General features: G+C 40.8%; 3 protein-coding genes across 6 annotated transcripts; all 3 read left to right on the top strand.

Moving 5' to 3' along the window:
- Nucleotides 1-3713: 3713 nt before the first annotated feature.
- pitpnc1 (phosphatidylinositol transfer protein cytoplasmic 1) lies at nt 3714-86121 on the top strand. Of its 3 annotated transcripts, none has more exons than XM_023960465.1 (10): nt 3714-4035; nt 58749-58897; nt 66883-66971; nt 69363-69370; nt 70158-70229; nt 75059-75154; nt 76121-76276; nt 77382-77445; nt 78360-78493; nt 82637-82748. In XM_023960465.1, the coding sequence occupies exons 1-10, from the start codon at nt 3988-3990 to the stop codon at nt 82640-82642; spliced, it is 822 nt and encodes a 273-aa protein (XP_023816233.1). In that variant the 5' UTR covers nt 3714-3987; the 3' UTR covers nt 82643-82748. The 3 variants fall into 3 exon arrangements, with proteins under 3 accessions (XP_023816233.1, XP_023816230.1, XP_023816221.1); XM_023960462.1 differs by having other exon boundaries at nt 3722-4035; nt 78360-78499; nt 82637-86121; XM_023960453.1 differs by lacking the exon at nt 78360-78493 and having other exon boundaries at nt 3724-4035; nt 82637-86121.
- An 8836-nt stretch (nt 86122-94957) lies between these two features.
- On the top strand, nt 94958-97199 carry LOC101161465 (GPI-linked NAD(P)(+)--arginine ADP-ribosyltransferase 1). The gene is made up of 3 exons (XM_023960468.1): nt 94958-95807; nt 95933-96072; nt 96155-97199. Exons 2-3 carry the CDS (start codon nt 95935-95937, stop codon nt 97040-97042), a joined length of 1026 nt encoding a protein of 341 aa, XP_023816236.1. The 5' UTR covers nt 94958-95807; nt 95933-95934; the 3' UTR covers nt 97043-97199.
- A 1014-nt stretch (nt 97200-98213) lies between these two features.
- LOC105354861 (ecto-ADP-ribosyltransferase 5-like) lies at nt 98214-101043 on the top strand. Of its 2 annotated transcripts, none has more exons than XM_011479996.3 (4): nt 98214-99561; nt 99686-99771; nt 99963-100058; nt 100170-101043. In XM_011479996.3, the coding sequence occupies exons 3-4, from the start codon at nt 100002-100004 to the stop codon at nt 100884-100886; spliced, it is 774 nt and encodes a 257-aa protein (XP_011478298.1). In that variant the 5' UTR covers nt 98214-99561; nt 99686-99771; nt 99963-100001; the 3' UTR covers nt 100887-101043. The 2 variants fall into 2 exon arrangements, with proteins under 2 accessions (XP_011478298.1, XP_011478303.1); XM_011480001.3 differs by having other exon boundaries at nt 99966-100058.
- The last annotated feature ends 11306 nt before the right edge of the window (nt 101044-112349 follow it).

The raw sequence follows: 112349 nt of genomic DNA on the forward strand, positions 1-112349 counted from the left end.
TGGTTGACACTGAATTGCAAAACATAATATATGTGTGTAAATGTATGTGCAATAACCATGTGCATTACACACACGCGCCTTCAGTAGTGCTCCGTCTGAATAACTCCACCCCTCATGAACCATCATATGATGCAGAAACGAGCTTTGCATTGCAGATTGAAAATTTCTGCAGCCACAATGAATGCCTCTAAATAAACTGAATAAACAGTTTATTTCTCTTTAACCATAGAGTCACATTGGAGGAGTAAAGGAGCCACACATGTCTCTGGAAGGTTGCAGACATAGTTGGTTTAGATATACTTTTGTAAACTGAGTAACTACACCATATTCCAAAAAAGTATTGGCTCACCTCCATGACTAACATATGAACTGGAGTGCCATCCCATTTCTAACCCATACAGTTTAATACGATATCGGTCCACCTTTTTACAGCTATAACAGCTTGAATTTTTCCTGGAGGGCTGTCTACGAGGTTAAGGAGTGTTTATGGGAATTTTGGATATTTTTTCCAAAAGCGCATTGGTGAGGTCACACACTGATGTTGGTGGAGAAGGCCTGGCTCTCAGTCTCTGCTCCTCATCCTAAAGGTGTTCTATGAGGTTCAGGTCAGGACTCTGTGCAGGCCAGTCAAGTTCAACCACACCAGACTCTGTCATCCATGTCTTTATGGATCTTGCTTTGTGTACTGTGATACACAGTCATGTTGGTAGAGGAAGGGGTCCGCTCCAAACTGTTCCACAAGGTTGGGAGCATACAATTTTCCAAAATGTTTTGGTATCCTTAAGCATTCAGAGTTCCTTTCACTGGAACTAAGCGGCCAAGCCAAAGTCCTGAAACACAACCCTTTACCATAATTCCTCCTCCACCAAATTTCCCACTTGGCACAATGCAGTTCAAAATGTATCGTTCTCCTGGCAACCTCCAAGCCCAGACTCGTCCATCAGATTACCACATTGAAAAGCGTTATTCATCACTCCAAAGAAGACGTCTCCACTGCTCTAGACTAGAGTACAGTGACGGTATGCTTTACACCAATGCATCTGGGCTTTGCACTTGATGATGTGTAGCTGCTTAACTAGGGATGACCCGTTTGACACAGACGCTTCGGCCCTTTTTTCATCTTCGTGAAGCACAGAGGTTCGGCACAAAGGGCGTGTGTCAACTAGTGCACATCACGTGGTTGATGATGTATGAAGCGCCAAATGCATGGTTTGGTCGACCCACGGTTCATATGTCACTTGTGTTTGAACAGTTGGGCGCGCTACTCTCTGTGAATACAAATAAATCCCGAACGTTTCCCGACCAGTTCTGTTGTTTCCCCTGTATTGGAATCAGCGCTGGCTCATAGCACTAGTTCCTGGTAAAAACTCGGTTTCTCCTAATAAGAGAGTACACTATGAACGTTGTTCATAAAGAAAATACTTCTATAAATATATAATGGCATGGGATATTATTACAGTAGTAGCAGAGACAGCTTAGTGGAAAAGTCATGGTGTCTGCAGCTAGAAATCCTAGGTTCAAAACCATGAAATTGCATTTTTTTTGTCTTGTGTTTATTTTCTTCACGTATGTGTGTTTTGCTGTGTCAAGCACTCCTCACAGAAAATGTAACTCGTTGTGTTGTTTTACTTTTGTTTTTAATCATTAACAACATTATTTTGTTTTACGTTTTTTCATCATTTCCACAGTGAAGTGATACAAGGAGCCTAGTTGAAGCATATGATCTACGTCCAGTCCGCCACCAGATGCCGCTGTTCTGTGTGGTTTCAAAGCCCTGAATGGTTGGTTCATTTTTCTGGCATAATTACATGAAGCCCGTGAAAGCTTCATGGGGCTTCTATTCCCATCCCTATGCTCAACCATGGAAACCCATTCCACGAAGCTCTCTGCACACTGTACTTGGTATCTGAAGGTCACATGAAGTTTGGAGCTCTGTGGCAAATGACTGCAGAAAGTCGGCGACCTCTTTGTCAGTTTACACTTCATGGCTGAGTTGCTGTTGTTCCCAAACTCTTCCATGTTGTTCTGATAGAGCTGACAGTTGACTGTGGAATGTTTAGGAGTGAGGAAATTTCACCACTAGATTTGTGGCACCGGTGGCGTCCTATGACAGTTTCACGCTGGAATTCACTGAGCTCGTTCTTTCCCAAATGTTTGTATAAACACTCTGGATGCCCGAGGGCTTCATTTTATACACCTGTGGCCAGACCAAGTGATTAGGACACCTGATTCTGTTCATTTGGACGGTTAAAGCCAATACTTTTGGTAAAATAGTGTGTATGAAAATATTTGTTATCTGCATTAAACATGTCAAAAGTGGAAGCCAACAAAGGAAGTGACAAAGGAGATCCGTTTTACTTCTTCTCACTGCCTGAGTTGTTGTGTTTTAGGGTTTTTATGCTCTATTTGTGTGCATTTATTTTATATATATATATATATATATATATATATATATATTTAAGTTTGATCTAAACACTGTAGTGTATACGTTTGGTCGTATTTGTCGACCAAAGGTTGATTTTGACAGTCGCCCTGCAAACAAACGCGTTTGCATGGAAGCCCATAGCTGCACACGAAACCCCAGGGCGACGCTGCACCACAGCCGCCGCTTCCTGCGCTGCGGCCGCCGTTTGCACCAAGCGTCGCTCGGTTTCACTGTTTCAGACAGCCGCGCCGTGGAAGGAAACGGGGTCGAGGTCGCCGCGAACTGCCCTCATTTTCCGACACCCCTTCACTCATGATCATGCTGCTCGAGTCTCACACGTAGCGAGTTGAGCGCTGATGAGAACTCGAGCAGTCACTCGTTCCACCGTTTAAGCGGTTGATGCGTGACTCAGAGGACAACCTTACACGAATCCAGGGCTTCCAAAACACTTCTCTATGAAACAACAGCTTAAATGAACAAATTCGAGCTCTTTCCTGATCTCGTTAAGGCTTTTGTTTTTAACCCAAACGACGTAGATAGTAGTACATCCGGTTTTCTTTTTTCAAAATAAGGGATGTACACTCTTTCTTTTCTTTTTTTAATTTCTTGGCTGTGAAAAACGAGAACGAGTCGAAAACAGAGCGTTAGGTCCAAAAATGTTGTGCTTTTTTTCCCAATTGAATTTTGGCGGCTATGCTGAGAATGGAGTTTTTTTTATGATATTCACAGCCTCACAAATAAGCTCACAGTTTTGGTTCACACCTTAAAAGCGTGTTATGTTCTGTTAGTGGAGATTCTTTGCTGCTAAATGTTTGAGTTGCATTATTTTTTTGTTGTTTTCTTGAATTAGTTTGAATTTTAAATGTGTATGTCATATTTTATGATTTTTATTTTTATAATAGAAGAGAGATGGGGATTTAGATTAGGACCAAATAAATAAATCCCAGTTTACACTCAATTTAAAAGAGCATATAATTTGTTTCTTTTTGTTAAAATTTTATGTTCTCATTACAGTTTTCAATTCAAGTTCTATCATTCAGCAAACAGTAACGAAATTCAAGTTTGTTTGCTTTTATTTCACCAATGGTCGCGGAGTTGGAAAGGCCAATAACTTTACTGAAACTTTCCTTCCGTCATTATCCATAGGCTATAGGTATAGAAAGGTGAAAGAAAGGGGGTGGGGGGCAGTTAGTGCAGAAGATCACAAATAAATGACATTTTGTCATTAAAAGGCATCTCCCATCTGTGATGGTTTTATTTTGGGAGCCGCGTTTGGGTCCACTTCCGGCACGGATGTCTGGGCCTGGCAGCTTGACTCGGTTGTGTCTGATAGGAGGGGACAACCCAGTACCGTCTGAGCTCAGCCCTTCAGGAGGCGTCCACTGGTTCCGATGAAACACGTCCCGCGTGTGCGGCGCGGCTCGGTCTCTGCTCACGCGCCAATGTGCTGCTGACGCGCCTCCAGCCATCATTACGCACATCCCGTCGGGCGGCGCAGGCTCCCTTTCCTCCGCTGGTTTGACACATCGCAGCCGCGCAGCGGGGTCACGAAGAGGGGGAAGATGTTACTGAAGGAGTACCGGATATGCATGCCCCTCACGGTGGAGGAGGTAAGTTTCCTTTTGCTGGCGCGAGTCAGTGAAGCGCTGCTTTCGACCGTGGCAGCAAACTGTTTTGGAAACGTGGCTGCAGGTTAGAGATGATCTAGAGGAACTTGGAGCGTAAAGAGGGTCTCTTCTTCGGAGTAGAGCGAAGCCAAGTCACGCTGGCATCACGATGCTCTTGTTTGTTTGTTTGCTTTATACCTTTCCATGAAAGCGGATTCAGAAGTAAACCAAACCAGCGCGCGCCCCGGTCATCAGGAACGACGCATTTCCATAATCTCGTTCAGCGCTCTGAAAGACACTCACTCCCCTCTGCTTCCATGCAGACACATGCAGTTGCATGCAAATCGCAGCGCAATAATCAAATCACTTCTTCACGCCGCTGCACGTGATGGGATTAACAAGGCAGAGCCGTTTTCCTCACATGTAACTGTATTTCTACAGCAGGCACGCGCGTATTGATGGAGTTAGTCTTTTGGATTTACAGCAGCACTTCAACTTCTTTTGCCCACTGCAGCCCTCCTCTCTGACCGCCTAGTCATGAAGTGAGATCATCATCCACACATGGTGTCTACTGATTGACTACAAACAAAGTCAGCAAGAGCAGTGAAGAAGTCCAGATTTTTTTTATGAATCTTGGGAAAAACACATTTATTCATTCATTTTTTTTCTTGCGCAGCTCTGATGTTTTTAGATCTTCCTGTAGATGTCTTTAGGAAAACCGTTAAGGTCTGATTGCAGGAATGGTCATTTCTTCCAGCATCACAAGGAGAAAAAAAAAGACACAGTACCACCGGCTCCCATGGAAACATGAGGTCAAAAGAGAAATGTCAAGGTGTTCTTTAACATCCATGTGTGTGTATGTGCGTGTAAAGGAGCCTATTGCATAGGAATGACTTTTCCATTGACTTGACTGGACCCAGCCTGTACTCCTGAGGTCCTCCATATAGGTGCAACTTTTCTTTTCCTGTTAAGGTCAGTTAAACTTGAAAACAGATGGTTTTGAAGTCAGTGTAAATCAGATCATCCTTAATCCCAACCTGGTTATGTAGATTTTCAGTCCTTCAGTTCATTTTATTGCAGGGGTTTGTTTTTCAGGGCTGATCTAGATGTTTCGCTGCTCTTCCCAGGAGCTGCTGCAGTTCTAACTGTTGTATTCCAGTATTTTCGGTGTTGACAATGTTAAAGTTTATGTTTTATAACAATCGACTGTATATTGAGAACTGGTCTGAGTGACCCCTCCCTCCTTGTGGTCCAAATACAATACAAGTCCATAGCCTAATAAAGAGAAATAAACATCTGTTTCTCAGTCATTCTATTAGTCAGTCTTGACCTACGACCTTTTATTAACTTGTTTGGTTAATCCCAATTTCTTCATATTTTTGCTGGAATGCAAATCATTCAAGTTATAATCTGGGCGATCAGATGCCTCAAAAAAGTGGGTGCCTCGTGTTGAATGTTTGAAGTGTTTGATTGACAGATTCTCCCAGCCTGCTTTCAGTGGACGGGGTGTGGCCTTCTGACATGCTCACTCTTGATTGGAGAGAGTGGTTGCCATGGAAATGTAGACTAATGCTCGTCTAATACGCTCATCAGGGGCATTGAGTTTTGATGTTAAGCTAATGTACTGAGGCGATCTGAGGTCCTGCAGCGCGATTTGGGTGTCGGGCGTTTTCAATGACTTGATCAAAGGGTAAAAAAAAGAATCAAATATGGCATCTTAATACGGTGATTTTTGTCCTGTAACTCCATCCATTTTTTTTAACCTGCTGGAGCTGTGAGAGTTGCCGGAGACTGCCGCAGTTACTGTTGGGCAAAGGCGGGATACACCGTGGACAGGTTGCCAGCCTGTCACAGAGCCCATGGAGCTGGAGCTATCGCGCCTGCTACAACGATAGCCCCGGTCGGGCCTGAGCCTTGGCGGCGGATCTCGCTAACTCAGCCGGACCCTGGGCGGTAGCGCGTGGTACACAGTTTATTAGGCGGCTGGCTAGATGTCTGAAGGATCCCAAGGATCACAGGAAACATATAAACCCTAGCTACTCGCTCAACATCATCCATGTTTTCCATGGCAACGATTGATGTCCAGAAAAACGTTGGTTGCTGCTTTGCTTTGAGGTGTCAAGGGCAGGTGTCGATCAGTAAATTTGACGTGCACCCAAAGAGAGGTGGCAGATGCGCTCAAATTGCGTCCGCTGTGAATGCAGCATAAGACCGACACGGACCAATTGCTGCTAACTGAGGATGTGATGTCTGGTTCCAACTCAGTGATGGACATGGCATCAAAAAAAGGCTACAGAATTTACAAGCAGGTCATTTTCTTTTGGTGATGTCTCACTTGCTCAGTCCAGTTCCCTGTATACAGTCAATGTTTATAACATTACCATATACAAAAAGTGTCTTTTGTACCTACCTGTGGACATGAGCCTTAAACCTTGTTCTTTTTTTTTTTTTTTTGGCGTGGTTCTGCAATTACTTAGGAAGTGCCTTGCTTACTCATCTGCATGTTTTAGCATGTTGCTGCCACCCGGGAGCAGTTCAATAAACGTGGCTCAATCTGCAGAGTTTGTGATGTCATGCTCCTGCTATCTGTGAAAAGACAAAAACCACAGTGCATCCTTTATGTGAAGACGGTCAGCGATATGAACCTGGGCTTCTTTTTCACTTATCGCTGTGGAGCTCATCATCACGTGAAGAAAGTGGCTCTTATCTGGCCGGTTTCGGCTCAAGATGACTTTTAGCCAATCAAAATTCATGCTGCCCTGCACATAGGTGAAAAACTTCAAATTGTCAACTCTGAACGGATATTGTTGCAGAAATAATACCACCAGATAGAAGTGCAAAGCAAAGGCTTTCATGCATCAGTTGCAGCAACCTCCAGTCTGTAATGAAGCCTGAGAACAACAAAGTGAGCTAAATAACACCTACACGTGTTAAATTTGAACGGCTACCAAGCAAAATTTCATTTATTATCCAGCAGTTTTTTTAATGCTTCTTTTTAACAATGAATTTCTCTCTAATGGAGTTTTGTTTTGCTAAATGGACCACAAAGTGCATGAAGGATTGCACTTTGTCTAAAAATGGACAAAGTCGTCTGCGACATTTCCTCAAACAACAGAGACGTTGCTGCATCGATAAGCCCTACACTTTTCTACTTCTTTCTGTGAAAGAAAAAGCCCAGTTTGGACGAACCCCAGGCAGCCGAGCTCAGGAGGAAATCCCTTAAATGCCCCTGGGGGGGGGGCACTGCAGGAAAGACAGCGGCTGGCTCTGTTGGTTCTTATCATGGCTGCACACATTGCACTTGGTGTCATCTAGCTTCCACTAAAAGTGGACTCTGTTTCCTGCTTCTCTCAAAAAGAGGAGTAGCTGTTATGAACGAAGGAAGGGGTGGCGTGGATGGATGCTTGTCCACAAATATGAGCTGTTGTTGGCTGCTGAGAGGAAGATGAGGAAGAGATAAGGAAGACAGTTCGAGGAGGGACATTTAAGGAGGAAGTTCTGTTGCATTTTCTAGCCTCCCTGTCCACAGACTGTTGTCGCATCTGTCTTAGGTGTCTCTGACATGCAGGGTCAAGTCTCCTTGTGTATGGTATTAGCATCTGCTGCTTGGCTGTGTTATGTCATCACAACTATGCTGCTGCAGATATTGGACTCGCTATTGTTTATACAAGTGTAACAAGCACCATGTGGGCTGACGTAACCATGCAGTTGAAACGTAGCATGTGAACCCTTCTTAGTCCTGACGATCTGTTCTTTTAGTCATGCTTTTCCTGTCTGGGTGTGTGCTCCATGGATTAATAATACTTTTTCCACTCTCTGTTCTACCCCTCCCTCCTTCTCTCTCGCGCCCTTGCCCTTGCAAGAAGACCCCTGGTTCAGGACCCCTGTGTGGAGTTTGCATGTTCTCCCTGTGTATGTGTGTGTTTTCTCTGGGGACTCCTGCTTCCTCCCACCGTCCAAAAACATGCTTCATAGGTTAATTGGTTACTGTATATTGTCCCTAGGTGTGAATGGGATTGTGCATGGGTGTGTTTGTGGTCCTGTCAGACAGGCGACCTATCCAGGACGTCCCCTGCCTTTGCCCAGGATAGGCTCCGGCAGCCCCGTGACCTAGAAAGGGACAAAACGGGTTTAGAAAAAAATGAATGAGCATAGACTGTATAAGAGAACTGGACTGAGTAAGTGTAACATCGCCCTTGAAAAATGACTTGCTTCTGGTTCCAACCAAATGAAATCAATTCAGTCACCAGTTTTTGGCGATACGACCGTCATCAGGTTGGAACCAGAAATTGTAAGATTGATAAATCATTTTATCGATTAATTTGAACTTGTTGTTTTATACCCGGGGAAGGCCTGGGACGTGTTGGAGAGACTATGTCTCTCGGCTGGGCTGGGAGCATCTTGGGGTCCCCCCCAGAGGAGCTGGAGGAAGTGGGCGGGGCGAGGGAAGTCTGGGCATCTTTGCTTAGACTGCTGCCCGTGACTCAGTCCCGGATAAGTGGAGGAAGATGGATGGATGGATGGATGGATGGATGGATGGATGTATTAGACGATTTAAAGAGGAGCTATTTCCGTTAGACAGAGGAAAAAAAAAGGAACATTCTGTTCCATATACTGTACAACCAATGGTTAAAACCTTTGAAAGGGTCAGTTTGTGACTGCTTTCCTGCAGAGTTGGGGTCTTTTCTTTTTTGGCACAACTTTTGAAATTGTCCGTGCCTGGAAAAACTAATCTCTTAAGATTACATAACGTCTGAAATGTCAGCGCAATGTTTCCACTAATGAAAGCTGGTCTGCATTACCGCTGAGTCTCCTCCCTTTGGAAGGGAAAACATTCACTCACATTAAGCTTGATTTTCATTGCGCAATAACTAAAGAGGCCACTCAGTTCCGAATCTCGGAGGGGCTGTAATCACCGCATAGCGTTCATGCTTGACTATGGCTTTAAAGCTCCATCCCGAAAGATTTAGAAGTAACATTACACCAGGTCACTCTGCCACGAAATAATCATTTTCCTTCTAAGCACCCTGAGAATAACTCTGCTCTCTTCTCCTGCGAGCTGAGCCATTCATTAAATGCAGTGCCAGTTCTTTCCTGGAAAGGATGGAGAAGTGACGCATCGCAGGAGATGGATATGTTCCCCTTTCTGTTCGGTTGTTAAGCCTTTCACCTTCTCCACCTTCACTGACACCAACTGCACAGGCTCTCCTGAACAATGCACTCACCGCCCAACCTCCGGGCTCGCCCGAGCCACCTGCTGGTGAACCTGTAGTTTTCACAATTTCACGCTCCGGTAGTTTTATTCCAGTAAATGTCACTCCATGGAAATCTTTTTTAGCAGGTCTAAGAAAGCTAATTTGCCTCCGATAACATGATAAACTTTACCGTACAACAGCTTATGCCGCTAAAAAAGCTGTGAACAGTCATATGAGAAGATACACCAGTTTTCATAAGAAGCTCTGATTGTCCTGATGGTTACAACATATTAAAATAAGATTAGTAACTGAGCAACAAACAGACCCTGCCCTCAGCAAAGCTTAAACAGGCCAGTCTTGTAGTATTAGTCATCTAGAAGCAACATCATCCAGGTGTGTGTGATCGCTGTACCTGCTGGGCCTTTAGCATGGAAATGCACATTCTAGGAAAGAGAACTGGAAACATCTGATTAAATCATGTAGTTTAAATAAAGTTAACACTTTGAATGAGGAAAGTTTGACTAGAGAGAACTATTTCTTTATTTAAAGTAGCGTGACTTCCTTATTTTTCCTGATAGTTTTTAGGACTTTTGCTTTCATTGCTGTGAACATTTATAGTCACCAAACTGTCCTTATATCAATCTGCTTCTGTGCTCAGGTTGCTTCCCCAGGGTTCAAGAAATATTTCAAGTTCAAATCCAGTACGATTGTTGAATTTTTCTAAAAATAGTTGAAATCTGCTGTTCACCTTTCAGCACACCCCATTCAGAGGTCGCCACAGGGGGTTTGTCAGAGATTTTTACGCTGGATTTCCTTCCTGACACAACCAGGTACCTTCTCAGGGCTGGGGACCGGCACAGGGGGATCCACAGTAAGGCGGGGGCGTGAAAGCTCTTGCCTAAACTGGATGAAACTCATTGCGCCCCCTGGGAAAACGCATGTGCCAGTCCTACACCCAGCCAACTGAGCCATCCAGCCACTTCCAAAAAGAATGAAAGATAATCTTTTCCATTTTGGTCATTGAATCAGAAAGAAAGAAAGAAAGAAAGAAAGAAAGAAAGAAAGAAAGAAAATCAATAAAAACAGTACTGGCTAAAATTGCAAGAATAATTTCTTTCTTTTCATGATGTCTTTGTGATGTTTCTACTTTTGTTGAGCTTTTGGCTCATTTAAAGTTGTTTAATTTCCTGTATTTCTATACTTCTATTCTATACTATAATTACTTGCAGTAATTATGCAACAATTATAAGAGTTCATGACTTTTTAAGTTCCAGAGTGTGAACCAGTTGAGTAAGGATTAAAAAAGGGCTGATGTTATTCGCATTTTTTTTAAGTAGACGAAAAGTGGAATTTCATGTTGGCCACATGTAGTACATACGACTAGGATGCACTTTGCTGCAGCGTACGCATGTATTTCCATTGTGTACAAGGTTAAACTTGGAGTAATTGTAAAACCAGGAATGGTTACCAAGTGGCACAGCAAATATTTGAAGTGTAGCTATATTAAGCCACATATTTTTCCGCATTCAAAAATAAATATGGCCAAGAAAAAAGTTCAGCACATATTTTAGAAATTACATGTGAATAGTCATTTCCTTAAAAAAAAGCCTTTCATTCATGGATGAATGAGTCAAATGTCTTTTTAGTTTGTTTGTTGCAGTTGAATTGTGCTTTTTCTGAATGTCTGCTGGGACTTTAATCGTAGAGAACGAAACTGGGAGGCCGGCTTTTTGTTTCACGGCATATTACATTGAAAACCCATAGGTCTGTTCATTTTTGACCATAAATCCAGTTTATTATGGACTGGCAGCAGTAAAGCAGGAGAAGTGATCTATCAAATGCAGAACTGGAGATGAGTCCCGGCCCGGGCATAGTAAAAGGAGTTCAGGTTTCTGAATGGGCATTAAAAATGTACACGGCCTGCAAGAAAACGGCTTCTTCCAGTGATATTATGCGACTAAGAAACAGTTGTGTTGATTCATGGAGGGATGGCAGTGGAAACAGGAGCATGTGAGGCTGGCTTCTTCAATGAAAGGCCAAATGACTGACTGCACCGACACCTGAGCGGCTGGCTCGTATATTTCACGACATTAGCGTCTGCTGTTAAAACAGAACTTTAAAATATCTAACAGCAGCTGGCCAACAGAAGCAACACGACTGCTGCAGTGTGAATACAAAGCATGAAAATGGGACTGAAACATCACATTGGGCTTCTTCTAGTGACACTATCATACTCAAGATTTGCCACAATTAAGCTTAACAGTTATTTATTTTTTAAGTTTGCTTAATCATCAACACGTTAATAAAACCAGTGACATAAACTTAAGGAAGATAGAGTTGCCATAAGACTGAGAAGGAAGGTCTAAGGGCATGGATGCTCATTTTAGATAGATAGATAGATGGATAGATAGATGATGACTTTATTAATCCCACAATGGGGAAATTTCATATATCTGTGGCAGCAAAAAACGACATTCAGAAATAATCCATATAACATCAAAAAAGGACATAAAAAATGAAATTCATATTAAATTATTAAGAAAAGTAAATTATTAAAAATTATAATTACAAATATTATTTAAATTATTATCGAAAATATAAATATTAATATAAATATTAATATGAATATCGAAAAAATTTAGTTTAGTGTTTTTAGTTTATCAATCAGCTGTTGTTTTTCATAACTGATTTTATGTTTTGTATATTTAGTGAAGCCAGTTGAGACAACTGTGTTGTAATATTGGGCTATATATAAATAAAAGTGAATTGAATTGAAATTAATTCTTGTGAAGGGCTGGGTTTCACCAATAATTTCCAGATTTGATTCGATCCAGTTGAACTGGATCGTATCGATTCACGATTTTCTCGATTCTTTCGACTCACTCGATTCATTTCAATTCAATTTTGATTTTACACGGTTACACGTTTAGACATAGTACATAAAAATATATTAATAGTTTATATATGTTTTGAAGATATTCATATTAATCTGACACAGCTTACATACTGTAAACATTATTGTTGAAATAATAAGTTTAACAATAATAAAAGATTAATACCATACGGTGTTACTTGGTTTCTAAAATGAATAAATTCCAAAAAGAATGTGCAGATCGTTAATATTATAAAGATTCTAAACTGGATCATATTACAAAATAAATATTCTGCCTCTCCTCGAGGGCTTTTCCATTTGGCCACTAGGTGGAGCTCTATAGCATTAAACTTTATTCCAGAAGATTTTAGCAAAAAACTGTGTTTTTTTTAAATAACCACTAATGGTTATTTAGAAAAAAAAACAAAGTTTCCTTAAAAGAGATTGGAAATTTCATACCAGTAAGTATTTAAAGGTTTTCTTTTGTATGTTTAGTTCGACTGAGCATTAGCGTTAGCCGTTCTACGGGGAATTCTATTATACGTTAGCATCAAGCTAATGCCCCATTTGGTACCGGAAAAGGAAAGGGATAAAAGATCGATCTCTGCTTTTATGGATCGATTATTGATTTTTTAAGCTTGGATCGATTTAATTAATGGATTCTATGGATTTTATCAACCAAGCCCTAATCTGCAAGGTGTCTTGTGCCCAAAAACCAAAATGTAAAAAAATGACTGAAAAGGAAAATTGACTTCTAGAATTAAGGAATTGATAGTCAATTATCCTAGAAGACAAAAGTTGGTATACTTTTTTTTTTTTAAAGATTTCCCACCGTAATGCAGGAAATCTATTATAAAAACAAACCAATTAGTGTTTATAACTAGTAATAGAAAAACTTTATCAGGTGATAACATTTAAAGTTATACATGGCTGACTGAACTTTTCTTCTCAGACTAAAAGTTCAGTCAGAAACATTTGACTCTTTAGGTCTATTTTTATTTTTTGTTGATTTGTATCTGTATTTGTATCCGACTCAGAAAAATAAAAAAAAAGAGCCTTATGAATTCCAAAAGTAGCTTTCTTTTTGACAGAGGTCCTTCCCCCTGACGGTTCTCTAAGGGATGATCCTCCCCCATCCCTTTTCTAAAGGGATGATCCCCCTTACAGACCATTGGTTTCTTGTGTTTCGTGGTAAGGTGTGAGGCTCCTTTTGCCATCAGCTCTTCATGGCAATGCTATGATTCAATAATCATCCTATTTGCTGCGATTTACCCTTCTAGAGGAAAACATCATGGGTTGTGACAGACCATTATCCGGGGATGAGGACTATTCTCATTTCCTGGATGGCTGTGTTTAACGACTTGCGTGTGTGTACGTATGTGTCACCGCCCCCATGACTATGTATTGTTATAAAAAAAGTAGGTCTTGTAGTTCAAGAGCTTTATAAGATTGTTACGCCCTGCTGACTGTGACACTGATGGAGAGAATAAAAAAAATGAAGCGTAAGCACATATTTTAATTGCTTGAGTCTCAGGCTCTTGTTTTGTCCCTGAGGAAGAACAGAATGTGGATTGGTTTTTCCCAGTATGTCTCTAGAATGGTAAGGTTACCGGAGGCATAAAAGATGTTTTCTTCTGGCACAGTCTGGAGGCGGTTGCTAATTCTGTTAAGTGTGAGCTAAAAATAGACAAAGCAGCTGATTCTTTGGGCCACAACAACTTCTTTTTCTTTTTCATGTTCGCTGAAATCTGTCCTCTATGGGTTAACACGATGTGAGATCACGCTGACATGGCCTGTTGAGACTAGGAAAAACACAGTGTTTTGTCCTTTTGTTTGTGAAATACATTTTCCTAACATGAACCCACTGGTTGGGACTGTGGTTGAAAAATAAAACTAATGTAAATGTGCAGTTTAGCTCATAAACATATAGAGTGCGCCCTCCCCGGAGTCACCTGAAGGATTCAAAACTGTGAAAACAAAGTCATAAGTGGGGGAAACACATTAACTGGAATTCCATCCAACCATCTGTCCATCCATCCATCCATCCATCCATCCATCCATCCATCCATCCATCCATCCATCCATCCATCCATCCATCCATCCATCCATCCATCCATCCATCCATCCATCCATCCATCCGGAAAAAACTGAAAAAATTATAATGGCCCATCCCTGGCTGAAAGAATGTCAAGGGTTAACATGAGTGCCTATGGAAAAATGGGTCTGCTTCCTGTGAAACTTGGCCTTTGGTACTCCTGGGTTGACTTAAAAATATCCCCAAAGGGAAAGTGGTGGGTTTGAGATTTTAATCAACATTTTTCAAACTGTAAAATAAATCCCTTCCCAATTTCTCAGGTTTTCACTCTTTCTATTTTTAAAGCCGGAAGTTTTTAAAGCAAAACTTACCAATACTAGTTTATTGTTGGTTGTGTCATTGGGAGTGGCTGGCCCCTTCACAACTCTGGGCTAATAAAACATTTTGGGTGAGAAGTAAAGCATCCATTTAAACCAGAAATCCAGCTTCATTTGCCTCTGGTCCAAGTTTCCAGGCTAAATGACCAAGATGTAAAGCATCAGGTAAGAGTATCAGGGAAAAGCAGTTCCTCTATAAGTATTCATAGTCCTTAAAGATCACACGCATGCCATGCACAATACTTTATCAAAATTCTAGATAAAACACTATTTTGCAATTAAACTGTTTCCATTAAATCATAATTATGCAAATAAACACAAACCAACTCATGCAATAAGTCAATCAAAAACATGGCGACGGATGTGATCGATACTTTGATTTACATCAGATACATTCAAATCTTTGCCCTGGCACTAGCGCTGACCATCCTCTATCAAAGGAGACATTAACGTCTTAATTAGTGGCAAGCTCCTTACACGTGGGAGTGGTTACAGATGAAGCCATTTTGGGAAATGGTGGTTGGTGGATCCAACAATTCCACATGAAACCCTCAACTTTTAAAGAGCTGTGTGACGCTGTTGGACCTCTTGTGGCGTCTGCTGTGCAGTGACCAAAGCAGCCAGTTCCTACCAAGAAGCGCACTGCCATCGCTCTCTGACTCTGACTCGCTACCTGTTCGCTGGGCACTCCCTTAGAGATAGGGTGAGAAACTCGGTCACCCGTGGAGAGCTTGGAGTAGAACCGCTTCCTCTCCACATTTAGAGGAGCCTGTTGCGGTGGTTCGGGGATCTAGTCCGGATGCACCTGGACGCCTGCTTGGGGAGGTGTCCAGGGTCCCCCCCGAGGAGCTGGAGGAGGTGGCCGGGGCAGGGAAGTCTGGATATTTTCCCTTTACTGCTGCTCCCGCGAACGAGTCCCGGATAAGCGGAGGAAGATGAATGGATGGGTAGATCGATACACCTCAAAAACCGCCTCCTCCAAGCACAAAAGATTTTTTCGATAAATGCAATTTTGTTCAAAATTTCCTTGTTTCAATTAGGCAAACTTGTTATTGAAAATCCAATTTGTGCAATTTCATAGTCAATGGAAACGATTAATCAGTTTTTAGTCCTTAATTCTGTTTTTTTTCCGATTTGGATCGCTTTTCTCACAAAAAGCGGACTATTTGTTAGTCCGCGTTGCGCCGCACCACCGCTGCAGTCAAAATTCAGCGATATAAAGCGATTTATATATATGTTGATCTTTCCGATGGGTTGAATAAAGCATCAGTTCAGAGAGAAAGTTCACCTCTTACCGCTTGTTTTTGTCCAAATGATGAAGCTAAAGGTTGTATTAAAGAAGCCGGCGCAGTGATACAAAACATTTGGGATATGTGACCGGAACTTCTTTTTTCACCGTGCGGTTATCCTGTGGTAAGAATCACTTTTTAACGCTCACCCAGCAGCCCATCAGAATCGAGTATTCACCCGGACCATGGTATAGCATGATGTTAACCACTATAGTAACCACTGCTGAAAGCACTCTTGGGAACAAAAGTGTACATGGGAAGGATTTTCCATCTGTTTTATTAGCTGCATTCAGCTGGGTTCCCTAAAAGGGTTTTGATTAATGAGTGCATCCATTGCAAATGTTTTGAAAGGTTTGTTTCTGCTTTGTGTCATTGACGATACTTTTCTCTCACAGTAAAAGAATACAAAGGCACACTGTGGTCATGGTGCTGCTTGGCTGTGCCTCAGCCCACGCACAGGAGCGTGGTCTCTTTGGGAGAATCAGTTCAGCCCACACGCATGTGCACACACGTGTATGTTTCAGATTGAAAAACATCCCCAGAAACCATCAGAAATACTTTACATACTTGCAAATCTTCCCCAAAACACTTCGTTTATCATCCTCTGTCCGTGGTAGGGTTTCTACGGAAACAAGCGCCATCCATGTTTATCGTTCTTAACTGAATCATTGTAAATTTAGTCTGATGCCAGTCTGAGAATGGGTATAAAAAAAGAATGAAGACGCTCATAGTCTTGCTAGCTGACTCTGTGCTTGGAGGGGATTTAAAGTCTCACTCTAACTGTATTTTTATCTATTGTAAAATTGTTCTTTTAATTATGATTATATAGTTTTTAGCTAAAAAAAACAACATAAAACATGTTGTTTTTTGGTAAATGGCGTATATTTTCTACCTTCCTTGAAGGCCCAAAGCGCTTGACAGTCTCAGTCCCATTTACGCCCTGATGGCTGCCGAACACTGGCGCCAACCTCCCACCAAAGGCAAGGTGGGGTTCAGTGTTCTGCCCAAGGATACTTTGACACATGGGCGGGTAAGGCAGGACTCGAACCTGTAATCTCCCGATAAGAGGTCGATAGCCCTACCACTGCGCCACGACTGCCCTGTGGTGCAGTGGTATGACATAGTTGCTGCAGAGCAGCAGGACTTCACCTCTGCGTTGTGGGCAGGACTGCTGGAAGGGAGTAAGCCTCCGCTGATATCCCATCATTCCTTTGTTTACCTTCTCTCCCGCTAGCTTATAGCAGGAGAATATTCTGTTCTTGTTTTGTTATGTTCATTTTGTTTGGTTCTGTTTCGTTTTGTTTTATTTTGTTCCGTTTCGCTTCGTTTTTGTTTGCTCTGTTCTATGAGTCTTCATATGTGGGGATAAAGAAGGTTCTTGTGTCGTATCAACTACAGTTGAGTTTCCTGTTCAGTTTATAAAAAACAGATGAACATATTTTGTTTTCTTCTGTCCCAAAACTGTATTTGTACCTTTTTAAATATGTTGTATTATTCAATATACGTTTTCGGAATTCCCACTTGATGATGCAGTCGGTTTTGTTTGGATCTCTCTCTTCTTTTGGATAGCTTGTTTCTTGGCTCTCCTCCCACACCTCCTGGCCATATGGCTGAGGGCTGGAATGTAGACGGGCTTGTAAATCTGCAACCTTGCTGGCAAAAACAAATAATTTCATGGTAACTTAGGCAGAGGAGGGCTGATGAATGAACGCTGTGGCAATCAAGGAACAGAATGAGACTAATAAACTTCGTCTTATCTTAATGACTCCACTGTGGAGCTTGAAACTCCTTCATTCTCCCTCCTCCGGCAGCAGAAACGGGGATGAAAGAGGTGGAGGGAGAGAGGAAGGGAGGAGGGGACTTTACTGTCAGAGCTCATTTACTGTTCGTCTCAGGGCCTCCTCAGACCTTGCCTGACTTTACTCACTGTGCACGTTTTCTTTATTCCTCCTTTTCAGCGTCTCATGTTGTGTTTTACACGGAGTCAGCCTGAACAGTCTGGGGTTTGATTGAGTGGTGCCTTTGAACGCCGTGTGGATTCCAGGACTCTTTAGCATTACCTTAAACAGAAAAAAACTTAGAAGAATATTTTTAATACATTTAATAAAAGGCATGTAGAGGTTAAGAGCTACACACCTGAAAAAGTATTTTGATTTTGTCTGCTACTGAAGGCTGCTCTCTAGAAACAACAGAAAGGAATAAATATTGAAATGATAAGAAGGGGGAAAAAAATCAAGTGATTACATCATTAAACAGTATTTATTTTTTTAGGCACTTCTTTTTTATGGATATTCTTTTTTGGCAACATTAATTGGGAGACATTTTTTCAAATGTAGAAATGTGCCTATTCAGTAAAAACCTTTTTTAATAACATTCTCACAGCGGTATGATCATCTGACTCAGGTCAAGGAGGACTTGCTTTCTGTTTGACATTGCAGGTTTAATCCTTTAGATGGGAGTCTAGAGAAGGCTGGGGGGGGCTTCAAGGTGCTTTTATTTTGTCGGGCTCAGTAGGTTGCTGGAAGTGACCACCTCAGCCTTTGGTTAGCAGTTTTTACAGAAACCAGTTCTTGCTATTAGCAGCGTTAAATGAGAAATATTAAAGCATAAGTTCATATTCAAAGAGTACTATTGAATTTAATACCGCATGGTACGACTGCGTTTCAGGGCCAGTTTACAAAAAATATGTTTTTTTAAAATTACGACTTTTAAGTCGTAAATTTACGAAAGAAACTCATAACTGTTAAATTACGAGATTTTAGGTCATAAATTTACGAGAAAAAAACTCGTAAATTTACAACTTAAAATCTCGTAAATTTACGGGAAAACAGTCATAACTTAAGGAGGAAAAAACACAAAAGTCTTCTGTTTATTGGAGCCTAGCTTGAAGGTAAAATATGTGGAGCCTTTTGTGAAGCTTTATTTCCGAATAGGTTTAAAAAACAAAGAGATTCAGAACCTTTTGGCGACTCTAAATCAGATTATTGTCAGTGGAGCCGGCTTTCCGGGGTTCGGTGTGCCTTGGAGGCACGTTAACGTTGGGAGTTGGGTCATCTAGACCCACTAGACAGTGCGCTGAACCTTTTTTCTTCAATGATTTGTGATCTTCACTGGTGTCCATGGATTACATGAAATCCTCTTCACCTTTATCCACCTTTGTCATGGTAGGGAGAACACGTCAATGTAAGGATGGGAAAAAATGTAAGGGTTAGGAAAATCCTTTGTTCCGGATGGAGTCTGCTTAATTTGTTCCTTGCGTTTGGTCTGTATTTAAACTGGCATCAAGTGGACCGTTCTGTTACGGACCAAAGCTTGTAGACACGACTTAAGTTGTCTTCAGTCATGCCAGTCAGGCCAGGTACTACAAGGGCGGGTCAAAACAACAAGAGAAAGACAGACGAGCTGTGCTTTAAAATCCTTATCAGGACAAATAATTTATTTAAACGTATTATGAACAGTTTTGAACAACACTTTTACTTGTTACTTTGGTATGGTGGAGGCGTGCGGTTACTGTCAAGGAGACGTGCCGTTTGTGCTTTAACTCAGAGATTGCTAGAAACTGCAGTGATGCGGAGACGTCGGGTATGACGGTACGCTGATAAGTGTTTATGACATATAGCTTGTCGGGGGAACAGTGAGATGCTATGTGCATCACCTGAAAATTGGATTTGATGAGTCTGAATTCATCCCCATTTAAATGAGCTGCTGTGTCTTTTCTTTGTGGTTTAAAGAGTGTTATGGAAACTAGCTTTTACGATGACATCACAGCAGCACCGGGCCCGTGACGCATTATGAGACGCAGAAAAGCACGTATGAAGCGTTTTCTGCAGTGTTTAGATAAACATTCTAACAGTAAACAGTTGGGCTCTTTTTTTCTGTTTAATAACACAAAAGTCATTGCTTTAAATTTGTCTGTGGCTCATCGTTTCCTACATTCCTACTCCGTTTACGGTCTACGACGGCCGTTTTTGGTTCAGTTGCTGCGCTCCGAGGACGGATTTCAGATCTCAGAGCGAACCGAAGCTCAGTCCGATCGGAAACAAACTGAGACCACCTCCAAAGATGGGTCATGGAGCGGAGAAAACGAACTGGTTCACTTAAACCCAACCAAATATGTTGGGTCTGAATGCACCCTCTGAGTTATTCAGCAACACGCCCCTCAGCTGCGCTTCACAACTCCTTGTTCCTCATGCTTCTTCTGACCAATTCAGCTCCAAAAAAAGGATAAAGCATTTGGCATTTTTTGCACAAAGACTGATCTGCCTCCAAGAGGTTTGACTGCATTATTTTTGGGTAACGTTTCTGTGCTTGAAGACGATCAGGCGGTTGAGGTAGATTCTTGTAATTTAAAACAAACATTTTTGCAGTGTGTAATCAGCTGTGAATCCATAGCTATAACACTTTATTTATAGCTACGGCTTTTGCTACTTCTACACATGACTGGAAGCTCACCAGAGGCTCAGACGTCCACTCTCTGTGTCTCAGCAAACAGCTTCAAAAGAAGAGGCTTCCCAGCAACTAACGGGCAGAGTGAACAGCTGTTACCGAAATAACAGGAGTAACGGGGTGCTTCCATGCACACAGCTTAAAAAACAAAACCTAGTAGGAATTTTAATTTTTTATTGTGTAATATAGATATATTGTGTGTGAGAAAACCTCTGGACATCCACCTCAACACCTGCACTCTGCATAGGCTTTTACTTCATCTGTTAACATTGTTATGTTGTCAGAGGTTCACAACTGTGACCAAGAGCCAAAACCTGGACAGGATTTCTCAGTTTGCAAAAATTTGCTTGATTTCTACATTGCATCCTTTTGTCGCTCTTTTTATCATGGTGTGTGGGTGTGTGTGTCTGTGTAGGGGGGGGGGGTTGTTGGCATTTGCATGACATTTTTGTCCTTGTCCTTTGGTTTTTAAATTTGGTTATGTTTTTATGTAAAGCACTTTAAGTGACCTGAGTTATAAAAGTGTCATACAAACAATGTTTGATTAGATTTTATAGTTAAAAAAATAGGTTTTGATGCAAAAACATCTTAGTTGGTTTATTGCCCTCATTAAACTCTTTTTAAAAGGTTTTAGAACAAGAGTTGAACTAAAGTGAATTTTATGCTTTAGGTTAGAATAAATGTAGTTTCATTTTTGAAGGGAACTGCCTTCATGTTTTGCTTTGTGCTGATCTGAGATTTGGTAAATCCTGAAGTGTGCTTTAAGCCTCAGTCACAATTGCCCTTACGAGGTGGAAACGAGCTGTCTGCGGGCAAGAAATGGGCAAACCTGTATGGGACATGTAGGAAATATAAGTTGTAGATGGTTGGCTCTGTGAGCCCGTAGGGCGTAAATGCTATTGCACATTTCTACTATAGGCATGCTGCAGGAGAAAGGTCGTCTTTTACAACATGTAAGGGGGAAGTAGGTGAGTTTCAGTCATGTCATACCTATTTCTCATTTTTTAACCCTGCACACTGCTCAAGGACGTCATTAGTGCGGTTCAAGTGAGAAGTGCATGCTCCTTTTGCACCCTTTGCAGGTCACTTGCTGCAGTGTGGTTGTTAGAAATGTGGAAATCAGAGTGTAGTTTTGTGTGGCCATCCTATGAGCACCTGCGTATCACGTCCAGCATTACTAATGACTGAATCAGAATCAGAAATACTTTATTGATCCCACACGTGGGAAAATTTGTTTGTTACCATAGCAACTGACAGCAGAGGGAAAAAAAGACTAAGAATAATATAAAAAACAAGAACAAAGAAAAAGTAGCATAAATGCAAACAACAAGTAGTATAATTTAAAAAGCAGAAGGTTCTGTAGAAAGGGCACCGTACGACAGCATCACGCTTACGTCTAAAGTGTGTGCAACTCCCATTAGCCTTACAAATACTACAGGATACACGTACTGTAAACAGGGTAGGAATGAAGCAACCAGCTGTGATCTGTCCTGGAGGCCCTCCCCTTCCTGGGGTCTCCTGTGAGAGTCACAGGTGTTCTTACTACGTTAATTATGTTCATATCTACTTATACTGTGGCTGTTCTAGACTCTGTGTCGGAGCACCGTCCTTTCTATGATCCAGGTTTGGTATGTGTTTTGGCATTCAAGCCTTGTTCGTCTGGAAACTGGATCCGTGTCTTTCCTTCCTGTTCTTGGGTTTTCTCCCTGGCCTCTCCGTTACAGCTTCTTGCACACTTTTCAGAGTCTGCACGCACCTGACAGGGGCTACTGTGATGTCATCCTAAAAGCTTCCTTGTAGTTCCTTAACAGATTTCAGTTAAAATAACGCCGTAACCACAAGGGTTAGACACAGCAACTCACTGAAATGTGATCGGATAAATTCACACTCATTAAAACAACTTTTGACGTGATACACATTGTTTCCCCGACAATCTACATGTCATAAACACTTATGAGTGCCCTCTTAGCTGTCTTCTTGCCAGTAACTGCCTTGCAGCATAACTCCACCGGACCAAAGCGGCGAGTAAATAGTGTTGAGCCTGACGTTGATGCAGACATTCAAAGCAAATTATAAAGTTTGAATTCCATAAAAAGTTTGAATTTCTGCCTCCACTTGTTTTGCCCCGCCCTCTTAATTGCCGACCAATGAATAAAGAGATCTCTAGTTGCATGGCTTTGTTTACAAGCTTTAGTCCGGAACAGGAAAGTCGGCAGTCTGAACGAAGACCAAACGCAAGGTTCAGGACTCGATCTGGACCAAATTAAGAGGACTGGGTCCAAACCAACAGATTTTTCCAGTCTGAATACACCCTAAGAACACCTAGGCAGTTGAGCTACAGCCATTAAATACAGGGGGGAGGGGGGGGGGTTGGTTAAGTAGGTCCAGTCACATGCATCTTTCTGATTTGCTGGTGCAAAGTGTATCTCTCATTAAGACTGTCTTCCTCCCTGTCTTCCATCACACTCTCCAGGTTTTACAACCCTGGAAAGGCAAACAGGAGGCAGATGTGCTCCTCTTTAAATAGACCCAAAGAGAAGTGGCCCGCTCAGCTCTGCTGCTCTGACTCTGAGTGCCAGGAAGGAGTCACAGAAATTACACATCACTGCTTTTATTGAGTTATTAGCCATTTCCCTCCTTTTCTGTTGGATTGGTTTCTGAGAAAGCTCGCTCTCCTCTAGGAAACATTTTTCAGAAGAGCTTTATTTTGTTTTCGTTTCATCACTTATCTTTGCAGTGATTGACACGCCTGCAGTGTATTTAGCTAAGACGTACAGCTGCTTGCATGTATAATACTTGAAAGTCAGTTTAAAGGGTTGAAAAGCCTGTGAAAAGTAACGCGTGACGTCACAAGCCAGATCACTTGTTTATTTCTGCACATCCTCTTCCTGCACTCAGCCAAACATGTTAGTCTGCTTTAAATTCTTCTGACTTCCAAAGCTTTGTCAGGTTGCGCAGGGTCACCACCTCCAGACTGCGATATTTCTATCTTTTAGCTTTCACACATGTGACCCACACGGTCCTGAAGCACTTTTGATCACCTCCTACACATTTCTTTTCTTGAAGTGCATTCATCCGTGTGTTACTCAGTCTCATCCCACGATCTTCTCTCCTAAGAAAGATTATTCTTACACAATCCCAGAATTCACTTGGGGGTGGTTGGGAGAACGAGCGTGGCATCGCTTTAAAAAGAGTACTGTGACTTTTTAGGCACGACTTAAAGAGAATAATACTATGTGCTTGTGCACAAACATATATACTGTACATGACTTTTCACCTAAAGAAACGTGTATTTATTAATTCTATATACTGACTTCTAATTTCTTATGGGCCCTCTTTTGTGTGTATAGCAGTGTGCATAAAAGCAAGACTCCATTGGAAAAAGATCCACTTAAGACAGAAGACAATATTTGCCTGGCCTAGTAATAGTCATGTGCATCTGTTGTGTTTGGAACAGCAAACAGCTCATGCTGGCAACGACTTTCTTCCCTCATTCTGTGGAATCGGCTCTAGGGAAAGCAGTTCCTATGTTTTTAAGTGTCTCTTCAGACAGAGTTAGTGTTTGAAAACGAGGCTTTGTTTCCCAGAAGGAGCAGATTGCTGCTTGATCCCAACCAAGAAATGGTTAAAACTTGTAATTGGACACATTTGGAGCGCCAGGTAACCAAGCATCTCGGCTCAAAGAACAACATGGGTGTCACAAAACGGGCAGACGGTGGGTTCCAACTGCAGCAGGTTTTATTAGCACAGCTAAAAGTTCGCCAAAGCTAAACCAGTGCCTTTGTGTTTCATTTCATGACAATGTTTTGCATCAGTTTGTGACCAAATACATATTTTTCACTTTTCTTTAAAAAAAAAATCTGATTTTATCCAATAAATTGCAGAGTTTCTAACTGTTTACAGATGCATTAGTAGACATAAGTGAAAGGGTAATAGCGCAGTACCTTCCTAATAAAAAAGCATGCATGGTCAGACTTTTGGGTCTCGCTATACTACACATTTTTTAATTATCTCATTAGCTCTACACAGCTGCAGACAAACCCCCCAAACCTTAAAAAAGACCCAAAAAACACCAAGGATGACATTGTTATGAAGGAAAATAATTGCTCTAACCACCCCCCCCCCCAAAGATCTTTGACGTAACTGGGAGGTGAAACTGGACCATTGCACATATTTGTGAGCGCTGCAATCCAGACTAGTCTCTGACTCCTCTATCTCTCCTTTCTAGGTGAAGGTCAGATATCACTTTGCTTTAACGGTGAGACCCTTTATCAGACAAGGAATGTATCTGTTTTTATGTCAGTAGCATTTCTTGTGTTGAAAATGAAGAAATCTGTCGGTTCTAGCTTTAAAAGTCTGTACAGATGGATTAAAACAACTGTAGTTGTTCATGGTATTACTGGGCTTCATTTATATTAGGGGAATCTCCAATTATGGAACTGTGTGAGAAGTAAACTTGCTGTGTGTTTGCAGATGGATGACGCAAGCAGCCGGCCACGAAAGTGGGATCTGGCAAAGGGGCTTGAACTCTGTGCTAAAAGATCAAGCTCCTCGTCATGTTTGTTTTTTCAGCGAGCTGCCTCTCTTTGCAGCGGTAGAACAGCTACAGGGCAAACGATTCTATAGAGAGTGTCAATCAAGGGAAAGGACAAAATAAGAGTTATGTCCTCTAACAAAGTTAAAGTTCTAAAAAGAGGATTTAAAGTCCCACTACGATCATCTTTGATCTATCACTAAGAAGGATTCCTTGTGTTCTTTTAATGTCATTTTTAGGAACGTTTTTAAAACCTGTGTTGTTTTCTACGACACAGGCGAGACTGTTGGCGCGGAAGTAACTCTCCGCTGACGTCCCATCATCCTCTTGTTTACTCTCTCTCCTGCTAGCTTAGTCCCTCACAACCCCAACCTAACATTAGTGGTGCAACCAAGTAATAGTATTGGAGCTATCCTGCTGTACAGCATCGGGCCAGATCCCAGCTCAGAAAAAAAGACACACATGGATGTATTTGTCTGCAAGTGAATGCATTGGACCGGACTTGGGCCTGCTGATTGTATTTTGTACGTCACAACTACGAGCTTTTTCCAACTCCATTTTCTTCGTCGGTTCCCGATTCACCACCATTAGATGTGCAATGACAACGATTCGATTTACATAATTATATGCTGTTGCCTAAAACCACACTGTATGATCACATGTCTGCAAAATTGAGTGTTGGACTGGAATGATGGATCGATGTTTTTTTTCTGTCATCACATGCTGTGATGGACTCGTTCGTTTTTACTTTATAGTAAAGATAAACCTACAATGTCTCAATCCAAATGGGATTTTCCAATATTTATCATTTTGAAACAATAATTTTATTGCATAGGTCAGATTTATTCCATTCTATTATAACAGATGGATCGAATTGATTGTAGGAATATAAATCGATTCACTGATTAAGTGGATTATTCATACACCCCCAAAAGAAATACTCAGAAATGTTTTTTTTTCTTTATGCGTGCCATCCATCACGAGACAAACGCCACAAGAACATGTTAACAAACCCTAAAAGCACTATTTTTATTGGAGTTGATCCTTAAAGCTTGTATGTTGTTTTTAGTTGGCCATAAAGGCTTGCATTGCAGTGGGTCTGTTTAGTGTTGCAGAAAGTGGGTTGTTGGATGCAGGAGCTAAAGAATATTTGATTCTATTTTATGTTGTAAAAACATGAAGAAAGCTTGAATAAATGTGATATTTGGCTGTAATTGTTCATATGGGAGCTAGTCAGCCTGTGGTCACATACTGTAGCTCGTAGCGGCGACGGTGTGTACCAAGACTGGATGTTTCGTTTAGGTTAATGAAGCTTATGAAGCAACAAATTGACTCGGCGTCATGGAAAATCAGCTATGGGCACACATGCAGTGGGCACACTCTGTAGGGGCCTTTAGGGGCATGAAGCTTCTGGGACACATTGAGCTCCATTCTGGGAGAGCGACTCTTTCACCCTGCATCAGTGAAAGCATCGCTCGCACAGCTCAATGTGTGAGTGATGCTTTGATATTGTCATTTTAATATCCAGGGGTAAATCTGATGATCAGAAGGCAGCTGGCCCCCAGAATACTCATGACCTCACAAGCTGTTGACATCTTTAAGTCAGTAGTTTGGAATAGGAAATATGTTTGCACGGTACAAATGGTGTCTCATTTGTTTTTTCCAAGCAGGCGGAGTGGACACAGCAAATTTAACTACTTCTAAATATACCTATACGCAACTTTATTTGTGCTTGAGCTTATTAATCATTAGTCCAGAACAGAGGAGGCCAAACTACGGCGTGGGGGCCATTTGCAGCCCATTAAACTAAACTGGAACAAATTATATTGATGATATTCCTTATTAGTGTTTCCCTGTAATTCTAGATTGAACACCACAAATTCATTGACTTTTGTTTAGGTGCAGACTTTTTTATTTTATTCATGTGGTGTTGTAAAATGTGTTGTTTTTCTGAAATGTACGTGTGTTCTCCGAGTTGGACAATCTTTTTTCACGTAAGAGCAGCATTTCTCTAAGTTAGCATTTTTTTTCCTGAAGGATATCCACTCCCCCGGTGCATTTGGCACTAAAACAAGAACACAAAGCCACAGTTTTGATATAAAAACTCCAAAATGGGATGTTTTAAGCTATAGGGGTTTTTACTCAAAATGAATGCATATTTCTTTCATGCAGATTGAGTTATTTCTTTCTCCTATGAGTTAGTGAAGACTGTAGGGGACTTTAGGTCCAGGCATTCCCATAGATACACAGTAAAGGTATTGCAGTGCAGGATTTTTCATGTACTACTACTGGATTCAAAGAGCTGGCATGTGATCTTCATTCAGGTTCATCTGAAAGGTGTTCGATGCTGCAGGGGCCAATGCTCCGGCCAGACGTTCAATTTTGTTCATATTGTACTCATTGGACCATGCATTTCTGGAGTGTGCTGAGGCATAGACACGGTGAAATAGAAAAAAAGAACCTCCACAGAGTTTCTTCCTAAGGTTGGAGACAGCCTTCACAAAAATGTTCTGGTAAAATGGAAGCAGAAGATAATCTTCAAAGGTGCGCTGGCCAACCCCCCCCCCCCCCCCCCCCCCAAAAAAAAATCAAGCCAATGTTATCCTCCCTTTTCTATAAAACTCACTACTGATAGAATTCCGTTAGGCATCAAAAGTCTAGCCAACCCCAACTCACCCATCTGAGTATCAGCGAGACCAGCAAATATGTTCCACTGCTCCAGCAGTCGTACAATTCACACAATACCATCTGACATTTCCATTACTCCTGGTGTTTTGATGCTTCTGTATGGGTCGTCATAAAACTGACGGTAACAGTGGATATAAAGGGCCCGTAACATGAAAAATCCACTTTTTGAGCTTTTAAGTGTATTATAATGTTTATTTCTCACTAGAAAAACAACCCCAAAGTGGTGTTTTAATCGTTGTCCCTGAGCTGATAGGAACCTTTAGTAAAGTGGTTATAAATGTGGCCTTCAGATGTAGATGTTCAGAGGGAAAATGTTTTTCTTTTTTATTTGATCACAGTAATTTTGAGTGTATTTTCTTAGGTCTTGAGGTGGTGTTATTTGAAGTAAGGGACGGTTAGCTTTTGAATTTAATATTAAATCAGCCGTGTGTAGCTGCCCATTTGCTGATTCTTTTAAAAGCATTTTATATCGTTTTTTTTTAAAATCACAACTGTCTCCAATTTTAAATATTTATTTTGTTTGAGCAGCACTCTGTGTCTGATATGGAGTTGTCAGCATTTAGGGAGGTCTGCAAACATTAAACATTTTTTTATTTTATAATTATTAATATATTTTTGTATGCGTTTATAACTTTTAACCCCTTATGTTCCTAATTCACAATGTACCATTCATTTCGCTTCACTTTGTAAAGAAAAAAATCTACAAGAATTTAATTTGTTTATAAGTGTAAATAAATTAAATAATTAGGGGCTTAAGTTAAACCTTATTTTTTTATTTTTCTTCCTATTTTATCTGTTTTTTTGGGATCTTTAAAACAAACTTATGATAAAAATATAAATCTAGAGTCTTAGTCAGTTCCATACACTTTTGTTGTATTAACAAATATTGTAAAATTTAAAGGTACCAGTGCCATGACACTGCAGTTGAGGTGACCAGTCTTAACTTTTTTATCACTTTATTATGGTCTTCTGTGTGTTTTAGACTCCTTTGTTTTTGGATGTGTCGTCTTTTGGGCTGCTTTTCTTCCCGTCTGCTTCATTCACGACATTTTTCCTGAACAGTTTTCAACAAGTGCCTCCTCAAAATGTGCAGTCTTTTAACTTGTATCTGAACCAGTCTCCAGTGTGACAAGATACTGAGGAGGTTTTTGTTGCATCCATTTTTCATCCTGGGGGTGTTGAGAGAGAAAAACAGGGTCTTTCCGTCTCATTGTTGCTCACGCCGTCACCTTCCCTCGGGGAGCGTCTGCAGTGATCTCTATTGCATGCACTGCAGTAACAGAGGTAAAGGAGCCCCATCACTGCTTTAGTAACACTGTGTCAGCTTCCCATTCAGGCTCCTCAGCACTTACCCTTGTTCTTTCAGTATCCCTGTGTAATGCTCATCATTGCAGACGAATGACACCAAGACTGCAGTCATGGTTGACTTATTCAGCCTAACTGCTGACACTTGAGCTGCTGTCTTCCAGAAGCACCTTTGCCTGTTTTATTTGACAGTTTAATTTGTTCAAAAGGAAGCGGCTCTGCGCTACTGGAAACAATTAAAATGGAGAACTGGCAGAGCTGCAGATGTCCTCACACTAAGGTGCTATGTGCAGTCATGTGAAAGGTAGCGTGCAATGTGCATGCCAGGATATTACTGGCTCTAAATAGTGGCTGTGCTGAACAGCAGTGTGTGCAGTTTCAATAAGGGCTGCGCATCGTGACCTAAGTGGCGATATGATTCCATTTGTAAATTAAGATGAAAAATTCTCAGATTAAACCCCGATTCTTCCTAATTATTAATTTATGTTTGAATGGTTGTTATATGTAAAGGCTGTCAACATGTTTTACTCTTGTTTGAAACATTTTTTTACATTTCTGAGTTAGATGAATACGACAAGCTTTTATTTTGGCATTGCCAAAAAGTGGGATTAATTTTAATATGAAAGCGAGTCATTGCTGCACGGTGGCGCAGTGGTTAGCGCTCTTGCCTCACAGCACGGTTCAAGTCCTGGCTAGGGGGCCTGAAGCCGAACATCAATGTGGAGTTTGCATGTTCTCTCCGTGCATGCGTGGGTTTTTAGCCCTCCGTCCAAAAACATGCTTCATAGGTTAATTGGGTACTCTAAATTGTCCCTAGGTGTAAAAACAAAATCTGTGAAATGAAATACTGTGTATACAACATCCACGGCGATTTTCACAATCTACCAACCTTATTGTGAGTCATTTTTATATAATTTCACTTTTCATCAATCAGGTACGAGAAAGTACGTCCTGAATACTGAAAATGTTATAAGATTTTGCTCACATTTAGGCATATTTATTGTAAAATAATAATTTTTCTATACCATTTGATCTGTCTGAGCATCACACCTGTTGTTTTTAGCAGTGCATCTCTACATCTGAGGGGATCAGTCCACTCTCAGCAGGAAAATGAGCCACAGACAAAAAAAACTAACATGTCAACTACTGTGTTTTTACTGTTTTGAAATGAATCTTGTTCTTATCTGTGTCAGCCACAGCCAAGAATAGGTAAAACACCTGCCGACTCGATAGGTTACAGAACTAAAGTGATTAAAAGTCATTGACTGTAAACACATTGGACAGCTCAACCCCTCCCTTCTAGTGTTCACAAACAGGAAGTATCGATGCGTCCTGATACTGACACCGCCATATTGAAACCAGTGGACATTGATTGACTACCGTTGCCACAGAGACGATGACTCAGAGCGACTCGGACCAATCGCTGTCGACGGGTTTCAAGATGGCGGCGCCCGTATCAGGGAGCAATGGTGAGGGATTTGGCCTGATTTCACAGGAGCCGGAAGAGGTGAGGCGTTTTCTTTGGGTGACATCACACCTCCAATTGTCCTTTTTTCACAGTGTAAGTCAAAACTCAACATTTAATTACGATTAATTGCAATGTTTTAGAGGAAGCCTTTTCTATTCTTTCTGAAAGTGAAGTTTTTTGAGATTTGCTGCTGGAGTTTATGACACTGTTGCTCACTTTACTCTTGATTTTGGTAAAGGTTTTTGGTGCAGGATTTTTTTATTTTATTTTATTTTGCCATATCCCTGTTGCACAATCATCTTCCTGACCATCTCTGGCAGTTGGAAAGTGGGGCGTGGTGACTGAAACCAAGCCAAATCATCATCATTCCACCTCTATGCCTGACATGATCAAATGTAACTGCTGATTTGCTGTGTTTGGTTTCTTCTAAACATGCATAAAGAAGTTTAATCTTTTGGTTTGTTCAGATGCAACTCTCAGACTTGACTAGAAGAAGGAGAAGTTATGTAAATACTTTCTAGAAACCATCATACTGTCTGGATTGATTTGAGTTTTCTTTCATCTTAATGACCAAAAAATGTGGATCAGTGAACTGACAGTCCTCCTGTTTCTAATGAGGCGTTAGGCCTTTCTCATTAGCAGCATGGTCCTTTTCCCTTCTAAGAGGAACTGTGAAGATGTGGCTGCTTTCTTGTTTTGTCTTTTTAATCGGCATTTAGAAAACCCGGGATTCTAAAGTGTAGTGTTTCATGTGTTTCCATTTCGTCCATGAGGCATTTTGTTGGTCTTACGACATCTGGAGAGGGAAGGTTCTATCAACTGATGAGCTTAAATTTTCGTCACACATGTGTTTGTTTTAATTCTAATATTTAGCATTTGAGAGTTTATCGTATTTCAAACATTTCCAACCTTTACTTACCCCGTCACCCTGTCAATTGACACAGCCCTTCAGTTACCAGCAATGGAAGAATGAGGTTCTTGCTCTGTTTCTAGGAAAAGGTCTGCTGGACTATAAGAGAAAGGACGAAAGGACGTTGGGAAAGGCTTTTGTCCCCACGTTGACAAACTGCCAGTTGAGCTAATTCCTCTTCCTCCACTGTTGTGGCGGTTTTCAGCCTCATTCTTTGGTTGGTTTGTTTGGGCTGTCAGTTTGCGACCACCCTGGCAGAGAGGTTTTCACTTTAGAGTGGGTTTAGTTGGTTGCGTGTGAAAGAATTTTAATGAGCTCCAGCGTTGGATCAGGCTCAAAGGTTTCCTGCTCTCTTCTGTTCAGTTTGTCTCATTATAAATAAAAAAAAAAAAACATTCTTAGCGTCCAATCGTTAGAAGATAAATTGGAACAGTGACCTGTTGATAGGTGTAGAATAGATGTTAACACATCTGTATGGACAAATGGGAATTAAGTACACCTGTGCCCCAGTGGACAATGATGTGAGCTTGGTAGGATGGTAGCTACTATCATTATCGTAGCATCGTAGGATGGTAGCTACCATCATTATAGTAGCTACCATCATTATAGTAGCTACCATCATAATGGTAGCTACTATACTATACTACTATAAAGATGGTAGCTACCATCCTACAATGCTACGATAATGATATTAGCTACCATCCTACCAAGCTCACATCATTGTCCACTGGGGCATCATAATGTTAGCTACCATAATGATGGTAGCTTCATTGAGGAGGAACTTGCCTGCAGTAAACTGATGAGCCTTGCATTTAAAAATGCAATATTAAAATCTAGAAAACGAGTTTCTTTGTAAGCAAATATTCTATTATTTTCTAGCAGTTCATTTTTAATAAACTTTAGAATTCACAAAATATTCACCTTTGTTCAAATTAAGTCGCTGAAAAATGGTTTTTCATACCTCATACCAGAAATTCATGCCAAAAATCCCCAGGGACTATAACATTAATAAACAAATTGATATTAAATGTGGAGGAGTTTAAATATCTTGGGGTCTTGTTCACGAGTGAGGGAAGGCCGGAGCGTGAGATTGAGCAGAGTCCGTAGTTATGCGATTGCAGTATGTGTGGAGAGCTCGGAGTAGAACCGAGCTCCACATCAAAAGGAGCCAGTTGAGGTGGCTCGGGCATCTAGTCCGGATGCCTCCTGGACGCCTCCCTGGAGAGATGTTCCGGGCATGTCCCACTGGGCGGAGGCCCCGGACACGCTGGAGAGACTACGTCTCTCGGCTGGCCTGGAAATGCCTCGGGGTCCCCCCAGAGGAGCTGGAGGAAGTGGCCGGGGTGAGGGAAGTCTGGGCATCTCTGCTAAGACTGCTGCCCCCACAACCCGGTCCCAAATAAGCGGAGGAAGATGGATGGATGGATGGCATGTTACACTGAAAATTACATTCAGTTTATAAACTTGTGAGTCAGAGGTGAGTCCATCTGGCAGAGACCCGGTATTAGTTTGTTAAAAGAGTATCATGAGTGCAGACTCTTTCTGCAAAGGTACTCTTCCTAATAGTTTGAACCAAGCCAGTATTACTTTACTCCCTAAAAAGGATAAAAACCTACTAGAGTGCGGTTCTTACAGGCCAATTTCACTCTTGAACACTGACTATAAAATCCTGGCTAAAGTCCTTGCCTGCCGACTCGAAACTGTCCTGCCTAGTCTTGTCTCTAATGACCAATCTGGTTTTGTTAAGGACCGTCGGTCATTTTTTAGTATTAGACGGCTTTTCAATATTTTATACACCCCTAGTGTAACCGAATCTGAATGCCTTCTTTCCATGGACGCTGAGAAAGCCTTTGATAGGATTGAATGGAAATATCTTTTTGAGACTCTAAACAAATTTGGGGTCGGGTCATCCTTTTTATCATGGGTCAAGCTTTTGTATACTTGTCCATCTGCTACAGAACTCACTAATAATACCTACTCCGAACCGTTTAGTCTGCACCGTGGTACCCGACAGGGCTGCCCCCTCAGCCCACTACTCTTTGTGTTAGCCATCGAGCCCTTAGCAATAACAATAAGGAAAAATAATTACATTTGTGGCATTTCAAGATGGGGTACAGAACATAAGTTAGCCCTTTATGCGGATGACCTCCTGCTGTTTATATCTAAGGCTAAAGACACTATCCCTCACGTTTTAGAACTGCTTGGTAAGTTTGGAACTATCTCCGGTTACAAAATAAATCTGCAGAAAAGTGAGCTATTGCCACTTAACATATCTGACTCAGCCATGAAGGAAATTACTCTCCCATTTAAGATAACAAGAACTAGCTTTGTCTATTTAGGAATAACTGTAACACAAAAACCCTGTGATCTGTTTAAAGAAAATTTTGGGAAACTGCAGGTGACAATACAACAGGACCTGGCTAAATGGTCTCCCCTCTACCTCTCGCTAGTTGGGAGAGTGAACGTGGTTAAGATGTCTGTATTACCCAGATTTCTATATCTATTTCAGAGCATCCCCGTATATATCCCTAATAGTTACTTTAAAAAACTTGACTCTATTATCTCAGCGTTCATATGGAACGGCAAAAAACCACGGCTGCGCAAGGAACATCTGCAGAAAGCAAAACAACATGGTGGTTTTTCACTTCCAAATTTACGCCAATATTAATAATACCAATATTATTATTGGGCTGCTAATCTGTGTTGTGTGACATACTGGGCACATTACTCTTATGATGTTGGACCGCCGTGGGTGGAGATGGAAAAACTTTCTGCTGGACCTGGTCTGTTACCCTCGGTCGTTGGTGCAGCACTCCCACTGACTAAACCTCTGACTATTGATAATCCTGTAGTACATAACTCGATTAAAATCTGCCATCAATTCAGGAAACATTTTGGTTACTTAGGGATGAGCCTGCAAGTTCCAATAGCATCCAATACATTTTTCCAACCTTCATTGTTGGATGCTGCATTTCAGAGGTGGCGGCGACACGGTTTGACGACCTTTAACGATTTATTTTTTGATAATCAATTGGCCACTTTTCAGCAACTGGTCGACAAATATAATGTTCCTAACTCAGATTTTTTTAGATACTTGCAGGTGCGTCATCTCATCATGACTTCCATCACAGGGTTCCCTATTAAACCTCCTCAAAATACTCTGGATAACATTTTGATCTTCAATCCCACCCGGAAGAAATCCATATCTAAATTGCTTGGCATGATCTCAGCCATAGAGTCTTCCTCGATGTTAACCATTAAAACATATTGGGAGCAGGATCTTGATGAAACCATTAATGAAACAGACTGGGAAAATATAGTGAGGAACATCAACTCATCCTCGATTTGTGCAAAACACTGTCTATTGCAGTTTAAGGTTGTGCATCGTGCTCACCTCTGTAAAGCCAGATTAGCCCAAATGTACCCACAAATTGATCCACTGTGTAACAGATGCAAATCAGCAGAGGCCACACTAGTTCATACTTTTTGGTACTGCCCCAAAATACAGTGCTTTTGGGGAAATATATGTGAGGCACTTAGCTGCATTTTGGGAGTCCAACTGACTTTAAACCCACTTGTATTTCTGTTTGGAATAAACAGCGGGGCTCCGACATTGCCTCCAGGTGGTCAGAGAATCATTACTTTTACAACTTTACTAGCTCGACGCCACATTCTGCTTAAGTGGAAAGATGCTGCCCCACCCACTTTATCACATTGGATTCAAGATGTGCTTTACCATCTTAAGCTTGAAAAAATAAGATTTACTGTAAGACAATCAGAGCATAAATTTTATAAGGTATGGAGACCATTTCTCAACTTTTATAGTTTACCATCTACAAGTGTAACAGAATGATGCCGTTTTTTTTTTCTTTTTTTTTTTTGTTTTTTTTTTTTCTTCTTCTTTACGTGTGTATTAATATATTTGCACTTTACTTATTTTTTTGTTATGTATATGCTATTTAACCTATACTGTGACAGATTTTATATATTCATGTTTCTGCTTATAACTTGCACCATTTTATTTCCTTATATTTCCATTACTAAAATTGATATTGGTGTATATGACACTGACAGCAGCAGGGGGTGGGGGACTGGGTTTTGAGTTTGTTTGTTCTATGTTTTAAAACTGAAAACTTAATAAATATATAAAACACTAAAAGAGTATCATGAGAACGAACTTGCAAAAGAAATGTTAACATAATTTCGGAAGCAGGCAAAAACCTTCACTGCTGCAGCAGAAGCAAAAAGAGGTCCAACTCTGTGGTAATAACATAGTCCTGTCATTCCAAGAACGAATCAGTCCGATGGTTAAGAATAGTACTACCCCTTCCACACAATGTGGCTTTTTATTTGTTTTATGTAGAAATTGCACAAAATCTCTATCAAATCACAGAAATCAGTGAAAAATAAAGTTACTTTTACACAATCTTCTTTAAAAAAAATTAACTAAGAGAACTGAAGAAAACAAAAACAACCAAATCTGAAAATAAGGCATACAAAACCGCACCAACCCTCTCCGTTAAAGCTTTAGAAAATATTTTAGGTTTCAACAATTGTAACATAACACATTTTTCAGAAGAGTAAGTTAAAGTAAGCAAAAAGTCACCATATGCATGAGATAAAACCAGAAAAAAGGAGCCCCCAGAACAAGTGATTTAGTCTGGAAAAGAATAAAATTGTACCTGCTGTACTGTTTGGAATAATGGACGCCACCTTTGTCGAAATGTATTGATTTTTCAGGTGTTTATTACTTTGGTTGCCTCTTCACCGACAGCTCTAGTCCTGGGATTAGACTTTCAGACTAGTCTGAACAGTTGTGGCCTCACTCATTCCAGTCATTGGTTTTGATGGAGTGCCAAATCTGTCATGTCAAATCTAGTCCTAACTTTCTTCTGATACTGAGTTATAATGTCAAATTTTTTCAGTGAGTTAGCATTAATATTGGTAATGCTGAGGTTTACCACTTTGGACAGTGTCGCTTTTCTTTATAAATAATTGTTTATTCTGCCTCTATTTAAATTCTTTAATGTGCATTTCAACCTTCATGTGATACGACTCTGATGAAGCAAACTCAGATGGGAACAAGTGCCTTGTTATGGTTTTTGAAGGACGGGTTTAGTCTGGGTATCTTTCCCCGGAGCAGCAGGATGACCTCGTTCGGCCGCGTGACAGGAGCCAGGAGGAGAGAGCCCACATCATTGATTGGACACCGCATTCAGTTTGACGCACACAACATAACCAGCTAGAGCACGAGCCACACCTCCATGACTGTACAAAGCCACAAAGTGATCAGTAGCCCCCCCCCCCCGACATGTGGCAGGGCTTAGAACCAGTTGTTTACTCCTTTACTATTTGTGCGTGTGCAGACAGGAAACGCCCCCTGCTGCCATATAATCTGCCCAGTTTTTACTGCTGGTTGGTTGGTCAGCAATGCATGCTGCTAAACACCCAGAGCTTTGTACAACTTTGATCCAACCTTTTAACAACTTTTTAATACATGGATTATTTAAAAAACAAACTAGTTTTTGTCTCTTACTTCCTCATCAATCGACTCGGGGAGGCTAGCGGAGGGCTGTCTTAGAAGGTCTGGTGTAAGGCATCTGAGATGATGGGATGGTTGTGAATATTTTCATTCAAATTGTATTTGTAAGGAAATTGTAACTGGCCAAGGTACTGAACATGTGTGTGTGCTGTCACAACCAGCAGCACACGCACAGAAAATGCTGACAGTCCAACTGTGCTTTATGCAGTGCGTCATTACTCTTCTGCGGTCCTGAGTGATTTATTTTTGCCTTCTTGGAAGAAGAGAGGAGGTGGTTGTGTGCCTGAGAGAGATTCTTATTTCTTCTCCAACTTCTTTTTTCCTTTTTGGCTGATGGGCTCCAGCTTCAAGCCACAAAAATCTCAAGGTAGAAACTGGAAAAGATGTTTCTCAAGGCAGAAAACAAGGTGCCAGTACTTAAAGGTGGCAACACAAAAACTCATGGGACTGTTGATGGGGTTTAAAGTAATGACCTCATTACCATTCAAGGATCCTGTGCAGTGGAAACTTCTCTTTAGTTACGCCTTAGCAGTGCAGAAGCTGCTCAGGAATGCCGGGTGGATTCCTGATTTACAACAGGAAACTCTCCTCACAGGTTCCTTCTAGAAATATCTCCAGCACAATCTAATGTATTTTGCTTTTGCTGGGCGATCTGGGCAAAATATAAAATCTCAAATTTTTTTTTTATTCCAAATTCAATATATGATTTCAAACAGATTTTTTTTCTCCATGCTTTTACTTTCTTTAACAAAAATTTCATGCCAAGTTTCGTACAAAGTGCCTGTTTTTGTATTTATAAAATTCATTTTTTATACATTTTTTAATTAAATATTCTTGTTGCATTATCCGCCACGTCTTAAAATAAAATAAAATATAGTCTGACTTGAAACCGGTCCATGATTACATGTAGCCGACACACGGAACAGCTCGCTAGCATAGCATCCTAGCATCAGTGTGTAACGGCACCGCTGTCTCCAAACCAACACTTTTATTAAAAGCTCTGTAGCTGCTGTAAGTAACAGGTTTATCCTCTAGTTCTTTCTGGATCCGGTTAAAAATCCTCTCACGTTCCGCTGCTTCACCTCCTTAATCTGAAGCTACATGGAGGCAACTAGCAGAAGAGAGTTGGGAAAATACATTTTTCCAAAAATACATCTAAAACAATAAATTCGAAATATCTCATTAAATTGATTAATGGCCCAGCCCTACTTTAATGTTGGCTTTTGTAAGCCATCTAAGCAGACAAATTCCCTTTTCAGGTATGTATACGGCTTGCTCTAAGAAGTGTAATTCTGTGTTCACACCCAACGGGTCAACTTCTCGTCCGGTGCCTCTCTTTTGATGTGCGTCACATTCACTGCTTGACGCTTGTCCAGATACATCTTCCTAAACTTGCCGCTTCTGATGCATGTGGGAGGAGCCACTATCAAGTTTTTTGCCTCATCACTATATGAGAGCATTGCCTGTTTAATATTTGTACATACAGTTAATGCATGGAAGACATTGATGATGTTTAGAGGTCAATTTATTTGGGTTAAAAAGCAGCACAACGGTGTACCTTTATCTCTCTGTTGCCCAGTTTGATGACTTGGTGTCCTTGTAAAGCTGCGTCTTTGCATTTATACCTTAGCAAGACATTTAAATAAAAGAATGAGAGAAGAAAAAAAGCTTTTTTGTAAAAAAATTCAATGCCAAGTGAAAATCCAAGGAACTGAAACAGAACACAGAGGCCTGGAGCTGGGCAGAAACAGTAAAATAAAGATGTTTTTTTGTTTTTTTAACAACAGGATGGATGTGTTCCATCAAACATGAGTCTTTTCTTTTCCTGCATTGATGCTGAGCAGCACTCTTGAACACACTTAGGGCACATTTAGATGTGTGTTAATCAGGGCTGAGTTCAGCTCAAACAATTACACAACATATTTTGTGCGTTTTCAATGATTTTTTTCATGAAATAAAAATGGTCCTGAGCCTCCTCCTGCACCCTCTTCTTCATCAAATTGAACAGCTGTGATTATTTGTGCCTCAGAATGACGTCCACTTGAAACAAAACCTATAAGGACTTGGAGTTAATGGCAGTGGCTCTGTGTGCTTGTTCATCCTAATGTGTCTAAGAACGAATTTGTATCCAAGAGTCCACAACTATAACTATAATTAGCCCTTGTGTTTTAGTTGCTGTGGTAACGCTACAAAGTCTTTGCAACTGCAGTTATGTGTGTGTTGTGTGCTTAGGTAAAGAATTGAACACAGTAAGTGTGCCCTGGCAGTTCAGCTGCATGCAGATTTGTGTGGCGGCAGATACATACTTGGACACATGTGCCTGAAAAACAAATGCAGGCATGCTGTTGGATTAGCACACAGTTCTTAATCCAGTCACTCCAGGCACTAAGGAAAAGGCTGTCGGTCCGGATCAAGTCTTGAACCTTGCGTTTGGTTTGTATTCAGACTGCCGTCAGTTCAATTCAGTTCAATTGTATTTATAGAGCTCAAAATCACAACAGTCGTCTCAATGGGGTTCGTGCTTGTAATTGTAAAGTAAACATAAAATCACAAGGATCATGAATACTTAGAATTCAATAGGAAAATTCTAAACTGAGCTAACCACACTGACCCCTAGACCCTCCCTCGTCAAGCAGACTTTACCATGCCAGACCAAAGCTTGTAAACCATGTGACTAAAGATTCAATACTTATTGGCCAGGAATAGACCTCCACAATAAATTTCAAATTTATCATTATCGCAACATCAAGCTGTGCAATAAGCATATCGCAAAAGTCGATAATTGAGAAAAATGGTTTCCTTTAATGTGCTAAAACAGTCTTATGGCAGCTTGAGTTATTTAGCGAATCAAATAAATCCATTAATGCATTTGACCAATCGGATGGACTTCTTTTATGTTAGATGCTCACCTCCTGTTTAGACAAGAGTCATCTGGAGTGTAATTTAAGTTTTGTTGACTCTTTTTGGATTGTCTGAAAAACAATGTGAGAAGCAATTGTCTTGTTTCCACTGAGTGGTTCAGTCCGGTCCAGACCACTCCGGTATTTTGAGCATTTCCATTTTAAACTGGATCCATTAAGCTGGACCGAACCGTACCATTTTGGTGCACCTGGTTGTTGTAGGTCCAAAGAAAAATGGAATGGACTGGTTAGGGGGGAGCTACCGTCCTCACACGATGAAACCTGTTGATTGGTCGAAGGTTGTTACAACAATGTAAAGCATTAAATGCTTTGTATGTACAAAGAACCAAAAGCTGAGCAATAAAATTTATTATTATGATTTACTACGTTGCTGTAGTCGCACTACTATGACGCAAAGCTATTCAATGGGTCTACACCTCGCATGCTGGTCCATGATGGTCCAACTTTGAGTGGAAACACTCACCAAGTGCCTGGACCATTCTGAACCGGACCGGACCACTCAGTGGAAACGAGGCAAATGTATCCAGATTATTGAGGGAAACGAACTTTCGTTCACTTTTAGTGAACCAAATTTGTCCAGTCTGAATACACCCTGAGTTTTGTGGGGTTCAGAGAAACTCCTTCTTTTTCATCCGATCGAGGAGAACTGTGCTTTCTCTTGTGCTTAGCTGTTTCTTACTCCTCTTTCCTGGTATCAACACATAATAAAAAAATGGCAGCGCAGAGACAAGACTGGCCAGTTTGTTTGGTTTAAGTGACTGCAACCGGAGGTAGGTTTGTTTAGATGTCTTTCTTTTAATGCCTGACTTGTTACAGCAGGATGACAGGCTGGTGTATTTCTGTCCCATAAAATCGTGTCCTGAGAATGGGATGGCATATATAGATGATGCTTTACATTAACAGCTCTGTGAAATGGAGGAATGAAAGTAGGGAGCATTAAAAACTGCACTAAAAGCAAGACGTAGCTATAAAAACACATGGGACATCCCAAATGCTATTTTAAGAAGCGGAACAAAAGAAATTACTTATCCAAAATATTTCGTCAAAGAAGAAAAGGAAATGTACCAAATGGAGGACTTTGCAAACATTTAAATGACTTTTTTTTTGTAAATTTAAGACCTGAATGGAAGATCAAATTCCAGATCCAGGGACATTAGACAAAAATATGGACACACTGACAAACAGAAATACAAGTTTCATTTTGTCTTAACCCCAGAAATTGCAAATGAGCTACTAAAGAGAGAGGAATGAAGGGAAAAATGTGCTGATGTTAACAACGTTGATATGACTTTGGTAATAACCGTTATTGATGGTGTCCCAAAACCATAAGAATATATTTGAACTTATAAATCAATCAAAACCAGGAACAAGCACCATTTCACAAACTGCAGGCCAGTTTCTCTGTTGCCTCAGTGCTCCAAAATTTTGGAAACATTTTTTTGAAACTAGATCAAATGATTTTATTTAAAAATATAACTTACTGGTATGGGTATGATACGGGGTCAGATCAAACCAGTCAACATATCTGAGCCTTTATTAAAGTCATAGAAAACATCACATACAAAACACAAGTAAACAGTGATCTGGAAATATTTATGAGTATACATTTGAATTGTTTGAGGAGGCACTTGGGTGTGTTGGGGACACAATGGAACCAAATGTTTACATGACAAATGTGTGTTGAATGTTTCCATGAGTTTATCGTATATTTTTTTCTACATGAGACTATATGTTTATCTAAAACTGAATTTGTACCTGTCAGAGAAAGAACAGGACTATAATAGATAGCGGGTATGGTAAAAAGTTTGGTCCAAATTTATAAGGGTTTTACTTCTCTCCTATATTTTATGTTTTTTTAAAGTCATTTTTGATCTCGTTCTATTTTTCCTCTAAAGCATATGTCTGGAATAAGATGTTATCATATCATCTCAAGGTTTTGATAAAGCTAAAGACAAGTTTAATATGTACTGTTACTAAAACTTGTTTTGTGCCGCAATGAGCTAAACATCTGACTTACAATATTCTTGTTTTAGCAATGAAGGCAGTTTCAGGCAGTCAAATAATACATTATATAGACATCTGGTTTGTTTAAACTATTTATTTTTGCCATTGAAAAGGGCTGGTATTAATACTTTAGTTACATTTTTCATTGGAATGATAAAAATTTACTCTAAATTAAGTTTAAGCTATGTCTAAATGACCTGATTTATGCTCTACATCCAAATTATGACCATGTGTGTTAAGAAAATGCCTCAATAGGTTGTGTAATTATCTACCAGAATCATGCCAGAGTCTTGGCATTATTGCGTCTGCTGTTGACTGACGTTGGGAAGAACCGCAGGATTTCTGACACCCACCTCATTTTTTTCTGTCTGGTTTTGCAAGCGTTCAGCAGAGTCATCTTCGGTTCGCAGTTCCATCCGTGCCACAGTTTTTCTTTTCTTTTAGCAGATTGTCTCTCCCCTTTCCCTGCTTGGATGTTATATCAGCTAAAACTGCGGGTGTGTCACTGCAGGAAATGTCTACCAATGGAATGCAGGTTACACAATTTGACAACACTGTTAACCTAATCCAGAGCTAGAAAGAGACAGAGATGTGTCACATTTGTAATGAATGCTTTTGTTTTGACATCTTGCTGAACATTTTTAAACATGTGTGTTAATACTCAGAATTAAAACATTTATTTTCATTTACTGCAGATTTGCGCGTCGAATTCCTCTGTTTGGATGCACAGCGAATTTGCTGCTTGACACCTGTCCAAAAATGTGTTCATGAACTTGACGTCCCGCACGCGTGTGGGAGGAGCTACTGCCAAATGTCTTTTGTTCCGATCGCTACATGGAACAGTGGCAAAGTATATCTGATTTACAATATGTGGAACGTAGCTTAACAATTAATTGATCCATTAATAGATGAATCGGTTTCTGTTCCTATGATCCAACCACATCGATCTGTCTGAGGCAAGTTGTTAATCGATACCATTATGAAACTGTTTCAAAATGAAAAAATGATATTATTATTTATATTGGTAGGTTTTATTTGACTAAAATGTAAAAACGACCAAGTACATTACAGTGGACAAAACATGCGATGCATTAAAAAAGGATCCATCATTCCAGTCCAATGTGTGGAAGCATTTTGAATTTAGCAAAGACATGTGACCATCCAGTGTGCTAGAATGTTCTGATAGTGTTCCCTTTGGATTCTTTGGATGTGGAAACTTTAGGAAAGTAAAATGTGAATTTGATATTCATTCATTTTTGCTTGTTTGGTTTTACATATATTTAATTTACACTTGGTTGTCTTGCAAGAAATACAAATAAATTATGGAAATCTTCGCCTGCACTGTTCAGTAGCAGGTATTTATCTCCGAGTCACACTGGCTGAAGTTTTGGCTAAAGATGTCCTGGAACGATTTTAGGTCAGTTAATTGGTTGATGAAAATGAACCAATATTGACTATGAATCGTATCCGTTATCACAAATTATGATATGAATCAAATCGTTGTTAAAATGAATTGAAAGCAAAGGAGAAGCCAGATTTAATGGAATTTTAAGTAGTCACAAAATTCACTAAATTGTAACTTGGCCCATTAAAAAACTGTTTGGGTTAATTGATTAAATACGTTATACTGTTGCATAATCCTATCCGTCTGGCATTTTGGTAACTGTTGTAAGAGGCCAGTGTTACAGTTGTTTTACTATATGAATCCACTTTCTTTGAGTTTTTTCTTTAACAGCATTTGGCTCTATTTAAAAAATAGATATATATTTCACGCAGGTTGTTACAAAAGTCTGAAATCTGCTGCAGGTGCCCTGATGTATTTAAGGTCGCCATGGCCCTAGGGGCAATGCAAAACTATATTAGTGATTAGAGATTGTTGGCAGACTGGTGAGCAACTGGCCTCTCCTGCTGTCGAATGCTGCCTTGTTTTAGTGAGCCCCATTTTAAAATGGTGTGAGCTGTAACTCGTCTGAAGAGCAATTACTTTTTCGTCCATGTTGTGTTATCAGTAAAGGATGAAACCCAAGACATGAGAATACGCTCAACTATAGAGGTAGGTAACCCCCAATTCATAAATCGTCTCAATACAGACACTCAAACAGAACAGCCTGGCGGGGGGAGGATGGGGGGATCCTATCAAAGCCTCTTTCACCCATTCTGACCTTTTCATTCAAGCTATTTCTGTCACTAGCAGCTATGTTTGATGGAAGCCAAACACATTTCCCTTTCCATCCATCCATCCATCCATCCATCCATCCATCCATCCATCCATCCATCCATCCATCCATCCATCCATCCACAAATGGATTCACAAACATAGTTTAGCACTCTTTTTTGTAAATGGCATGTGTGATGGATCGTCTTTGAATACGTTCTTTGAAAGGTTTGACATCAATTTCACACCAACAATGCGTGCTATAATTGCAAAAGCAGCACTGAAGCAGAGGACACAGGAATGTCCCTTTTAGCAAACAGCACAGCCTTTCATGTGCTGCCAGGAAACCAACAAACACGAGTACACACACACGCACACACAAACTCAGATGACATTTGAACTTTTGAAGCTTTTTCTATGAAAGAAATGTTTGCTTTTACTAGAAAATAATGGAATAAAGTAATGAGAATTTTGCTTTAATGGTAAAACATTTTCTCTAAAATATCTGCTCTAATAATTTTCATTTGTTATTTCCAATGTAATTGTACATTCACTGGCCACTTTATTAGGCACAACTGGCCAGCTGCCCGTTAGCACAAATTTCTAATCAGCCAATCACATGGCAGCAAGTCAAAACATTTAGGCATGTAGACATGGTCAAGACGGTCTGCTGCAGTTCAAACCGAGCGTCAGAATAAGGAAGAAAAGTGATTGAAGTGACCAGACGGGCGGGTCTAAGGATTTCAGAAAATGCTGATCTACTGGGATTTTCACCCACAACCATCTCTAGGGTTCACAGAGAATGGTCCGAAAAAGAGGAAATATCCAGTGAGCGGCAGTTCTGTGGGCAGAAATGCCTTGATGCCAGAGATCAGAGGAGAATGGTCAGACTGGTTCCAGCTGATGGAAAGACAACAGGAACTCAAAGAACCACTGGTTCCAACCGAGGTCTGCAGAAGATCATCTCTAAACACAAAAAAAGTCCAACATTGATGCAGATGGGCTACAGCAGCAGAAGACCACACCGGGTACCACTCCTGTCAGCTAAGAACAGGAAACTGAGGCTACAATTCACACCGACTCACCAGAACAGGACAATAGAAGACTGATAAAGCGTCTGGTCTGATGACAGATAAGACTGCACACTTTTGGCCCCTTAATACCAAATAAGCATAATTACAACACCACAGCCTACCTGAGTATTATTGCTGACCATGTCCATCTCTTTATGACCACAATGTTTCAGGATAAGGCGCCATGTCATAAAGCTGGAATCATTTCAGACCAGTTTCTAGAACTGGACTCAAATGTTCTCCACAGTCACCAGATCTCAACCCAGTAGATCACTTTTGGGATGTGGCGGAACAGGAGATTGGTATTGTGGATGTACAACCACAAATCTGCAGCAACTGTGTGATGCTCTCATGTCAATATGGACCAAACTCTCTGAGGAGTGTTTCCAGTGGCTCGTTGAAGCCATGCCAACATTGCAGTTCTGAAGGCAAAAGGGGTCCAACCCGGTACCCGGTAGGTGGACCTAATAAAGTGGTTGGTGAGCGTAGATTACCTTTCTAACTGATAATCTTTCAGTCAGACTAGAGATCCCCTAAAGATAACAGACAGGTTGTAATGAAAGATCTGCATTGTGCTTAAAGCCTGATGATAAAACCCTGTGTTCTTCAAAGCACTCTTTCTTATTATTAGTTGATTCTCACTGTTCTTTGTGTGAAATTTTGGGACTTCAAGGTTTCAAATGTGCAGTGCAAAACAGCTGTCATTTTTTTAATTAAATGCTGCATGTTTCTGTGGAAATGCAATATGTCATCCTGTTGAAGAATTTTATCTGGTAGATATTTGTGTTTACTTTCAATTAGACAGCTGTATCATTAGGTTGTTATGTACATCATTATTAAAATCTTGTTTTTACAGTTTGATGGACAGTTTGTTGCTGTTCCTTGGCAATGGTTGATCTCTTTTTTCCTAGTATGTATTTGCAAAACGTTCTGCTTCTGCATTAGGTTCTTTTTTCTTTTGTGGATTTGACCCGCTCAGTGGTCTCAGCCTTATAACCCTGGACTTAATATTCCTGTCATGGTCATACCACAGACTGTAGTAATGGGTCCTGTGCTGAAAACTCTGCTCCGAAAGTTCAATTTGTGTTGAAATAACCGAATCGTTCCCCATCAAATTCATAACTACAGCTTACCAATCTCTTATGGTGTCTGTCAGATTCTGTGAACTAGGGTTGTCCAGATCTGATGACATGATTGGAAATCAGGCCTGATCACAGAGTTTCAGACTTAATCAAAAGCGGATATTTTACCCCAATGAGGGATCTGATATCTATTTTATTCTCATTCTAATCAGCGCTGTTTATTACATATAAATACTCTGGTAGAAGTCTGCATATCAAGAACGGATCACATGTTTAAATGCTTGTTTGTGTCCTGATGTGGGAATTTCTACACGTTTTACCCTTTGACACGTGTCTCAGACTGTTAGAATTCCCTGAAGGTGTGTGTGTTTGTGTGTGTGTAAATGTGTGTGTGTGTGATAGGTTAGACAATGTGAGAGTTTGAAAAAGAGCTTTCTCTTTTTTTCTGTCCTGTAGCTCTTTTCTACAGACACATTCAATCTTATTAGTTATCTCCCTGAATTTGCATTTTTCTAACTCAAATCTATTCTAAATAAAATGTATCACTGGACTTCTAATTATTTAAATATGCATGTCATGGACAGTTATATATCTTACTCTTCATTTTCCTCATCTAAACCTCCGTTGCTGTCTTGGCGGTCTGTAATAGAAGCTTTGCTTCCCCGTCTTTAATCCGTTCTCTATTATTTCATTCCGTCACCCCTCTGCTAGCTTCTCTCCATTTTCACTCAGTGCATTACTCCACCATCACACCACCAACAAAGAATCACATTTCACTAGAATAGACAAATCCACTGGCATTACAAAAGTCAGTTTTAGAAAAACTCAATGAAACATCATGGAATTATATGTACTTTTATGTATATACTTTTATTTAAAGCAGGGGTCTCAAACTCGCGGCCCGCGGGGTATTTGCGGCCCAAAATTAAAATGAAAAAGCAATCCACCAAAATGCTTTTTCATTTCCTTCCTCAACACTGCTTTTTCTGTCACTTAATTAAAATGATAATGAAAATGGTATTTGACATTTCATTTTCAAAAAGTTATCAGGTAAATGTGTAGATTCATTTAGAAATGTCTACTTTGACAATTAAAATGGATTAACAGAAATGATTTTTGAACATGATGGATTTACAGAACTGTAGAATTTAAGTCTTCTTTAGTGTTTAATAGTTAGAATTCAACAGTGTTAACTGAACTGTATTAATAAAGATGTTTAAATGAGAAAACAGCAGATATAAAGAATAAATAAACAGAAATGTATTACTGATTTATTTACTTATTGATTTTTTTTTTACGTATTTTATTTGAATGAGAGTTTTATAAGTAAATTTTGTGCAGAAAACAGTTAATAATAGAGTATAGTAATAGTATAGTACATGTTCCATACAAATTTATTGGCTCTCAGACATTCACTAGTTGTGTGTGTGTGTGTGTTGACGTTGTGGCCCTCCCTCAGCTAGACCCTGCCTTCAGTGGCCCCCAGGCAAATTGAGTTTGAGACCCCTGGTTTAAAGCTTTTCCGTAAGGTTGCCATCCTTAAAAGCTCTCATTATGAGGCTTTTAAAATGCAAGGCCTCTTGAATACAAACCACAGCTACTCCTGACCACTGGATAAAGTTTACCTCAGCAAATTGCGTGGAGCAAAGGCCCATCAAACACCAGGAGAGACTTTAGCCTTTTAACACAATGTTGTTTTACATGCTACACAAGTGTTTGTCCTCTCACTGTTTTCCTACTCATAGTTGTCACACAAAAAAGAAAAAGATTGAACACACGAAAAGGAACAAAAACTGTCCCACTTTTTAAATGAAATGGTTTGATAGAACCTGAACAACAGTTTCTATTTATTTTTACACCAGCAGTCAAACATGGAGGCGGGAGTGTAAAAGTAAGGGGTTGAATGACTTGCCATGGTTGAGACTTGCAAGTCCCACATCCCTTCTACCTGCTCCATGCACATTTACATTTGGACACCACGGCTGTGGTGCAGAGGTAGAGCCGTCGACCTCTGATTGGAAGATTGCTGTTTTGGTTCCCGCTCCACATTTGCAGAAATAGTGGCTCATCAGATCAGACGACGTTTTTCCACATTGCTCCTGGTGGTTATAGGTTGGGGCCATGCAGCCATCAGTGTGTGAATGTTTGTGTGGGGGTGAATGGGACTGTGAATTTAAAGTACCTTCTAAGAAGTAATAAAGCACTATATAAATATATGCCACTTACCATAGATTCACTTTTAATTGATTTGCAATCAGTGTGGAGATGGGAGTCTTCTTCTCTGGTGCACAGGCTTTCTACTGAAACCAAGGGTTTAACGTAACAATCTTTATGGCTGCACAGGTGCCTAAAATGGGTTTGAACAGCTAATTCTGCCACTTATAATGCACAACCCAGAGAGAGTTGCTAAATATTGTAGGCTAACAGCAGTCTTGGTTATAACTACAGCAGGACAACATTGCAAAAAATCAGCCTGTAATGGGTTTTAAAAAAACAGCATTTCTTTTTTGGAGTCTCAGTCAAAGCCTAGACTTATATTCATTTGAACTCCGCGACCTTTAACAGACTTAGAAAATAAATCCTATTGAAAAACACAGCGTTTGTAAAAATGGGTAATGTGATTGTGTGATGTCTAACTGTGATGGTCCAAAATACAGAATACCTAAACAAACAGAAAACAACACCATAAAATATAGAAAAACACATTTAGGAATTGCAAAATTAGATGGTGTTGATGTCCTTTTCTTTTGGTTTTAAACATCCCTATTATTTTGTTTTGCAGCAGCAGCAGTTGATAACAGAATGGACGTGACCTTTACCTAACTGGAACATCTTGACTGATTTTCTGGGCAGACACTTGACTTGCCGTTTCAACTGTAGCAAGCTTTCTCCACCGACAGGTGGAGCGTCATCCTGACATGAATCAGGTGTTGATGAATATTTAAATGTGGGAATCAGCCAAACTGTCTGGCAGGTTTTTAACGCTCCAGCATCTGCCCCTGTTTGCACCAACTCGCAGCCTTTTGGGCCAGTTTCATGTCTGCAAATCCAGTCAAATATCTTATAAAGATGTTTAACTGAGTTTTAATGTAGCACATTTTAGCGTTGAGCTTTGAAAAACACACAGCCTTAACTCACTTAAATACACTACATACTCGACATAAAATGAAGCTCTTTTTCCAAACCGTTATGTCCATCATTATACAAAAATAACTTTTTGTAAGTGAATTTTGTTGTTTTATCGTGCATCATCTGTGAGTCAGCGTGTTATGAATAAAAATAGCTTGGGCTGTGTGTGGAAGTGAGACGTACATCCTGCTTGTATGCCTCAGCTGGCCTCTTTAGCCCACATTAGCAGGAGCTCTGAGCTGACATGGATCAGGTTAAATCACAGACGGATGCCTGACTTCCATTTGTTCTGCTTGAAGGCGATTAAAACAACCTTCAGAGTCAGACGTCCTTTTAATTTTTCTCTGAAGCTAAATCCCATTCAGATGAGTTATTTTAGCTGTTTTAAGCCTTCGTGTAAACAATTGCCATGACTGTGAGACACAAGGTTATGCCAGCATAAACATAGTGTCTGTTGGGACATATTATACAGAGGCGATTCTTGACTTGAGCCGACGCTCTGGACAGTGTCATGGAGTCTTGTACGGGTCGGACCGCAGAGGTGGTGGGCACGCATGGGTCACCGGTCTGGGTTGCCAAAAGGATAACCATCTTGGAGGGCAGAAAGGGTGTAATAATGAGCGGAAAACCATGATTGGACAGTCATCCTTACTGACTAACATGGTTCTCAAGAGCAGTCTTATCTGTTTAACACGCGGTCTAAATCCAAACTATGCACTCTTCCTAGAACTGTGTCAACCTGGTTCACGTTCTGCTAAGAGAAGGCCCCTTATTTATTCAGGAAAAGATTGTAATTTTAAGCTGACGCAGTTCAACACAATAACTCACAACACAACACAACAACTCACAACACAACACATTAACTCACAACACAACACATTAACTCACAACACGACTCACAACACAACACATTAACTCACAACACATTAACTTACCACACAACACAATAACTCACAACGCAACACATTAACTCACAACACATTAACTCACAACACAACACATTAACTCACAACACAACACATTAACTCACAACACAACACATTAACTCACAACACAACACATTAACTCACAACACATTAACTCACAACACAACACATTAACTCACAACACAACACATTAACTCACAACACAACACATTAACTCACAACACAACACATTAACTCACAACACAACACATTAACTCACAACACCACACATTAACTCACAACGCAACACATTAACTCACAACACATTAACTCACAACACAACACATTAACTCACAACACAACACATTAACTCACAACGCAACACAATAACTCACAACACAACACATTAACTCACAACACATTAACTCACAACGCAACACAATAACTCACAACACAACACATTAACTCACAACACATTAACTCACAACACATTAACTCACAACACAATAACTCACAACACAACAACTCACAACACAACACATTAACTCACAACACAACACATTAACTCACAACACGACTCACAACACAACACATTAACTCACAACACATTAACTTACCACACAACACAATAACTCACAACACATTAACTCACAACACAACACATTAACTCATAACACAATAACTCACAGCACAACACATTAACTCACAACACACAGCAATAACTCATAACACAACACATGAACTTATAACGGAAGTAGAGCAGCAATGGAAGTGCTTTTATTCTGAAATTTCCACTGTGCTGAGCGGCTAACTACCTAACAGAAAGTAACGTCACAGTGAGCTGTGGAGGGAGCACGTTTTTTTCTACAAGAGAAGGTTGCAGCAGTGTTGCCAGATTGGGCGGTTTTGGTTCTAAATTTGCAAGTAAAAATGACTTTGGGCGGGTTTGCATAATTTGGGCGGTTTTAAGGTTGGTTCAGCGGGTTTTTCTCCCGCATGAATATATAATAACGGTCTACGTTAGGCCGTGTGGCTAAATGTATTGCAATATCAAGCTTTAAAGAACACAATTTCTAAGAGGCGGGGCGGGGCGTTGCATACCCCCAACAACAGGTTGGATGACGGAACCCGGTCCATTAAGCGTATCTGCCTGGTGCGTTCACGGACCTTCATGACATAGAACTCCAAAAGCCACGCTGTTTACACGAATTAATTTGTTTTATTAGTCACCTATGCTTTCATTGCACTAAAATGTGAGTAATGAAGTATTGAGGGTTTCTGTAGTCTAATAATTGAAATTTAATTGCTAAAATTTGAACTGTATTTCGTTATGGTACTCCTTTACTGACAAAAGTAATTAAATTAGAGTAATTTGTTACTTTGTAATAGTATTACATGAGACAAAAACCAAAGCTAAATGTTTCCTTATCAACCTAACTCCTCTGAATTTGACCTTTTGACCACTCTGTCAGTCCAAAAGGGTTATCTCATGAGAACCAAATCATTGGAAGTAAATGTGAGTTTAAATTCAATTCAGGGGGAATCTTTGACTCAAACCAGAAAAGTTTGAATTTCAGAATTTTCTGATAATCCAGGCATCGAGTGCATCCCAAATTATCCTCTAAAAGGGCATCTGCCAAAACTAGCGGTCTGTTTACACTAAACTGGTAGTGCTGTGACGTACGCACATACCACATTTAATGGACTCTAAGTCATCTGGAATATAAGATGCAGCACCCAAAATAAATAAGTCAAAAAGAAAAAATCATGCATAAATCGCACTGGAGTGACGAGAAAAGTGCGATGCTTCTGAACAACTCTAGCTAGCGTCATGGTGCTGCCCCCCAGCCTCTTTTTCAACGTGCGTCAAATTGGATGCACAATGCATTTTCACAGAGCGTCTTCATTAAGCTAATGCAGCATTAAACCTTTTCCTCAACAAACAGCACTAATCCTTTACCTTTGTGGGTGCATTATTGTTAATATAACCGGTTTATCAATCTTTCAACATAATTTATGTCAATATCGTGTGAATTTAATGACTTTTTTTGCTATAGTTTAAAATCCTTTTATTTATTTATGCTCCAAAATCTGTGCATTCTGTTTAGCGGGATTGGTTCAATATTTATTAGTCTTTTTAGGATTTATGCAGCAAACAGCCCTCACTAACTGAAGCATTCGCACAGTTTTGGCAACCTTTCATTAAAACAAAATAAAGCTTCCTTGGTTTTATTCAGAAAAAAGAAGCTCGCCTTCATATTTTCCGTCTCTATATGTAAGATGGATCCGCTGAGCTGATGTGATCTGTCAGTGAGAGCAGAATTAGTTTTAGGTCTCACAGCTTTTCCCCCCCCTTTTCAAAATTGCTGTAATAATTTGTCAGTGTTACAGCAGCCGCCACACACATTCATCTCTGTGCCATGGCGCTCTCAGGGGGCAGTAATGCAGCTCGGTCTGAGTGAAACAAAGTGATTATCAAAGCTGTTAACGTAATTATTTCCTCACTTTGACATTTCAACAGAGAGGTGATGCCATAGAGCAGCCCTGCTTGACTCTGGGTCAACTATACCCTCCTCTCCGATACCTCTGTTTGTGACAGGCACGTAAAGGTGATGAGGGGGCTAAAGGGGGCTACTTACCCCCAATGTTCTCCTCTCTCAAAGAGTTCTAAAAGTTCAAATACTATTTTGATATTTTGCAGTCGTACTGTTAAACTACATCTTTTCCTGTCATGTCTGGTTTTGAATTCTGGAGCCAATAGCAAGAATTCCGAGCCCCCTTTAACTACTCATAGACGATCTGATTGGAGCTGGTGGGGGGGTTGAGCTCGGGGATCTGAAAGCAGAAACAGGAAACCAGATTTTCCTGTGTGCAGTGGAGAAAAGCTGGGCACAGAGTGAATGAATGAGTGGATGAGTGTGCCACACGTTAGAAAATATATGAACTCTAATATTGGAAAGCTTAGTTGGGGTTAGGCCTGCACAATATACCGCTAATTTATCGTTATCGCAATATCCAGCTCTGCAATACGCATATCGCAAAAGACGGCGAGAAGCGCAATAAATCGTAGACCTTAAATGTGTTAAAACAATCTTAGGGCAGCTGGAAGTATTTAATGAATCAAATAAATCCTTTTATGCATTTGACCAATCGGATGGACGGCTTCACGTTGTTGACCAATCGGATGGAGGCCTTTAATGTTAGATGTTTGTCACCTATGTCGACGAGGGTCATTTGGAGAATAATTTTTAAACTGTTGCATTGAAATTGTTGGAATGGTAATTTTGGTTATTTTACAATTTGTTTATATACCGCAAATTATATCATTATCTCAATATTAATCTCTAATGTCGCATATCGCGAGTTTTCCTCATATCGTGCAGCTTTAGTTGGGGTTGAGGATCTGCTTCTCCAGATCTAGAGGCTGTTCTCATCAAACGCATGTGAGAAATGACTAAACTTTAGAAAAGTGAGTAAAAGGACCCTGTCAAAGACAACCAAACAGGTTTATCTCTTTTGAGTTTGTTGACTACATGGGTCTACAAGAGACTTTTTAAAACATAACTCGCTGTTTTCATGTCACGCAGTTGACAACAGACCACTCTGTGTCTTATGTCATTCCTGCTCATATGCCATAGTACTGTAGCATTCTGTGGCAAATCTTTCACGGATTTCAGCGTTACGTTTAAGCTCCACCCATCCACTTAGCGGTTTCAATGCAAAGGTATTATGAATGCGCAGAGTGTGTCCTTAGAGAGGTATTGATCTAAATGGCCTTGTGCTTTAGCCAGGCTTTTTTGTGGGGTCAAGCTGCCTTTTTAATTGTCTGATTTCTAGTCAGACAATCTTTTTTTTGTAAACGCAGAATCTAGAATTCATTTGAGCCTAAATAAAAAAAATGTAATAAGAATTATTACATTTTAATTTAAGAAAAAACAGGAAAACAGCATATATGTAAAGCCCTTTTTGTAAAAGTCATTATTAAATAAATAAAATAAAAATAAAATTTCACTATTTAGCGGCTAATGTTTAAAGGGCCTATATCATGTCAGCCTTTCAGAGTGAAGGATACCCATGTATATCATCAGATATTACCTTTGGCACACTAAAGAACACATTTTTTAGAAAGTTGAGTTATTTTCGCAGATCGTTTTTCTACCTGGACTTAAGAAGACTCGATCTTTGAGGCTCCGCCTTTCTCTCCTTGTGGGTAACGCCCATTTCATGATGTCAACCTACAGTCTGCCTCGGCGGCGTGTCTGCTTTTCACCCACGAAAACAAATAACATCAGAACTTTTGCAAAGATGGATGTGCATATTGTGCATAGAAAATAAAAGCGTTTAGCTAATCAACGCTAACTTTACAGAGAAGCTGGGTGTGTGTGTTAGCCTGGGGGCGGAGCTGACAGCGCAGACTCTTCCTGGAAGGGGCGGTTCTTCATTAATTTACGTCACAATGTGAGAGCCTGCTTTTTTTTGTGGATTGGAAGGTGCCAGTGCTTAGAGGGCAGAGTTTTGGAGGAATACTCAGATGCGTGAATAAATCAAAATACCGCTTTGGGGTTGTTTTTAAGTCAAGAATGAATATTATAAAACACTCAAATGCTCAAAACACTTGATTTAGGCCCTTTAAACGGGTTCAATTAAAAAAAGGATTCATAATATCGACTTCTGTAAATAACACTCTGTACTTTTCCCCCTAAAATTACAACACTTTGATAAAAACCCTCAGAAAGACAGACATTGGAGCGATGTAGGTTACTGTGACCCAGACCAGAAGTCAGTAACGGTGGGTGATGATGGCAGCATCCTCCAGTTTATTGGCACTGATTAATGAACCGCAGCAAAGCAGAGTGCCCTGTCATCAAACAAATCAGATAAAGGCAAGACGAGCGCTGACCTCTTGTCGCTGACTGATTCATGATGCTGTGAAGATGCCTCACCAGAGACAGCTGCTGGAGAACAGGGAGCGCTTCCATCCCCACAATATCTTATTTGTTGTTTTTTTTTGCTCCTACTCTAATTTGGAGCTTTCTGCATCCATCTGTTGTGACTGAACTGATCTCCAGCTTTACACGTCATCACAGTGCCCCTGTTAACCCTTGTGCTGTCCTATGGGGTCAAGATGACCATTGACGTGTTCTCCCTACCATGACAAAGGTGGATAAAGGTGGAAAGGATTGCATGTAATCCATGAACACCAGTGAAGATCACAAATCATTGAAGAAAAAGGGTTTAGCGCACTGTCTTGTGGGGTCTAGATGACCCAACTCCCAATGTTAAAGTGCCTAGGATAGCACAAGGGTAAAGAGGCGTAGATAATGAATGCGAGTCGTTGATCATTTTCAGATCCTACTGTGGACACCGTGAACAGATGAGGCTGTCGCTTGTCGGAAAAAGGGTTTGTATTTTGTCTGATGTCCCGGTTTAGCGCCTCCTAACCGCGTTAGGAATACTTTTTGTCGGCCTAACATCAGGCTCATTTTCTGTCTCTGTGTCCTCACAGAGAACCCATGAACTCCTTCACGTCCTCACTGTTCCCAGATTTCCTGATTGTGTGTGTCTGGAAAGAGGATGAGAGATGAAGTGCATCTGCATTATTTACAGTAGCACTCAAGCTGCCAGCCTCATGGGCTCTCTGTCCCAGAGCTGCTTTTGGAGTCGCTTGCTCTCATGCAAGACTATGACAAAAGATAAACCCTGATTAATGCAGCAACTGATGTTGTTTGAGGAAGATAAAAAAAATATAAAAATGGTGGAAATGGCCATCTGATCCAGATCGGTTAGGTTAGGCCAGGTAGGTATCCTCATTAGGAAATAAGAAAGAAGAGACCAACGGAACATTTCTAGTTTTTATATAAGAAACACAAAAATCGTGATGCTTTCCTCCAGAAGTGCAGCAGCTGCTGTGCAGACGAACACATGGGCCATTTCAGACATGAGCCTGTGCATGCTCAAAATGTCCTCAGGGGATGCTGCGAGTGCTGGAAATAACCTTTTGCCAGATTAATTTCAGAATTCTGCAACTTGACAGTTCCCCACCTCAATGCAGTGACCGAATAGCAATCTGTACACGGCCTAACGTAGTCCGCTATTATATAGTCGTCAGGGGGAAAAAAATGCCAAACCGACCCTAAAACCGCCCATATTATGCATACCCGCCCAAAGCCATTTTTACCGACAAATTTAGAACCAAAACCGCCCAATCTGGCAACACTGCTGCTAGCTTCTCTTGTAGAAAAAACGTGCTCCCTCCACAGCTCACGGTGACGTTACTTTCTGTTAGCTAGTTAGCCGATCAGCACAGTGGAAATTTCAGAATAAAAGCACTTTAATTGCAGCTTTACTTCCGTTGTAAGTTAATGTGTTGTGTTGTGAGTTAATGTGTTGTGTTGTGAGTTAATGTGTTGTGTTATGACCCTTCTGGGCCACCGTAGATCTGCTTTTAACGGACATGAGGATTTTGAATTTCTGGCTCTTTGAAGTGTGGCTCAAGAGTCAGTGGGGTCTTGGGAAAGCATTCATCTGTCATCACCCTTGAACTTGTTGGGTTTTCTGTTCCAATTAGATAAAGTCATTTAAACAATTGTTTGTCAAGAACGCTGCCATCACCTGTTTACTGTGTCTAGTACATATGTATTTGGATTTTGAACCAAGCTAAATGCTTGAACTGAACTTGATTTTCTTTGAAAATAAATATTAATCACTCCTGGTTATTAATATCTCAAATTCCAAATATGCAGCAGAACGTCCGACATTATGGCTTCCTTTTGACTAATGTTTTATAAAAGCTTTAAAGCTTGAGGTTTCTTCTGATAGCTTCTTCATGGAATGTTTCAGATTGAGTTCAGAAAGGAAGGGGATGGACGAAACCCATCTTTAGAATGGGTCTTACTCCTGCCAAAAGGAGCTGAACACTGTTTTCACAACAGTCCCCTTTCCTGACCTTCGGCTGAGTCTGGCACCTGACTACCGGAATGTTTTCGCACAAACATCCGTACAAGGACAGCATTTGTGTTTTTGAAAATACTAGTATTGCAAAAGATGCAATACTTTGGTATTGCAAAAGATGAATGTTCTGTTCTTATTCAGAAAGAACTGGAACTGTATTCAGGAGACACAGACATAACTTTTATTACAACTTAAAAAAAACAGCAACTTCTAGTTTTTTCTGCCACAATTATCACAAAAATGCATGTGAGACTGTACATCAATACAGACTACAGCATTTCAACTTTTTTTAATTTTTGGATGCTGGTGTGCCGCGGGATTTTTGTTAAGGATAAAGCGTGTGGCTCAAAAAATGTTAAAAAACACTGGTCCAGGGCACGTTAACGTTGGGAGTGAGTCCATCTGGACCCCACAAGGTAGCACAAGGGTTATGATGGTGTTCAAAACCTTCATATTGTGCTCTATCAAACTAGACATTTCTTTTTACAGTCTTCCTTTATGGATGTGAGTTTTTGTTTGTAGTCTTTCAGACATTTGTGCCTCTTGGACTGGAGTTTGGGACATACTTTCATCAGCATTTTGGTGCTGACAGCCTGAGAGTCCTGAGCTCTTCACATCTCCCCCTGACAGTGTTTTACAGCTCAGCCGACAGGTGTGACAGGTAAAGGTCAGGGAGGGGGAAATGTCCCCTTCGGGCCAGCTGGTCACTTTGGTTCTCCTTCGTTACCACAGTCTGCTGCAGTGGCAGGTTTCTTTTCAGACTAACATCCATGTCTGGGAGACAGAGAAAGCTCCACTAAGCAAAGAAACAGAAAACTGCATGACTGCAGCACATTCAGAGTTTTGATGAAAGTTGTCACTGATGTGTTTATTTAATCTGTTCATTTCTTTAAACCGTTTTATAAAGTTTATAAATTTTTAGCCCAGCTTTTGTTCACATTTAATCCTAAATTCACTGGATTCCTCCACATGGTGGTCATACAGACATGATGCAACACTTGTTTATCATAAAAGCCCGCTTGCCTGACCTTGTTTTGTGGACACATTGTTGCAGCGACGGCCTTGAGATTGTGTGCCGAGCTTCTCTTCATTTTGCTTTGCTCATAAAGGAGGTTGTCTAAATAAAAATAATTAAAAAAAAGATTCATTGGTGATTTTTAAAGCAAATATTTCTACTTCATGAGAGAATTCCCAGCTGAACTCTTAATTCACTCATGTTCTGTTGCCGTCATTACCGCAGACTGAAGGATTTCCTGGCAGCATTTTGCCAATACATCAAACTATTTGTTTTGACAAGTTTTACTTTAACAACATATGCTTGATTATATCAAAGTTAAAGCCAAATGTCTAAACTCATTGTCCTAACCCGAAATAAATGTCTTATTAAATGAACTAAAATTTTTTGAAAATAAAGTATAAAGAAATAAAACGGTTTACGAAACAAGCTAAGACCGCAAGTCCTTGGCTAATAAAAATGCAAACTTGAACAAAACAAACGGGGATACTGATTTCATTTGGGTTCTTTCTTCACACTCATTGGTTTTAAAAGGTTTAGAAGTGTCTTTATGTCGTCCCACCCTAAACCAATTAAAGTCACAAACGCAATCATCACAAATGCCAAATTTAATGGCATACAGGGTTGTAGACGAGGTTGAATGTTCAGGTGGCGTTCAGCAGGTTGATAAATGAACTTTGATTGCAGCTGTGGCAACTTACAGTACTTGGAGAGTCTGTAAAATATTTTGAAAGAATGCAGCAACTAAAGGTCACCTCTTAGAAGCTGAGACAATAAAAGTCCTAAAAATCCAAACCCTCCTGTGTCCTTTCTCCTGCAGTACCGGATCGGACAGCTGTACATGATCAGCAAGCACAGCCACGAGCAGAGCGATCGGGGCGAAGGAGTGGAGGTCGTCCAGAATGAGCCATTTGAAGACCCCACTCATGGCTCGGGACAGTTCACAGAGAAGCGAGTCTACCTCAACAGGTGAGTGGAGCATGGCTCTGTGATGCTCTTACCCTGTGAGACTATGTACTTGCATTGATTTAGGAAGTCCCCCTGGTGGTGGGAAGGTTTTTTTTTATGTTTGTTTGATTGTTCTTTTGGACAGATTCATGTGTGGATGCAAAACCATTTCCTCCGTCTAAACTGAAATATTTGTAAAATCACAGGACGAGTGTTATCTGTCACCTGGAATCCCGTTCTCTAAAACTAAAAAAGCTGTTTAGAAACCCAGGAGTTACGTCAGACTCTGAGTTAAGTCACGTCTCATCACTTTCATCGGTAGCTTTTTACCATCTGAAGAACATCACTAAAATGAAAAGGATGGTGTCCAAACCTGACTTACAAGAACAAATCTATGCTTTTGTGTCCAGTAGGTTGGACTAGTGTAATGGCCTTCTCTCTGGGCTCTCTAAACGAGGCATCAAACAATTGCAACTTACGGTATTTAAAATGCTGCAGACAAAAACCAGGAAAAATGACCACATCAGTCCAGTTCTAAGTTCTCTGCACTGGCTTCCCGCTGCCCAGAGAATCGAGTTTAAAACAGCTTTACCTGTTTATAAGTCTCTCTGTGGCGCAGCACCCAATGATATGCTAGTTCCTTTTAACCCGACTCAAAGTCTACGAACCTTACGCGGAGGTCTTCCTCAGGTCCAAAAGTCAAAACTAAACATGGCGAGGCAGCTTTTCAGTGTTTTCCCTCAAAGATTTCTGAAAATCTAGGCTTTTAATCTTAAGGATTTTCATGATTTTGCTTATGTTTTGAAAGTTAGCATTTGATTTCTTTTTGTAATTTTGGATATCGTACAGCACTTTGAATTTCCCTGGGTATGAATTGTGCTTTACAAATAAACTTGCTTGCTTTAAAAAAAAAAAAAAAGCACTACTACTAGTCAGCATGGAGTGTCAAGGACAACTGAAGGCCTTACAGAAACCAAACAACATCTTCATTCAAAATACTTTGCAAGCATTTCCTTTAGGCTGTCAGATCTGAAATACCACGATAAATCATTTCCCTCTCCTTCTTCTTAGCTTCTCTCTGGTTTGTAATCTCTTTTTAAGAACCAAAAATACAAAAATATGTAAATGTTTGAGAATCAGATTGTTCCACGTCATTTCACCAAATTAACCGCTAGGTGGCTCGATGCTGTCTGACATTAGTCCTCATTTACATCAACACAAAACTGTCTGCAGTAACATTTGAGCGGCTCAGCTGCTCAGTTGGTTCAGGTGCAGGACTCGGAAATCAGGCTTCGGTTCCCAAGTTGCGCTTCATCCAGTGTGGGTCCTTGAGCAAGACTCTTCATGCTACTGCATAACTCTGGGTCAAGTGTGGGTCCCCCTGTGCCGGTCCCCAGCCCGGATCAAACACAGGGATGTGTCAGGAAGGGCATCCGGCAGAAAGATCGCTGCCGATCCACCTGTTCGAATCAGTGGAAGCTGATTGTCTGTGGCGACCCTTGAAGACATACAAAAGGTGAACAACAGTTAGTTGTGTTTGACTTTTTGTTTACCACATTTTAATTCCAATCAAATCGACTGGAGTCCATCAGGCCTTCAGGCTTCCTAGGCTCAACAACAGTCAGGTTTGTTTTTGCTGCCTTTTTTCCGTTTTGGGAAAGATTGATGCCACATTCTACCAAGATAAAGACAAAACGAATCAATCACTCTGTCCCCCGATACATACTGCCATTCATTAGGGTTGTTCTTTAAGTTTATAACCCTGGATAAGCAAAAGGATGTTATATTTGATTAAACAATGAGGCTTCCTGCAACTGTTTCAGCATCACATTACATTGATTATCTTTAAATATTTGTCAGTGGAGAAAATTCAAGAAAAGACCTGAGGTTATAACAAGACTAATCTACATGTTTCTATTGATTTCTCAATTCAAAATAAACCTTTGCCTATCCTCTCATACTGATCTGTAACTCAGAAATAAAAGGTTTGAAATGGGGGATCAAAAATATTTGTCAATAATTAAAACAAAGACTTTTATGATGTAGGTTCAGAAAAGAATTCCCATCAATGAATAGACTAAAGTTGAAGAATGTGGGGAATTGCGAAAGTTATGGAAAGACAAGCATGTGGTTTCAGTGCTGCAGACAGAAGCAGGTGGAGAAGACCGCCAAGCTGCAGTGGAGACGGGTTGCAGCGAAGCTCCCTTCTCCCAGGCTGGAGGTCCACATGATGCTTTTAAAGGCTGCTGCCATCAGCTTGGGTCCAGTGGAAGCCACACCCTTTCCAGCACCACACCTGAAAGTAATCAGACAAACAAAGATCCACAAAACAACCAAGTCACACTCTAAAAGAAATAGAATACACAAAACCCAGAACATAAAGACAGAACAAAAGCAAATACGGCCACAGCCGTAACAATTAAATAGGAAATTGCACAAGTGGGATTTGTGACAATAAATTTTGCCTAACTGAAACTTTTATGGAAAAAGGGTTTTTGCGCTTGGAGGAGGTCGTTTTTGAGGCATATTGACATATTTCGCAAAACTGCAATGGAAACCCTCTTTTCAAATTAAATGAGTCACGTGACCACAGGTAGCCAGTTTATAGATAGCGATGGCGATGCGCTTCTTGGTCGGAACTGGCTGCCTTGGTCGCTGCACAGCGGGCGCCACCAGAGGTCTCACAGCCTCGCACAGCTCATCAAAAGTTAAGCGAGTCTTGTGGAATTGTTGGATCCACAGCTCCTCTGTGAAATCACCAACCGCCATTTTCCAAAATCAAATCAAATCAACCTGTATTTATGTAGCACTTTTACAACACATGTCACTCAAAGTGGCGTCATCCATAGACACTCCCATGTGTAATGAGCTCGCCGCTCCCTGGCCTTAATAAGACGCTGACCTCTGCTGATGATGAGTGCTAGTGCCGTGGCAGAAATTTGAATGGATTTGCTGTAAATCAACGTATTGTTCACACCCGTCACCATGTTTTTATTCGCATATGATGTAATGGGAACCGTGTAATTGTGAAATCGACATTTCTTGAATTTCGATAAAGTTTTGCGTATTTGTGTAATAGACATTCAGCTGAGTGGAGAAAAACTGAACTGATAAAGTGAAAAATAAATTCACCCGAATGTCAGCTAAACTATTTAGAAAAGACAATAACTCCCACATTAAAATGAACTTACCAATAAGGATACATGTGAAACTGTAAACAACCTTGGAAGACAGTGAAGTAAAAAAAAAGCCCAATGGAAAGAATGAAAGGAGGCAGAAGATGCTCATGGCTTTGTGTGAGAGCAGAAATACCTGTGTCAGCGTTGGCTCTGCTGTGGAAGGAGTTGTGCTGAGTCAGCAGAACTTTGCTGCAGAGGAGGGGAAGAAAGCAAAGGGAGCACTGGATCTTTAGGGGTCAGGCCTGGCTGTTTATTTTGCTATATAGAAATAGTGTCAATTAAAGATGAACACATACTTTCAGACAGCTGAGTTTATTTTTAAATATACACAATATTACCAAAAGTATTTGCTCACCTGCCTTGATTCACATATAAAGTGAAGTGCAGTCCTATTCATAACCCACAGAGTTTAATGGGATGTTGGTCGACCCTTTGCACCTATGCAGCTTCAAATCCTCTGGGAAAGCTGTCCGCAAGGTTCAGGAGTGTTTAAAGGAATGTTTGACCATTCTTCCAAAAGCTCATGGAGAAGGCCTGGCTCTCAGGCTCTAATTCATCCCAAAGGTGTTCGATGGGGTTCAGGTCAGGACTCTGCAGGCCAGTCCTGTTCATCCACACCAGACTCTGTCATCCATTTCTTTATAGATCTTGCATTGTGCACTGATGCACAGTCATGTTGGTGGAGGAAGGGGACCGCTCCAAACTGTTCCACAAGGTTGGGAGGATGGAATCGTCCAAAATGTTTTGGTATCCAGAAGCATTCAGAGTTCCTTCCACTGGAACTAAGGGGCCAAGCCCAAGTCCCAAATGTACTGCTCTCCTGGCAACCCCGACTCGTCCATCAGATTGTCAGATAGAAAAGAGTGATTCATCACTCCAGAGAAGGCATCTCCACTGCTCTAGAGTCCAGTGGCGGCGTGGTTTACACCACTGTATTCAATGCATTGCTCTTGGAGATGTGTGGCTTAGATGCAGCATGGAAACCCATTTCATGAAGCTCTCTGCGTACAGTACTCAGGCTAATCTGAAGGTCACATGAAGTTCTGAGCGCTGTAGCAAATGACTGTGCAGAAAGTTGTCAACCTCTTTGCACTATGCGCTTCAGCATCCACTGACCTCTCTGTCACTTTACGTGGTCCACCACTTCATGGCTGAGTTGCTGTTGTTCCCAAACTATTCCATTTTGTTCTGATAGAGCTGACAGTTAACTGTAAAATATTTATGAGCGAGGACATTTCCCTACTAGATTTGCACACTCATTGAACACCTGAGAGCGCCCCATTCGCAAACATTTGTAAAACCAGTCTGCATGCCTGAGTGCTTGGTTTTTTACACCTGTGGTCAGACCAGATGATTAGTACACCTGATTCTGATCATTTGGATGAGCAAGCCAGTTCTTTTGGAAATATAGTGTAAGTCACATGTGTCAAACTCAAGGCCCGGGGGCCAAATGTGGCCCTCCATGTCATTTTATGTGGCCCGCGAGAGCATAAAAGTTTTTAATTTCTTAAAATGAAAAATAAAAATTGGTGTGTATTTATTCATATCTAGGGGGAATTTAACTTAAACTATCAGATTGGGCAACTATACATTAGGACTTAAACACTGTCCATGTAACCTAACCTGACAGAATCAAATTTAAAAGGATTTATGCTAGAGTAACAAGCAAACATTTTTTTTCTATGCAACTGTATTTGTGACTTTAAAAAGTTATAATAAATAAATAATCAGTTATTCAACATGAAGAAGAAGTTACATTTATTCTTCATTACATTCAGTTACATGTAAAAGTTATATCCGGCCCTTTGAGGACAGCCACTATGCTGATGTGGCCCTCTGTGAAAATGAGTTTGACACCCCTGGTGTAAGTAGACAAAGGCAAAAGGGACAAAAAGTGAATGTGAGGGGCTAAAGCCATAGCACTCAAAAAGCCACAGATGAGGGGTTCAAAACCACCATAGATGTTTGATTCAAGTATATTTTTTATAAATGCTGATTTAAACCTGTCAAAGACGCTGATCGGTCTACATTTCAGATGTCGTTTTAAGATATGAGCTGTCTTTAAGAAAATCCATTTGAAAAAGGATGAAAATAAATCCAAAAAACATTTAGGAGTGAAGTGTTTTTGAATTTTAAGTTAAAAAAATAACTTCAAATGTTTAATTTTTCTGGACGTTCTGCCGGGACGAATGGTTACTAGTAAATAAACGATTCTTCAAACAATTCAAAAGTTCTAATTACTCTGTATGAGTGTGAACTAAAAGTTTTTGTTGGATGAAATAAAAAATACTTGATTCTAATTTAACTGAAAAACATTTGATGTTTTTTGCAGATTAAATAAATAAACGAATAAATTAGAGCAGAATTTGATATAAAAGCAGGAGGACAAATTGGAGGGTTTTAGAAATCTTTAAATTAAATAAACCAGGCGGAATAATTAAGTGTTTCATGTCTCTACTGTCAGTTTTTGGTCGCTTTCATTTCAACCACACAACAACTAATCAATCCACATATGATTTACCTGCAGAAAAATCAATCCAAATTGGTTGTGTCCCACTTTATTCTCACCATTAAAGCTTGCTCTCTGTGACCGTTCTGTCAATAACTCATTACGAGCTTGGAGGAGATAGTTGCTACCGTGACTAAAATAAAGTGTTGCCACTCATAAGGCTTTTGCACTTGGCAAACGTGTGCAGAGTCCCATCTCATAATGGCTAAAATCCTCGAGTGAAAACCAAAGGAACGGCAGAAATCAACAGATGGAAGTGTGGGAGGACTGTCAGTCTCCTTTAATAGGAGAGAGAGAGAGTGTGGGCCTGCCAACGCTTGCAAGATATCACAGTCCAGGGACGATTTTATTCACAGCTGTCACCATCCAGAAGGCGTCATTTTTGTCCTTTAAAAGAAACCGTGAACCGTGCCAGTCAAAAGAGGCGGACAGGAAGATGAAGCAAGTCATTGGTTCTCTCGTACAGTTTTTGAGTACGTTCCCATTGTAGCCTTTAAATGTTCAAATAACATATTTTACAAAACATGTTCATCATCTGAGATGGTGTTCAAGATGTTAAACACGTGTGAAGAAGAAAGGCTGTCTCATGGAGCCACTACGTACATTTTCCACATGTGAAATTCCGGTCTTTCGTGATACATGCCTGATTTACGAAATTCATGCGTGTTTCTTGCGTTTTTCGTTTGTCAGTGTATAGATGTGAATTACGTTAATTCAGTTTTCAGGGGTTCAAATTTAAGTAGTTTCTATGCATTATTACATAAATCTCACGCAATTGTGCGTGATTTTTTACCGTTCCATGTAACAGACCTTTCACAAATGTACATGCCACTATGCCTCATGCCAATGAATGTATTGTAGAATATTTTATCTCGTATACGGCGCATATACCACGATAAAATTACATAATTAAAACATGAGTCACTAATGAACCGCTTATAAACAGCGCAATAATCGCACACGGTTCATGCTCTAAATTGATCGACGTGTTTTTGCATAGTTTTTTTGTCTTACGTGCTTTTAACGTGGTTCATTCTGTAAAAATTTCACTTACAAAGTACAACTTTCTCACTATATCGACGTTTAATCACGTATGAGCAATTTTCATCCATGCAATTTGCACAAAATGTACGTAGTAGCTGTGTGACACGGCCTTAATATAATGATCACATGTTTGGGGAGTCATCTGCATTTATGAATGTCTCTTTTTTACACATCTCTTACTTCATATTGAGAATTTGTATTTTATCAATGTACTCTTGAATGACCTTATTGCTGCACTGTTAAGCAGTGCTAAGTAAAGGCGACCTTTAACTTTGCAATTAATCAAGATTGTGTTGCCCCAGAGATCCGCTGCTGTTAGCTTATTGTTCCGTGTGACGCATGGATGCGTTGGATTCATTTTGAATTGGATGTAATTATCTCAGAATCTAGATTGAATTCTTAAGCACATGTTCAGGCTAATCTGTATTTTCACTTAATTACATTTATATGGCCTGGTTTAAAGTCAAGATTTTATCTGTAGTGTGAGAAAAAAAGCAGAATTGCAGCATAAGAGAAAGAGAGAGAAAGGCACAGAGACTCCAGCAGGGGGAAAACAAAAATGTGTGGAGGGATAGAACACAGAAAACCTGAGAAAAATAGTTTCCATGTTATTTATTTTGACTCTGTGTTATTCTTTACTGTAACTTTTCCCATTTTTAGTGAATAAAATCTTTAGTCAGCGAGTTACTTATTTTAAAAAACAACATTTCATTGTGGAAATTGACACAAAAATGCAATGTTGAAAAGAAAACTTAAAGATACACGTTAAAAGAATGGTCATTCAGAGTTCTTTAGTTGTTTTGAGTTAAAAAGATACCTGAATACTGCACATCTGCAGAATGATCCTCAAAAAACCTGGATTTAAAGCTGGTTTAAAAATGACTAGCAAGACAACATTCAGAACCTGCTAGAAGTTTTGTCCATTAAATCAGGGTTTTCATTAAAAGAGAATAATGTACATTTTAAACGCACTTTAAACCTTTGGACAGTCGTCTGTTTTCTGTTTCATTTTAGTTACAGACATAAAATAAAAAACACTAAGAAGTTTTAAATGGACTTTATTGCGAGGATTCATTATGGTTTTGTCAATATTGTGTCAGTCTAGGGGGGGAAAATGACAGAGTGTGCATCTTTTCATAATTAAATTTGATCAAATGAACTATTTTAGAGTCAATGAGTTGTATTTGTGTAATTTTTTTTCAAAAGAGCAGCTTACTTCTCCTGTATAGTTTATGCAAATTTCTTTTTAAATGTTTTTGTATGTCTTCCTGCAGTAAATTACCCAGCTGGGCTCGAGCAGTGGTTCCCAAAATCTTCTATGTGACAGAGAAAGCGTGGAACTACTACCCCTACACCGTGACGGGTGAGTACTGGGACAGAGACCCAAACTGTGACTGCGCCGCAGCAGCCTGGAGCTCGGGATGGTTCAGTTGGGCTTTCAAAGGCTGTGCAGCCAGGACAGATTTTACTGGGCACAGAGTTGTTGTTACAAACACTTTACTGGACATTTGTAGCACTGTGACGTTGTGTGAAAAGACAAGTAGTGTTCCAAGACTGCTAATCTCTTCAGCAGATTTTTAACACATTTCAAAAGTCTTTGCGTAAACCACCAAAGTCCTTTGAAGCCCCTGACATATGTTCCACAGTTGGACAAAGTTGTGCTCATTTCTTTACTGAATGGATGTCATAGCAAGGCTGCAAATTCCTGGTTAGTTTTTAACTAACAAAGGGAGAGTGGGAAATGAGTGCAGGCAGAACTTCTGCCGCTCTGCAGAAACTACGTCCTAAAAACAACTGAGGATTTCGGATTTTAGCTAAAAGTGGCATAATCATAATTAAAAAAACACTTTGAAAATAGATCAAAAGATGATTGGAGTGGACGTTATCCAGGATTTATCCAGGGCTCATCCAGGATTTCAGCTGCAGGAAGTGCGAGCATTTTAATTGCATTCTAAGGAAAATGTTAATTGCAGGTGGTCCACTTTCACATGCACGTGAAGAGACGGGGTCAGAGTTACTGATTTGTCTTCAGTATTACTGCCAAATTGACTCTGTAGATTCTGTAACACAGTTCTTGCTGACACAGAAGGACCACTGAAAGTGCTCTCAACTCTTATAAGACCGTTGCAGCTTTCTGCTTGGCCCCGTCTAACGGTGAACGGGTTAAAACCGAAACACTGATACGAACCACAATTATGTTAAAGGAGACAAATGTTTGATATTGATGTTTAATTAAAAACTTCAATCAAAACACAGGTTTAGGGCTGTAGATCTATAGCCAGTGGATAAATAGAAGATGGAAGCTTAAGGCCTGTTCACACCGGGACGAATTTCGCCGGCGATTTTCGCCGACGTTTAACGCCTCGTGACTAAACAAAGGGCACCAATGAGAGTGTGCACACCGACGCGAAAAAACGCCAGGCGTTAAAGCGTCAAAAAAAAAAAACGCCTCGGGTTCTTTTTTTTTTTCGACGCGTCGCGTCGAAATCTACTCGACCAATGAGAACGGCGCTTTTGCTCACGTGTCTGGAGCTTCTGAAGTTACAGTAAAACACAACTTGGGGGCGCTCAAACACAAAACTGCCTTGCTGAGCACACATACCAGCGAAGAAGATAGACGCCAAGTAGCGTCTACACAGCCGCGAAGCAATAATGACGGACATTCTAAAACATCCCCGAACCAAGCACCAGTTGGAGCTACTGGTGCTTGAAATATTCATGTTTTCTTTGTTTGATTCTGACAAGCGTGTAAAAACTTGCTCTCTTCTTCTGAGTGAAAAGCGACTTTAAGAAGCGTAAAGTTGCGCAGCGCCACCTTGTGTACAGGAGTATTTCTGTTTTACATTAAGCGCCATCTAATGTCAGGGAATGAAATTGCATGTTCACTCCACTCATCGTCAGCGAAAATCGCCTGGGTGTGAACACAAAAAACGTGGCGAAAAACGCTGGCGAATAACGCCTGGCGAATATTCGTCCCGGTGTGTACGGGCCTTAAGTTCGGACTCCTGTCTTTGTCCTTTTTCTGTCTGTTGTTAAATATATGTATGAACACATGGTATGTTTGTTTATGGGATTTTGTAACATCTTCTTGGTTTATTTGTCTAAGTCAGGAAACAGCTCAACAATAAACCTTCTATAACTGTTTTTTTTTTTTTCTGCATTAGACCTGTTGACCTTTCTGTAAATGTCCTTTGCAGGGTTCACGAAGCTGGAATAGTTTCCCAAGAAGCTTAAGTTTACAAACCTCCTTCTGTCCCTGGTTTTACTTGTTCTAAAAAGATGGCAGGCCTCTAAATGAGCCAATCAAAAGCCAAAGCATGCATGTGTTTTGATGGGAAGAAATACATGCAGATTCAAATTTCATGACAGTATAGTCTTTTTATTTGCCATCTTTGCAGTTTTCTGTGCTTCTCATTCACGCGGCCTAACCGGAGAGCTGCAGCGGGTTGGGCTTTGCCGTGCGGAGCAGCAGTAATCACAGCTGCAGCGATCTGAGCTGCAGAGCTCAGAAAGTGTTTCTGCTCTGCTCTAATGATACTGATCCGTGAAAAGAAACGTTACAAGATGAAGGGAATGGCTTCCTGATGAGTGCAAATGACTGGGGAAGGAATAACCCAAGCGATGAGCTAAAAGTGTTTTGCACTGGATGTTTTTCATTATGAAAGGTTTTTTTCAGTGCTGTTCCATTGAATCTCTGCTGTCTTTCTCCCCTCCAACCTGGTGTCTGCCTGCCTCACCACTCTGGGCCCCGAAGAATACACTGTAAGTATCTTCAATGCGGTTCATGCACAGTGGGTTTGAAAGTCGTCAGTGTTCCTATGGTCACCCTGCAGAGGCTGTGGTGGTTTGCTTCTTCCTGTTGCATTCATTTCCTTTTCTGTTCACTCAACTATCTATTTACTCGGAAAAGACTCCAAAGCTTTGAATCCATTTAAATGACGCAGAAGTCCGGCATTCTCACATTGATTTGGCGGAGCGTGGTGCACTTTTCTGATGCATTAAACACCTCCTTCATGAAGAAACATTTGAAAGAATCTTTTTCTGCTAAACAAGACCCAAAGAGCCCCAGCTACGCCTCTGCAGCCTGACCAGACCCCCGAGAACCCCGAAAAAGCTGACACATTTCAAACTTTCCGTCAGAGTCAGCCACACGGCTGCTGCGGTGCAGAGATGAATGTCGGCAGCGTGAATCATGCTGCGTTAGAGTGCAGGGGGAAGAGGAGAGGGGGAAGAAGAGGGTGGTGACGTGAGAGCGACAGAATGTTCATGTGGAGCCGAGTTTTGTGCTCGTAAATGAGTCAGGGTTTGAAAAATACTCCCCTGCAGAACTATTTTTGCCGGAAAAGACAGAACATGCTAGATTTTGTCACCTTCACCGTGATTCGTGTTCATTTAAGAGTGATAAAAAACTCAACGTAAGGCAAATGTAACGCTCACTCCTGACTATTAAGAGCTCCTTAACATGTGGGATGATCTATCTTTAAAACGGCAGAAACTTGTCCTCCAAACAAAATGCATTACTAATCTGTCTTTCTCTTTTTTTGCATAGTGCTCATTCCTGCCCAAGTTCTCCATCCACATAGAGACAAAATATGAGGACAACAAGGGATGCAATGATAATGTGAGTACTCTGTCTGTGCGCTTCTCACTATCAAATTTCTGAATTATCGAATCCACACTTGTTTCCTCTTTCGTGTTGCCTTTTTTCGGTACTGCTGATAGCTGGCAGAGAATTGGTGACTCCCCCTCAAACCTTTCATCTCAGCCTCAGGCAAAATATAGAATCACTGCTCCTGGAGGATGTTTATCCTGCTCACACAGTTTGGAAAAACCAAAAAAAAAAAGAAAAACATCTGACGTAGGCTATTAAAGAATCAATGTTCATTACAGTAAAATACTGTCAAAAAGTAGCGCAGTAGTGACATGTTCTTGGTGGCCTTTTTGTCATATTTAAAGAAAATTGAGCTTAAAATTGCGTTTTTGAGTAATTCTCAATTCAAATGGTGGTGAATGTTGTTAGAAAAAGCTTGTAGTTGTTACGTAGGTGCTATCGTCAGCAGGCCAAAGTCTCCCTGCTCTGCTCCATTCTGATGCATCAACTTTCAGACAAATCAAATCAATCTGTGCAATGTCGACGGACATCTGCGCACATTAATGAATGACGAATGCAGGACACACTTGTGAATTATGACGCATGTACCACAAAAAAATGAAATTTCATACTGGCTGTGTGACACGGCCTTACGGATCATTTCTGCTGAGTGGCTAAAATGAGGAAATTTAACAGCCATCAGGCCATCAGCCTGCAGGAGTTTTTAGAGATCACTCCACACCGCTCCACTCATGGATCTCTAATTTGCCTGAAGTTGTTGGAGAACACACTGGCCACTCCAGCTGAAAGGGATTAGTCACCGAGTGTGGCTATGAAGTGCTTGGAGTAGAGTGGTCAATACGTTTGTTGAGTCCACTCCCATTGGTTCCAGCTGGTTAGCATGTGGCTGTCTGCAGTTGTGTTCACAGTGTCAAACATGGAAATCATTGGTGAAAACAAATAACATCTTCCTGATCAAGCAAAAAATGTTTCTTTTGTTAAGAAATCCTGCACAAAGCCATTCATCAGCAAATTTCCTCATATTTTTAAAGAAGAAAAAACAAATTGACCCTGAAAGTTTGCATGGTGTTGACAGGGTATAAACAAGTTAATTTACGTAATTATTGGCCTCTGATATAAATAAAAGACAATCTGGCCTTATTGAAAGTATTTGGACTAGGCCTGCACAATATACCGCAAATGTTTCGTCATCGCGACATCAAGCTGTGCATATCAATGCATATCACAAAAGACTGCGAAATTGCAATAAATGGTTACCTTGAATGTGCTAAAAGAATCTTATGGCAACTTGGTAGTATTCAACAAATCAAATCAATCCATTTATGCATTGGACCAATCAGATGGAGCCCTTTTATGTTAGATGTTTGTCACCTATGTCGACGAGGGTCATTAGAGTATAATTTTTAAACTGTTGCAATGAAAGGGGAATTTGTTTTTTGTTGTTTTGCGACTTTGTTCACATACCGCAAGTTTTATCGTTATCGCAATACTGATCATTAATATAGCGTATCGCAAGTTTTCCTCATATCGTGCAGCCCTAATTTGGACTCAACTAGATTACAACAATTATAACTTGGTTTGATGTTTTGTATATCTTTGTAGCGTCCTCTGACACCTTCGGCTGTAAAAGGTCACTTTAGTGATAAATTGAGTTGAATTAAGGCTGACTGATATGGTTTTGTTTCTTTCTAAAAAGACTATTTCTACATTTCTTACACATTCTTGTAAAGGTTCTCGACATCTCACCCAGTCACCCTGTTGATAATTTGCATGCCTCTGCACCAGGCAGAATCTAGTAGGACTGGAATAAAGACTAAAGGTTGGCAGTTAGTGGTTCTGAGAAAACATTAGCTTCCACAAATGAAAGCATTTGATAATTCCACTTTGTGTTCTGAGACTGATTTTCTGTAGGAAAAGTAATGCAGCTGTTCAGGTTTGACCACAAGGAGGCTCTTAAATTAAAAATGGATACATTGGTGGGTTGATAGAAATAGAAAGTCCCATTTATTGAAATTCTTCCAGTGGACCGAGTAGCTCACAGTTAACTCTTCGAGTTGAGACCGACTGAAGGTATGGAGGACGCTTTACATCAGGGGGTGTCGTACTACAGGCCTCCAGGACTCCAGCGCCAACATCCTGCTGGTTTTTGTAAAAATCCCAGCTCTACCTGTTGCCGATTACACACTGGCTATCGAGACATGGAGTTTGACACCTGTCCTTCAAACGATTCTAGAACAAGCCAAGATGACACGTCTGAGTCTGAAGGAGTTTATGGGTTAATATTTGAACATCTGTCCTCTCTGCACACAGACGGAACTGAGCTTTCAGCTGTAATGATGAAAAACGCAAAGATGCACTTTGTGATGCAGCTTTTGGAGGCTTTCCAAGTTTTGATATTGTACTCTTGGCTTAACCCTTGTGCTATCTGGTTGGGGTCCAGATGACCCCACCCTTACAGTGACGTGTTCTCCCTACCATGACAAAGGTGGATAAAGGTGAAGAGGATTTCATGTAATCCATGGAAACCAGTGAAGATCACCAATTATTTAATGAAAAAAGGTTCAGAGCACTGTGTAGTGGGTCCAGATGACCCCACAAGACAGGTATTGGGTCTTGTGGGGTCCAGATGACCCCATTTCCAATGTTAAAGAGCACAAGGGTTAAAAGCATCAAATGTGTGTGTGATTGCAGATGCATGCCACAATGAATTTACACAGAACAGGGTTTGTGTTTGTCGCCTGTCAATCCCACTGAGTATTGCACTGCATTTACAGTGAGTAAGTGCAATGAAAGTAGTCACAAGTGGAAAACACAAAGCGGAAGCAGGAAGTGAGGCTAACCAGTCTTTTTCAAGCGAGGAAGGAAAATGGTGGAGGGACAGAAGATGAGTGGACATGGTGGTCTTTTTGAACAGTATGGGAGAGTTTACAGCTGAGTATGAAGGAGCAGATACAAAGCTGCACAGTTTGGATGTTGTTTGTCTTTCATTTTGAAAGTTAACTGCAGTCCCTAAATCCACTGCACCGAGAGACTGAACATCAGTGTCATTGTTGTTGGTTTAAACCAATGGCTGGCTTTGTGTGAATGTTCTGTTAAATGGTAGGGGATGGCTGACATGTTCATTGACTTTATTGGTTGTCTTTTGTGTCTTTATATTACATAATTAGGGAAAGTTTTTGTTTTTAGATCAACTCTGCTCGTGTAAAAATGTTGGTGGAAACATAATTTGGTTTGCAGGCGGTAAATCTGTCTGAAGGTAAATCTGAATTTTTTGTCACATCACCAGCTATAAACTGAAAGCTGCTTAGGCTCCTCCCACCTCTCTGCCTCTGTGTGGATGTCACAGTACTTTGTGCTTTTTGGTTTTAGCTTCATCACTCGAAAAAGAAAACCTTTTGCAGGACTACTCTGTATAAAGGTCGTGCCACACAGCCACTACGTACATTTTGTGCATTTTCCACGTATAAAGTTTTGTTTTTTTTGTGATTCATGTGTGATATACGACATTCAGGAACTGTGTCTCGTGTCCGTCACTCGTCGATGTGCACAAATGTCTGTCGAGGGTTTCGGCCGTGGGGGTTTCGTGCAATAATCCCACACGGTTCATGTTCTACTTAGATTTACTTGTGTTTTGTGGCTGTGTGACATGACCTTTAGGGGAATCTTAGCCTCTTTTTTTTACTTGTTTATGCTTTTCATTCCCTTTCTCCATCGTATTGTTTTATCGTCGTGTTTATGGTAGCGTGAAATTCGGCTGTAACAGCCCACAACCCTGCAGAAATCCAGCGATGCTGCCTGCGAATGTCCAGGGTTTTATCTTACTAAGCTCACCGGTCTATTTGTTTTCTCTCTATCTGGACTAAATTCTGGCTTTGGCCTTTGTGTTATTACAGCTCTCTTCAATCAATTTGTTTTCCTTTTTGCAACCATGAGGAGTTAAGCTCCTTTGACCTATAAGAGCTTATATTTCATCTTCAAAATGTAAATACTGTACCTGTAGTTGATTCCAAATCTCTTACAGATTTACAGATAAACAACATTTTTACCTGACATGCTGCTGCATTATCCATGTCTTTTTGGATTTGAATGCCTTCATATTCAGGCGAGAGGCTGATACTCTGAAATCCCATTTTTTATGTAACCACATTGATTTACAGTGGTCAAAGGGACTTGTGGATGGGGCTGTGTAACCTGTGCCATCGACTTCTGCTCCACATTTACAGGTTGAGACAAAACAAATGAGATGATGATAAAGGTTTTAATATTTACTTTATTTACAGCATCAGTCTTCATTTTCCTCCTCAGTTATTTTATTTTTTTACATTTAAATCAGGTATTGGGAAACCTGCCTTTGTCACTTTTAGCAAAAAGAAAAACGGAAAAAAGGCCAAATTCTGGACAGAAGCAAAGTGACGAATGAATTGTTGCTGGTCATATGGGAGCACATCAGCTGTTTTTCTTCAGTTCGTAGAGAAAAACAGTTGAACTGACATTCATGTGAACGGGTAACTTTCCACAGACTATCAAGAATGAAATCAAGCCGAAGAGTTGTGTGTGTGTGTGTGTGATCAGCAGCTCCAGCAGCTAATGATGAGGTAAAACGCCAGTAATGAGTGTGGACAGCTGGCTGAACATATGACAGTGGCGCTCTGTCACCTAACATCAAAAGGAACGTGTGAGGAGAGCGCCTCCTGATGGCGATGGAGGTGTCTGACTGAGTTTTGTGTTGAACAGCATCAGCGAAGGTGTTTGAGTCCACCCGTGACTGCCGTCCTGACACAGACGTCAGTCTCACTGGCGTGTTGACACAGCTCCGGATCATTGTGATCATTTTTCAGATCTTTGACACGGAGCTGAAGGATCAGGAGAGGGAGGTGTGCTTCGTTGACATTGTCTACGATGAAATCCCGGAGCGCTACTACAAGGAGTCAGAGGTACTTTATGTGAGAGCTTCAATGGAAAATACTCAAAGTATGAGCCTAGCAATAAAATAACTTCAATAAAACTGATTATCCAACACGTTTCTGCAAATATACCTTCTAAGAATGAAATCCTGTGCTTGATACTAATAACATAGGTACACCTTGAATTCTGTTACAAATCAGAGAAAGCTATACCATGTTTTCCACACAGAAATTATGAATTACTTATATATAGAGATTGTAGGACACCTAACATTTATTAGGGCTTGCTTTGTATGAATTACTACAGTAATGCAATGTTGTATAAGTATTAATTTCTCTGAAGCCGGGCAGATGACATGAATCCCCTCATCACCACTGTGCGAGAAATCATTACATTTGACCTCAAGCAACTTTTAATATATGTATTTTTTTTGCCAGTCTTGAAAAAAACAATATTTTCATCTGAATAGCAGGTATTGTCTTTGGTTCAGAATCCTCTTGACACAGTAAAAGGCACTGGCTGGAATCCATACTATGGATACGCCTGTCCCTGTTTGCTCATGAAGCTCAGACTCTAGCCAGTCCTCGGGGACCTAAAATGTTGACGAAAGTTAGTTTGAGATCCTCCAAAAGCCGCATCCTTTGTTCTATCAGTCTATCAGTCTGCTTGAATGCAGCACTCTTAGAAGAGTCTGCTTCTTTAACCATTTTTTCTATGACTCTTTGACTTACCGTCCTTTCCTGAGACTTTCTAGGTAATTTACATCATAATTATGCCAGATAAACTCTTGAAAATGTAGACCTGTCTTTCAGTCATCTCAAATCAAAAGTATGTATTATTGTATTAAATAGGAGTTTTTGTTTTTGAACTGAATCATTGCAGTTGTAAGTTCAGCCTTTTTTATGTTGACTCTCCCCAGAAGTACCAGGGGTTAATGAAAGTTCCTGTTACCGTGGTCAATTCAACATAGATGTTCTCTCCCACCAACCATGCAGGACCTGAGGTATTTCAGGTCAGAGAAGACGTCGCGGGGAATGCTGCAGGAAGGCTGGAGGGACACGCAGGATCCCATCATGTGCTCGTATAAACTGGTCACCGTCAAGTTCGAGGTGTGGGGCCTGCAGACACGAGTGGAGCAGTTTGTGCACAAGGTGGGAGAGCAACCAGCAGACGAGTCCAGTCTTTAAGAAACTAACTTTTCCGGGATACATTTAAGGGTGTATTCAGACGGGAAAAATTTGGTTTGCTGCAAGTGAACCAGAGTTCATTTCCACTAATAATCCAGAAAAAATCTTCAGTCTTGAGTGCACCCAAGCGGAGCCCGGTCTGGGACCAGGAACCGCTTTTAGACTCATCTTTAGAGGCGATCTTGCTTTCTTTCTAATCGGAGTTAGCTGCAGTTCGCCTGAGTTTCCTCTGTCTGAATAGGCTCTGTGCTCAGAGCGGAACAACTGGACCAAAACGGCCACTATAGCCAGCCTTGAGGGATGTAAACAGAGTAGTAGTTCATTGAAATTTGGTCAGGTGAATGCAGCTTCATTAAAACAACTTTTAATGTGATGCACACTGTTTTACTGACAATCTATATGTTTTAAACACTTATCAACCAGCTGTTGCCTCCTCAGTAACCACCCTGCAGAGCGCCTCCACCATACCGAATAAAAAGTCTTGTACCGGTGTTCAAAACTGGTCAGCGAAATATAAAGTTTGAATAAGCTGACAAACCTTAATAAGAACTGCAAAGCGCAGGACTTCCATAAATTCTGTCTCTCGTTGCTTTGCCCCGCCCTCATAATTTCCAGTGACGGGCTTTTGTTTACAAGCTTTTGTTTCAAAACAATGTAGTCCGGTTGACAGGCACGGTTCAGGACTCGGCCCGGGTTCCAGTCTGAATACACCCTAAATTTTGTTTTTCTTTCTAACCATATGGGTTACAGTTAAAAACAAAAAACAAAGCACCCCTTTCCCCATATGCAAAGTGGCTTAGAAAGACCAGAATCCATTTGGCTCCTGTAACCAGTTTGTGGTAAATTCCTTCCAGTCTGTTTATCACTCGGGCAGATTGGAATGATTTTAACTGAGCTGCATAGAAACAGTTTGTTTCAGACGAAGAGTCATGCTATTCCAGCAACATCTGACATCAGTTTGTGCTGCTCCTAAGAAGCACTTGTCTGACTTAAAACATGTGTACTAAAAACCTGTGTGACATTTGCAAAGAGTGCGGTTCCTGTTGAAGAGCGTGCGTCTGTGTTGCAGGTGGTCCGGGATGTGCTGCTGCTGGGACACAGGCAGGCGTTTGCCTGGGTTGATGAGTGGATAGGTAGGCGTGCAACAACATTTCTACACCCATCAAAGACACTGAGCTGCTACCATATCTGTTGTCCATGTAACGAGCATTTGCATTGCAGCCCTGTTGGATTGTTGTAGCTCAGTGTTCTTTAAGCTGTCGTCTATGTTGATTGCGTAAGACTGCTGCTGCTGCATGAGCAGTCCCTCCAGCTCCATCTCTGTCCTAAGCACGGACCCTCCACTTCCCACTCACCCGCCACTGACTCTTTCAGGAGTGTGAGCATGGTCAGGGTTTGCCTCAGTTTAAAGCTCGAGGATGTCCTGTACTCCAACGCTTGACGATTCTCTGAGTTTGGTTATGAAGCCCAAAGAAACATTTTCTGCACTTTCTAACAGCAAATCCAAAACTGGCCTTGGATGAGAAATTGTGCATCTACTGAAACACAAATGCTGCCTGTGTCTGCCTCCTCCTGTCTGCACATGAGGCCGCCTTGTTTGCCCCTCGAGCGTCCACAAGCCATTTTTACTCACTCAGCTGTTCGGCTTTTTGCATAACTGACAGGCTCACACTTAATAAGCAGATTATCGTCGGCACCAAACATATTTAAGTCTTCTCCTCTGCATAATCACTAACCTTAATGTTCCCTTCTCTATGGATAAACCTAATATTTCTTTTGATTTTCCTGTGGGGTCAATTAAACATTGGGTGTCTCTCTCTCATTTCCTTCATCTTGAAGCACACTCGACCCTCCTCTCTTCCCGGCGTGGTTTGGATTTGTCTTGCCTCCTCCTGCACACTTTTCCGAGCCACGTGAAGCTCTCGGTTCTACCTCACAGCCTAACATTTGCCGCTCACGTCTCCTTCTCTGTCTCTTGATTGGAGTGCATTGTGGATGAGTTACAGCCTTTCCATCCCTGCTGCTCCCCTCCCCCACCTTCTTCCAGATATGACTTTGGATGACGTGCGGGATTACGAGAGACAAATGCATGAGAAAACCAACATTAAGGTTTGCGATGAGCAGCAAGAGCATTCTGCAACAAACCCACCTACACTGGATGACATAGAGATCCATGACAAAGCAAGTGTATGTCTCTTTCATTGTTTTGCTCCGTTTTTCATCCCATTACAGCTTCATGTGTTCATGGTCCCACTCACGTGTCTTAAAGGGGGCAAACTAACAATTTATGAAAGAAAAAACAATTTTTTTAATAAGGCTTCTGTTTTCGCTCATCTGCTGAGACACCAAAATCAAATAAATCCTAAAAAGCCAGATTTTGAACTCTCTTTCCTGACTTTGGATCTCACGTCTATAAGGTTTCACCCTAAGCAAGACATTACGGTACTTGTTAGTTGCGTCTACTTTCACAAAAAAGGCTAAAGGTTTCGCTATGCTCACACTTAAAAGTAGGTCAGCATAATGAGAAAAATATTCAAATATATATCTTTCACTTTACTGTGTCACATAAATTATCAGGGCTCCAGACTGCGAGCAATTGGTCGCATTTTGCGACCAAAATTTGAGAGTGTGCGACTGAATTTTACATCCAGTCGCACATGTGCGACCAGTAAATTTGCCTCCCCCACCCTCCGTATTTTTTATACATTAAACGTGGAAGGGGCACGTCAATGATCAATGAAATAATCAATGAGACGCAAGCCACACGCACGCAGGCAGACACACACACTCGCGCACATACTCATGAAACGCGAGCACGTACACTCTCGCGTGATGCCTGTGTGTGAGGCGGCCACTGCGTATGAGAAGAATAGGGAAAGCCACTGTGAGTGGCTAAAATGCGTGGAGGGGGAGGGGCCTAGAGATAATCGAGTGCGCGTAAACATCTGTGGGAAGGAAACTGAGACAAATATCATCACAACCTGATATGTGCGTCTGAGCTATGAGCAAGCGAACTATTGATTCGTTCTTCCGACCTGCGGCTAGTGTACCAGTGCCAGAGTGTACAGCAGGGGTCTCAAACTCGTGGCCCGCGGGCTATTTGCGGCCCCCAAGATGATATTTTGCGGTCCCCGCCTTAATATGAAGGTTTAATGTTACTGCAGCCCGCCAGTTTGTATGAATGACACTTTTTCATTGCCGTGCGCTGAGCTGACAAAGCAACCAATCACAGTGGGGTATATGACTCTTGGGGGCGTGGCAATGACCGGGCTTGAAAGCAGGACACCTGACAGCCCCCTCCCTCCCCGGACCACATTAAGGAGTTCCTTACTTTCCTTTAGAACGTATTTATTCGCTCGTAATTTTCTAAATACATGCAGTCCGTGCTGAACTTTTCTCTGGGCCGCACAGACCCGGAGGAAGGTTTAGGTTTTGGTTACGGCGGCGCATCAAAGGGTTTATGCCCGCCCTTTACGGCAGCACACCGCTCCCGCGGGAGATGGTCAGCTGAGGAGAATAAATGTCCCCCACCTACATGCGTGACAGCTAACGGGGCTTGAACTTTAAACACGCTCGAGCAAAAACAACATTAGTTTTAGACACACTGAAAATACGTGGGGAAAATGCAAGATAGGCGTGTTTGAGATGAACCGGCACCTCGCCTGGATCATTGGGGACACCAGGCGGGGGGGCTGTGAGATGAAAGCAAATCTGCAGCAAGACTGAAGGAGAACAGGAAATTTGAGTTGTCCTTAACATTCAATTTAGTTTTAATATTCTTCTCCCCCTTAGTGTGATCTGTGTTATTATATATTGTATGATTATTTTAAGGTTTTGTGATGTATGTAGCCTTTTTTAATAAATTGGTATTTTAAATTATTTTAATTAATCACTCCACTACAAAAACCATCAGGACACGTGTCCCATAATGCATTGTTTTGTAGTCTGTAGGGCAGCTTTCAGTCAGTTCAGTTTCCAGCTGTGTCCGGGTAGGTTTGCCCCTTGCTCCCACCCCTTTCTCGCGATATTTTTGTGATCTCAAACACGCTTATTGTGCATCTTGGCTGCACCTATTTGGTGTCACAAAGATAAATTTCCATCCGTTTTCTTTACTTATTTGTACTGTCGTGACAGCGATGGTGCTGTCAGTTTACCTTGTTGTTGCATCTTCAAAAGTGCAGAATAAAATGTGACACTGAATTTGAAACAGCACATTGTAATTTCTGCGTCTATTATTAAAGTATTTCTTAGTAATACAGTGGAAATGAGTAGATTTGGTTATAATGTTGATTTACGGTGTGCGCCCCTAAATTTTCTGGTTGTGCCCCTAAAATTTTCAGTTAGGGGCCACTGTGCTCCTAGTGAAAAAAGTTAGTCTGGAGCCCTGAATTATTACCCACAAATTTAGGTAAATATTTGCAAGGCATATACAAGAACATCTGTTATAATCACACAGAAAAAACGGTTCAGAGTTGAGTTTGTTGTTTCATATTAATAGACTCAATGACCTAAGAAAATCAACTTATGGGCATGAGAATATAATTTCTCTTCCACAGACTTTTTTTTAAGGTTGTTGAAGTATACTAATAAGGACACACTCCCTGGCCTCTTTATTAGATACACCTTGCTAGTACCAGGTTGGACCCCTTTTGCCTTCAGAACTGCCTCAATCCTTTGTGGGAACAAGGTCCTGGAAACGTTCCTCAGAGAGTTTGGTCAATATTGACATGATAGCATCACACAGTTGCTGCAGGATAGTCAGTTGCACATCTATGATCTACCACATCACAAAGGTGATCTACTGGGTTGAGATCTGGTGACTGTGGAGGACTTTTGAGTCCAGTGAACTCACTGTCATGTTCTAGAAACCAGTCTGAGCAGATTCCAGCTTTCTGACATGGAGCATTATCCTGCTGGAAGCAGCCATAAGAAGATGGAACACTGTGGTCATAAAGGGATGGACATGGTCAGCAATAACACTCAAGTAGGCTGTGGTGTTGGAACCATGCTCAATTGGTAGGAAGGGGCCCAAAGTGTGCAAAGAAAATATCCCCCACACCATGGCTGCTCATTCTTGGTCCTGGAGATCTACCACCCTGCCTGTTTTCCAGCTCTCCCTGCACTGCTTGCTGCTGATTACCTGGACCAGGTGTGCTCATTCAATCAGAATGTGGAGACATCTGATTGAGCTAGCAGGACTTGGAGATCTGGAAACCAGTCAGGGTGCTAGATCTCGAGGACCAGGAATGAGTAGCCCTGCCCCACACCATGACACCTATACCACCAGCCTGAACCAATGATGATAGATGCAAGAAGGATCCATGCTTTCATGTTGTTGACACCATATTCTCACCCGTCCATCAGAATGTAGCAAAGAAATGGAGACTCATCAGACCAGACAACATTTTATCAATCTTCTATTGTCCAGTTCTGGTGAGTCGGTGTGAATTGTAGCCTCAGTTTCCTGTTTTTAGCTGACAGGAGTGACACCCGGTGTGGTCTTCTGCTGCTGTAGTCCATCTGCTTCAAGATTGGACGTGTTGTGTGTTCAGAGATGATCTTCTGCAGACCTCAGTTGGAACCAGTGGTTCTTTGAGTTCCTGTCGTCTTTCCATCAGCTGGAACCAGTCTGACCATTCTCCTCTGACCAACAAGTTTTTTTGCCCACAGTACTGCAGCTCACTGGATATTTCCTCTTTTCCTGACCATTCTCTGTAAACCCTAGAGATGGTTGTGGATGAAAATCCCAGTAGATCAGCAGTTTCTGAAATCCTCAGACCAGCCCGTCTTGCACCAACAACCATGCCACGTTCAGAGTCACTGCAATCACCTTTCTTCCTCATTCTGATGCTCGCTTTGAACTGCAGCAGACCGTCTTGACCATCTCTACATGCCTAAATGCATTACGTTGCTGCTATGTGATTGGCTGATTAGAAGTTGGTATTAAGAAGCAGCGTGACAGGGTGCCTAGAAGGGAGGAAGCCAGAGTGCAGAGGTAAAGTGGTCGAACTTTGATTAAAAGATCAAAACGTTCAGTTCCCGCCATGTCCCGCCCTTGTGTCTTCTGAGAAAGTAGAAGACACAAGTAGAAACATACAGAAGTCCCCGTTTAATAAAGTGGCCAGTGAGTGGAGATCCTAATGTTTTGCTTTATTGTAAGAAAACACTTTCTTATGAAATGTTGTTAACCTAGAATATATGATCTGAATTTCAAACCTTTGTCTTTTGACATAAATTCACCTAGAATCAGAGATGCTCTTGTGGAATGTCACAAAAAGACATAATCATCTTAACTGATCATAACTTTATTTCTCTCTAATCCAGACATGACGATGGATGAGGTGAGAGAGTATGAGCGCAACATTCAGGAGGCCACCAACCAGAAGATTGGGATGTTCCCCCCGTCCATCTCCATCAGCGAGACGCCCCTCTCCTCCTGTGCCCTCACCGGCCCTGCCAGCGCCCCCTCAACCCCCATGTGCACCGACGCACCAGAGTCCCTGTCTGTCCCCAAAGACCGGCCCCGCAAGAAGTCCGCTCCAGAAACCCTGACCCTTCCTGACCACGCTCCGCAGGGCTCTTCCTCCGACCCGTCACCTGATTCCAACCACCTCCAGTCGCCCACTTCTCCTTCCAACTCTGACCATGCTGAAGAGGACGAACAGCAGGACTGAGGAGCGAGTTTTTTATTCCCGCTTTACCAGGTCTTTTGAGTCCAATCAAACTAGTCTAGCCTCCAAACAGTGCCCTGACATTTAAACTTCTTTAGCCATATCTGGTGATTCGCCATAGTCTTCACCTGAAAACAGCGTTACCGCCACTGAAGCCATCCAACAGTAACCACAGCTCACTTCTGTTCAATCCAGACTTTCATTCAAAATCCTCACGTTTCTCTCTAGTGGTCTGTTTAACAAATAGATCCTTGTTTTGGTTTAGTTCTACCTAGTTAAGCTGACTCTAATCAAATCATTCCTTTAGGGAGTTGCCTTGAGGACCGAGGTAAAAAGCATAGTTGTTTATCTTTGGTTATAAAATCAGCTGATCGACTGAGTTGCACAGTAGAGAACATTTGCTAGAATAGGACGCACCGGAAATACAGTCAGGAATCTTCACAATCATCTGTTCCATGGCATGGAAGATGCAAGAGCAGTACAATCATGGCGTGAACACACCTCAGGTCTCCAGACTCTACCTGGCTAACGCTCCAAAGGCAGGGCTGTTATTCTTCCTTTCTCCCCCTGCTCATTGCCAAACACTTGAATTTTATACCTCCAAAGATACAACCATCCATTCCCTTGCCTTCCGTTCGAAATCCCCTCAGTTGTTTACACAAAACGGGCCTTCCTGTTTTTAGATCGGGAGCAGTTACTGACATAAACGTTACTTTCTTTTTAAAAAGATTTTATGTATCTGCGTACTATTGAAGTACTTCCTTATGACGGGTCAAGTGTTGCCTGAAACTAATGCTGGACATTTCTTATGATTCCATCCGCTTTGACCTGATAAGCTGGAAAAAGGCCATTTTAGGGAGATGTCAGACTGATTCTTGGGAAATCAGAAGCCAAGGATGCTTTGAGAAAAGAAAACGTTCTTCATCAGGTGCATCCTGAACAGAAGAACACAGCCATGGTTAGATTTTTCCTCTGATGCCTCCCCTTCCCTTTAGCTTCCCACGTAGTATTCAAACCAAAAGGTTTATATGCTGCATGAAGTGTCCACAAGAAAAACTCCTGCTAGAAGACGTATTTACTCGCTTTAGGGTTAAAAGAAAGGGTGAATGCATCAGAAAACGTTAGCCTCTGCAGAGGATAGCTTCCGAACCCTCTGAACTCAGTGCCTCTGCACGCTGCATCCTTCTGGTGTCAGCTCCCAGACGTCGTCCTCTCAACCCCAACTCTGCCTTGAGCTACATGTCCCCCCGGCTCAACGGAGACGCTCCGTTTTCTCACATCCGTCGTCTCGTGCCTTTGCGTCCCGGCGAAGGCCGAAGGAGAGCGAATCGTGGAGGATGAGCTTCATTGTCATGACATGGGGGAGGAGGAGGCCTGCAGGGGGGAATTTAATGCTTTCATTGTCCCAACAATCTAAAAGCGATGAGTGTAAAGCAAACAATTCAGGCCTTTTTATGCAGCTTGGGTGACACATTTAATCAAAGCTGCTGTTCGTATAAATACAAGGCAGATGATGGAGAAAGTCAACTCATTTTCTGCTTTTTTCGTTCCCAATTTGAGCTTTAACGTTGGGAGTTGGGTCATCTAGACCCACTAGACAGTGCGCTAAACCTTTTTCTTCAATGATTTGTGATCTTCACTGGTGTCCATGGATGACATGAAATCTCTCCACCTGTATCCACCTTTGTCATGGTAGGGAGAACACGTCAATGTAAGGGTGGGGTCATCTGGACCCCACAAGATAGCACAAGGGGTAGTAAAATACGGGAGTCCTTTATAAGGAAACCTGACAGTGAAGCTCGTGTTCTGATGCCAGCAGCTCAGTGCAGCCGCGTGGGACACAAACACGCAGGTTTACGCTCGGTTGTGTCGGGCCTAACCCGCGTTTGCTCTCGCCCTCCCTTCTGCTGTTACTCTTGGATCAGTGCAAACGCATTTTTGCCCTTTGCAGTCTGTGACACCTTAATGACGATGAAGGAATGTCTTCTTGTGTTGTTGGACCAACATCCTCTAATCCATCATTGACTCAGAAGATACAGGCTGAAGGAGAAGGTCCTCTGTGGTCTTCCCGTACGGTTTCTCACTTGCATTTGTTACTAAACCGTAGCTATTTCTCTGCACTCATTGCTTTTGTCTCTTGAGCTGAAAATGAATATACAGCAGTAACCAGCCTCCCTGTATGGATCTCATCTGCTATGTGTGGGACAGACCTCCTCTCCTGCCAGGGAAACGGTGTTCCAGGGCCATTTTGGATCCAGCACAGAATATTAAAATAATGCAACACGTCTGTGAGAGGTTATCTCTGCTCTGTTTAAAAGAGTAACACAAAAGCTTGTTGTAAATACTACTGCAGCTGCTGATTATTCCAGTTGTTTCTTACAGCCATGCTGTCTGTCCCAGCTTTCATTGCTGAAATGACGTGAATGTGCTCGGAGGCTGAGAACGTTTTTTTGTGATGAAGATGGCATTTCCTTGTTTTTTTTTCCTGTTTTTTTTTTATTGACTTGAGAGAAATAAGACATCCCCGGTTGACTCACATGTGTCTTTGGTCATCTGAACATACAAGAGTGACTGAAGTATCTCCTCATTATAGTGTAATCATAATAGTATTGTTTCTGATTATTGTTGGGGGCAGAAACTGTTTTTGGGGAAAGAAATTGGCGCTTTGCATTTTTAGTGCTTTGATGTTGACATGGGAAGTTAGTGGGGGGGGTGTTGGAGTTCTGCTCTCTCTTGCGTAGTAAACCTGCTGTACTTTTGATTTTGTGAGTGCTGTAATATTTGAAGGCAAACATTTATTTAGCGTTTCTTTGCAACGATGGACCAAGACCTTGGCTCCTCTTCCTCCCGGTGGGGTTCGCATCCAGACGGCCCACCGCGCCGCCTGCTGTGGTCCCGGGTCGAGCCTCACAAACCCCCCTGAGTGGGTCCACAGGTGTGTGAATGTGAGCGTGCGAGTGCAACACACCCCAGAGGTGCCATCCACGTTAAGCTGCTGGAAGTTGCTCTTTGTTCTTCCACTTTAACTAGTATTGTTCCTGTTATATTTTTATGGCCCCTTGAGGTTCGTTCGGTTGATTCTTGTAACAATTGCTTGACTTTTTCTGAAACTGATAATTAAACTTTATTAGCTATTGTTGATGTTTCTTTTTTTTTTCTATTATAACAAAAACATTCTTTGCTCTGGGAAAGGAAAAGGAAGCTGCTGCTGCAGTTTTAGATATTTTGTTGATTGGCTGTTGGAGTCCAAAGACAGGACGGCTCCTTCTACTTCATAAAATAGGACTTTTGTGAACACCGGGGTCTAGTCTAACACGACAAGAAAAAGTAAAAGTAAAACACGGATGTTCATAGACCACAAAAGGATATGATAGTTATATCATAAGCTGATCTTCCAGAGAGCTGGAGAAACCTGTCATGTTTCTGAATAAAAACAACGCTCCATACCACACGATAAAGGACCACCACATCAAATGTTGCCATGTTTTCAGACCCGAATCTCACCAAAAACCAAATATGACCCAACAAAATTCTTCTAAAGTAGGGGTGGGCACACTATGGCTATATGCTGCCCATTAAACAGATAAATTATATTTCACCTGTTTCCCCATAGATGATGCACAACAGAAACATTGACCTTTGTTTAGGTGCTTAAAAGGATTCTGCTTTCAGATTTGTTGCTTTTCTAATGTCCGTGTGTGTTTTCGGAGTCAGAAAGGCATTTTTCCGATCTTTCCGACAGCACGTGAATGCTGCATGTCTTTAAATTTGCGTTTTTGCCTGAAGGGACATCAACCCATTGGTGCAATTCGAACTAGTTTTGAAAGAAAATTTCAAAGAGGTATGTTTTAAGATATATATATTCATTTAGAATCAAAATGAAAGCATGTTTTCATCCAAATTCCACGTTATTTTACCTTTAATGATGCAGATGATCACATCGATGAATGCATCTGCTCCTGGTCCAGCACTTCTGTCGTTGGAATCCCAATAAAACCAAAGCTGAGCTTTGTCACACTAGAAAATGCTGACACATATTAGGATTACTACACCAAAAGACTGATTTACGGACTTTCTAAATCATAGTGCCAGTGGGCTATTATGTTTGCTATTATGACATACATATTTTCCACATTTTAAATTCTAGCACTGTTCATCTTGTTTTTGGTGCACAGAAATGCTCTTAATAAGAACATTTTTAATGTGTACAGAAATCTTTTTAAAGCACATTGTTGTTGTTCACCTTTCAGCATAACTCGTCAGGGGTCGCCAAAGCGAATCAGCACAAGTGATTGGGACACCTGGTTTGGCAGAGATGCCCTTCCTGACACAACCCTGTATTTTATCCGGGCTGGGGACCGGCAAAGGGACATTGGGACCCACTTGTGACTACACACATTTTAAAACGCATTGACTGTTACAAAACTTCTAAGGAAATGGACTCGTTTTTTTCAAGGCTGAACTGTTGTCCTGGTATATATTAGCTTGTATTTCATATACAGCACACTATCTGTTCACCATTTTAATAGTGTGCAAATCGTAACATTTACCCATAGTGGCCAAACTACAACCACTGAAAAGCTATAAAAACAATAAATATTTGCTGCACTGTGAGCTCACTTCGACTTTAATCTCGTAAATTTACGACGTTTTTCTTGTAATCTTACTTTTTCTTTTTTTTTATGGTCCTAAAACACCGTCATGCTTTTGTAACCATGAATTTGTTAGAATACAAACAATATTTATGAATAGGGGTGAAACGATTTATTTTAACTTCAACTTCGATTTTGGTTCATTTTAGACGTTCCAATTCGATCCGATTAACGGACCTAAAGTGGATCAAGGGCGACTTCTACCAGAGTGACTCAGAGAGAAATACCTGGTACTGAACAGTGTAGGTGAAGTTTTTCAGATTCCTTGTATTTCTTCAAGATAATCAAGTGTAAATTAAATATGTGTACAAACATACAAGTAAACAATAATTCATGTCAAATCCACATTTTAGTTTCCTAAAGTTCAGTTTTTCCACATTCAAAGAATCCAAAGGGAACATTCTAGCACACTATGGTGACATGTCTTTGCTAAATTTAACCCTTATGCTATCTTAGATGACCCCACCCTTGCATTGACGTGTTATTCCTACCATGACAAAGAGGGATAAAGGTGGAAAGATTTCATGTAATCCATGGACACCAGTGAAGATCACAAATCATTGAAGAAAAAAGGTTCAGCGCACTGTCTAGTGGGTCTACATGACCCAACTCTCAATGTTAAAGTGCCTAGGATAGCACAAGGGTTGCAGTGTTTCCACACATTGCACTGGAATGATGGACTGATCATTTTTGGCTGCATCACATGTGTTTTGTCCGCTGTGATGGAACTTGGTCGTTTTAATATGATGGTAAAATAAACCTACAGTGTCTCAATCTAAATGGCATTTTCCAATATTGATTTGACGATGGATTTGTCTAATTTTGAAAGTTTTTTTAATGGTATAGGTCGATTTGATTCAACTAGAATAGAAATCAATTAATTAATTGATTGATTGTTACACCCCTAGTTATAAAAGAAAAAGATTTTTATACACGCATATCAGGGACAATTTGAACACTTTATTTACTTAAAAAGGAAAAAAAACATAGAAATGAAGATTTTTTTAAAATTAGTAAACAAAACTCTTTCTAGTTTTGTACACAAACTTTCAGATAAGTAATAATGTAAAGACCTTTACGACATTTTAGTGAGAGTACTCCTCGTACAAGTTGGTGCCTAAAACTTACGTTTGCTCCTTCATGGTACTAAAGTGCAGTTCTTAAAGCAGCTGCTTATCAGAAAAAGAAAAAAAAAAACTCAAAAATTCCCCATAAACACACTATAAGGAACCAACATGAAAAATGATTGTCTGAACTTGTCAAATTTTTTTTTTTAGAAGCTTCATGTAATATTTGCATATTGAAGGGGAAAAAAACTACAAGAAAACAGAAAACCCATGAACAGGAAACGAAAGAAACAATAAGCTGAAAGTCCTTGAATGACCTGCAGAATTCCCCGGCTTGACTCAGTTGCCAGTTGCGCCATCTATTGGATATTCGGATGTACTTCAGACACTAATGTTACTTAGTTTTTATGAAGTCTATGAATAAATGCTTTTGCCACGTAAAATAATGCCAAGGATTACAATTCTATTGTGTATTTAGACTTCTTTAAAAATGTTTTTAGTTCTACTTGGTTTACAGATAATCAAGCAGATTCTCCAGTACTCTTTTTATGTTAGTTGAAGTGCTTTTTTTAGTAGTTGATGATGACAGAACTGTACAAAATACAAATATCTGAGACAGAAATGCACAGATGTTTTTGCTCCAGATCGGCATAATGATTTAGTCCGTGTAAAATTAAATGAAAATCCTCTTTTCGTAACCCTTGTGCTATCCTAGGCACTTTAACGTTGGGAGTTGGGTCATCTAGACCCACTAGACAGTGCTCTGAACCTTTTTTCTTCAATGATTTGTGATCTTAACTGGTGTCCATGGATTACATGTAATCTTTCCACCTTTATCCACCTTTGTCATGGTAGGGAGAACACGTCAATGTAAGGGTGGGGTCATCTAAGATAGCAATTTTTATGTACAAAGTTTGAAGAGCAAAATTTACAATGAAATTTAGAAAAACAGCAAATTATGCTTTCTGCTGCTCACATGTCCTGCTGTTTACAGCTGCCAGCTGCACCTAAAGTGAACAGCAGGTGGTGCTGCAGATGACACTTGGGATGTTTGATGCAGTTGAACAGTAAAGATTTGTGGTTTTTCTGTGTGTTTTCTGAGTTGTTTTCCCCACACAAACTCTGACCACCCTGAAGACTGACCTGATGGTCACTGATTGCATCAATAACATGAACAGTGATGCCGTCACTGACATGATCATCCAGTTTCCACCTAGAGGAACCTTGGAGGGATGAAGAGGAGTCACACTCCGCTCTTGACGCCACCTGGCAAACTGAAGGGAACACAGACATCGCTGTATTATACGAACAATATGGGAAAACTCCATCCATTTTCTTCACTTTCGGAGTGACTGGGCTGCTGGAGCCTGTCCTGGCCACAGGAGGGCGAAGGTAGGTCGCCAGTCTGTTGCAGGACCATACAGTCACACACTCACACCAAGGGACAATGTTAGGGTAAACCGAGGAATCATGTTTTGGGACGGTGGGAGGAAAGCAGAGATCTCAGAGAAAACCCACGCATGCATGGGGAGAACATGCAAACTCCACACAGAAAGGTCCAAGCCGGGATTGTGCCGCTGTGAGGTGAGAAGGCGAATCACTGTGCCACCATGCAGCACATGGGGAAAGCTCGTCAAAATAACAAACATTTCAAAGCGGGTCTTGGAAAGGACTGGTTTATCTGGGTTGAATTTCCTTCACAGTATCTTCAGTAACTGTTCTCCTGGAGGTCACCTTTGCAGTCACAGAATTTTACAATGTTGTGCTTTCTGTGTTGTGACGTTTTTTTAGAGAACCGTAGACATTTTACACTTGCCTTGATGAAATGACATACTTATAAATAAACTTAAACTAGTAATAAAATGAATTATAACAACTTTTTTTTAACGAAAGAAAGTTTTAGCGGGAACAAAATAATTATTTTGTGAGAACAAAATAACGTATTCGGGGAATGAATTAATTATTTGGTGGGAACTAAATATTAATATTAATTTTTACCCATGTCAAATCAAGGGCTCCTTAGCATATCACTGAAAAAGTGAAATATTTTGAAAGTTAAAAGTGAAGTTGTATCCATCCATCTTCTGTTCTGTCTTAGCCCTGTGCAGGGTCATGGTCAGGGTCATGAGGGATGCTGGAGTCGGTTCCAGCTTCAGTGGTTTGTCGGGGTCCATCCTGGACAGTTCGCCAGTCCTTTGTACTATTTAGAGTCACTAATCAACCAATGAAGGATGTTTTCAGAGTGAGATGATGCAGAAGTCCTCAAAGAAAGTCTTTAGGCTTTTAAAAACTATTCATTTCCATGCACTATGGTTTGGATCACTTCTCAAGAGTACACTTGACCATTGCTCCATTATGGAAAAGAACGATAATTCCCTATTTACCATGGTAACCAGAGAGGATGGGGCTGGGAATGAGCAAAGCTTCAGTGGGGACTCCCTATTTCTCATCTTTATACTTCTCCAAAAGTCTGAAGTGACCCTGATTTTCAGCAAAGTTTTGACCAGCAGACAACTTGATCTCAACTTTTAGCGCTGCTGATAGCAGCCGCAGAAGGATAATGGTCTTCATCTAATGTCTGCAGACATAACAGCGATTAACTGCCGTTTAAACGGCTGTTAATCAGCAGAAGAAGGAATACCAACCTTGGTCAATCGACAGATTATGGACCCCTTTTTATTTTATTCCACTGCATTATCTTATGATAATAATAATAATAATAATAAATGCTTAATCAATTATTGAAGATGGTCATATTGATTGATCTCTAATATTACTTCCCTTGCTCCAAAAATTGATTCATGATTTTTCCTAAAGAAACTTAATTTGCGCATATTTTTAACTTTTGATACTTGATCAATGTATGCTATGAAGATTTTTAAAAAAGTGTTATGTCAATTTTACTGATATAGTATAATTTTTTAATCATATGCATTATTTTTAAAATTAGAACAATCTGTATATATTTTAGATAACTGATCTGTATTTGCCATGTTGATTTCTAAAATAGTTATGTTTTTACATCATAATTTAAGTAATTCATCTTGGTCATGTGCTTTATTGATACTTTATTGATACTTTAGGATTCTTAACCCTTGTGCTATCTTAGATGACCCCACCCTTACATTGACGTGTTCTCCCTACCATGACAAAGGTGGATAAAGTTGGAAAGATTTCATGTAATCCATGGACACCAGTGAAGATCACAAATCATTGAAGAAAAAGGGTTCAGCGCACTGTCTAGTGCAGGGATCGGCAACCTTTACCACTCAAAGAGCCAATTGGATCAGTTTCCCATAGAAATAAAAGCACAGGGAGCCGCAACAATAGGGGTGTTAGAAGAAATCGTTTCGCCAAAATATCGCGACACTTCATTTAGTGATACTTGTATTGATTCAAAATGCCGTCAGATTATTTATTTTAATTATTTATGAGCGTGTGAGTTTTCCTTTGATCTTTTGTCCATTTTCCACAACCTTAAATAGAACTTCAAAGCACTTCATGATCACCGGTGTCAGAGCGACCGGCCGGTAATCATTGTCTCGTGCCTCAATGATTACCGGCCGGTCGCTCTGACACCGGTGATCATGAAGTGCTTTGAGAGGATCATCCTGAACCACATCAAGGACATCATCCCTGCTACTCTGGACAGCCATCAGTTCGCTTACAGGGAGAACCGATCGACAGAGGACGCAGTTTCATTAGCCCTGCATGCTACCCTGTCCCACCTGGAGCATCCTGACACCTATGTCAGGATGTTATTTGTGGACTTCAGTTCAGCCTTTAACACGGTGATCCCGGACAAGCTGACACTGAAGCTCCACAACCTGGGTCTGCCTGCCTCCCTGTGCCTCTGGATCAAAGACTTTCTCACCAACAGGCCCCAAGTGGTGAGAATCGGGGACTCAACATCATCCACTCTGATCCTGAGCACAGGAACACCACAGGGGTGTGTCCTCAGCCCCGCCCTCTTCACTCTGTTCACCCACGACTGCTCCGCTATTCATTCCACAAATCTGGTTTTAAAGTTCGCCGACGACACCACCGTAGTGGGTCTCATATCCAACAATGATGAGACTCACTACAGAGAGGAAGTTCAGCACCTGACAGGATGGTGTGCTGACAATAACCTCATCCTGAACACCTCCAAGACCAAAGAGATCATCGTGGATTTTAGAAGGACTAGAAAGGTGGCACACCCCCCCCTCCTCATTAACGGGGAGGAGGTGGAGCGAGTGGACCACATCAAGTTCCTGGGGATCCACATCACATCTGACCTCACCTGGTCGCTGCACACATCCCACCTGGTGAAGAAGGCTCAGCAGAGACTCTTCTTTCTAAGGAAGCTTAAAAGGACAGGAGTTTCATCACAACTTCTGGGGAACTTCTACAGGGCAACCATTGAGAGCATCCTCTGTCTGAGTGCTACGGTGTGGTACGGGAGCTGCACCGCTCAAGACAGGAAGGACTTGGCCCGGGTGGTGAAAACCGCACAGGAGATTGTGGGAGGACCTCTCCCACAACTCGACTCAGTGTACGACAGCCGGGTCCGACGGAAGGCTGGTCGTATTGCTGCAGACCCCACCCACCCAGGACATAACCTGTTTGTACCTCTTCTTCCCTCTGGGAAGAGATACAGGAGCATCAGAACTCACACAAACAGACTGAGGAACAGCTTCTTCCCAAGAGCAGTGAGGTCTATCCACCCCCCCCCCCCCCCCACACACACATCACACAACTGGGTCAACGAAACCGCCCCCTCCCCCCAGACTTAACATAACCCACTAACCCCTGTCAGCACACAGCTGACAATGCTCTGACTGTATTTTAAACTATGTATGCAATATTCATGCTGTATGTGCAATATCCATTCTAATGTGGAATACCCACTCATGTGCAATATTCACCCCCCTCTACTGTACAGTATTTATGCCTTATATAGCTCCTTATTCTTATTTTATTTTATTCTACCTTTTTATATTGTTGGACGAGAGTTGCTGGAAAAAATTTCATTGTGCACTGCAGAATGATAATAAAAAAGAAGATTCTGACTTTTCCTTTTGTCAAACACAGAGTTAAAATGAGTGAGATGATGGAATCCAAATTCACTTTGATGCAACTTCTTTTTATTTTTTTCTTTAAATTCAGTAAACCCAATAAAGTATGTTAATATTCCAGAATCATAAGCGGTGAGTCTAAGCCCCTCCCCTGCCACTCTACCTGTTCACATCCTCTGCAGCTCCAAGTTGTTTTCCCCCACGTGCAACCCCCCCCCCCTCCAGCGTGTCCTACACAGCGCAACATACGGTCATCATCGCAGCAGGTTGACAGGATAGTAGGGGCGCCCTTACGCAAATGTAATTACTTTTATGCAGGAATGTGTGGTTTTAGTTTGGGGGAGAAAAATAAGGCTTTTTTTTGGCGCTCATGTGCCCCCTACGACACTGCCACTGAGTGTCTTTTTAGAAGAGCTTTCCATCCCATAACAGACTCTGTACCGCTTTCACAGACACAGACACCCCCCCTAGACAATCTTAGAACATGATGGTTATTTTACAAAACCACAGAGAGCCGCAGCACAGAGATGAAAGAGCCGCACGCGTCTAGTGGGTCTAGATTACCCAACTCCCAATGGTAAAGTGTCTAGGATAGCACAAGGGTTACTTCTGTCTGATAAAGTTATGAACCGGATAATGATAAATCATGTAATAAAATGGTTACAGTAGAACAGGGGTGGGATTATATAAATTCGCTTCCTTCCACTCCCTTTCAAGAAATCTTTAATTTAATGTCTAAATATCCTAAATTTGATATGTCATTGTATGAATGTATAACTTATGATTGTATTGTTTTTGTGTATTATTCTTATTTAATTGCTTGAAATAAACCATTTCAAATCAAATACTGTTTATGTATATTTAACACCTTTTACGTACATTTGATGCCTTGAAGCGGTTCAACTTTACTGAACCAAACTGATGAAAACAAGTGCCTTGTTATGACTTTTGAAGGAAACGTTCGTCTGGGTGTTGCTCCACAGTGCAGCAGAATGACCTCGTTCAGCTGTGTGACAGGAGCCTGGATCCAGAGCCATTTGATTGGACGCTGCATCCAGATGGACACCCATATCCCAACTAGTTAGAGTACGAGCCACACCTCCAGGACCATATGAAGCCAAAAAGTGATCAGTATACTCCTCCCCTCCTGACAGGAAGCGGGGCGTGGAAATGAGTGTTTTCTCCTTTACAATTTGTGTGTATTCAGACAGGAAACGCCAATGCTGCCATAAAATCTGCCTACGTTTTACTGCAAGCTGCTTGACACCCGGAGCTCCGTACAACTTTGATTCAACTTTGATTTTTCTAAACATGATTTTTGTATCTCATTTCCTCATCAACCAACTTGGCGAGGCTAGCGGAGGGCTACCTCAACACTTCTTTATAAACAGGAAACTTGATAAGGCCCAATCTCAAGGTTTTTGGACTTTGTTTTTCTTTACAACCATGGCAGATTGGGCTTCAGTTGTTATTCTTGTGTTGGCCTCCTGCCAGAGAAATGAGCATTTCATGCACTAGAAAGAATAAAACGGGGACAAACTACAACGAATCCAGACATCGAAACCAGAGCAGACAGATTTGAACTTTCAACCTTTGCAGATTACCAAGGGGATGTTAAAAAATAGGCATTATTGTAGGTTAAGAATGTGTGGTGAATCTGCTGCTTCTGTTTGCCACCAAACAGGATTTTCCAGTGTAACCACATGCAGGACCTCCCACCTGAAGCCTGACGGCCAAACCTGAATAACACAAGCAGGAATTTATCTACCAACAGAGAGATGCAGACGTGTTTAAGCTGAAGTAAGATACAAATTTACGGGATTGGTAGGAGGAATGAGCTTGTAGAAATACTCCGCAGTAGTTTTTAAATGCTCTGTAGATAATTGCAGAGATTTCGCAAACATAACACGAGGGTGAAAAGAGATCTGCTCTGCCATACCTGTAAGTCCTGTATGCAGAACTTCCTGTCTTGCAAACAACCATGCAGCAGTACCCGCTGACTTTTCCTCTTTGAAGAAGCGACATGTTGCTCTAAATACCTAAAAAAGGTAAGGCGGAAAATTTACTTGAAACGATATTTTTTGGTAGAATTGATTTGCTATCTGTTGTCTTAAGCATTTATTGTAACACTGAGATGAATGTCTCTGATTCTTGGTGTTTTGTGCTCTCTCAGATATGAAGCTTGTGAAAGGAGCTGTGTCTGGGATAGGCATCCTGAGAAAATGGGCAGTTTTTTCCATGGCAGCACTGGTGTTGCTTTTGTTATTGAACGACCCATTTCTGATACTCTGGTGGCCTCAGAGACCTCTCGAGGTAAGCTTCGAACTCTTTTTGTGATGTAAAATTGCGTTTTAGCTGATGCTTATCCCTGTTATTGGTTTTCTCATATCTGCAGAAAACAGAAGTGGTGGTTTCACCTCTGGATATGGCTACAGACTCCATCGACGACATGTATGCAGGCTGCAGACCTGAAACCGCCGCAGTGATTGACCTGTTTGGTGTGTTTGAGTGGAATTACAATGGAAACTTCAGCCAGGCCTGGGCTTTCGCTGAGAAATATGCAAATAGGCCTGTGCACGAGCGCTTAAAAGAAGACCACGCTATTGCGATGTATATGTACACGAAACTGTCACACATCCGGGAGGTTTTCAACAAAGCCGTGAAGACAGGGAAGCACATGTACAACACGCACAGGTTTAGATTCCACTACTTGTACTTTTTCCTGACTGACGCTATTCAGAGCCTGCGTCACAATCAGACGTCGTGCAGAACCACCTACCTCAGGACGTGGAAACACTTTGACCAAAATGTGGTCCACACACAGGTGCGTTTTGGTCATTTTGTCTGGGCAGCATCCAGCAGTCTGTCATTTGAACTTCATGGCAACGTGTCCTGCTTTGAGATCTACACGTGCTACGGAGCTGACATCACGTATTACTCCGGCATCAAGCAGCAGGGGCAGGTGCTCGTCCCCACCTATGAGGTCTTCAAAATCACTAAAGTTTCCAAGCGTGAGCCCTGGTGCAGCGTGGTCTACAAGCTGGAAAGCACCAGAGTACCAAGAGCCGACCAGAACTGCAAACTTGGAGAAGAGCGAAGTGAAACATTTTTAGCAGCTGCCAGAACATTCTGGCTCGGACACAGCACTGTGAAGGTGTGGATTTGTGCACTCCTGCTGGTGGTTTGCTCTATGGTTCTTGTCAGAGGAAAGCAGACACGTTTTGTCGCTGTTGTGCTGGGAGCTCTGCTTTTACTGATGGTTGGTGTGTTATTGTTGAGTTAGCCAGCGAAAATAAATGAAATCCTTCCTCCAAGGTAGTATTTAAATTGTGATGTTGATGCAAAAGGAATTTAAACAGTTAAATGTTTCCTCATAAGCAACTCATCCTCAATTCTTAAAAAAAATATTGAATGATTTTTAAACTGAAATGTGTTGGGAATATCCGTCTCATTATTTCTACCCGTTTATCAGATGTCACTATGAAACACCTTCTTCGGTTCCGGTGATGTGTCCATGATCAGAAATGAATGAACAACATGCAGGGGCAGAGCTAGAACATTTTTATTTAGGGTGGCGGGAGGGGGGCAAAACTACTGTTGAAGCTCTAAAATAATTTTAGCAAAATTCTGAAATTGTTACAGCAAATTCTAAAAAATTAGAGTGAATTCTGAAAAAAACGATACCAAATTTATAAAAATAAAAAATTAATAAAAATTTTAAAAACCCATTAGCAAATCATCATCCTCGCTGTGTCAAATATCACTCGATTGCAGATTCAGTCTTCCCAGCCTGGTGCAGGTCAACAATTTGATTTCTGGTGTCCTTGGACAGCTCTTTGGTGTCGGCTATATGTGATTTTCTGGATTTTTCTTCTTATTTTGCCTCTTGTAGTTGAGGTAAACGTATGATGCAAATTACAGGCCTCTTTCATTTTATTAAGTGGGAAAACTTACACAATTGGTGGCTGACTAAATACTTTTTTGCACCACTGTGAGTATTTGATGCGCTGCTGACTTTGGTGGTTTGCCCACCTAAAAAAACTGACATTTATTCATCCTAATGGTAGGGTACTTGAACAGTGAGAAACAGAAAATCACATAGAAATCAATTTTAATGAATTTTATATACATTTCATTTTATATTAGTAAATTTTGATATGTTAAAAGATTAATTTTTAAAGGACGCCCCTCACAAATTGATGGATAAAATAGAACTGAAGAGACAAAATTGTTTGTTATGAACCTTATATCTAGTTTAAAATGTCAATAGTCAAAGTGTATCATGTTTTAGGATTCTGAAGAAGACACATGTAACCCTTGTGCTATCCTAGGCACTTTAACATTGGGAGTTGGGTCATCTAGACCCACTAGACAGTGCTCTGAACCTTTTTTCTTCAATGATTTGTGATCTTCACTGGTGTCCATGGTTTACATGAAATCTTTCCAGCTTTGTCATGGTAGGGTGAACACGTCAATGTAAGGGTGGGGTCATCTAATTTAGCACAAGGGTTAAAACAGCAGCAAATGTGCGGTTTCACACTCACATGCAGTCATGCAAAAATTAGATAAGTGCACCCACTTCATTGAAGTTCTTTGATAAATGAGCTCTTATTCTGCACACATGCAGGTATTCAAAGCAGGCTGTAAATGATGTCCTGCCAGTGGGTGAGTGAGACGTCATCTTCATCTATATTCCTGATCAATAAACTGCACCATTGTTTCTAATCATGAGTGAGGATGGAGGACACTAGATTATCACTTCAGACGTCTAGTTACATCACAAAAGTGTCTCAAACAAACCTGATTTTATTTATTTCCTGCTCAAGCAGACTTAAATGACAAATCTATGAAGTGTTGATAATAATAACAAAATGAGTTTTGTTAACTAAAATTCAAATCCCAAAGTTATATAAAACCAAAAAAGCTGTAAACACAGTAAAATTTAAAAACAAATCTGCAGCAGTAAGAGTCATGTCCATAAAATGTCCAACTTTTTGCTTAAGCTTTGCCAACTACACTTGCAGTTAACACAGATTAAAGTTAATGTTGGAAATGCAGTTCAGGCTAAATATTTGCAGTGAAGTCATTTCTCTGTTTTGTCAGACATTGTAATAGGTTGTCTTATCAAGCAGCAGCAACACCATCAAGTTCACACCAGGTCTCATTTTTAAAAGAATAAGTATCGTTTGAGTTTTCCAAAACCCATTTTCAGCTTCTCCTGTCACATGACCAAATAACATGTCAGCCAATAAATGACAGAAACTAAAGAATACAAACCACTATAAGAAAAATGAGAATTAGTATTGAAATATTTAAATCTTTTTCTTTGATCTGCTGTTTTTCCTCTGAAATTTGTGCAGGTTTCTGTGATAAGTGTAGCATTTCTTTGTTACAGAGTATGTCAAATTAACTCTATATTGCTACAAATAGAAACAAATTCAAATTCAACAACAGTACAGCAAAACTGCAATGATTTGCAAACGAATCACACATTTTAAAGAAAAGTTATTTCTAAACATAAAAAAGAATCAAGCTACTCTTCAGCATAGCAATTTTTTTAAAAACTTTTTTGCATGAACTCTTTGCATCCTTAAAACTGTTGGCTTAACATGATTTGATCAGAACTAACACAAAGCTTTCTTTGTAGTGTCCCCCGTCATAAAGATACGTACAACAATCCATGCAAATATTTTTACCTGCTACTTTGTTTCAGGCATAATTGTATCTAATTTTATCACTGAGGAGACTGCTATAAAAGTCCAGGTAAAAAACGAGGGACATGGACATCGTGCAGTGCTGCAGGTATGTTGTGGAATACTTACATTACTGTTACAATTATGAGTCTTCATGGGCCAGGGATGCTGGAGTGCCTTAGCAATGAATGTAGAGCTAATTCTGCAATGAATTTTTTTCTTGTTTCAATCAGGAAAGAACCAGGATCAGGAAGACAGCAGAGTGTCTGGCCCCTGACTGCAAAAATAGACTGTTGGATAAGCAACTAATCTTCTAAAGGTTTGTTGTTGGAAATGAAAATGAAAGTTCTGTTGAACTGGTTAGGTGGGCTGATATTTTACCAAACTAAGGAAAATGTTAAAACAAGAATTTAGTTCCTAATTTAACAAAGTTGAAGGATTTATGTGTACAATTACGTGTTTAGTATTAATTTAATAATTCCCACATTTTTTTTATCTTCTGTGCTCCAGCAGGGGAGCTTTGTGTCCAGCAGTGATCCGACCACAAAGATGTCAGTCTGGGCTGCTTTTCTGCTGATGTTTGGAGCCTCCATGGTGACTGCAAAGGTAAAATGAACCAATGAGGCTTGATCGTGTCTCACTGGTAACATTCTGTAGTTATTCTGTATACAGCATCAGTACTAACAATTACAATGCCTTTTTATACATCTATGGCAGGTTTATCCCTTGGACATGGCTGACAACTCTGTGGATGACATGTATGAGGGCTGTGAAGACAAAATGTCTGAAAAAGTGGAAAAAGAGTTCCTGGAGAACGAGAAAAACAAAAATAAGATATTTCGTGCTGCTTGGAATGAAGCAGAGATGACAACATCTTTGACAACAATTTTGAGTAGAGCTGAGGTTGTGGCCATTTATGTTTACACAAATGCTTTGACAAAAATTTACAGTGACTTAAATAAGGAAGTTAGAGAACTGGGAACTGAGTACAAGAAGAGATTTAATTATCACTCCCTGCACTTTTTTCTTACAAGCGCTTTAAAAAAACTTGACAAAAAGAAAAAAGGAAAATGTTACACTGCCTACAGGAGAACTACTGCCTCCTTCAGTCAGGATGTTCTTAACAAGGAGATGCGCTTTGGTTATTTTGCTTCCTCCTCACAGTATCCTTTAGAGTCCAGCCAAAGCAAAGAATTGGAAAAAGATTTTGGAAACAAAAGCTGTTTTGTCATTGAAACGTGCTTTGGAGCTGATATCTCACCATATTCAAAGTTTGAAAAAGCAGAGGCAGAAATCTTGATTCCTCCTTACGAGGTGTTTAAAGTCACAAATATAGAGACAAGAGCAAAGAAGCAGGAGCTTCCATGTGAGGTTGTTTATACATTGAAGAGCACCGAGAAACCTTTTTCAAAGTACAATTGTGCACTATTCTAAGTCCTCCATGTCTCATGGATGAGAATTTTGGACTAAAAAAATGCAGATCCTTTGAATTTATTTGAAATACCAACAACCAAAAGCAACAGAAACAGGCAAAAGTGTCTCAAGAAATCAGTGCGTACCTTGGAAAAATAAAAAAAAATTAAAAAAAAAATGTGTGTGTCTTTGTAATGTGGAGTTCCTTTGACGATGAAATTGTGTTTGTTACGCCATCTAGTGGAAAAGGGAGACACTGTCTGGGATTAATTATTTTGCTGTCAAACTCAAACTTACAAACTCAGAAAATGTCTCTTTTAAATAAACAAAATACCCTTTGCAGCCTGTGTCGTTGCTTGGGAGCGTTGGGGTCTAAAACTTAGTGATCACTTCACTTAAAAGTGAAACAAAATAAGCACATGCAGTGTTTTTGTACTCACTGCCTCCTAGTCAGTCAGTGCAGATTCCATGGCGTATTGAGTTATTGGAAATTATAGAGGGAAGAGGAACTTGACCCAAAACTGGAAATGGACTCTCGTTCGATGTTCACTGAGCACGACCTGGTCCCAGCGGGAATTTTCTGGATCGCCGTCAGATGCCTACAGGAAAAATCCAAGAGCACGTCCTGGTCCTGCTCCTGCTCCTGCTCCTCAGCCAATGCACAAACATGCCTTGTTAATATTCCCAAACAACCTCTCAATTCAAGGGTGTTAACTAACGTTTAAACTTCACTACATTAGCACCGTTTACATTTTTTTTTTACCGTAACGTTGGGTCACAGAATTAATCGCAGCTAACAAGTTACATGCTGTAGCATTCCTCTCATTTTGTGCATTGTAAAACTCAGCGCTATTATATACACAAATATTGTCAAAAAGTTTACCTTCAGCAGTATTCCGTATGCTTTGAACTCCTTTGGTGAACTCTGCATCCACCACCGTCAGAGAATTTCTGAACGTAGTCTGTTCAACACGCACACGGTGTTTCAGTCGTCCCGCCCTCAGATGTTGTGATTGGATTAACATCCAAAACCAACAAAATAACACTCAAAGAATCCCTTGATAGACAATCTGACATCCCATTCGACTAACCTACACAATGGGCGCACTTCCTACACTTACAGTAACTTCAAAAAAGTGATAATAAAACAAATAATAAAACACTGATAATACTATATTCAAAATCTTTGCCAACAGTTTAACTTAACATAAATAACTTCACTGTTTATCTAAAGAAAACTTAAGCAAATATAGATATTTTTTAAGACAAATACTATTTAAATGAACTACTTTTTTCCTTCTTTTACGACCGGGCTACAATGACAACATTGGTGTTGAATCCACTTTTTTTCCTAATCCATACATGTAAATGCGATTCTATACTTTCACTTTTGAACAGCAAGGATAAGAAAATGTGCTTTAAGCTCAATCTACTGATAATCCACTCTGACAGTGGATCAAAACTTTTGTCATCACTTTGTTCAGTTATATGACTGACATGTTAGAAATCTAAACATTAATATGAATGTTTGATTGTTGTTTTGATGCAAGTGTCTGAGACCTTTAACCCCAGGTACATTTCAGTGGAAATGTCTGCTACTTCTTGGAAGGTAGAACTTTTGTGATTACTAGTTGTCTGTCATCAAAAAGGTTGCCCGGTGGTGTGGTGGTCAGCTCTTTCATCACACAGCGAGAGGATTGAATCCTCGCTGTGACCTTTCTACGTGAAGCTTGCATGTTCTCCCTCTGCAGGTCTGATTTGTCTCCTGCTTCCTCCCACCTTTCAAAAACATGTTTTACAGATTAACTGCTGTCTGCATGTCGCTCCTATGTTTGTAACAAACTGTTGACCTGATTAGGTTGTTGTGGTATCTTGAATCTGAGAAGGTTGTGTTTCAATATTGTATTGTAATGTAGTGGCCAGCAGAGGGCAGACCTGCAAGTTTAGTTGAGTTGTGGCATTGTGTGTTGAATAAGAAGAAGTCGGGACAGACATGAGGTCAGGCTGTACAGAGAGGTTCTGTTATGCAAATTAAACTGTTGCACCCACTTTCTATGTTTGAGACCTTCTTTTTTGGATCAAGATGCAACATCTTTTTGGCGACGAGGATTTTTAAGGAGGAGAAAGGCCCATAGACCTCCGGGAAAAAGGGAGAGAGAAAAAAAAAAAGAAGCAGCAGAAAGGTACGTGGCTAACAAGTGGTTTGGTTAGCCTCTCACAGAGAAGTGAAGCATGGCAACAATTGGCACGCTAGCAGCGTTTGATCCGAAAACTCAAACCTGGGATGAGTATACAGAAATACTTGAACAGTTTTTTGCGGCCAATGAAATAGACAATGAAGACAGACAAAAGGCAATATTGATAAGTGTAGTGGGAGCACCGACCTACAGTTTAATGCGCAACCTCCTCAGCCCAGACAAGCCAAAAGACAAGTCCTTTAATGAGCTTGTATTATTGATGAAGAACCATTATGACCCAAAACCAAGCGAAATCGTACAGAGATATAAGTTTGATTCTCGTAACCGGAAGCCTAATGAAACAGTTATGGATTATGTAGCTGAGCTGCGTCGTTTGGCCCAAGACTGCAACTATGGAAACACTCTGCAACAAAGGCTGAGGGACCGGCTTGTATGTGGGATTAATGATGACAGGATTCAGAGGTGTCTCCTGGCCGAAACAGATCTCACTTTTGAAAAGGCTCTGGGAATTGCAGTATCACATGAGACGGCAATTAAAAATGCATAGGATCTGCAGACTGGCACATCTACAAAATGCTACAGCATCAGTAGAGGACAACAGGAAACTCGGGCATTCCAAGGAGTCAGAAAAGAATGCTACAGGTGCAAAGGAACTGGACACACAGCTGCAGATTGTAAGTACAAGCAGGAAAAATGTCATGCTTGTGGCAAAGTGGGTCATATAGCAAGAGCTTGTAGAAGCAAAGTTAAAAGCAACCCAGAAAAACATGAGCATAAACATCACAAGAGAGAAAATAAACGGGGATCACATTATCATTCTCATAAAGTGTATGACACAGAAGATGAAAAGAAAAGTGAGGATGAAGATCAAGACTCTTTTGCTTTGAACTGCATCAATAGTGGACCAAATCTAAAAGGCAACGTGTACAAAGTAGGACGTCAGGCCGGAGGGGACCTCGGAAAAGTGGCGCCCTACACGGTAAAATTGAAACTGAATGGACAGTATGTCAACTTTGAACTCGACACTGGATGTTGTTTAACCGTCATGAGTGAAGCCACATTTAAAGACACATGGAAAAACACAAAACTTCCCAGTCTGAACCTGGCCAAAATCAAAATGGAAACCTATACAGGGGATCCTGTGGAGGTGATTGGTACCACAAAAGTAACTGTACAGTACCAACAGCAGACATTGAAACTGCCCCTGATTGTTGTCAAGGGGGAAGGGCCCAGCTTGTTAGGTCGAGCCTGGTTGGAGGAGTTAAGTCTGGATTGGAGAGAAATAAAAAAGAGATGTAAAGCTGAAAGAGTGCACAAGGTTAAAGAAAATGAAAACACACTACAGCAAGTGTTAAACAAGCATGAAAATGTGTTCAAAGAGGAGTTGGGCACCCTGAGAGGCACAAAAGCCACCATTCGGGTAAAATTAGATGCCTCCCCACGTTTCTTCCGCCCGCGTTCTGTTCCTTTTGCTATGCGAGCAAAAGTTGATGAAGAAATAGACCGCCTATTAAAAGAAAATATTATCTCTCCAGTCAAATATGCTGAAGGGGCAGCGCCGGTGGTACCCATTCTTAAACCTACAGGAACTGTAAGACTTTGTGGAGATTATAAACTGACTGTAAATACAGTGGCTTCATTGGAGCAGTATCCTATTCCAAAAGTGGAGGATCTATTCACTGCGCTGTCAGGAGGAAAACAGTTTTCTAAACTAGACATGAGCCATGCTTACCAACAAATACTGCTGGATGAAGAATCAAAGAAATATGTGACGGTGAACACCCACAGAGGACTTTTCACGTACAACAGACTGCCATTTGGAGTAGCATCAGCACCAGCCATATTCCAGAGGACGATGGAAAACCTTTTAAAAGGTATACCATTGGTGGTGGTCTACTTAGATGACATCTTGGTGAGTGGCAAGGATGAGGCAGACCACCTAAAAAACTTGACTGCGGTGCTGGGCAGGCTGGAAGAAGCAGGGCTGCGGCTGAAAAGAAGTAAGTGCGAGTTTATGCAAAAAGAGGTGGAATATTTGGGGCATAAAGTTGATGCACAAGGTCTCCACCCAGTGCAAAAGAAAGTGGAAGCCATTTTAAATGCTCCGGCTCCCACCAATGTAACTGAACTTAAATCGTACTTGGGTTTGTTAAACTATTATAACAAATTTCTCCCAAACTTGGCGACCCTGTTGGCCCCCCTTCATGAACTCTTGAGGCAGAATGTAAAGTGGTCATGGCAACAGAGGCATGTTGAAGCATTTGAAAAGTCAAAAAGGCTGCTGAGCTCCGCTGATGTGTTAATCCACTATTCAGCTGATAAAGAGTTAGTTTTGTCATGTGATGCATCACCTTATGGTGTTGGAGCTGTGTTGTCACACAGAATGGAGGATGGCTGTGAGAAACCACTAGGTTTCATGTCACGTACTCTCTCACCCGCTGAAAAAAGATATTCACAGTTGGACAAAGAAGCATTAGCAGTAATATTTGGTCTGAAGAAGTTCCATAAATATTTGTATGGCAGAGTTTTCACGATCTACACAGATCATAAGCCACTGATTTATCTTTTTAACATGAAGAAGCCCATACCTCAAATGGGCTCACCAAGAGTGCAAAGATGGGCTATCAAGTGCATATGAGTATGACATCGTCTACAAACCAGGCAAAAGCCATGCTAACGCGGATGCACTCAGTAGATTGCCGCTACCTGAAACAACACCAGAAAAAGAGTCTGTTGAACAAGTTTTGATGATGGATGTCTTGGATGACACACTGCTGGACACCAGACAGATCAAGCGATGGACATCTACAGATGTTCTTCTGTCCCAAGTCCATGAGTACATACTAAAAGGATGGCCGGAAAAACTGGACGCCCGCCTAAAGCCATATCAACAAAGGAAAATGGAGCTAAGTGTGAGGGATGGATGTGTGCTCTGGGGAGCTAGAGTGGTGATTCCAACCAAAGGGAGAGACAACATCCTGAAGCTTCTACATCAGACTCACACAGGCATGTCAAAGATGAAAGGTCTAGCAAGGTCATATCTTTGGTGGCCAGGTATGGATGAAAGCATCGAAAAGGAGGTGCAGTTATGTGAAGAATGTCAAAAACACCACAAATCACCACCCGCTGCACCATTACACCCCTGAGAATGGCCAGAAACACCGTGGTCCAGAATCCATGTGGACTATGCAGGACCGTTCCTAGGTGAGATGTTTTTATTGGTGGTAGATTCTCATTCAAAGTGGATGGACATTTATCCTGTGAAATCAGCTACTTCACAAATAACCATTGAAAAACTGAGGCAGAGTTTCAGTGTGTTTGGTCTTCCAAAGATGCTGGTATCAGACAATGGGACATGTTTCACAAGTGCAGAATTTGAGTCATTCATGAAACAAAATGGAATTGACCATGTAAGATCTGCACCTTTCCACCCATCCTCTAACGGTCTAGCTGAAAGAGCAGTGCAGACTTTTAAGGAGGGGATGAAGAAGATAAAAGGTGACACCCTCCAAACTAAACTGTCAAGATTTCTGTTCAGTTATCGAATTACACCGCATGCAACAACAGGTTTGTCCCCAGCAGAACTGATGATGTCACGGAGACTTAGATCAGCTTTTGACCTGCTCATGCCGGATGTAAAAACTAGAGTTCAGAAAAAACAACTGAAACAGAAAGACCAACATGACACAAAGAAAACATTGAGAAGTTTTGTATCAGGAGACAAGGTGTTCATCCGAAACTATTCCTATGGTCCAAAATGGATACCAGCAGTCGTGATGGACTCATCAGGTCGTCGTACATCAGTGTCGTACAACGTCAGCATCAGGAATGGCCGAACTATGAAGAGGCATGTGGATCAAGTCCGAGCTAGGCTCCAAGACACTGTTCTAGGGGAACCGGAGGCAGACCGGGAGCTGTGCGAAGATGGGGAAACTGTTGCAGTTGAGGAAGCACCTTTATGTGTGGTTTCTACAACCCAACTGTCATCAGATGAGTCACGTGACCCAACACCAGCGACTCCCCCTAGGGTTCCTCCTGAGTCACCAGTTGCACCTGTGTTGCGACGCTCACAAAGAGAGAGACATTTACCAGGACATCTCAAAGATTTTGTTAGATAGAGTGAGATCTTTCCAGGAATAGAGCAACAATGAGCTCTGGATCTCACGGGAAGGATGTACCTTCTCAGTAAAAAAAAAAAAAGAAAAGAAAAGAGAAAATGTTCTGTGTAATGTTATTCTGTCTAATGTCGAATTGCTTGTTTTATTGGAGCAGCCTCTATGTGGGAAAGTTAGTTCACATCTTAAAGGGGAGGGGATGTGGTATCTTGAATCTGAGAAGGTTGTGTTTCAATATTGTATTGTAATGTAGTGGCCAGCAGAGGGCAGACCTGCAAGTTTAGTTGAGTTGTGGCATTGTGTGTTGAATAAGAAGAAGTCGGGACAGACATGAGGTCAGGCTGTACAGAGAGGTTCTGTTATGCAAATTAAACTGTTGCACCCACTTTCTATGTTTGAGACCTTCTTTTTTGGATCAAGATGCAACAGTTGTACTCCACCTTCAACAGTTGTTGGGTTGGAACCAGCAAACCTGTGACCCCGAAAGCGATTCAGTGGGTTCTGAATTGGATGGTGGAAAAATGCAGTATTTTTTTTTACTAGTAAAGGTTTTAAAAAGTTGTCTAATACAGTATTTTTCAACCAGTGTGCTGCGGCACACTAGTGTTCCGTGGGAGATGGTTAAGTGTGCCGTGGGAAATTTCCCCTTATTCACTGATCTAAAAACATTTTCCATCTCCAGGATATCACCTCTTTGTTCATCCAAACAGGCCCTGATAAAACACTGAGAAATTAGGAATATAAAAGATTGTAAAATAATGTTTTCTTTGTGTTTATTTAATTGTATTAAAAACATTTTGATAAGAATGACGGTACCGCGATTTAGCTGCAGCTATAACTGTTCTCTGAAAAGTCCTGCCCCTTTAACTGTCTCCACCAATCATTCTTAAAGCCTTAATCACATGTCATCAGTCTGACCAATCAGAAGTGGTTAAAGTCTTCACTTCCTTGTTCTGATTCTGCTCATAAAGTCGCTCAGTTCTAACAAAAAGACCAGCTAAAGCTCGTCTTTAGCGGTGTAGCTTTCCACCGAATCAAGTATTAGACTGTGGAAAAAGTGAACCAAACAATGAAGCTCAGAGACGCGAGTCTGTCTGCGTTCGGCGGTTGATTGCACTACATCTCCCATGATGCATTGGGTTAAAGTGACAGTGTCTCAGCGTACAGTGCGTCTTCCTTGTTCTCCTACTGATGTGGTTTCAACGCACGTTGAACGAACATACATCAAACAGTTTTTAGATCTTTTAACTTAACCTTTATTACATCTTTTAGAAAAAACAGCTGCAACTTCCAGCTTTTTCTGCCACAATTATCACAAAAATGCATGTGAGATTGTGGAGGGGCTGTAGATCAATACAGACTATGAGTTTCTCCTTTTTTTTTAATTTTTGGATGCTGGTGTGCTGCAGGATTTTTGTCAAGGTTAAAGTGTGCCGTTGCTCAAAAAAGGTTGAACATGTTTTATAAACATGGGGAAAAACCAAGTAGACTTTTAGCTCATCAAATTAAAGTAATGGCGGTAAGAAATCAAATTGAGGAAATAATAACAAAATCGGGCACTAAAGCCTCGACCAACAAGCAATTAATACAGAATTTAAAATGTTTTACAAAGATCTGTACTCATCTGAAGTTGAAGATGCTAACCTTGTAAACAATTTTTTTGAAGATCTTTCTATTCCTTTAATTAGTCAAAAGAATAAAACAGAGATTCCAGAGAGCTCAGTTACATTGGAGGAAGTAAAACAGGCCATTAAAGACCTTCAGAGCTCCAAAGCTCCAGGACCTGATGGCTATACTGTTGAATTCTATAAACCTTTTATTGATAGGCTGGCCCCGGTGTTGTTGCAAGTATATAATGAATCTCTCTGCCTTGGTAGGCTCCCTCAAACTTTTTATCAGGCAACAATATCTGTGATCCATAAAAAAGACAAGGATCCTACATCTGTGTCCTCATACAGACCTATAAGCCTTTTAAATGTTGATTCTAAAATTCTGGCAAAAATTTGAAGTAACAGATTAGAATCAGTGCCACCTACAATTATCCATGCCGATCAAAATGGTTTCATTAAAAATAGACAGCTATCTCATAACCTTCGTCGTCTCTTTAATATCATCTTTACAAGAGGTGAAAAGCCCACATCTGAATTACTCATCTCATTGGATGCGGAGAAGGCCTTTGATAGGGTGGAGTGGTCTTACCTCTTCTTCACCCTTGCAAAATTTGGTGTTGGAGACAGTTTCATCTCCAGGGTTAAATTATTATATGCCTTTCCAGTCGCCTCTATTCAAACAAATGGCTATAGATCGGAGTACTTTCCACTTGCCAGGTCCACAAGACAGGGCTGCCCATTATCCATTACTTTTTCCTATTGCAATTGAGCCACTTGCAATCTCTTTACGCACTTTGGAGGACTATACAGGCATTTTAAGAGCAAAATGCGAACATAAAGTTTCACTTTATGCGGACGATCTGCTGTTATACGTCTCAAATCCTAGCATTTCTATTCCAAGGATAATGAAAAAAACTAGAATTCTTTGGATATGTATCTGGCTATAAGATAAATATAAATAAAAGTATAATTTTTCCAATTAATGACACCCGTGTCAACATATCTGGACTTCCCCTCAAGTTTTCATACCAATTTAAATACTTGGGAGTTACAGTTACATCATCGGTAAAAGAACTTTACAACCAAAATTTCGCCAAACTAGTTGAACAAACCACCATTGACCTTGAGAGATGGTCTTTTTTTCCACTCTCTCTTGCCGGTCGTGTGGGGGTGATTAAAATGACAGTGCTGCCCAAATTTTTGTTTTTGTTTCAATCTATTCCTCTCCACCTAAGCAAATCTTTCTTCAAAAAATTAGACAAGACAATACTGGAATTCATTTGGAATAAGAAAGTCGCTAGGATTAGACGTGAGTTTCTACAAAGAGCAAAATCCTCAGGAGGGATGGGCTTACCAAATTTTCAGCTTTATTATTGGGCTTGTAACCTTAAAAATATTTCATTTTGGATCACAGAGAAATCTCCAAACTGGATGGAGATAGAACAGAACCATTGCACCCCTTCTTCCCCTAAGGCATTTGTTTTTGCAGACATAACTACAATATCACTAAAATACATTAAGGATTTGGTTGTATCCCACACAGTCGGAATATGGAAACAGATTGTGCGTCATTTTGGCCTGCAAGCAAATTCATTGTCAGGTCCTATTGTTAGAAACCATTTGTTTTTTCCATCAATGAAAAATGATAATTTTGCTGACTGGTATGATCGTGGACTACGTGTCTTCAAAGATCTCTATGTTGATGGTTTGTTTCCATCATTTGAACTGTTGAAAGACAAATATAACTTGCCTAACACTCACTTTTTTAAATTTTTGCAAGTAAGAGACTTTGTTAGACTCAACTCTCCAAATTACCCACAACTCCCAGAGGAATCTGTTACCGATTCATTATTTTTGAAAGACCCTGAGATTAGAGGCGGAATATCACATTTGTACAACAAACTGAGCCACCTCAATGGCCACAGCACTTTGCAGCACTTGAGGGAGGCCTGGCAGGAAGAGCTCGGAATAAATATTTCAGAAGAGCAATGGGATCTAGCTTTAGGCTCCACACACACAACCTCAATCTGTGCCAGGCATGGTTTGATTCAGTTTAAGATAATACACAGGCTCCACTGGACTAGGCTCAGGCTGAGTAAGATATTCCCTGACGTTGACCCTCTGTGTATACGCTGTAGACAGGCTCCAGCATCTTTGTCACACATGTTTTGGGGTTGCTCTAAGCTGTCAAACTTTTGGTCTGATGTTTCTCTGACACTGTCAAAAATTTTAAACCAGACAGTCAAGTTGGACCCCCTCATCGGTATTCTGGGAATCACCGACCCCCAAACTTTTAAAAACAAATCTGAGCGTAGGTTAATTCATTTCACATGCTTACTTGCACAGCGAATAATACTTTTAAATTGGAAGCAAACACAGCCTCCCACACACATCCAGTGGATTAGAGACATTTTATGTTTTCTAAATTTAGAAAAAATTAGGTACACCCTACAAGGACGGGAAGAGAAATTTTTCAATGTTTGGTCCACCTTTATTAAGGACTTATGGGGTTTGCCTAATTATATAACTACAGTAAAAACAGGAAGCCAGAACGAGCAGACTGCTAACAAAACTACAGTCTACTTTGTATCTCAGCCTTTTGTAGCGAAGACAGAGCACTCAACAGAGGTACAACCCTGTAAGAGCGGACGAGCTGTGAAACCAAACCCAAGTGCAAACATGAACACTTGCTTGCACTTATTTCACAGGGTGACAGAAGCTACATAGAAGACGCTGCACAAAGAGAAGAGGATTTCAGAACCAGTCAGACCCTGACTGTTTTGATTCTCAAAATTAACTTTAGAATCAGCCATCATGTAACCGTTCAGGGACAGGACCAAGTAATGGTGACTGCGATCATGCAGGTCAGTAGCTGTGATGTTCATGTCGATCCTGTAATGAAGAGGGTTTTGCGATGGACTGATGAACGGTCCAGGGTGTACCCTGCCTTCAGCCTTCAGCAGCTGTGTAGGCTCCAGCAACCTTGTGACATCCAACAGGAATATAATGAGTATGATGTATGCATGGATGGATGGATGCATGGACAGATGGATGGATGGATGATAAAGTCTGGGCTAATGCAAAAAGAATCCTGCAGGAGACACACCCAGTCCAATCGTAACTACTAGACATAGACCACTAACCTACTGCGGAGGGGCTCTGCTCAGGCCCAAATGAACATTTGAACCTTAACTTAGGATGTTTTATGGTTAAGGTGTGGCTAAAGGTTCTGCTGTGGCTCATTTCAGACACCTGGTCTCTTTTGAACATCTACAACAGGGGATTTACCTGTGTTTAGTTTGCTTCTGTTGAGGCATACAAACATAAAAACGTCAACAGACTTCCGCTCCACATTGCCAAGCTCTCACAAAGTTGCTAAAGCTTTAGCTTTCTCTGTAAACAGGGCTGTCATATTCTGCAATTGTTTTGGAAAATGAATTTCCTTCTAAAAAGAAAATAAATTGTCAACACGTTTTGTGTTTCCAGAAAGGAAACAGACTACTGTTTCTATACTATTTATGTTTTTTGTAATCTGTTATATAATCTTTTTTTCTCATGTAG

Source organism: Oryzias latipes, chromosome 1 (genome assembly GCF_002234675.1).
Source record: "Oryzias latipes chromosome 1, ASM223467v1".
In the NCBI taxonomy this organism is placed as follows: domain Eukaryota; kingdom Metazoa; phylum Chordata; class Actinopteri; order Beloniformes; family Adrianichthyidae; genus Oryzias; species Oryzias latipes.

Coding starts and splice junctions, on each gene's coding strand:
- pitpnc1 (XM_023960453.1), top strand. CDS start 3,988: ATGTTACTGAAGGAGTACCGGATATGCATGCCCCTCACGGTGGAGGAG. Junction 58,898..66,882: donor AAGCGAGTCTACCTCAACAG/GTGAGTGGAGCA, acceptor GTCTTCCTGCAG/TAAATTACCCAGCTGGGCTC. Junction 76,277..77,381: donor TGGAGCAGTTTGTGCACAAG/GTGGGAGAGCAA, acceptor TCTGTGTTGCAG/GTGGTCCGGGATGTGCTGCT.
- LOC101161465 (XM_023960468.1), top strand. CDS start 95,935: ATGAAGCTTGTGAAAGGAGCTGTGTCTGGGATAGGCATCCTGAGAAAA. Junction 96,073..96,154: donor GGCCTCAGAGACCTCTCGAG/GTAAGCTTCGAA, acceptor TCATATCTGCAG/AAAACAGAAGTGGTGGTTTC.
- LOC105354861 (XM_011479996.3), top strand. CDS start 100,002: ATGTCAGTCTGGGCTGCTTTTCTGCTGATGTTTGGAGCCTCCATGGTG. Junction 100,059..100,169: donor CCTCCATGGTGACTGCAAAG/GTAAAATGAACC, acceptor CATCTATGGCAG/GTTTATCCCTTGGACATGGC.